The sequence below is a fragment of the Lepidochelys kempii genome, chromosome 21, assembly GCF_965140285.1.
Source record: "Lepidochelys kempii isolate rLepKem1 chromosome 21, rLepKem1.hap1, whole genome shotgun sequence".
Taxonomy (NCBI): Eukaryota; Metazoa; Chordata; order Testudines; family Cheloniidae; genus Lepidochelys; species Lepidochelys kempii.
In genome coordinates this window covers 16,236,183-16,370,931 of record NC_136400.1, presented here as the reverse complement: position 1 = coordinate 16,370,931, position 134,749 = coordinate 16,236,183, and the positions used below count along the sequence as shown (strand labels likewise).

The window sequence follows — 134,749 nt, the reverse complement described above, 5'->3', positions numbered from 1 at the left end:
GAATGGAACTGAGGCTTCGAGAGATAGTGACGTTTTCATGCAGAATAGTCTCTTTCAAACCTCATTCCCAGAGTGTCCCAGCATGCCCCCCTCCCCCTATGAAGGTGCAGTTTGGCACAGATGGAGGGGGAGCGCACACTGGCAATTGTACCCAGGTGGGGAATTAGATATTCTGTCTCTGGGCAGCATCTACAGAGGTGCTTGTTGGAGCCTAGATAAAGGAGTGGGGGTTCCCAGGATAGGTAAGTCTTCTTTGTCAGTTAAGGGATGGGAGAATTGGGGTGCCCTGGCCCACCCCATATGTGTATTGTGGTTTCTTTTAGGTCTCTAACCCTGGGGTGGGGGAGGGGTCAGAAGCGAATCCTGGCCAAAGCCAGAGAACGGGGATTGGGGGAGGAGAAGAAAGGAGCCCATGGAACCCTTCTCTCAACCACCTGCTGTGCTCCCACCCCAGCCACCGTCTCCCTGGGCTCCCTCCCCTTCCCAGCCCCTTACCCGTGCACTCTGGGCCATCCCTGGCACAGCTGTGCGGATCCTCCTACTTGAGGATGGAGCCAGGTCTCCTGCAGGATATGTGGGTTCTACTAGGCTCCGCTCCACTCCCTGGGAGGTCAAAGGAGATGCCCTTCTCCCAGCATGCCTGCAGCCAGATCGGCTTCCCCATGTGCTCCGTTTCCACCCAGACCGGCAGCCACCCAGCTGGGGCCTGAGGCAGAAGTAGTCGCACAGAACAGCATGTGGAAGGTATGGGACACCAGCTCCTCGGGGATGCAGCTCTGCCTGCCAGCCCCAGCACAGAGCACAGGAGCCGGAAGCCCAATCCAGGCAGGAGGTCCTGGCAGTTGAAAGTCAGGTGGTGGAAGAGCTCCTGTAGGTACTGGTCAATCCCTGTGGCCAGCACCACAGCCTTGTCCCCCCCAGAGTCCTGGCTGGCAGTGATGGTGGGAGAGAGCTTGGCAGAGCCAGCAGGTGCTATGCATGGGGGTGAGGGGCAGGGGCTCTTTCTGGCCATGGAGCTGGCAAGGGATGAGGAAGCACAGTGTGAGGAAGAGGAGGGAGAAGAAATCCCAGGCACCTGGTGGCTGAAGCTCCAGTTATATTGATCCCTATAAAAGGTCTTTCATCCACAGAGTTCAAAAGCAGGTCTGGATCATTATCACCCACTAACTCGCAGGGAAACCAAGGAGGCCAGGGACTCCCCCAGGTCACACAACAGCAGAGCTGGGAACAGAACCCCAAAGTCTCAACTCCCTGCTCCTGAGTGTCAACCACTAGACCATGCAGCTGCGCAGTTTCCCTGTAGCTAGGCAGCAGACAAGCATGAAAATAACCCCACACAAGCCAGAAGAAGCAGAGGGGAGACAATGGGAAGCTGCAGAAAGGGACAGAGATGCCTCCTGTGAGCTCCTGAGCCGGGAGGCTGCTGCAGACCCCTAGGGAGCCCAGGACTGGCCAAGGCCATTTACAGACCCAAGCGGGGAGAAGCTGCAAGCGCTGACAGAGGCCTTCTTCCCCAATGACCAGGATGATCCTCTGCAGAGCCAAGTACACCCTGAGAGGGACCTGGGAAGTGACCCAGGGGTGGCCAACCCCTGTCTGGCTGCAACACTGCCAGGGAGTGAGTCACCGGGGACAAGGTGAATGGAAAAGATGTTGCTCAGGTAAATGAATGATTAAGAAGGGAAGGTCGAGGATGGGGTGTAGTGGGGTTAGGAACCGACACGGGGTTGCATAAATCTAAAAACAAGCAGTGGGGGGGCTTACATTGTTTATTTTTTGAAAATCTCTCAACAGCTCGACAATGCCTTTCTAGAGGCCTTTAAGACTTTACACATTGGAAGCCCTGTGGAAGTAAATATATCATGCATCAGCTGTTTTTGCTCATGTCTGAGACACAGATCTCAAGAGGAAAATCCAGAAAAGGACAAAATGGAAGAATGAACCAGCTCAGACTCCCTAATGGTAGGGGTCATGGCATCAATTTTCACAGGCGGCTGTAAAAGGTCGTGTTAAACCAGGCGAGTAATAAAACTTGTTTAAATTTGTCAATATGCATGTGTCCCTCCATACTCATGTTAGTAAAAGACGGTACCAGTAACAGTCATGTCTACGCAGATGGTTCTGTTAAAGAAAATATATTGCACTCCCAGGGAAGTTGGGAGTTTCGGCGGGGTGAACCCTCTTTTTCAAGTGGCCAAAAAGCATAGTAAAACTTTAAACAGAAGACAGGTAATAGTTTGGCCTTCAGACCAGGATTCTTACACTTTACCATCTTTCTCATCCACACCTATGTATCATAGAATCATAGAATATCAGGGTTGGAAGGGACCTCAGGAGGTCATCTAGTCAAACCCCCTGCTCAAAGCAGGACCAATCCCTGTCATGTAGTTACTTAAAACACAAAACCTCATAAAATAACCAAACCAATATGCAAAATATATTTACTGGGCTTCATCCTTCCATCAGCCATTGAGGCTGGTGAATTCCTTTTCAGTTCATAGAATCATAGAGTCATAGAATATCAGGGTTGGAAAGGACCTCAGGAGGTCATCTAGTCCAACCCCCTGCTCAAAGTAGGACCGATCCCCAATTAAATCATCCCAGCCAGGGCTTTGTCAAGCCTGACCTTAAAAATATCTAAGGAAGGAGATTCCACCACCTCCCTAGGTAACGCATTCCAGTGTTTCACCACCCTCCTAGTGAAAAAGTTTTTCCTAATATCCAACCAAAATCTCCCCCACTGCAACTTGAGACCATTACTCCTTGTTCTGTCATCTGCTACCACTGAGAACAGTCTAGAGCCATCCTCTTTGGAACCCCCTTTCAGGTAGTTGAAAGCAGCTATCAAATCCCCCCTCATTCTTCTCTTCTGCAGACTAAACATCCCCAGTTCCCTCAGCCTCTCCTCATAACTCGTGTTCCAGTCCCCTAATCATTTTTGTTGCCCTCCGCTGGACTCTTTCCCATTTTTCCACATCCTTCTTGTAGTGTGGGGCCCAAAACTGGACACAGTACTCCAGATGAGGCCTCACCAATGTCGAATAGAGGGGAACAATCACGTCCCTCGATCTGCCGGCAATGCCCCTACTTATACATCCGAAAATGCCATTGGCCTTCTTGGCAACAAGGGCACACTGTTGATTCATATCCAGCTTTTCGTCCCCTGTAACCCCTAGGTCCTTTTCTGCAGAACTGCTGCCCAGCCACTCGGTCCCTAGTCTGCAGCGGTGCATTGGATTCTTCTGTCCTAAGTGCAGGACTCTGTACTTGTCCTTGTTGAACCTCATCAGATTTCTTTTGGCCCAATCCTCTAATTTGTCTAGGGCCCTCTGTATCCTATCCCTACCCTCCAGCGTATCTACCTCTCCTCCCAGTTTAGTGTCATCTGCAAACTTGCTGAGGGTGCAGTCCATGCCGTCCTCCAGATCATTTATGAAGATATTGAACAAAACCGGCCCGAGGACTGACCCTTGGGGCACTCCACTTGATCCCGGCTGCCAACTAGACATGGAGCCATTGATCACTACCCGTTGAGCCCGACAATCTAGCCAGCTTTCTACCCACCTTATAGTGCATTCATCCAGCCCATACTTGTTTAACTTGCTCGCAAGAATAGTGTGGGAGACTGTGTCAAAAGCTTAGGAACAAGACGTCCACCACTTTTCCCTCATCCACAGAGCCAGTTATCTCGTCATAGAAGGCAATTAGATTAGTCAGGCATGACTTGCCCTTGGTGAATCCATGCTGACTGTTCCTGATCACTTTCCTCTCCTCCAAGTGCTTCAGAATTGATTCCTTGAGGACCTGCTCCATGGTTTTTCCAGGGACTGAGGTGAGGTTGACTGGTCTGTAGTTCCCAGGATCCTCCTCCTTCCCTTTTTTAAAGATGGGCACTACATTAGCCTTTTTCCAGTCGTCCGGGACTTCCCCCGATCGCCATGAGTTTTCAAAGATAATGGCCAATGGCTCTGCAATCACATCTGCCAACTCCTTTAGCACTCTCGGATGAGGGAGTCAAAGTCTGCTTTTCTGAAGTCCAGGGTCCGTATTCTGCTGCTCTCCTTTCTTCCCTGTGTCAGGATCCTGAACTTGACCATCTCATGGTCACTGCCTCCCAGGTTCCCATCCACTTTTGCTTCCCCTACTAATTCTTCCTGGTTTGTGAGCAGCAGGTCAAGAAGAGCTCTGCCCCTAGTTGGTTCTTCCAGCACTTGCACCAGGAAATTGTCCCCTACACTTTCCATAAACTTCCTGGATTGTCTGTGCACCGCTGTATTGCTCTCCCAACAGATATCAGGGTGATTGAAGTCTCCCATGAGAACCAGGGCCTGCAATCTAGTAACTTCTGTGAGTTGCCGAAGAAAGCCTTGTCCACCTCATCCCCCTGGTCCGGTGGTCTATAGCAGACTCCCACCACGACATCACCCTTGTTGCTCACACTTCTAAACTTAATCCAGATAATCCAGGATGATGAGCTCTGATTAATATGAAATGAAATAAAACCTCAGGAGTCCACAGACGCTATTGGACCATTTAAATATAACCCAGGAGTAGGTTGAACGCTATGGGTCACTCTTTCTAGCAACAAAAAGTCATTAAAATAATATATTTACAAAAAGAAACGAGGGTCTAACCCAAAACTGAAATGTTTCAAGAGTTCACAAACCTCCACCATACTTCAGAACAAGCATTTGCTCTGAAGACAATCAAACATTTAAAAGCTATGGGTATTTGTAGGGTGCTTACTATGGTTGTGATACATCCATTTTATTTCAAAAACAGTCCCCAAACTTTAAGCATGAAAGAAACATGTTTAAAAAACAAACAAGCCCCAAGACATTCATTGATAGCTGCAAGGGGCCCCACACTTAGGAATGGGTACAGTAACGTTAAGGATTCTTGTGTATGGTGATTTACTGTTTAATGCTGTAAGAAGGCCCTACAGAAAAATGTATTTTAACAAAAAGAAAAAAAATTAGCCAAAAGCAGCCCAGTTGTGCATACAACTTAATTCCCCCAGCCCAGACCACAAAAAGGAATGTTAGGGAGAGGGACCTACAGTCCTTAAGTATCTATTAATTCGGAGTTGTGGTGATCGAATCAACCTGCTAACTACAGACTTTTGAAGTCTGTTTGAAACAAAGAGCTAGGATGGTATAAAAACCTCCATTTTTTGGAGACTATCCTCTTTCAACAGAAACTATCATGAATTGAATTGCTGCTGGACTGCAAGAAGAGGTATGCTCCCTGTTTTTAACTCTGAAAATATATATTATATAATGTCACTCTTTGGCCATGCTGTCCTTATTAAATAATGGTACCTATCGTTATTGCAGTGTGATCTGTTTAGCATGGAACCTGTAACTTTAAGCTGCATTTCACCATCAGGCCAAGGTGAAAAACATTTTGAATTATAGTTATGCTTAATACTGTTAAATTACCAAAAAACAAAACAAAAAAAACCTTCTGGTATTACACAGGTTGCATATGTATTTGGGGTAATAGTAACTAAAATGTTTGCTTGTTCTTTAACCCAAAGGCCCAAACATACATGGGGGGGAACAGAACAACTATGTGCCAGCAACCCTTTATCCTGTGGTAGAAGGTAACTTTCTGCAATTGGCTTTTAAATGCATGTGAGTGTATTGAAAAGTATTTTGTTGCAAGCCGTTGGTTTTAAACTGCTGGGGTTTTATGGCTGCAAACTGATGGTATGGTGTGTTTCAAACTAACAGGGGTTTCTGTGCAAAATGGTTTTTAAAAGTTGGTTTTTCAAAGCAGTTTGGTTTTTATTATGCAAAAAATGAGAGGTTTTTTGTTTGTTTTTTTAAATGGGGTTGTTTGTCTTCTTAAAAGAGTTGGCTTTAATGTTTAAATTGTTAGCAACTCAGGGGCCTAAGCTAGAGATAAATGTGGGTGTTTAAAAATATTTTGTTGCAAACTGTTGGTTTGGTGTTTTAAACTGCTGGTGTGTGTGTGTGTAACATAGGTGTGTTTTTTTAAAAAAAGTATATGGCTGCAAAGTATTAGAATCACAGAATATCAGGGTTGGAAGGGACCCCAGAAGGTCATCTAGTCCAACCCCCTGCTCAAAGCAGGACCAATTCCCAGTTAAATCATCCCAGCCAGGGCTTTGTCAAGCCTGACCTTAAAAACCTCTAAGGAAGGAGATTCTACCACCTCCCTAGGTAACGCATTCCAGTGTTTCACCACCCTCTTAGTGAAAAAGTTTTTCCTAATATCCAATCTAAACCTCCCCCACTGCAACTTGAGACCATTACTCCTCGTTCTGTCATCTGCTACCATTGAGAACAGTCTAGAGCCATCCTCTTTGGAAACCCCTTTCAGGTACTTGAAAGCAGCTATCAAATCCTATGGGAACCTATGGGAGCAGACCCAAAACTACCACCCCCAAGTCCAGAAGCTTCAGGATGTGGAGTGCTTAATCTGCCTCGCAACAGCATCCACGGCCGCCGCCTTCGCCCCCAAGCTCAGCCGGAGCCTGGTGAGTCCGGACCCGCACCACGGCCCCGGGATTCATTCCCAGGGCCCAGAACCTCTTCGCCAAGACCTACCCCGAGATCTGCAAGGAGTGACTTTGCCAGGCAGCAGCTGAGAGCCGCAGGCAAGGAGCAGGAGCTGCAGAACGCAGGGTGGCTGCCCCAGGGCACCAAGGGCAAACTCCTCATCACCAAGTACAGGACTCCGGTCCCGGCAGGCCTGGCAGCAGCTGCCCCGTATGTATCGCCCTTCGCCTTCCAACCGCAGGGCTCCCCCTACTCCATGGAGGACAACAACCCCCACAAGTGCAAAACTGTGAACAAAAACGAACAAAACTGAACAAAAAGAACAAAAACGAACAAAACTGAACAAAAAGAACAAAAACGAACAAAAAGAACAAAACTGGCCCCAGGACCGACCCTTGGGGTACTCCACTTGATACCGGCTGCCAACTAGATATGGAGCCATTGATCACTACCCGTTGAGCCCGACAATCTAGCCAGCTTTCTACCCACCTTATAGTGCATTCATCCAGCCAGTACTTCCTTAACTTGCTGACAAGAATACTGTGGGAGACCGTGTCAAAAGCTTGGTTTGGTGAGTTTCAAACTAACAGGGAGTTTCTGTGCAAAATGTGTTTTTAAAAGGGATTTTAAAAGTTGATTTTAAAGCAGTTTGGTTTTATTCTTCAAAATGAGATGTGTTTTTAAAAATGTTCGTGGTGGTGTTTTTTTTAAAGTGTTAGAAATAAACTCAAAACCTCTGTTTGTTGTACAGCTTAAAATGGATTATTTTGTTTTAAAGCTATGACTTTTTAAATAGAAAAACACCCTAATGAGTATTTCATTTCCTTAAGTTTACAAGACCGTTTCATAATAATAATGTTGTCTGCTTCACAGTATGGCAGGAGAGATCCTTACACCAGAGGGTAAACAAACTCAAAAGAAAAGGGAAAGAGACAACTGAAAAGGAAAACTGACCAGCATCAACGGCTGGTGGATGGATGAAGCCCAGTAAATATATTTTGCATATTGGTTTGGTTATTTTATGAGGTTTTGTGTTTTAAGTAAATACATAGGTGTGGGTGAGAAAGATGGTAAAGTGTAAGCATCCTGGTCTGAAGGCCAAGCTATTACCTGTCTTCTGTTTAAAGTTTTACTATGCTTTTTGGCCACTTGAAAAAGAGGGTTCACCCCGCTGAAACTCCCAACTTCCCCAGGAGTGTAATATATTTTCTTTAACAGAACCATCTGCGTAGACATGACTGTTACTGGTACCGTCTTTTACGAACACGAGTATGGAGGGGACACATTCATACTGACAAATTTTATTACTCGCCTGGTTTAACACGACCTTTTACAGCCGCCTGTGAAAATTGATGCCATGACCCCTACCATTAGGGAGTCTGAGCTGGTTCATTCTTCCATTTTGTCCTTTTCTGGATTTTCCTCTTGAGATCTGTGTCTCAGACATGAGCAAAAACAGCTGATGCATGACATATTTACTCCCACAGGGCTCCTTATGTGTAAAGTCTCAAAGGCCTCTAGAAAGGCATTGTCGAGCTGTTGAGAAATTTTTCAGAAAATAAACAGTGTAAGCCCCCCCACTGCTTGTTTTTAGATTTACGCAACCCCGAGTCGGTTCCTAACCCCACTACACCCCATCCTCGACCGTCCCTTCTTAATCTTTCATTTATCTGAGCGACGTCTTTTCCATTCACCTTGTCCACCGGTGACTCCCCCGAGCCGTGGTCGCCTTCCTCCATAGGGGCGGACAACGAGAGGCCTTCACGCTCGTCGGTCTTCCTCACAAATAGTCGGGTTTCGGGGTGGGGTTCCGGAGTATCCATCAACGGTTGAGTCAAAGGACCCTCGTCGGAACGGTCGCCGATGTAGCGCTTTCTCCACACTAGTCCATATTGCCTTGCTGTGTTACGTTAGAACCTCGCATCCTGGCAGCTGCTTCGCACAGTAAGAACTCCCAACCGATACACAAGCTACTTCTCAGTCCATCATTTCTGTGCAACTGTGAAGAGATTTGAGACTCCTGTGAGGAGCAGGCCAGGAATAAACTGCACCAGAACACCCCTCGTGAACGTGACATCCACCTCGGTGTTTCTACACTATGACGAATGGTCCAGCAGCAACAGGTACTAAGGCACGAACGCAGGCAGGGCTCAAAGGAGTTATTACCACCAGGTCATGGAAAATCGCTCAGAGATGGTTTTCCAGACACAGTGGTTAAGACAGCCTGTCTGCTCTAGTGCTCATGCTGTTGCTGCTGCCCGTGCAGCTGACCCATTGATAGCAATTGCTGTAACACTAGTAATTAATGTGTCTAGGATTGACAGGGCTTCCAAGTACGGTGAGTGGGAAACTTAGTTTAGTTGGAAAATGCCAATTTGCTGGAGCAAAATGTTTTATTCAAAGTGTTGCAGATTCAACAAAACATAGGCAGGTTTCCATGGAAAACTGCTGGTGTTGCAGGGTGGACAGCCCCACAGCGGAGAGCCTGGCTGGAGGAGGAGTTCTCACAGCTGTTACATTCCCTGATCTGCAGCAGGGAGCTTGCCAGCCCCCAGAGCTCGGTTGGAGCTAGGGCTCTCCAAGCTGGCTAGGCTCCTAGCTCAGCCAGGCTCCCCGCTGTGGAGTGGCAGCCAAGAAACCCTGAGTGCCCTGGCTCAAGCAGGGGCTCAGAGCTTCCAATTCCTTTCCATGGAGCTGGGAGCCTGGCTCCCAGGGTCTGTGGCCCCAAGGCAGTCCCACCAACCGCCAGGGAACCCAGGGCTTCCAGACTCTCTGCCAGTGTTACTCATGTGCCTAATAGGGAGATATCTCTTGAAGAGACCCATTGGGGGCAGGTAGGAGTGAGTTGTGTCTGGTCACTGGTTTTTGTTGTTGTTGTTGTTTTTTGTGGCTCCTTCTCTTTATTGCTCGTGCACACCGCGGGGCAGGCTCCAAACAGCTCTGGGAAGGAACCGGTCCAGCCCAGGCTGCTAGTCAGCCATCTGCTTCTCCATGGTGCTCAGCCCCAGGGCGTTGTGGGTAAGCTGCCCATAGGTGTGGCCAAACTGGAACTTGTAGCCTGGGACGTAGCCTGCGTAGTGGGGCAGCGGCCCCATGTCTGTGGAGTACGACTTCAGCAGCGGAGGAAGGACCGTGCTGCCTTTCCCGACCTCAGGCTGGCTCCCTCTGTTCTGGCCAAACTCCACCAGGGCGTGGTGGGGAGTCAGCGGGTAGCCTGCCCCAATCAGGAAGCGGGCACGGGGCACAAAGCCGGTGAAACCCGAGATGAAGCACTTGTGGGGGTTGTTGTCCTCCATGGAGTAGGGGGAGCCCTGCGGTTGGAAGGCGAAGGGCGATACATACGGGGCAGCTGCTGCCAGGCCTGCCGGGACCGGAGTCCTGTACTTGGTGGTGAGGAGTTTGCCCTTGGTGCCCTGGGGCAGCCACCCTGCGTTCTGCAGCTCCTGCTCCTTGCCTGCGGCTCTCAGCTGCTGCCTGGCAAAGTCACTCCTTGCAGATCTCGGGGTAGGTCTTGGCGAAGAGGTTCTGGGCCCTGGGAATGAATCCCGGGGCCGTGGTGCGGGTCCGGACTCACCAGGCTCCGGCTGAGCTTGGGGGCGAAGGCGGCGGCCGTGGATGCTGTTGCGAGGCAGATTAAGCACTCCACATCCTGAAGCTTCTGGACTTGGGGGTGGTAGTTTTGGGTCTGCTCCCATAGGTTCCCTGTTGCTGGGGTCAGACTCCAGGAGGGCGAGCAGGCAGGGCAGCTGCTTTGCAGAAGGCCAGGTGCCCTGGGTGAGTTGGGAGAAGCTGAGCCCAGGAGCAGGAAGCAGGCTGCTGTCCCTGCCTCGGAAGGATTTTGCAGCAGGTTAGTGATATTCACAAAAAGAAAAGGAGGACTTGTGGCACCTTAGAGACTAACCAATTTATTTGAGCATAAGCTTTCGTGAGCTACAGCTCACTTCATCGGCTGTAGCTCACGAAAGCTTATGCTCAAATAAATTGGTTAGCCTCTAAGGTGCCACAAGTCCTCCTTTTCTTTTTGCGAATACAGACTAACACGGCTGTTACTCTGAAACCTGTTAGTGATATTGTGAACCCTCGAACAGGGAAGCCTGGGAAATGCTAATTATAGCCAGGGGAAATTGGGAGGGAAAATAACTTCTATTTTAATTGTATGTTTTGAATGTTTTGATTTTAGCCAAACTGTTCTAGTTACATTCTCTCAACTCGTCTGAGTTGCCAACTTTTCTTTCAATGCAGTAATGGGGAAGGAGTCATTTCTAGTTTGCTATTCTCAGTTGTGTATTTTCTTGTAACAGAGTTTTCTTTAACTCTAGACAGGTAACTGAGTGGTTGGTTAATCAGTCAGCCGACTGGCTAGCAGTGATTTCGGCAGAGGAAGAGCATGGATCTAACTGAAGATTCCTACAAGCAAGTGGAGGGAAGATGTTCTTTTAGACTCAGCAGACTGTCTAGATTTGGTGATCAAAGACTCTAATGGAGACTTAGGTAATCAAAACCTAAGCTTTTCGGAACTTTGTTTCTTCTCACTATTTCTGTGGGGATTGAACTGTTCAGATTTTCATTTTAATTTGTGTTTATGTAAAACTGTGAAGGTAATGACTAATATTTATTTGAGCATAAGCTTTCGTGAGCTACAGCTCACTTCATCGGATGCATTCAGTGGAAAATACTGAATGCATCCGATGAAGTGAGCTGTAGCTCACGAAAGCTCATGCTCAAATAAATTGGTTAGTCTCTAAGGTGCCACAAGTCCTCCTTTTCTTTTTACGGATACAGACGAACACGGCTGGGACTCTGAAACCTGTGAAGGTAATGTCTGTGGATTATAAAATAGCCATGTCATGCTGTAAACATTAGATTATAAAATCTTATGGTAAAGAAACAAATAATAAAGTTATTTAATTAAATTTATTTCTTTAGTTCCTGTTGGGACTTGAATGTGGGGAGGTTGACCTGGTGCAATCCTTGCTGAAAATCCTTAGAGACTGAACTCTGGGTCTCCAGCTACTTTCTGTGGGAGTTGGGTGTTCTTTTTAAGGCACTGGAGATGGGCAATGAAGTGAACTCTAGCCCACCCAAAGGTTACACCAGCTCAGGAGTTGGGCAGCCCAGAGAGCCAGGTAGGCTGGGAGTCCAGAAGCCCTGGGGTCTCTGGCCCAGGGATAGTCTGTACGGCAGGGCTGCCCTGAAGCCACAGACCCTGGGAGCGCAGGCAGCTGCTCGGTGAAACTGACTGTCTTCTCATTTTCATGGCTAGTATTTATTCAATAGCAGTTCTGTAATCAACAACAACGTCAGTGTCTCATTTCATTTTAGAAACACCCTGTTTCGGTATTTCTGAAATGAATTTTTTTAATTTGCAAAGAAATGTTGGCAAATTTGGTTTCATTCTGTTCCAGAGTGAACCCAGATTCCAAAAAAAACCCAAATGTCTCCCAAACTGGAGATCACGAGATCTACTTTTGAGTCAGCGATGAACCAATGCCCAGGCATTGCTTTAGGAGCGCTCTGCGACGAGTGATGCCATGTTTTAGATGAGGCTTTGAATCACATCCTGTGTTCATTTAAAGATTTCAAGCACTTAGAGCCCAATCCTGCTCTCCTGAAACCAATGGGACTTTTACCACTGTCTTCACTAGGAGCTGGATCAGACACACAAAGAGGTAGATTAGATCATCAGAGGAGAGAGCCATTTCCCTTTACATTACCCCTATGGGCGGGAAGCACCAACTTCTCACCTCCGTGAGCTAAAGGAGTAATTCCACTAGTTCAGGGGTGGGCAAACTTTTTGGCCCAAGGGCCACATCTGGGTATGGAAATTGTAGGGCGGGCCATGAATGCTCATGACATTAGGGGCTGGGGTGCAAGAGGGGGTGAGGGCTCTGGGGTGGGGCCAGAAATGGGGAGTTCAGGGTGCAGGAGTGTGCTCCGGGCTGGGGCAGGGGGTTGGGGTGGGGGGTGAGGGCTCCAGCTGTGGGTGCAAGCTCTGGAGTGGGGCTGGGGATGAGGGGTTGGGGGTGCAGGAGGGTGCTCCGGGCTGGAACCGAGGGGTTCGAGGAGGGGAGGGGGATCAGGGCTGGGGTTGGGGCGTGGGAGGGGGTCAGGGGTGCAGGCTCTGGGTGGTGCTTACCTCAAGCAGCTCCTGGAAGCAGTAGCATGTCCCCACTCTGGCTCCTACGTGGAGGTGCGGCCAGGCGTCTCTGCACGCTGCTTGGTCTGCAGGCACCGCCCCTGCAGCTCCCATTGGCCACAGTTCCTAGCCAATGGGAGCTGTGGGAGTGGCGCTTAGGGTGGCGGCAGCGTACGGAACTCCCTGGCTGCCCCATGTGTAGGAGCCAGACAGGGGACATGCCGCTGTTTCTGAGGGCCATGCAAAGCCACAGCAGGAGCTCGAAAGCCAGATTAAAACATCGGAAGGTGTGGCCCCCGGGCTGTAGTTTGCCCACCCCTGCACTAGTTGGTAACAATAGTTTACCCCTAGAGTGGGATTCAAGAATCTCTGGTAGCATCAGAGAAACTAAAAACTTTTAGAAACAAAGTGAAACTGATTGGTCTAGTCTGCAGGAAGCAAGGTGCAAAAAAGGAAACAGCAAAAATGGTGGAAAGTAAACCAGAATGTCTGAGAACTCTTGGCTCTTTTAATCTAATAGTAAGCTAGGTGAGGAACTGAGAGAAAAGGGTTATGTGATTTATCGTGATCGTGTCTTTTTGTATGTCTTTGGGTCATCTCAGTATAAAACAGTCTGTGTGGGGGCCCCCCAGGCAAGCACTAATCTGGCAGACTCCAGGGGAGCGAGACCATCTAATATGCCCATTATTTTATTTTATTTTTTATTATAACAGGATCTGGAATCTGCTGGGGCTGGAATAATTTTGCAATAAAATACAGCATTTGCGGAATAAGCAGCATAATGAGATATCTGAAATACCTTTAAATTGTCCCATTTACCAGGCTCTCATCTAGTCTAGATCAGGGATCGGCAACTTTTGGCACGCAACCCATCAGGGAAATCCACTGGAGGGCAGGGACGGTTTGTTTACCTGCAGCATCCACAGTTTTGGTCAATCGCAGCTCCCACTGGCCGCGGTTCACTGTTCCAGGTCAATGGGGGCTGCGGGAAGCCGCGAGGGCTGAGGGATGTGCTTGGCTTTGATCTTCCACGAAGCTTATGGGAAAGCCTAAACTGCATCCGCTCAAACCATGGCAGGCGCGGATCCTTGATGCACAAATGGAAAATTAAAAATTCTCCAGAGTGCGGCTGTGGCCACCCAGAACAGACCATGGAACCTATAACAACTCAATGCCCAAATTTGCAAATCCGAAGGCAGCATCATAGCGATACACTCTGCTACTCTTGACATAGAAGAAGAAGAAGACCGCATCCTCCATATCTGAATATCGCCACTCCCTTGTTCTGGCTGTCTGCCTCCTTCTCTGTCTACACTGCTTCATCTGAAGCTTATCCCGGCTGGAGGTAGGCTAGGCTCTGCTTATTGCATATGCTCCCAGCCCTAGCCACTTCTGTTTGCTGGCTTTAAAATCTCTATCTTCCATCAAAGGGTGTCACAGAATGGACTGGGCCCTTTAATAGGAAACTGGTCCAGCTCATCTGTGCCTCATGAACAGCCTCTCAATAGGGCCTGAGAGAGGGCAGCTGCCCTGTAGGAACAGCCAGCATGGCTGAGAGGAAGCTGTGCTATAGTGAAGCTGCAGGAAAGAAGAACGCTCTGTAGAGAGCAGGAGGTTGCAGGCGAGTTTGAGACACAGGGACCAAAAGACTCCAGCCAGGTAGGGCTGGGAGTGGCCCAGGGGCATGGGAGGATCCTGTCCTGGGGGGAGCACAAGCACTGAGTGTTTTGAATTGTATGTAAATAAACTAGACCCTGAAGGTAAATGTTCTAAGGACTTTGGATGGGTGGAGCTCTAAAGAAGGGAAACTGAGGCAGGATACTGGTTAGCTGCCCTGGCCTTGAGGAGGCACTCAGGTGGCGGCTGCCTGTTACGGTGTGTTAGTGATTAGACCAGTGACTGTAAAGATGAGTTTCCTGAACTGGTTTTATTCCCCCGCCTCAGCTCATCCCTAGCTCAGTTTCTAGCTTCTGTCTGGTATTGCCAAGCTGAGCTCTCTCTGCTGCCTCAAGCATCCACTGCAGTGAAGACACTGGCATTGACCTTTAGCTGGTAACTCTGCCAACTCACTAAGCGGAACTGAATCCAGCTCGATTCTCCCTGGCAGCAAGAATCATGATGTTGCCAGAGATGATGGGGAACTGAATGCGCCTGGATCCACCAAAAGTGGCTTCCACTCCCAAAGTCCTTGCTCAGCTGATCCCCTTCAGCAGCATCTCTGAGGCTGTTACAATAAAATCTCTCCCACACACACACTGCATCATAGAGTAGGTTGAAAACTAAGCAGGCTCCCATAACATTGAGCAATAAATCACAGTGGCCAAGTAACCTGGCAGACTTAGTGTTCATAGAGGAAAGAGAACATGTATTGGAGGAAAAGGCAGCTAATAGAAAAGGATCCAAGGTTCTGCTGCCAGCATCTATCCAACACCATGACAACCCTCTCTCATCTTGGCACATGAGGTTCAGAGCAGGAGATCCGGTGCCAGATCTGAGCATATCTATGTAGAGGAGCGATGGGAGTGAACTTTTGGCACATTGAACCTCTAGTGCCCCTGAAGGGGAGATCTGCCCGCTGGCCACCCATTTACAATGCATCCACTTCCCACGTGGCTATGGACGCTTCACAGAGGTCTGGATAACAGGCAGAAGCTTAAGGGCAACTGGTTCCTGCTCTTTGATATGCTGTGATGAAGCCAAGAGCAGTCTGGGTTCTGGCCAGGGCGGGTCACTCTGGTCCCTGCACACAGGCTAGTCTGGGGGCAGTGCAGCTCTGGGCTGTTCAGAGAAGGCAAACAGAGTTTCTCAAATGATTTCCAAGGAAGGTTGAAAAGTGCCCTGCCCCACAGCAAATAATGAAAAACTTAACAGAATTTTTGAATCAAAAATCTAGTTTCTGATGTGACAGGGTCAGGCCAGATGGCTACAAGAGAGTGATAGAAGGCAGATATATTAGCCCCAGGTTAAGTAGGTCCCTTTCCCCTGGGTAAGGTAAAAGAGAAGGTTCCAGAACAATTGGGAACCTTCTGGAGACAATTAAGACAAACCCATGGTTTGGGACAAACCATCCCGATGAGTCGAAAGAATAGTAAATATGGCAGGCGACCAGCTTGGCTTAATGGTGAAATCCTAGCGGATCTTAAACATAAAAAAGAAGCTTACAAGAAGTGGAAGGTTGGACATATGACCAGGGAAGAGTATAAAAATATTGCTCGGGCATGTAGGAATGTTATCAGGAGGGCCAAATCGCACCTGGAGCTGCAGCTAGCCAGAGATGTCAAGAGTAACAAGAAGGGTTTCTTCAGGTATGTTGGCAACAAGAAGAAAGCCAAGGAATGTGTGGGCCCCTTACTGAATGAGGGAGGCAACCTAGTGACAGAGGATGTGGAAAAAGCTAATGTACTCAATGCTTTTTTTGCCTCTGTTTTCACTAACAAGGTCAGCTCCCAGACTGCTGCGCTGGGCATCACAAAATGCGGAAGAGATGGCCAGCCCTCTGTGGAGATAGAGGCGGTTAGGGACTATTTAGAAAAGCTGGACGTGCACAAGTCCATGGGGCCGGACGAGTTGCATCAGAGAGTGCTGAAGGAATTGGCGGCTGTGATTGCAGAGCCACTGGCCATTATCTTTGAAAACTCGTGGCGAACCGGGGAAGTCCCGGATGACTGGAAAAAGGCTAATGTAGTGCCAATCTTTAAAAAAGGGAAGAAGGAGGATCCTGGGAACTACAGGCCAGTCAGCCTCACCTCAGTCCCTGGAAAAATCATGGAGCAGGTCCTCAAAGAATCAATCCTGAAGCACTTGCATGAGAGGAAAGTGATCAGGAACAGCCAGCATGGATTCACCAAGGGAAGGTCATGCCTGACTAATCTAATCGCCTTTTATGATGAGATTACTGGTTCTGTGGATGAAGGGAAAGCAGTGGATGTATTGTTTCTTGACTTTAGCAAAGCTTTTGACACGGTCTCCCATAGTATTCTTGTCAGCAAGTTAAGGAAGTATGGGCTGGATGAATGCACTATAAGGTGGGTAGAAAGCTGGCTAGATTGTCGGGCTCAACGGGTAGTGATCAATGGCTCCATGTCTAGTTGGCAGCCGGTATCAAGTGGAGTGCCCCAAGGGTCGGTCCTGGGGCCGGTTTTATTCAATATCTTCATAAATGATCTGGAGGATGGTGTGGATTGCACTCTCAGCAAATTTGCGGATGATACTAAACTGGGAGGAGTGGTAGATACGCTGGAGGGGAGGGATAGGATACAGAAGGACCTAGACCAATTGGAGGATTGGGCCAAAAGAAATCTGATGAGGTTCAATAAGGATAAGTGCAGGGTCCTGCACTTAGGACGGAAGAACCCAATGCACAGCTACAGACTAGGGACCGAATGGCTAGGCAGCAGTTCTGCGGAAAAGGACCTAGGGGTGACAGTGGACGAGAAGCTGGATATGAGTCAGCAGTGTGCCCTTGTTGCCAAGAAGGCCAATTGCATTTTGGGATGTATAAGTAGGGGCATAGCGAGCAGATCGAGGGACGTGATCGTTCCCCTCTATTCGACATTGGTGAGGCCTCATCTGGAGTACTGTGTCCAGTTTTGGGCCCCACACTTCAAGAAGGATGTGGATAAATTGGAGAGAGTCCAGCGAAGGGCAACAAAAATGATTAGGGGACTGGAACACATGAGTTATGAGGAGAGGCTGAGGGAGCTGGGATTGTTTAGCCTGCAGAAGAGAAGAATGAGGGGGGATTTGATAGCTGCTTTCAACTACCTGAAAGGGGGTTCCAAAGAGGATGGCTCTAGACTGTTCTCAATGGTAGCAGATGACAGAACGAGGAGTAATGGTCTCAAGTTGCAGTGGGGGAGGTTTAGATTGGATATTAGGAAAAACTTTTTCACTAAGAGGGTGGTGAAACACTGGAATGCGTTACCTAGGGAGGTGGTAGAATCTCCTTCCTTAGAGGTTTTTAAGGTCAGGCTTGACAAAGCCCTGGCTGGGATTATTTAACTGGGAATTGGTCCTGCTTTGAGTAGGGGGTTGGACTAGATGACCTTCTGGGGTCCCTTCCAACCCTGATATTCTATGATTCTATGATTCTAAGACAGACAGGCTGATTGGCTGCAGGTGTTCTAATCAAGAAGCTGCTAGAATCAATTAAGGCAGGCTAATCAGGGCGCCTGGGTTTAAAAAGGAGCTCACTTCAGTTTGTGGCGCGTGTGAGGAGCTGGGAGCAAGAGGCACTAGGAGCTGAGAGTGAGAACGCGGACTGTTGGAGGACTGAGGAGTACAAGTATTATCAGACACCAGGAGGAAGGTCCTATGGTGAGGATAAAGAAGTTGTTGGGAGGAGGCCATGGGGAAGTGGGACAGAGGGACCTGGACAAATTGGAGGATTGGGCCAAAAGAAATCTGATGAGGTTCAATAAGGATAAGTACAGGGTCCTGCACTTAGGACAGAAGAACCCAATGCACAGCTACAGACTAGGGACCGAATGGCTAGGCAGCAGTTCTGCGGAAAAGGACCTAGGGGTGACAGTGGACGAGAAGCTGGATATGAGTCAGCAGTGTGCCCTTGTTGCCAAGAAGGCCAATGTCATTTTGGGATGTATAAGTAGGGGCATAGCCAGCAGATTGAGGGACGTGATCGTCCCCCTCTATTTGACATTGGTGAGGCCTCATCTGGAGTACTGTGTCCAGTTTTGGGCCCCACACTACAAGAAGGATGTGGATAAATTGGAAAGAGTCCAGCGAAGGGCAACAAAAATGATTAGGGGTCTGGAACACATGACTTATGAGGAGAGGCTGAGGGAACTGGGGATGTTTAGTCTATGGAAAAGAAGAATGAGGGGGGATTTGATAGCTGCTTTTATCTACCTGGAAGGGGGTTCCAAAGAGGATGGCTCTAGACTGTTCTCAGTGGTAGCAGATGACAGAACGAGGAGTAATGGTCTCAAGTTGCAGTGGGGGAGGTTTAGGTTGGATATTAGGAAAAACTTTTTCACTAGGAGGGTGGTGAAACACTGGAATGCGTTGCCTAGGGAGGTGGTGGAATCTCCTTCCTTAGAAGTTTTTAAGGTCAGGCTTGACAAAGCCCTGGCTGGGATGATTTAGTTGGGGATTGGTCCTGCTTTGAGCAGGGGGTTGGACTAGATGACCTCCTGAGGTCCCTTCCAACCCTGATATTCTATGATTCTATGAAGTAGCCCAGGGAGTTGTAGCTGTTGCAGAGCTGTTCCAGGCGGCGCTCTAGACAGCTGCATTCCACAGGGCCCTGGGCTGGAACCTGGAGTAGAGGGCGGGCCCGGGTTCCCCCCAAATCCTCCCAACTCCTGGTCAGACACAGGAGGAGCTGACCTGAACTGTAGGTTCATGAAAATGGCCAAACTGAGGGCTGCCGTGAAGCTCCAAGGTGAGCAAATCCGCCAATAAGTGCAAGACCCACCAAGATAGAGGAGGAACTTTGTCACACTGACTAACACACCTGTAATCAAGCGTTTGATTTTGGGGAGGGCAAGCCTTGGGATTTTTTCCATAGACAATTGCTACAACATCAATAATATTCATTGAACACTTCTGCCTTTTCTGCATTCTTGATAATTCTACCATTTCCATCTAGTAATGGACCAATACCATTGTCCACATTTTGTTTCTTCCTAATATATTTTAAAAACTCCTTATTGTCCTTAACTCTGTCGGCCATAGAGGTCTTCTTGTGTCCCCTGGCTTCCCTTATCAATTTTCTACAATTCCTAGCTTCTGATTTATATTTGGAAAACCATTCCCAGAGAGTAGTTATCAGTGGTTCACAGTCATACTGGAAGGGCATAACGAGTGGGATCCTGCAGGCATCAGTTCTGGGTCCAGTTCTGTTTAATATCTTCATCAATGATTTAGATAATGGCATAGAGAGCACACTTATAAAGTTTGCAGATGATACCAAGCTGGGAAGGGTTGCAAGTGCTTTGGAGGATAGGATTATAATTCAAAATGATCTGGACAAACTGGAGAAATGGTCTGAAGTAAATAGGATGAAATTCAATAAGGACAAATGCGAAGTACTCCACTTGCACACATACAAAATGGGGAATGACTTCCTAGGAAGGAGTACTGCGGAAAGGGATCTGGGGGTCATTGTGGATCACAAGCTAAATATTAGTCAACAGTGTAACGCTGTTGCAAAAAAAGCAAACCTCATTCTGGGCTGTATTAGCAGGAGTATGGTAAGCAAGACACGAGAAGTAATTATTCCACTCTACTCCGCGCTGATTAGGCCTCAGCTGGAGTATTGTGTCCAGTTCTGGGTGCCACATTTCAGGAAAGATGTGGACAAATTGGAGAAAGGCCAGAGAAGAGCAAAAAAATGATGAAAGGTCTAGAAAACATGACCTATGAGGGAAGATTGAAAAAATTGGGTTTGTTTAGTCTGGAGAAGAGAAGACTGAGAGGGGACATGAGAACAGTTTTCAAGTACATAAAAGGTTGTTACAAGGAGGAGGGAGAAAAATTGTTCTTCTTAACCGCTGAGGAAAGGACAAGACGAAATGAGCTTAAATTGCAGCAAGGGAGGTTTAGGTTGGACATCAGGAAAAACTTCCTAACTGTCAGGGTGGTTAAGCACTGGAATAAATTGCCTAGGGAGGTTGTGGAATCTCCAACATTGGACATTTTTAAGAGCAGGTTGGACAAACACCCGTCAGGGATGGTCTAGATAATACTTAGTCCTGCCATGAGTGCAGGCGACTGGACTAGATGATCTCTTGAGGTCCCTTCTAGTTCTATGATTTTTTACTATCAACTTCCCCTTTCTTCCATTTGTTGTTGGGTTTTTTGTTTTTTTGTTTTTTACAACTCCCTTCGCTTACCCTCTGTACCAGGTTGGTTTTTTAACCAGCACATCAGAAGAACCTTCTTCCTTCACTGTGGGATTGTGGCTTTTGGAGCATCTAGTAAGGTGTCCTTAAATGATTCGCAATTATCATTCACATTTTTCTGATTAAATCCTTCCTCCCAGCTGATTTAGCTCATAATTGTTTTCAGCTTTGTGAAACCGACCCTATTCAAGCGTCAAGTATTTATATATTACTGGTCTGGATTTTATTCTGCTTGTACATTATAAATCCGATGAAGTGAGCTGTAGCTCACGAAAGCTTATGCTCAAATAAATTGGTTAGTCTCTAAGGTGCCACAAGTCCTCCTTTTCCTTTTGCGAATACAGACTAACACGGCTGTTACTCTGAAACCTGTCATTATAAATGTGAACAAGTCTTGATCACTTGTACCTAAGCTACCATTAACTTTTAGTACTGTGATCAGTTCCTCTTTATCTGGCAGGACAAGGTCTAATGTAGAGTTCCCCCGTGTTGGCTGCAACACTTTTTGAGTTAGGAAATTGTCCTCTATAATGTTTAGAAATTCCAAGAATGTTTTCGTACTGACAGCATGAGACCTCCAGCAGATGTCACTCAAATTGAAGTCCCCATGGTTTTTTCCCTACACATTATAGATAGGTCTGTAAAGAGGTGGTCATCCTGTTCCCTGGTGTGATTTGATGATCTGTAGCAGACACTAATGAATACCCCATCTTGTGCTTTCTCTGTTAGAACATTGATCCATAAGCATTCAAGATCATTGTCTTCCCAGTGATCAGTGACTCGGAAACAGATAATACCATTTTTGACATAGAGTGCCACTCCCCCGCCGCTTCTGCCCACCTGATCCTTTCTAAAGAGGTTATAACAATTGGTTTTAACATTACAGTCATGTGAATCATCCCACCAGGTTTCAGTAATATTAACTAGATGGAATAAATGAACAGTTCCAATTCCTCTTGTTTGTTACCCAGGCTTCTAGCATCGGTGTATAGGCAAATTCAAGAATTTATTCTCTTCTGCCCTTTGGTGCCTTAATTCATTTTGTTCTCAACATTTTGATTTTTGTGCTGAGCACTCATATCTTTGCTCTTTTTACCCTTCCCTTTTGTGATTAGTTTAACCCTGTCCTGACTACTCTAGCCACAGGAGAGCGCGGGGGAAAGAATAGAGGGGCAAATAGGAGTGGGAAGGGGCAGGGACGGGGGAGGTGAGGGTGAGTGTTATGGGGAGGGACAGTGGGAGGAGAAGGAGAGAGGGTGTGGGACAGGGTCTGCAGTCTGAGGCCAGCCCTCCCCCCACTCTGCAGTGCTACTAAACCCCTGATGGAGAAGCCAAGGCTTCTGTATAATCTGCAGGCGCCCCTGTGGTGCTTTGCCCCTGCCTGTGCTGGGGTGCGGGGGAGGCTGAGTTGCTGGGATTTGTATTTGCTGGTTGTCAGGAGAACAAGGGAGGTGCTGTCCTCACAACTAAACCAAGAAGGTCTGTCCAAGGTCCACACTATCAACAAGGCATCTTTGTGGAGAAAGGAAGGCCAGGGAAGAGCCCTGGACGTGTCTTGAGGGGTGGAGACCAGGAGCCTGAGGGTAAACAGAGAGGGAGGGGTCCTATCCAGGACTGGAGACACTGGATTGCTGGGAGGTGACTGGGAAAGGCAGAGTGAGGAGCGAGCTGTGCTGAAGAACCAGCAGGCAGTGGGGCTGGGTTTGGTTTGGAGAAGCCCCCTCCCGCAGGGGTGAATAGCTTGCCAGGGAGGGGGCTGTGAGCCCGAATTCAGAATAAACCACAGGTGGAAGGGGTCTAGTGAATGAATCCCCGGCGGCGTCACAAAACCAGCATGTGATCCGCAAGCAGCCAGTGCTGGAGTGGCAAAGTGGGTCAGGCCACAGGGGCACTGGCAAAGCGATGCCGGGAGCTCAGCGCTGTGCGAGGAGGAAGCGCTGGAGGGCAGGATGTTCACAGGAGGGGGGCCGGCAGAGCTGTGCATGAGGGTCATGGCATTGTGGGAGGGGAGGGTCTGCTGTGTAGGGATCTCCGGAGCTGGGTTAGTCAGGGTGCTGACAATGAGGGTGGAGGTGCCTGGACAGAGCTGGGTGAGGGTCCGCTCTGAAGCTGCTGTAGCCTAGGATTACTATGCATCGGCAGGGGCCTGCAAGGTTGATGATTTCCCTATGCGAGAGAGCAAAGAGCAGCAGGCGTGGTCCCTGCGTCAGAAGCCAGACGAGATTATTATGATTCACTCCCTCTGGGTCCAGTTACCAAGAGAGTGAGTCCAGAGCTGGGGAGATCAAAGTCTGCAGTCGGAGCTGTAGATTGTCCAAGCCGCAGCTCCTGGCCCCCTCCTCTTCCCCTGAGTTTCTCCAGGAGAGAATGCCCCTGTGATCGCCCACTGGGAACTGGTAGGAGCCATCGCCCGACAACCTGCCAGGTAACCAACTTGCAGTATTCCCTGGACGCCAGCTTCCGGCTCCAAGCCTTAGCGAGGGAGGAGTAAGCAGCAGGCAGGTCCAGGTGATGATGGCTCCCCAGGGAGAAGACTCTGTGAGGAGCAGCTAAAATTGCTCGGGGAAAGGCCCTGCTCTCTGGGTCCGGCGGGCAGGCAGTGGTGGTGTGCTGCAACGTGCGGCTCTGGAAGGGGATCGATGTGAGCTGGGGTTAACCAGCAGCAACTCAGACACATGGTTACTAAGGGGGATCTCCCTCTCAAGCCAGGCGAGTTGCCCTCCCTCCAGCATTTCAAGCCCTGCAGGGAAAATGCCTGACCTGGGGCTTCTTAAAAGCAAGATGGCTGTCAAGGCCGTGACGCCACAAACTTCCTGGTGCTCTTCACCAGAGCCAGGGCGGTGGGGAGGCGGCTGGCCAGGAAGGGCTTGGATTGATCGCAGCGCTTGTCTGATAAGTGGCATTGGTGGCTGTGAGGAGACAGGGCGGGCGAGAATGGAAGCCTGATTAGCCACAGGGCTCAGTCGAGACCAAGATTTGTGACACAGGAGCACAGGGATCAGAGCAGGGGCCCATCTAGCCTAGTCTCATGGCTCTGGCCCTGCCCAGCGCCAGCTACTTCAGAGGAAGGTGCAAGAAAACCCCCCTCCCCAGTGGACAATTGTGAAATAGCCTGACCCCGTTTGTTAAAGGGTAGCTCATGCCCTGAGGCAGGAGAGTTTATAGTCCCTCCAAACATCCAGGGGATCTATTTTCAGGAGGGGAGGCATTTGGGGTAATTGCGGGAGCTGGCCTCGTATTGTCCCTGCCCCTGCGGGGCCGATCCAGCCCGCAATGCAGCAGGTAAGAGTTTGAGGCGTGGAAGCTGGGGAAGAAGACAGGGAGAGAGTTTAGCTGAAGCCCTTTAGTGAAGGCTAAATCATAAGCTTGCCTCCCTGGGCTCCCCCACTGGAAAATGGTGGTTCCAGCCTCCAACCCTCCCGGAGTCCCCAAACCTCACTCTTTGGAAGCCCCTTATTCCCTGCAGCAGGGCTGCATGACTGGGCAGGATCAGGGTGTGCCCATGTACTGAGGGAGGTGATCAGTGATTCGTGTGCATTGGAGCCGAGGGGACGGGGGGTGGGGGGGAAGGAAAGCCGTGCAATTAGGGCTCTGACACTGGAACCAGCACCCCTACTGTGTAGGTGACCATATTTCCCAACGGCAAAATGGGTCACCCTGTGGGGCTAGCCCGAGTCCTCTTGTGGCCCGAGCCACTTGCCCGAGACCCCCTCCCTGCATGGGGCTGGCGTCACTGCTCGCTGGAGCCCTGCCTGCCCCCCATCCGAGGCTGGGACTGGTGTCACTGCTCACTCTCCCCCTGCCTCTCCCCCTGCGTGGGGCTGGCCTCACCACTCACCGCCAGGCACGTTCCTCCGCACCCACGCTTTTGACAGAAGTGGGCATTTGGCCCATTTGCTCTTGCCAACTGATCGGCTTTGCAAGAGCAATTGAGACAAATGCCCACCCTGGCCAGAAAAGTCAGGACGGCTGGGACAGGGCTTACAAAAGGGGCTGTCCTGGCCACAATGGGACATATGATCATCCTACTACTTTCAGCTCCCTCTGCCTTGCCCTCCGGCAGCTGATCCCACCCTTGGGCATGGGCTCTGATGTTTCTGTTTTGCAGGGCCTGCCCTCTGGGACAACGGTGATGGAGCCCTTTGGCCACAGGACCGAGTCTGAGTACAAGTGAGTGCCCGTCTCTCTTAGGGCTCTGGGGGTGCCCCCTACCCTGCTGCGGTGAGCTCTGGGGGCTGTACTCCCCCACCCCACAGGCATACAGTACAATCAATGCTCCATCTGACAACTGCTTCTCTGACCATCCCCAGGGCTCTTGGGCAGAGCAGCCTACCTGGGAGACAGGGAGCATCTTCCAAACAGGGCCCAGGGACTGCTCTCTCTGCATCTCCCCATCTGGGTGAGGAGGCACCCCCTGAGATTCCTCACGGGCCAGTGGGGGCCAGGCAAAGGCCGACTGTCGTCAAACCCCACTCACCCAGCTCCGGAGCACAACCTGGCATGTGCCAGCAGGTCCCTGCACTGGGGAGCAAGGGCCCAAGCTCAGGGGGGAGGGAGGAGGGTCCTTGGGATCCTGGCAGATCTTATGACCCAGGTGTCTGTATGTTTGTCTGTCCTCTCTACAGTGAGTTCAGCAATGGCAGCCCAGACCTCATCAGAGCCAACAGCACATCCAGGCCCAGCAGCAAAGCCATTTACCGTAAGAACAGCGTCCCCCTCCCTTCAGCCTACCCATCCCCTTCCCCTCCCTCATGTCTCCACACCTCCCATCTAGGAGTGCAAGTAGGGTGGTACGCTCCAGTATGCTAGCAAGACTTTTAGCGGGTACGGGGTACCGGAAAGACTTAGCTAGCTAGCCTTAAAGGAGCAGAACGCAGCTAGGGAGAGCATTCATTCTTTATATGGGTTTAACAGCACAATACATATGCTAACAAACTTAAACAAAAGAAAAGGAGTACTTGTGGCAACTTAGAGACTAACCAATTTATTTGAGCGTAAGCTTTCGTGAGCTACAGCTCACTTCATCGGATGCCTACTGTGGAAAATACAGAAGATTGTTTTTATACACACAAATCATTAAAAAAATGGGTGTTTATCACTACAAAAGGTTTTCTCTCCTCTCACCCCACTCTCCTGCTGGTAATAGCTTATGTAAAGTGATCACTCTCCTTACAATGTGTATGATAATCAAGGTGGGCCATTTCTAGCACAAATCCAGGGTTTAACAAGAACTTCTGGGGGGGCAGGGCTTAGAAAAACAAGGGGAAATAGGTTACCTTGCATAATGACTTAGCCACTCCCAGTCTCTATTCAAGCCTAAGTTAATTGTATCCAATTTTCAAATGAATTCCAATTCAGCAGTCTCTCACTGGAGTCTGGATTTGAAGCCGTGACATTATCGGGGATAGTGTTCTTGACGGCTTGTAGTCCATCTTTGGGTGGAATGTTGGTGTAGAGGGGTTCTACATCCATCGTGGCCAGGATAATGTCACGGCTAACCTGGTGGCTGAAATTTGTGACTTTGTCCTTACCCATAACTATTTTACATTTGGGGACAATGTATACCTTTAAACCAGCGGCACTGCTATGGGTACCCGCATGGCCCCACAGTATGCCAACATTTTTATGGCTGACTAAGAACAACGCTTCCTCAGCTCTCGTCCCCTAACGCCCCTCCTCTACTTGCGAGATATTGATGACATCTTCATCATCTGGACCCATGGAAAAGAAGCTCTTGAGGAATTCCACCATGATTTCAACAATTTCCATCCCACCATCAACCTCAGCCTGGTCCAGTCCACACAAGAGATCCACTTCCTGGACACTACAGTGCTGATAAATGATGGTCACATAAACACCACCCTATACCAGAAACCTACTGACCGCTATTCCTACCTACATGCCTCCAGCTTTCACCCTGACCACACCACACGATCCATTGTCTACAGCCAAGCTCTGCGATACAACCGCATTTGCTCCAACCCCTCAGACAGAGACAAACACCTACAAGATCTCTGTCAAGCATTCTCACGACTACAATACCCACCTGCAGAAGTGAAAAAACAGATTGATAGAGCCAGAAGAGCTCCCAGAAGTCACCTACTACAGGACAGGCCTAACAAAGAAAATAACAGAACGCCACTAGCCGTCACCTTCAGCCCCCAACTAAAACCCCTCCAACGCATTATCAAGGATCTACAACCTATCCTGAAGGATGACCCAACACTCTCACAAATCTTGGGAGACAAACCAGTCCTTGCCTACAGACAGCCCCCCAACCTGAAGCGAATACTCACCAGCAACCACATACCACACAACAGAACCACTCACCCAGGAACCTATCCTTGCAACAAAGCCCGTTGCCAACTGTGTCCACGTATCTATTCAGGGGACACCATCACAGGGCCTAATCACATCAGCCACACTATCAGAGGCTCGTTCACCTGCACATCTACCAATGTGATATATGCCATCATGTGCCAGCAATGCCCCTCTGCCATATACATTGGTCAAACTGGACAGTCTCTACGTAAAAGAATAAATGGACACAAATCAGATGTCAAGAATTATAACATTCATAAACCAGTTGGAGAACACTTCAATCTCTCTGGTCACGCGATTACAGACATAGAATCATAGAATATCAGGGTTGGAAGGGACCTCAGGAGGTCATCTAGTCCAACCCCCTGCTCAAAAGCAGGACCAATCCCCAATTAAATCATCCCAGCCAGGGCTTTGTCAAGCCTGACCTTAAAAACTTCTAAGGAAGGAGATTCCACCACCTCCCTAGGTAACGCATTCCAGTGTTTCGCCACCCTCCTAGTGAAAAAGTTTTTCCTAATATCCAACCTAAACCTCCCCCACTGCAACTTGAGACCATTAATCCTTGTCCTGTCCTCTTCTAACACTGAGAACAGTCCAGAGCCATCCTCTCTGGAACCACCTTTCAGGTAGTTGAAAGCAGCTATCAAATCCCCCCTCATTCTTCTCTTCTGCAGACTAAACAATCCCAGTTTCCTCAGCCTCTCCTCATAAGTCATGTGTTCCAGACCCCTAATCATTTTTGTTGCCCTTTGCTGGACTCTTTCCAATTTATCCACATCCTTCTTGCAGTGTGGGGCCCAAAACTGGACACAGTACTCCAGATGAGGCCTCACCAATGTCGAATAGAGGGGGACGATCACGTCCCTCGATCTGCTGGCTATGCCCCTACTTATACATTCCAAAATGACATTGGCCTTCTTGGCAACAAGGGCACACTGCTGACTCATATCCAGCTTCTCGTCCACTGTCACCCCTAGGTCCTTTTCCGCAGAACTGCTGCCTAGCCATTCGGTCCCTATTCTGTAGCTGTGCATTGGGTTCTTCCGTCCTAAGTGCAGGACCCTGTACTTATCCTTATTGAACCTCATCAGATTTCTTTTGGCCCAATCCTCCAATTTGTCCAGGTCCCTCTGTATCCTATCCCTCCCCTCCAGCGTATCTACCACTCCTCCCAGTTTAGTATCATCTGCAAATTTGCTGAGAGTGCAATCCACACCATCCTCCAGATCATTTATGAAGATATTGAACAAAACCGGCCCCAGGACCAACCCCTGGGGCACTGCACTTGACACCGGCTGCCAACTAGACATGGAGCCATTGATCACTACCCGTTGAGCCCGACAATCTAGCCAACTTTCTACCCACCTTATAGTGCATTCATCCAGCCCATACTTCTTTAACTTGCTGACAAGAATACTGTGGGAGACAGTGTCAAAAGCTTTGCTAAAGTCAAGAAACAATACATCCACTGCTTTCCCTTCATCCACAGAACCAGTAATCTCATCATAGAAGGCGATTAGATTAGTCAGGCATGACCTTCCCTTGGTGAATCCATGCTGGCTGTTCCTGATCACTTTCCTCTCATGCAAGTGCTTCAGGATTGATTCTTTGAGGACCTGCTCCATGATTTTTCCGGGGACTGAAGTGAGGCTGACTGGCCTGTAGTTCCCAGGATCTTCCTTCTTCCCTTTTTTAAAGATTGGCACTACATTAGGCTTTTTCCAGTCATCTGAGACTTCCCCCGTTCGCCACGAGTTTTCAAAGATAATGGCCAATGGCTCTGCACTCACAGCCGCCAGTTCCTTTAGCACTCTCGGATGCAACTCGTCCGGCCCCATGGACTTGTGCACGTCCAGCTTTTCTAAATAGTCCCTAACCACCTCTTTCTCCACAGAGGGCTGGCCATCTCTTCCCCATTTTGTGATGCCCAGCGCAGCAGTCTGGTAGCTGACCTTGTTAGTGAAGACCAAGGCAAAAAAAGCATTGAGTACATTAGCTTTTTCCACATCCTCTGTCACTAGGTTGCCTCCCTCATTCAGTAAGGGGCCCACACTTTCCTTGGCTTTCTTCTTGTTGCCAACATACCTGAAGAAACCCTTCTTGTTACTCTTAACATCTCTCGCTAGCTGCAGCTCCAGGTGCGATTTGGCCCTCCTGATTTCATTCCTACATGCCCGAGCAATATTTTTATACTCTTCCCTGGTCATATGTCCAACCTTCCACTTCTTGTAAGCTTCTTTTTTATGTTTAAGATCCGCTAGGATTTCACCGTTAAGCCAAGCTGGTCACCTGCCATATTTACTATTCTTTCAACACATCAGGATGGTTTGTCCCTGTAACCTCAACAGGGATTCCTTGAAATACAGCCAGCTCTCCTGGACTCCTTTCCCCTTCATGTTAGTCCCCCAGGGGATCCTACCCATCTGTTCCCTGAAGGAGTCGAAGTCTGCTTTCCTGAAGTCCAGGGTCCGTATCCTGCTGCTTACCTTTCTTCCCTGTGTCAGGATCCTGACCTCAGCCAACTCATGGTCACTGCCTCCCAGATTCCCATCCACTTTTGCTTTCCCCACTAATTCTACCCGGTTTGTGAGCAGGAGGTCAAGAAAAGCGCCCCCACAGTTGGCTCCTCTAGCACTTGCGCCAGGAAATTGTCCCCTACGCTTTCCAAAAACTTCCTGGATTGTCTATGCACCGCTGTATTGCTCTCCCAGCAGATATCAGGAAAATTAAAGTCACCCATGAGAACCAGGGCGTGCGATCTAGTAGCTTCCGCGAGCTGCTTGAAGAAAGCCTCATCCACCTCATCCCCCTGGTCCGGTGGTCTATAGCAGACTCCCACCACTACATCACTCTTGTTGCTCACACTTCTAAACTTAATCCAGAGACACTCAGGTTTTTCTGCAGTTTCATACCAGAGCTCTGAGCAGTCATACTGCTCCCTTACATACATTGCTACTCCCCCACCTTTTCCGCCCTGCCTGTCCTTCCTGAACAGTTTATAACCATCCATGACAGTACTCCAGTCATGTGAGTTATCCCACCAAGTCTCTGTTATTCCAATCACGTCATAATTCCTTGACATCACCAGGACCTCCAGTTCTCCCTGCTTGTTTCCAAGGCTTTGTGCATTCGTATATAAGCGCTTGAGATAACCTGCTGATTGCCCCTCATTCTCAGTATGAGGCAGGAGCCCTCCCCTCACAGACATTCCTGCCTGTGCTTCCTCCCGGTATCCTGCTTTCCCACTTACCTCAGGAAAGTTGCGATATTACAACAGAAAAACTTCAAATCCAGACTCCAGCGAGGGACTGCTGAATTGGAATTCATTTGCAAATTGGATACAATTAACTTAGGCTTGAATAGAGACTGGGAGTGGCTAAGTCATTATACAAGGTAACCTATTTCCCCTTGTTTTCCTAACCCCCCCCCCCCCCCCCAGACGTTCTTGTTAAACCCTGGATTTGTGCTGGAAATGGCCCACCTTGATTATCATACACATTGTAAGGAGAGTGATCACTTTACATAAGCTAATACCAGCAGAAGAGTGGAGTGGGGGAGAGAAAACCTTTTGTAGTGATAAACACCCATTTTTTCATGATTTGTGTGTATAAAAACAAACATTTTCTGTATTTTCCACAGTATGCATCCGATGAAGTGAGCTGTAGCTCATGAAAGCTCATGCTCAAATAAATTGGTTAGTCTCTAAGGTGCCACAAGTCCTCCTTTTCTTTTTGCGAATACAGACTAACAGGGCTGTTACTCTGAAACCTGTCATTAAACAAAAGCTTTGTTTAAGTTTGTTAGCATATGTATTGTGCTGTTAAGTTGGTCAGGAGTCATAGAATCATAGAATATCAGGGTTGGAAGGGACCTCAGGAGGTCATCTAGTCCAACCCCCTGCTCAAAGCAGGACCGATCCCCAATTAAATCATCCCAGCCAGGGCTTTGTCAAGCCTGACCTTAAAAACTTCTAAGGAAGGAGATTCCACCACCTCCCTAGGTAACGCATTCCAGTGTTTCACCACCCTCCTAGTGAAAAGGTTTTTCCTAATATCCAACCTAAATCTCCCCCACTGCAACTTGAGACCATTACTCCTTATTCTGTCATCAGCTACCACTGAGAACAGTCTAGATCCATCCTCTTTGGAACCCCCTTCCAGGTAGATAAAAGCAGCTATCAAATCCCCCCTCATTCTTCTTTTCCGTAGACTAAACATCCCCAGTTCCCTCAGCCTCTCCTCATAACTTATGTGTTCCAGTCCCCTCATCATTTTTGTTGCCCTCCACTGGACTCTCTCCAATTTCTCCACATCCTTCTTGTAGTGTGGGCCTCAAAACTGGACACAGTACTCCAGATGAGGCCTCCCCAGTGTCGAATAGAGCGGAATGATCACGTCTCTCAATCTGCTGGCAATGCCCCTACGTATACATCCCAAAATGCCATTGGCCTTCTTGGCAACAAGGGCACACTGCTGACTCATATCCAGCTTCTCGTCCACTGTAACCCCTAGGTCCTTTTCTGCAGAACTGCTGCCGAGCCATTCGGTCCCTAGTCTGTAGCGGTGCATGGGATTCTTCCGTCCTAAGTGCAGGACTCTGCACTTGTCCTTGTTGAACCTCATCAGATTTCTTTTGGCCCAATCCTCCAATATGTCTAGGTCCCTCTGTATCCTATCCCTGCCCTCCAGCGTATCTACCTCTCCTCCCAGTTTAGTGTCATCTGCAAACTTGCTGAGAGTGCAATCCACACCATCCTCCAGATCATTTATGAAGATATTGAACAAAACCGGCCCCAGGACCGACCCTTGGGGCACTCCACTTGATACTGGCTGCCAACTAGACATGGAGCCATTGATCACTACCCGCTGAGCCCGACAATCTAGCCAGCTTTCTATCCACCTTATAGTCCATTCATCCAGCCCATACTTGTTTAACTTGCTGGCAAGAATACTGTGGGAGACGGTGTCAAAAGCTTTGCTAAAGTCAAGGAACAATATGTCCACTGTTTTCCCTTCATCCACAGAACCAGTTATCTCGTCATAGAAGGCAATTAGATTAGTCAGGCATGACTTGCCCTTGATGAATCCATGCTGACTGTTCCTGATCACTTTCCTCTCCTCTAAGTGCTTCAGAATTGATTCCTTGAGGACCTGCTCCATGATTTTTCCAGGGACTGAGGTGAGGCTGACTGGCCTGTAATTCCCAGGATCCTCCTCCTTCTCTTTTTTAAAGATGGGCACTACATTAGCCTTTTTCCAGTCGTCCGGGACTTCCCCCGATCGCCATGAGTTTTCAAAGATAATGGCCAATGGCTCTGCAATCACAACCGCCAACTCCTTTAGCACTCTCAGATGCAGCCCATCCGGCCCCATGGACTTGTGCACGTCCAGCTTTTCTAAATAGTCCCGAACCACTTCTTTCTCCACAGAGGGCTGGTCACCTCCTCCCCATGCTGTGCTGCCCAGTGCAGTAGTCTGGGAGCTGAGGGGAAAGGTGAGGGGACGGAAGGTGTTTAGACAGTGTTTTTGATTCCTGCTCCAGCCTCTGGACTATGAACATATACTGATGGGAGCATTCTAACCAAGGGACTGAGGACTTTAAGGTAATCTGGAGCCTTCATATTTCCTTGATCCTTTGCAGATGGACTTATGAGTTGGATATGGTACAGAGACTGTTCTAGCCTCATTGATTGCTGATTTCTCCCTTGCAATGGACAAAGATCAGATCTCTGCTGACTTTCTCACATGAGTCAGCAGCCTTTGACAGCTGTGATATAAGCAACATAGCCCTTGCTTGAGTGATTTTGTTCTTTCCTCTCCAAATGTCAAAGCCTGTTCCCATTGAACTCAATAGCAAAACTCCTTTTGATTTCAGTGGGAACAGGATTTGGTCCCAAGAGATTAGAGAATGTACTTTTGATCAATTGCTTATCTGTCCAGAGATAGTTCTCATGCACGTCCTGCCAGGCTGATTTTGATTGCCCATCCTGTACGTCATGCTGAGGAAAATAATAAAACAATTTGGGCTGTAGCTCTATCAAGATGTACGTGGCACACAGAGTTCTGTGCCTCTTTTGCATCACACCCAGATGGTGCAGCATCTTTGCTTGCCTAGTGCCTGGCAGAGAGCAATACTTAGGCCTTGTCTACGCTGCCACTTTACAGCGCTGAAAATTTCTCACTCGGGAGTGTGAAAAAACACCCCCCACGAGCGATGTAACGTAGACAGTGCACCAGCGCTGGAAGCTACTCCCCCGCAACTACCCAGCCACGTTAAAGTCACATTAAAGGGAAAGTGGGTGATTGTCCTTCCTATCCTTCTTTCATTAAAAAAGTTTTCAGTTTGGGGTGCTGCTGGAAGTACAGGGGGCACCAGCGGCCCAAAGCATCATTTTACAATCGCATCTGTTTAATGGAGTTGTAAAATTTTAGACAAGTAAGGGGGGTGTCGGAGGGGACGGGGAGAGCGTGGGGGCCCCGGGCTGGGGGTGGGGTGGGGAGGAGTCACATGGAGGGTGTTACGTGGGGAGGTCACGTGACACCCCCGTTGTGTCCCTCCCATGAGTGCAAGAAATGCTTTCTCCTTGCACCACGTCTCCTGTCAGCCAGCCCCTTCTTCTCCCCAGATTTCTGCCTCACCCTTTCATTCCTCTTGCCCCTCTCCGCCTGCAGGCCAGCGCAAACATTACACCCTCTCCACACTGAAGCAGCAAAGCAATTTCCAGCACCGCGTGGAGGTAGGAGAAGCCCAAGCGGCCTGTTTTCCCTCCCTGGAGAAAATGCCCCGTGCACCCCTGCTCATCAGAGCCCGACCAGCTGCCCCCGCGCTGTCACCTCCCCTCAGCGGGGAAGGGCCTTCCCAGCATGCTCCGGTGCGCCAGGATGGGCAATGCAGCTGCATGCTGCTTCCTCTGGGCTTGCACCGTGGCTGGGTTCCCCACCGCCCAGCAAAGCCCTGATTGCCGACGAGACATCCCAGCCTCGTGCTCTGCACGGGCCAGTACCACCCACCGCCACCTCGCTCAGCCACGTCACGCGGTCCCCTCTCCTGTGGTCAGGGGCCGGGGTCGGGGGCACTGGGGAAGGCCTGGACTCTGTACTGTGTGTCCCCAGCACCTGCTCACCGCCCACGTGGACTCCAAGGACATCTGTGGCGTGGACGACTGTGTGGCACAGCTGAAGATGATGGATGCGCAGGGACGGGTCTGGGGACAGGACATGGTCCTGCAAGTGAAGGGCCCCGAGCTGCTGTTGAGCGACATCGAGACCAAGGTGCATGGGGGTCTCCCAGCCCATCTCAGCCTCCCCTCCTCCCAGCAGGGCCCCGCCCCACCCTGCAGCATGCACTCTCTTTAGGGTCCTGGGGGAGATAGCAGAGTGCATCGGGGGGCTTGCTCTTTTCCTGCAAGCCCTATGGGAGGGGATATGCTGCCTCTGGCCCATTGGGTTCCCCTCACACCCCATGTTCATGGGAGAGGAGCTTGGATCCCCAGCAGAGCAGAGACACCCACTGTCCTGCTGATCGGCCCCTGTTTCCTCCCCCTCCCCTCCGCTGCAGGAGGAGTTGGAGAGCTACCCCCTTGAGAGCGTCCAGGCGTGCGCTGCCATACTCAGCCCCTGTGTCTACAACTCCATCCTGGCCGTCACCGTGAGGGAGCAGAGCCAGCATGGGAGCAGCATCCTCCTCTTCCAGTGCGAGCAGCTTGGGGTGAGCAGCATGGGCCGGCTACACAGAACCACCTCGGGGGGGCGGCGGAATGGCCTAAGGACGGCTTCAGCCAGCGGCTTGGCCCCCTCCTCGCAGCACGGGAATGGGAGACTCGTTAGCATGGGGTGCCATGTGACACTGCAGCCCTGTGCTGGATGGAATCAGGACGGCGTTTCATTGTCCCCACACTGCTAGGGAGAGTCTCCTATAGCTCCAGTAGCCGTTGCTTTCAGAACTGGATGCTCTGGGGTCTAATCCCCACTATTGGCAGGAAGTTCTGCGTGGCTGCGGCATGCAGCGTAGGGACTGCAGCTCTCGACTGCAGGGCTGTGGAGGGGAACTCACGGTTCTGCTGTTTCCTCTTCCCTTCCCACCAGGCAGAGCTGATGAAAGCCAACCTGGAGAAGGCCATCAAGGAGTGGAAAGGGGAACGGGAGAGTCAGGACATGCTCAGGTAATGGGGTGCAGAGAGCCTGTCTCCAGCAGGGTAAGTTAGGTGCAACCCTCCAACCACTGTCTCTTGATGGGGCACTTCCAGGTCTGACACAGTCCCACAACCCTGGATTCCCAGGAGCCCCCCTCTCCCCTTCCACACACCCCTGGATTTCCAGTAAGGATCCCCCCATAAAGGTACAAAAAAATTCCCCACCTTCTGAGGTCCCCAAGGGATACAGCCCACACCCCAGCTCTAGACAGGGGCCCTCAGTCCTTCCATAGAGTTGGGGTGCTCCTAGGGTTGAGCCACACAGAGCCCTCGTGGATGGGATGTATCCCCCCCCCACCCCTCTTCCTCGGGGACACCAGGGATTTCTCTTCCAGTGTCCCCAGGGGGTGTAATGCAGTCCCTTCTCTATGGCAGAAGAAGCCTTCTCCCAGCCCCCAGTGACCTGATCCCCCACCCCGTCTGCAGGGATAGCACTCAGTGCTGCATGACTAGAAGACGCCCTCCTTGTTCCCTTTCTCAGGAGCAGTTTGGAGACCATGCTGTCCCAGCAGAGCCGAGGGTCCTTCCACAGCAGCCTCCCACAGATCAGCCAGGATAGGTGGGCTGGACTGTCAGACCCAAACCCCGTTATTCCTCCCACACCACAGGAGTGGCAGAGCCAAGACCAGGTGCCCCGGAATCCTCCAGCCTTCATGGATTATGGTAAACAGGCTCAGGTGTGGCAGGGAGGGGGTGGTGAGTGGGGGAGGGTTGGCGTGGAGGAGGGGCAGGCCAGGGAGGTATAGGTTCGGAGCAGGATTTGGACTCAGGACTCCTGGATTCCCTTCCCAGCTCTGCCACTGACTCTCTGTAACATGGGGCTCCTGATACTGGCTCCCCTTAGCCAAGCTGTATTCACTGATGTCTGCAGAGCGCTGGAGGTGCTGTGGGAGGGTGCAGAGGGCAATGGAGGGGGACAGGGTTGGGGGAGGAGCTGTAAGTCTGAGCCCTGACGGAGGGGGCCATGGAATGGAAACCCCACCACAAACCCCTGCCTGCTGTGACTGACCTCAGCCTCCTGGGTATTGCAGGGCCTGGCCAGCCGCAGCCCCCAAAGCCGAGAGATGAGTGGACGGATCCCAGCTTGCAGGCAATGCAGGACTTGGACAAAGACACTGTAAGTGCCCCAGGACTGCTCCAGCTGCTTCCCTGACACCAGCTTTTCCTGGGACTGCTGCAGCCCCCCTCATCGCCTGGTGGAGCCTGCCCCCAAGGATAGGCTTGGCCCCTGGTGCATCACCAGGCAAACGTGCAGTAGGGCAGAGCTTGTTTGGGTTTGGTATTGACACGCTTCTGACCCTCTCGGGGGCTGCGGTGCTGGGCTGGGACCTGCATGGGAAGGAACTCTCCAAGCACCCTGCCAGACCCGAGAAGAATGGCCTCTGCCTTAGAAAGGCCTAGAGAGCAGCTGGCAGAAGAGGGAGAGGAAGTAGCTGCCAGGGGGTAGCTGGGTGGATTTTTAGCCTCTGCAGTTCTGCTAGCTGGCTTAGGGGACAAGATGTGTCCCAGCCCTGCCCAGAAGGAGCTGTGGGCCGGCCAGCGAGTGGAAGTGGGGATACAGCCAAAGGAGGAGCTGGGGAGATCAGGTTTGCTCGCCTCAGAGGTTCACAGCAGCCCTCAGTTTGGCCACTTTTGCTAGTGGCTCAAACCTGCCATTCACTCAGCTAACCTCATCACTGGCCAGCATAGGGAAACAGAAGGAGAACAATCCCCACAGTCTCTGCTGATCCACCTAGTAGGTTGGGGGACAGGCCAGGGACCTTCCCCTCTGGTGGGACCCACAGTCCAGGAGAACTCCTCCTCTATCCAATAGGGGGAAGGGGGGAACCCAGGCCCACCCTCTACTCCGGGTTCCAGCCCAGGGCCCTGTGGATCACAGATATCTACAGTGTTTCTTGTAACAGCTGTGTGACAGCTACAACTCCCTGGGCTACTTCCCCATGGCCTTCCCCCCAACACCTTCTGTATCCTCACTGCAGGAACTTCCTCCTGACGCCAGATAGCATTTGTACTCCTCAGTCCTCCAGCAGCACGCCCTCTCACTCTCAGCTCCTTGCGTGCCCCTCACTGGCTGGGGTGAGATCCTTTTCAAACCAGATGCCCTGATTAGTCTGCCTGTCTTAATTGATTCTAGCAATCTCCTGATTGTTCTGGAACCGCCCCTGTTACCTTATCCAGGGAAAAAGGACCTGCTTAACCTGGAGCTAATATATCTCCCTCTGTCACTCTCCTGTAGCCATCTGGCCTGACCCTGTCACAAGCTGATCACTCTTGGCTATGGGTGGTGTTCCGTCCAGGGAGCTCACAATGCAATTAGACTGCTTCAGTATTTTGGATATCAATCAAGGACTTATTACTAGAATTGGTCTGATAATTGCTGAGCTGGATGTGTGCAGGCATGGGTTCATTAACATCTGGAGCAGAGATCCCCCAGGATGCAGTGCTTCCCTGCTTTTCTGGTCCCAGAGTTCAGTGCAATTCTTGTCTTGGAATCTCCGTTCTCCATTCTGTATGCTAATGAGGATGCCTCCCTGTCCCATCTTTGATGCAGATGAGGCTGGGGGAGTTGCCTTAATCTTGTCACCCTTGTCAGGAGGGGTCTAGGTGTGTCTCCCACCGCCCTTCACTGCTCTCTGTAAGTCTTTTCTCTGATCGGTTTTGGTTCCAGCAGAGGCTTGGGGGGGGGGTGTCCTTTCATGAGTCAGATAGGCTGGATACTGTGCCCTGGTTCCCCAAGAACACAGAGCAGACTGGTATCACCTTGCTCTGTGCTCTGGCTGCAGTTAGGCCTGGGCGTTCTCCCCAGAGATAGAGGCTGGCCTGGGGCCCTGCCATGGCTCAGATACATCCCGGCTGCTTCTGTGTCGGCAGGAAATCCTGAACCATGTGCTGAGTGACATCGAGCTCTTTGTGGGGAAGCTGAAGGAGACGAGCGGCTCGGTGAGCAGCAAGAAGAAGTCGAAGAAAAAGGACAAGGAGAGAGGAGGTGAGGGAGGGAGGGAGAAAGGTTCTGTGGAAAGAAGGGGGCCTGGGACTCCTAGGAGAAGCAGGGTCAGTCTCTGCGTGGTCCCTCCAGGGGAAAGGTGACCTGGGGAGGTCTCTGAGGGGACATCTCCGCAGCTGTGGAGTGAGCCTCCCAGCCTCGGTAGGCAGATGCACGAGCTCTGCTTCAGCGAATGCGCTTCAGAGTAGCCATGTGCATGTTGTGGCATGAGCATGGCACAGGTTGCTCACCCTATCGTGGAGCCAGGGGCTCGGGCAGGCTTGGACTCCATGTCCCGCCTGTGCTGAGCATCCACAATGCTATTCATGTGGTATGTGTCCGTCTACCCGGGGTGGGACACTCACTCCCAGCTGTAGTGAGTGTAGACACACCCTGTGATGGGAGAGGAGGGTCTGGGGGACAGGTCTCTGTGGGGGCCCCCAGGGGAAGGAAGTGTCTCATGAGGCTAGGATCTGTGCCCCTGGCTAGCATATCCATATCTCCAGCCTGCGGTGGGCAGCGGAGAGCATGCGGCTTTCATGACATTGGGGCGGGCGAGGAATTACCCCATGAACAGAGCTCCGTGCCCTTTAGCACAGTCTCTGCCCCTTCCGAATGGCTAGGTGGGGTCCCGAGGCCTGGGCTGCTCCTGCCCTGGCTCAGTCCCCAGGCCTGTTCTGCCTCTCTGAGAGCCAGTTCCAAAGCTGGGGCTGGGGCCCATCTCTTGAGGCTCTCTGCTGTTCTCAGCTGTTAGGAGGTGGGATGGGGAGGGAGGCGGGACAGTGGATGGATGGATGGATGGATGGACAGGGCCCACTCCTGAGAGCAAAGCTGCCTGCCCTGAGAGGCGTGGGTGGAGAGGCTGATCTGTCTCTGGGCATCTGGCTGTCTGCTTGCTGTGGTGTGGGAGAGATGGGCGAAGCGCCCAGCTACCAGGCTGACAGCTCCCTCCTGTCTCTCCCGTCTCTCCCTCCCATCTCTCCCAGTGCTGCCCCCAGAGCCTGAGTGGGAGGCCTGCTTCCAGAAGATCAAATACGCCTTAAACCTGCTGGTAGGTCAGGGCTACTGGCTGGGTGGGCAGAGCTGGCTGGGGGTTGAAGAGGGGTGCCCATGGCAGCACCACACAGGGCCCATTGACACCGCCCGGCCCAATTAGCAGAGGGCACAAAGCCAGCGGGGGGACCTATCCCCTCCCCGCAAGAGGCTGAGCACTGGGATACAGTGGAGATGAGCATGGTATAAATGCCTGGATGCAGAGACCCTGTGCACCCAACCCCCTGTGGCCCACTCCCCTCAGCGCCGCCAGGGAATCACGTTAGTTATTGAAACAAAACAGGATCTGGGATGGAGGGATCTGGGGGTGGAGGGTGGGGTCAGAGGGCCTATAACGCCGGGATAAATCTATGGCTACTTGGCAGCCTCCTGGAGCCAGGAAATCCCTGGCGCTGCTCGGGCCCTATCGCTTGAGTCGAAGAAGTTTCTGTCAGCCGCCATGGGACTAGCGGGGTCATTGGTCTGACCTGGCACAAGCAGTGAGGGCCAGGGGACTGGTCTGGTCTTGCAAGGCAGTTCCCGTGGGGTTCCTCTGCTGAGGCGCTCAGAAACGTTGGTGATGAGTGTGGCATGAGAACCGATATAGAGAAGAGTATCTGGAGCTGACTGTGTTGTATGTCCCTGGCTGTCCCTCCTGCAGGATCGTAAGCCAGGGCGGTGGGGGTATGGTCGGGGGGTGCATATGTAGGCTTGGCAGAATTCAGGTTTTATTGTCTCTAATTTTGAAGATTAATAATGATTTTTTTCTATTTTTAGTTATTTTAATTGTTACGGTTGCTGTAAATTAAGTGGGGGGCCTGGCTGGAGCTAGGGCTAGGGTAGTGCTGGCAGTGGGGCTGCAGGGGGCTCCCCACACAGCCAAGGGGCCCAAGACGCCAGAGCACAAGGTGCTGGAGAGGCTGCAGTCATCTTGGCCTGGAGGGGCAGAGATCCCCAGCCAGGCCTACAAGGAGGAAGAAGAGTCCCCAGCCGTAGGGCAGGCCATCTGGTTGCTGAATGGCTCCTACCTGGGACAGACCATTGGGTGGACTCCCCCATGGCTGGGGTACTCATCCTCTAGTCCTCACAGTCCTGGCCAGGCCTCTCTGCTCTGCCCTGCCAAGATCGCAGCCTCCCCCACACTTTGCACCTGCAGGGGTCAGGTGTCTCAAAGAACACTGCATATGGCATAGGTACGGGTTTGTCCTATCCATGCAGCAGGGAGATCCTGGGTGCTGGGGGCTCTGCGGCCAACTCCCCTGCTCTACCAGGGCCAGCCACACTTGTTACAGAGCACATGCTGCAGCCAAGTTTGCAACCCCTCTGCATTGCTCCTCCTTGCGTTAGCCGCCCAGGGTGCAGCTACCTCCCTGGCGGTGGGGCCAAGGCAGAGAGGTGAAAAGCTTCACCTGTGTTTTGTCTCTGCCCAGGGGAAGCTGAGACCTAAGCTGCAGCAGCAGCCCAGTGCCCCGGAACTGGTTCGACTCGTCTTCTCCACCCTCTCCTTTGTGAGTATCCCAGACCGTTCGGATCCATCTCATTGACCCCCTTTGTATCCATGCAGCCAATGGGCTGGCAGGCTGGGCAATACCAGGATGCGAATTGTAGTCTCCGAATGACACCATTGTTCCAAACTGATCCTGCTCTCCTTGGGAAGTGCCTACGGGAATGCAGGCCAGATCCGCAACTGGTGTCAGCTGGTAGAGCTTCATCAGCTTTGGGGGAGCTGCCTCCATCTCCACGACTTCAACGGCACTAAACCAGCTCATCCCAGGTGAAGAACTGCCCCCGAAACTCCTACTCTGGGAGTTGGATTGAGGGCTCCAGAAAACCTGATCGTTGGCTGAGCCCAAAGCCCAGGTCTCTGAGCCTCACCAAATAAGGAAAGCTCATACGCACAGTGCTTTCCTCAGCTGCAAACCTCCACAAAGGGAAGGATCTGTTTTCTCTTTGCTGTATCCCACATGCGCATTGCAGCAGCAAAGAGAAACCTTGGGAGACAGAGTGCCAAACACTCAGCCTAGGGGACGATCAGATCCTTCAGCAAGCAGCAGCATTCTTCAGGGGTAGGTGTAACGACTGCCATTGTGGCTTCTGCCAGAAATTCCAGATCTAAGCCCCTTTGTCCTATGTGGGCACAGAGTGGGATCGGCTCACAGTGGACAATGGGTTGCAGGCAGATTTTTCCCCACCACAGGAATCTGAGAGACCCCAGATTTTCTCTGGCAGTAAAATTCTCAGGACATAGCCTTGTGGCTACCAGGAGAGGGCATGGGCTAGTGATTCAAGCACAGGCCTGGGAGTCAGGACTCCTGGCTTTTGTTCCCACCTTTGCCACTGGCTCGCTTTGTGACCTTGAGCAAGTCACTTCCCCTCTCTGTGGTTCCATGTCCTGACCTGTAAAACTGGCATCCGCCCGCCACCCCCAAGGGCTGTGTGGATGGGCTCTGTTCATAGAGCACTTTGGAGCTCCGCTGCACAGTGATCGTGTGAATCATTCTCCTGCACCCAGCGCTGTGCGCTTCAGAGTTGCAGATCCCCCTGCAAACATCTGACCACCAGTGACTCATCACCCCCAGCTGCACCCAAAGCTGGTGTGAGCAGGGCACCCTGACAACGCAGCTGCCCTCGGACATGACCGCCAGAGCGGGGAGGTACTGGGCTGACCTGACTTATCACTGTCATTCCTCCCCATCTGCCCAATATCCAGATTTTGTCCAACTGTCCCTGGCCCAGCCTGGCCTCCTCCATTGTTTCCCCTCTGCTGACCGAGGCAGCCATCGACCTGGTGGACGAGTCTTTGGAGAAAAAGGATTATGACACCTGGAAGAGTCTGGGCAAGGCTTGGCACACCAAGAGGTGAGGAGAATCCCTCGGCCATCCAGGCCATTCCCTCTGCCAAGCCGGCAGGGCGTGGAGCAGCCGCTTGGAACGTGCACCGTCCGTTGCTGTTAATGGGGAGGATCTTAAGCCGGCGAATGTGGAAAGAACTTGAACTGGGATCCAGTGGAGCCATCTCCCCCTTTAGCGTTAATCCAGATTGTGGTTGCTGGTCTGAAGTCTACTCTTTAGCCCCAGGCAGCAGCTTCCCCGCATTACCCAGCCCTGTCTGGATCTGAGAGGAGATCTCGAGCCCCATTGGGCTGAGATGGGGAGAGAAGCTGTGCTGAGGGCTTCTGTGTCAGCTCCTCCCAGACGGACATCAGACACCCAGGAATGCTGTCTGTCTCGCTTCCAGCCCGAGCCGGATCCGAACCAGCAGCCTCCACTGGGGTTGTAAGAGACTGTTCTCCCCTTACCAAGTCACTGAGCTTTCCATCGTCCCCTCCACCCCCACATGTACCTTCCCGCAGGGCTATGACTGGTACCTCCCTTCCCAGCCTGAGCCCCTTGACCTGTTCTTTGCTCGCTGCAGCCATTGCTTGTTGTCAGAGCTATGGATCCCCCTTCGAGTCGCTTCTACCCACCCTGTGCAGCTGCCGGTGGTTAGAGAGACGTGTTTATGGTCCTGTCTGGAGACCAGCATTGCAAAGTCTTCTCTTTCTTCCCCACCCCAGGGCAGAGTACCCAGACAGACAGTTCATCCCTCCCTACATCCCCATCTTCTCAGATGGGTGGGTGCCCCCCCTGCCGACCCAGAGGGCGACTGCCACTCATGTGGAGAGGGTGAGTCTTGACTGCCAGTCTGTTCGTGGCGGCACAAATTAAAATTTGAGCTGGGTGGCTGAGGGGCGCACTTTAAATACTGTCTTCCCAAAGCTGCTGCTCCCTGATTATGATTGATTCCCCTCACATCACTAAGACCACTTTAAGCACTATCACTGGGAATGGGGAATAGCACAAGGGACATCTAATGGGCTCATCTCACAGAAGCAAAGCTAATGAGGCAGTTTGGCCCCAGACCCCTTGTAAGAGAGGGAGGGTTGTCTAGTGGTTAGAGCACTAGCCTGGGCCCTGGGAGACCCAGGTTCAAGCTTCTGCTCTGCCACTGACTGCCCATATGATCTTGGGCAAGTTACTTAGGCACAGAGGCTCAAAGGTATTCAGGTACTTAACTTCCATAGGTGTTAGGTGCCTAAATACCTTTGAGGACCTGTGTCTTCATTTTCCATCTGCAAAATGGGATAGTAGCACTGCTCGGTCTCACCATGGGAGTCTTAGGACAGCCTCATTAATGGTTATCAGGCACTCAGATGTTATAGGGATGGGTGCCATAGACAGACATCGGAACTCCGAGTCCAGGGGAGGGGAAGATGATTTGCACTGCTGTAAGCCCATCCTTCCCTTGAAACACTGAACAGTTGGTTGTAGCCAGGCCGTGACTTGGCCCTTTGTGCAATCTGGGAAAGGATTACGTCCCCTACCAGGGGATTTAGTGCATGCAGACTTTGCTGTGTGTGGACTGCTTCCTCCTGCCTCCCCCAGGGTCTAGCAGTGATAAAAGCCCTACCATTGCTAACAGGTGAGGGAGATTCTTCTGTAACTTGGAAAGACAGGCTTATGTTTGCAGAGCAGAAGCTGCTGGGGTCACACGTGCTGCGTCGCCTCTCCAGGGTGTCTCTCTGGCTCTGGGGGTTATCACCCGTCTGTTCAGTGGGAGCCATGAAGGGCTCTTGTGCCACCCTCAGCTTCCCTGGAATGCCCCCCTCGGATGTAACTAAAGCATGTTTGTCTTCTCTCCATGCAGCAGCCCCTGGGAAGCCAGAACCATGCCACGTCCAGGTACGTGCTCCTGTCTCCAGGCTGGCCTGGCTTCCTACTGGGGTTCTGAGAAATGTCCCAATGTGCTGTATGCAGGGAGGCCCCTTGGACTTCAGTGTGCATGAATGAACATGGGCAGCACAGGGTCCGTGGCTATGAGGGGCAAATAACTCCTGCTCAGAACTTGCTGGGATCCCCTCTTGAGACCGCACGTGCTCAACACAGTCCCTGTTCCCCAAATCCTACACACGCTACACACATACTCCCACTGCTGTTGCTACACACACAAGGTTCTTTCTGACCTACCAGCAGAAGAATCTGCCACAGCTGACTGGTTTCAGCCTGCCAGCAGAGCCGGGCTTCCATTCTGGGATGTCTCTGAGCCCGTGGGTGGGGGCAAGGGCAGCTCATTACAAAGGGGCCCTGTTGTCAGCCCTGCTGGCACAGGCTGCAGTGATGCCAGGGAGAGAAACCCAAGGTGGGGGCTTTGGCCACCATTGGGTTCAGCAGTTCACACTGTGTCAGAAGTGGGGGAAGCATCCCTGGAACAAAAGGGGGTCTGTGTGAGACAGGAAGGTCAAACCCGCTGGAGACAGCAAATGAGTAGCTCATTTGGCTCCCTTGTCAAGTATCTTAATTGCTCACTGCATTATTGCCTCTGAAAGTGGGTCACCCTGTCCTGTCCCCCACATATGGTCTGAGAGCTCTCTCCATGCCAGCCTGCCACTCCTGACTGCTGTCTATGCCATCTCTGTGGGCACAGCCCCTCCCAAGCCCCTGCTGTTCACCTTTGGGCCACCTGGCCCCAGCCGGTTGCTCTTTCCCCTTGAGTGTGTCAGGGTAGCCGAGTGGCTCTGTTCTCCCAACAGTAACAGACTATGGGCCTGACCCTGCAAGGCGCTGAGCACTTCCTGGGGGCGGGTGGGGGCAGCACCCGCAACTCCCATGGCGAGAGTGACAAGAGCTGAGGGTGCTCAGCGCCCTTCAGGATCAGGCCCTCTCGCTGTGTCTAGACAAAAATCCTATGGGACTAGACCTGCTCTTGGTGACTGGAGTAGTACTGAAATCAACAGTTACCTGCCCTGCAGAGCTTTGTGAGAGAGGTCAGGATGGGGTTCTCTTTTTGTAAGCAGCAGCTGGATCTCTTAGCTGGGTCCCTAGGGATCTAGGACTGAGATGGTCACAGATCTCCATTCTCCTGGGCTCTAACTCCATACATGGTCTCCTCCTTCCAGAGCTCCTTCTAGTCCCCCGCAGCTCATGCAAGCCATGTACGAATTCCAGGCCAGGAACAACAAGGAGCTGACTGTCATGAAAGGGGAATTGCTGGAGGTAAGGCAGGAACTGTCCTATGAAGCCAGGGAATTGTTCACAGTCTCTGCTAGGCGATCTCAGCACCAAAACTTAGATACCTTTGGGAGGAAACTGGGTCTCCATTCTCTCTATAAAGCACAGTGCATTCCTCTGGGACTATTTACAGATATAGAGGGAGGGCGGCTACTAGGGACTGGTGGATCAAGGTGAATGGAGATTGGACAACAGGCAGAGAGGGCTAAAAGCACCAAGGCACAGAAGGACCTTTGATTGCTGACTATGGCTAAATGCCACCAGCCCAGAGGCTGCACAGTGATCAAAGCACAGCAGTGGCATATGGCTGGGAACAAGGACTAAATATCATGCACAGGATCGGCCTGTGGGGGGTTGCTTCTACCGACGGTACTGTGCCCAGTAGAAGAGTTGGGTTTTCAGACATCTACTAAAATGAAGCCCGCTAATAATGCCCATACTGTAATGATGCATGCTCAGGTCTCACGAGAGTGGAAGTTAGATGTCACAGATTTTGGGAAGGTAGGCAGGGGATAGGAAGGAAATGTCGCCCCCTCGCTGGGCACGTCTGGCTAGATGCAATCTTGGGGGAGGCTCTTTGTTTTCATCTGGAAACAGAACACTGGACTTGATGGCTGTGACGAAGTGGGACTGTTCTTAATGTTTCCTCTGAATAGTGTGGGGGTGCCTCAGTTTCCCCTATGCAGTTCTTAAGTATCTAGGTGGGGGGATAAGGGTGTATGATCATTGCAGAGCCCTAGAGGGCAGGTGTGTGCAGGGGTCGGGACATAGAGAATGGCCGACACCCTGTTTCCTGGCAACTGATGGCCTGGGCCCCTCCCCCCTGCAAGGTGAGAGCTAAAGGGTTGGAGAACAAAGGAATCAGGTGACCTCCTGGCCCGGGAAAGGGACAAAGCCCAGAGGAGGAGGGGCTGGAGGGTGAGTCAGTTTGGGGCGGGCCGGGGACCAGAAGTGATGTGCAGATGTGGTTGTCTGGCTCACTGCCCCCCAAAATGGACCCAGCTGAGGGGTCCTGTTCTCTGCACCTGCAAGCTCTGTGTTAGACCATGTTCCTGTCGTCTAATAAACCTCTGTTTTACTGTCTGGCTGAGAGTCATGTCTGACTGTGAAGTTGGGATGCAGGACCCTCTGGCTTCCCTAGGAGCCCGCCTGAGTGGACGCGCTGTGGGAAGCGCACGGAGGGGCAGAGGATGCTGAATGCTCCGAGGTCAGACCCAGGAAGGTGGAAGCTGTGTGAGCCGTGTGTCCTGCAGACAGGCTGCTCCCAGAAAGGCGACTGCCCCAGAGTCCTGACTGGCTTCATGGGGAGCAGTTCCAGAGCCCAGGGACTCCATGACAATGGCCCAGTAGTGTGACACATTACAGCAGGGACTAGACACTGTGCACAATTCTCTGGGCTGGGCTACGAAGGAGGTCAGACGATGGTGAGAGGGGGCCTTTCTGGCCTTCGGATTGATGGATCTATATAGCACACAGTGTCATGTGTGGGACGATAGCACTGCATTACACAGCAGGCACCTGGAGTCGTCTCCCCAGGAACCCAGTCCAATCAGTCCAGAATCTTGTGTGATATTTATTTAATTTGATCCTCAGCTGGTGTCAGCCAGGAATCAGGGGGTGACCCTCTCTGGCCTGTGCTCTGCAGGAGATCAGATTGGGTGATCAGAATGGTCCTGTCTGGCCTTAGTCTCTAGGACTCTAATTGCCAAGAGATGCCCTAGACAGTCCCCGTGCCATGAGGGTGATCCCCTGCTCTGGTAGCCAGAGTGATGGCTTTCACACATTTCACCTCCTCAGCTTCTGGGGGCGGATTTGAATTATGCTGTGTCCTTTGGCTCAGATTCTAGACCAGCGGAAGAAGTGGTGGCTTGCTAGAAACAGAGCAGGTGAGAGGGGCTATATCCCGAACAACATCGTGGGGCCAGTGGATCAGAAGCCTGCAGAGAACAGCATGAACCAAGTAGGTCACCCTGTTCCACTCCAAGATGCAGCAACGCACTGACCTGGCTGGGCCTTTGCCCCCCCTGAGCTGGGGATGGGGTTATGGGAACTAGCTTGCTCTCAGTTCAGCGCATGCCGGCTGTAGAATAAAGGTTTACTGATCTCATCCCCTGCACTGAGCTAACGGCTCCTGATCTCCCAGACACCAGCTCTGAGATGAAAGCTTGTCCCCTGCAGGCAGTGGCTTGCGGGGTGGCTGGGAGGGGGAAGAGGGAAGTGTTCCCTTGTCTGTTTTGGGGGATCGGTGGTTTGATTAGCGCTCTCATTTGCCGTGAGACGCCTCAGTCCCCTCCTCTCTTTTGGATCTAGGCGCCAAGCAGCTCCCCTGGTCTCCAGCAGAAGTCCACGCCGGCGGAGGTGACGGCCTGGCTGAGGAACATGGGCTTCTCCAAGATGTAGGTCACCTCAGTCGTTAACCCTGGAAACTGGCCTCTCTCTGAGAAAGGCCCTTCCCTGCCATCACCCCCTGGTCTCCCTGAGTCACATCGGCCCAATCCTGAAGCCCTGGGGGCTGATCCTGTGCCCATGGACTACAATGGCACAGAATTGGTAAAGCCACCGTTGGGCAGTTTGGAGTTAGGCCCAGAGCTGTGTGGGTCAAGGACACTGATACCTAGCCAGGGCGGGGGGGGGGGGGAGGAGGAACAAACCCCCCCCCCCCCTTCCAACCCAGGGGAAGGAAGCACGATCAAAGAAAATATTCTCTTCTTATGCCCTAGAAGGGGCAGGTGGCCACTCCCAGGCATGAAACTGACTAGTGCCTCTTGCCCCAATGAGTGCTTCCCTGTGGTCCTGGTACCAGCTCGCCACATCTTGGATCGTACATTTCAGCAAACGCCCCCTCCCCCCACACCGTCAATCTGCATCTCCCCTGGTGCAGATCTGCCTGTGTCCAGCTCCAGCTGCTGCTAAAACAGAGACCGCGCCCACCAGGCCAGTCTCCCCTGCTGATGGTCTGACTGGGGAGCAGATGCCATTTCTTCAGTCCATGGTTTTTCTTTGCAATCCCGCCCTTCACCAGGGAGCTGATCTCCAGGGGTTACTTCCCCTGAGCACCCATTGACCCCTCCCTCACCATCTGTCTGTCTGTCTGTCTCCCCGCAGCACCGTGAAGTGCCTTGGCGTGCTCAGTGGCAACCAGCTGCTGGGGATGAGCCAGGAGGACATGAAAACTGTCTGCCCGGAAGAGGGGAGACGTGTCTTCTTCAAGCTCTCTGCTGTTAAATCGTCCCTGGGGGTGAGTCTGCTACAGGCTTGCTAGATACATAGCCAGCATCCCAGGGCCCTGCCTGGGCCATCACTGAACACTCTGTAGGGGTCTCCCCAAACATACAGAGGGCTAGTGTGCGGGGGAGAGATGAGCATAGGGGGGCCTAGCTCAGGTATTCATATCTGACTTATGGGAAGGCCACAGTCTTCCAAGGTTGGGTGCTTTGGGGTTCCTTTTGAGACCCTTCAGCCCAGATCATAGAATCATAGAAGGTTAGGGTTGGAAGGGACCTCAGGAGGTCATCTAGTCCAACCCCCTGCTTGAAGCAGGACCAATCCCCAATTTTTGCCCCAGATCCCTAAATGGCCCCCTCAAGGATTGAACTCACAACCCTGGGTTTAGCAGGCCAATGCTCAAACCACTGAGCTATCCCTCCCCCCCAAAGGTACTTATTGCCCAGATCCACAAAGGTACTTATTGCCCAGTTTTAGGCACCACTGCACTTTACAAAACCCTGCTTGGCAGCCACCGAACCCCATAGGCACCTAAACTCAGAGCCTAAATTTTTGCTGTAAAAGTTCCCTAGGCCTTTAAGTTTCTGCCTCTGGGCATATGCACTGGTGTCTCCCTCTAAGCTCTGGCCTAGCTCCTGCCTGCACCCCGGTGCCATCTGCAGACCCGGGGAAGGCAGGCAGAGGAGTACCTAGCATAGGGGGCGGTGAGGATACTCTAAGGAGTGCGAGGTGCTTAGAGTCTCTGCTGCTAGGGGCTAGGGAAGTACCAGAGCTAGCTGCCTGAAAGCTACTGAAGATCAGCAGCATGGAACTGAGCAAAAATGTTCAAACACTATTTGTCAGAAAAGGGCTTTTCAAACCCCTGAACAAGTTTCCATTTAGAAAATTAATTTTGATAAACTAGAAAAAAAACGAGCAGCTTTTCCAGTTGTTTGAAATGGGGGAGGGGGAAATCCAGTGGTAAAATGCAGTTGGTGGGGGGGACGGAAAACCAAAAAAAGAGACAAAACTGGGGAGCGGGGTGAAGGAAGTTTCCCAAAATGTGCAGGGGAGGAGAGGGGCACATCCGTGAAAGGTTCCCCCTGAAAACTGGAGAGTAGCACCGACTGACCTTTTCTTCCCACTCTGCTAGCTCTGCGGGGACCAGTCCCGCTGCGCGGAGCGCTAGCCTGGCCCCTGGGCTCCGCAGGGCACAGCCTGAGGCCCAAGGTTTGTCCATCCAGCCGCCTCTGGAACCTCAGCACCCTGCACTTCTCTTCCTTGTTGCAGATTGGCCCTCATGATTAGCTGGCTCCCTTCCACACCATCTCCGATCTGGCAGAAGCAGCACAGGGACCAGAGACTGAACAGTGGGACAGCAGGTCTCTCCCAGCATTAGCCCTCCTGCTCTTCTGGGAGTCTTCTGAGTCTCTTCCCCTGCCTCTTGTGCCCAGTGCAGAGAGTGGGTGCAGTGATCCCCGAAAGCCATGTGTCACCTACTTGTCATGGACTGTTTTTGTTCAGTGTTTGTACAGCACCTCACACAGAGGGGTCCTGGTCCATGACTGGGGCTCCTAGATACTCCTGCACTACAAATCATGCTATTTATTCTTAGAGCTACATACGCTCCAACTAAGCATGGACTTCAGCAGTCTGGTCAAAGGCAGATAAGTTTAGCTCCCCAACAGGCTTTGTCCGATTCTCCCAGTTGTACAGCATCTGCACTAGAGTTTAAATCATATCACCCCAGAAGATACACCCCCTAGCATGCTTGGCTTTCTTTCCCTACTATTCTTCCTTTGCAAGTCTCACGTAGAAAGTTTTTCTTGTAGGTGCAATAAGATCAAGCCTGCAGAGCCAAGATGCTCCCCAAAAGCATGTACTGTTCTCCCAGGTTCTTCTAGCCAGGAGCAATGTAAGCAGTTATTAGGTAAAGGTTGTTTAATGGTCTGTAAAGAAAGTTCTTGACTACAAATAAAGTGATTGAATCAACAGCTCTTTCCTAGCCCCTTTTAGGAGCTGACTTTGGAAGAGTCTTGGGACTAGGGGACAGCCTCTTACCCTCCCTCTTCCACGGACACTGGGGATGGTAAAATGGTTTTGATGCAGTGGAGATTACGATGAGGAAGGGGAGATGGGCATGTGTGTGTCAAGTTGTTTGGCACCCATCAAGCTGAACATTTCAGTTTGGGGAAAATTCACAACCTAGTGAAGTGACTGACACTGAGCTAGCCACTAAAGAACTGGGTTATGAACTGCACAGAACCAGAAGTCCTCAAGCCTTGAGTAGCTTACGCTCTACATTGTATGTGAAGCACTTTGTATTGGATGAGTGACCTCCCTCCCCGTTGGCTCTGTGTGTATGGTGGCTGGTGGACAGCAGCCTCTTTAAAGAGGGCATTTGTCTGTGCAACCTTAATCCATGCAGCTACTTAGGGTATGTCTACACTATGAAATTAGGTTGAATTTATAGAAGTCGTTTTTTTAGAAATCGTTTTTATATAGTCAATTGTGTGTCCCCACACAAAATGCTCTAAGTGCATTAACTTGGTTGAGTGCTTCCACAGGACCAAGGTTAGCGTTGACTTCTGGAGCATTGCATTGTGGGTAGCTATCCCACAGTTCCCGCAGTCTCCGCTGCCCATTGGTGCTAATGGGGCAGGTTCATGTGGTGGAACGCTGATTCTGTGCCTGGGAAACAAGCACAGACTGGTGGGACCGCATAATGTTGTAGGTCTGGGACGATTCCCAGTGGCTGCAAAACTTTCACATGTGTAAGGGCACTTTCATGGAACTTTGTGACTTGCTTTCCCCTGCCCTGAAGCACCAGAATACCAAGATGAGAGCAGCCCTCACAGTTGAGAAGTGAGTGGCAAAGCCCTCTGGAAGCTTGCAATGCCAAACAGCTACCCGGTCAGTCAGGAATCAGTTTGGAGTGGGCAAATCAACTGTGGGGCTGCTGTGATGCAAGTAGCCCATGCAATCAAAGATCTGCTGCTATCAAGGGTAGTGACCCTGGGAAATGTGCAGGTCACAGTGGATGGCTTTGCTGCAATGGGATTCCCTAACCGTGGTGGGGCCATAGATAGAACCCATATCCCTGTCTTGGCACCAGAGCACCAAGCTGGCGAGTACATAAACCGCAAGGGGTACTTTCCCGTAGTGCTGCAGGCACTGGTGGAGCACCAGGGACGTTTCACCAACATCAACGTGGGATGGCCGGGAAAGGTGCATGACGCTCAGGGCTTGAGGAACTCTGGTCTGTTTCAAAAGCTGCAGCAAGGGACTTTCTTCCCAGACCAGAAAATAACCATTGGGGATGTTGAAATGCCTATAGTTCCACTTAGGGACCCAGCCTACCCCTTAATGCCATGGCTCATGAAGCCGTACACAGGCAGCCTGGACAGTAGTCAGGAGCTGTTCAACTACAGGCCTAGCAAGTGCAGAATGGTGGTAGAATGTGCATTTGGATGTTTAAAAGCGCGCTGGTGCAGTTTCCTGACTCAGTTAGACCTCAGCAAAACCAATATTTCCATTGTTATTACTGCTTGCTGTGCTCTCCACAATATCCACACCTAGGGAGGTGGTGGAATCTCCTTCCTTAGAAGTTTTTAAGGTCAGGCTTGACAAAGCCCTGGCTGGGAAGATTTAATTGGGGGTGGGTCCTGCTTTTGAGCAGGGGGTTGGACTAGATGACCTCCTGAGGTTTCTTCCAACTCTGATATTCTATGATCTGTGAGAGTAAGGGGGAGATGTTTATGGCAGGGTGGGAGGTTGAGGCAAATCGCCTGGCCACTAGTTACGTGCAGCCAGACACGAGGGTGGTTAGAGGGCACAGTGCACATCAGAGAAGCTTTGAAAACCAGTTTCATGACTGGCCAGGCTACGGTGTGAAAGTTCAGTTTGTTTCTCCTTGATTAACCCCCCCGCCCCTTGGTTCACTCTACTTCCCTGTAAGCTAGCCACCCTCCCCTCCCCCCTTCGATCACCGCTTGCAGAGGCAATAAAGTCATTGTTGCGTCACATTCATGCATCCTTTATTAATTCATCACACAAATAGGGGGATAACTGCCAAGGTAGCCAGGGAGGGGTGGTGAAGGAGGGAAGCACCGGGTGGGGTGGTGGAGGAGAGAAGGACAAGGCCACACAGCACTTTAAAAACTTATTGAATGCCAGCCTTCTCTTGCTTAGGCAATCCTCTGGGGTGGAGTGGCTGGGTGGTCGGCGGCCCCCCCCCACTGCATTCTTGGGCATCTGGGTGAGGAGGCTATGGAACTTGGGGAGGAGGGTGGTTGGTTACACAGGGGCTGTACAAGCGGTCTGTGCTCTAGCTGCCTTTCCTGCAGCTCAACCATACACTGGAGCATATTAGTTTGATCCTCCAGCAGCCTCAGCATTGAATCCTGCCTCCTCTCATCACACTGCAGCTGCCTATCATCTTCAGCCCACCACCTCTCCTCTCGTTCATTTTGTGCTTTCCTGCACTCTGACGTCTGCCTCCATGCATTCCTCTGTGCTCAGTATGGGAGGACAGCATGAGGTCAGAGAATATTTCATCACGAGTGCGGTTTTTTTTGCCTTCTAATCTTTGCTAGCCTCTGGGAAGGAGAAGATCCTGTGATCCTTGAAACACATGCAGCTGGTGGAGAAAAAAAAGGGACAGTGGTATTTAAAAAGACATTTTATAGAACAATGGGTACACTTTCACAGTAAACCTGGCTGTTAACATTACATACATAGCACATGTGCTTTCGTTCCAAGGTCACATTTTGCCTCCCCACACCACATGGCTAACCCCTCCCACCACTGCGTGGCTAACAGCGGTGAACATTTCTGTTCAGCCACAGGCAAACAGCCCAGAAGGAACAGGCACCTCTGAATGTCCCCTTAAGCAAAGCACCCTATTTCAACCAGGTGACCATGAATGATATCACTCTCCTGAGGATAGAGAGATAAAGAATGGATGTTGTTTGAACGCCAGCAAACATACACTGCAATGCTTTGTTCTGCAATGATTCCTGACTACGTGGAACTGGCCTGGCATGGTAAAAAGTGTCCTACCATCGTGGACGGAATAAGGCTGCCCTCCCCAGAAACCTTTTGCAAAGGCTTTGGGAGTACTCCATGAAGCTCTCCTGGATGATGTCCGCTCCATCCCCAGACATGTTAACAGACTTTTCCAGTAGCTGTACTGGCCGTGAATGCCAGGGCAAATTAATCATTAAACATGCTTGCTTTTAAACCATGTATACTATTTAAAAAGGTACACTCACCAGAGGTCCCTTTTCTGCCTGGCAGGTCTGGGAGGCAGTCTTGGGTGGGTTCGAGGGGTACTGGCTCCAGGTCCAGGATGAGAAACAGTTCCTGGCTGTCTGGAAAACTGGTTTCTCTGCTTGCTTGCTGTGAGCTATCATCTTCCTCGTCCCCAAAACCTGCTTCCGTGTTGCCTCCCCCTCCATTGACAGAGTAAAAGCACATGGCTGGGGTAGTGGTGGCTGAACCCCCTAAAATGGCATGCAGTTCATCATAGAAGCGGCATGTTTGGGGCTTTGACCTGGAGTGGCCGTTTGCCTCTCTGGTAGGCTTCCCTCAGCTCCTTAAGTTTCATGCAGCACTGCTTTGGGTCCCTGTTATGGCCTCTGTCCTTCATGCCCTGGGAGATTTTGACAAATGTTTTGGCATTTCAAAAACTGGAACATAGTTCTGATAGCATGGATTCCTCTCCCCATACAGCGATCAGATCCTGTACCTCCCATTGGGTCCATGCTGGACCTCTTTTGCAATTCTGGGACTCCATCATGGTCACCTCTGCTGATGAACTCTGCACTCACCTGCAGCTTGCCATGCTGGCCAAACAGGAAATGAGATTCAAAAGTTCACGGGCCTTTTCCTGTCTACCTGGACAGCACATCTGAGTTGAGAGTGCTGTCCAGAGTGGTCACAATGGAGCACTCTGGGTTAGCTCCCGGAGGCCAATACCATCGAATTGCATCCACATTACCCAAAAGTCGACCCAGCAAGGCCAATTTCAGTGCTAATCCCCTTGTCGGGGGTGGAGTAAAGAAATCGATTTTAAGAGCCCTTTAAGTTGAAAAAAATGGCTGTGTCATGTGGACGGGTGCAGGGTTAAATCGATCTAATGCTGCTAAATTCAACCTCAACTCCTAGTGTAGACCAGGGCTTAGAGCCTTGATGCAAAACAAGGCCATGCCCAATGCCTTATCTCTGGCTGCTTGTTAAGCCAGCTGCATGATTCTAGAGAATTAGGGTGAAGCTATGTAATCAGGCCACTTGATGTTTCCTAGACAGGGTGGATAAAAATCAATGATTAAAAAAACCTTTTGATTTAAATCAGCTTTTTTTTGATAAAATGCTTTTTTTTGAGGGGGAGGGGGCGGAAACTATCTCAAGATAGTATTAACTAAGATACATTAGAGCTCATATCTCATCATGGAAGAGGGATTATAAATTCTAATTCTAGAGTATGAGACAATATATTCATGTCATGTTTAAGAAGAGTTTTGTAAATGAGTTCCAATAGATCATGGATTAGAGACCCAATTTTATGGGGTTCCAGGAGCTTCTGTATAGAAAGATTAACCTAAATCATTTATCAACCCAATGGGACTCAGTGCTCAGTCTAGAAGATACCATCAGAGATGCTTAGTTTTGCAGTTCTCAAACTGGATTTGTGTCTCCAGAGGTAACATGCTTTTTAACAGCAAAAATGTTTTTAAATAGAGAGGTGAGAAATAACAGACCTCAACTCTATTTGTCCCTCTGCAAATTTGTGTACAAAGAGTCAGTCCTTTACCTATCTCTAAAAGGTGCAAAGTTTCAAAAAGTTCAATGAATAGAAGATTGTTGGGGGCAGAATAGATCTGGACAAGGAGAAGAAGTCTGGATATAAATGTGAGAAGCGAGGGACTTATGCTTGTTTTGTTAAATTATATATCTGCTGTTGAAGAAAAAATCCAGAATACTTAATGTTGTTTTAGTTAAATAAAACAATTTAAATGTCTGGTGATGTTCTCCTCCTAATACAGCATGGCAAGAAAATCCTCCAAATATTAATAATTAACCTGTTGAATTGGAGATATTTATGAAGTCATTGGGAGGTGAACTATCTGCTTCAATTACTTTTGGTAAAGGAAATAACCAAACAATCGTTCGTCTTCTGACCCAGTATAGCTGTAAAAAACTAACCTGAAAAGTTTTCAAAATAAATTACTGTTTAAAAATGTAAACATTTTTACCTTCTAAAAATGAAACCACAAGTCAGATTGTAGAAGAATATGTGTGAAGGTTATAACCACCAACAAGAATGCACTTATGTAGAAAACCATGATTAAATCAAGCCTTCCTGACTAGTGGTTTAAATCAAATCCACCCTGTTCCTAGACCAGTTCATCTACACCCAGGCTAGACATAGCTTCCCTTCTTCCAGAACATTAAAGCAGATCTAGATCACTGGGGCCTTGACAACCTGTTTACTATGTAGTATTAAGTCTTTCACCAACAGCTGGACTTTCCCAAACCCCCAGTTTACTAAAGCTACCTAATGCTATTTAAACTAAGTATCTGCAGAGGAATTGATGGGGCACAGGAAACCTCCCCTGCAAGTTCAGATGATGCTGGTCCTTGAGTTGCCAGAGCCATGGCAACCCAGCCTGCGGCATCACTCCCCCACATAACCTCTAAGGCCAGGGACATCAGGGCAGAGTACCGCAGGAAAGTGGTTGGTTGCCAGGAGACAAGGCTTTTAAGCACCAACAAGGATGGAATGGGAAACAGGCCAGAGCCTCTTCCCTTGGAGAGGATCTACAGTAACAGCAGCCCCCTAAATCCACTAAGCAACACGGATCGGCACCAAATGAGTCTCAGGCGGTTAGCTTGGTTCAGACACCTCTCGGCCTAAAGTTCACCCTTGCCACCCAGGCAGGTGTATCACCAACACAATTCTCCCATGAGCAGGGGTTGGAGGAAATGGGGTCGTGTTCCACCTCTGCCACTCCACTGACAACTGCAGAAGCATAAAAGCCAAGGCAGAATTTGGTCTTAATGCCCTGTAGGAGACGTGATGGGGTGCTGGGTACGTGGCTATTCCCAGCTGTGTTAACTGAACAGACACGGGGAAGAGGCTGGTTTCCTCCCAGGGAGGCTACAGCAGTTCAGCAAGAGGGAGCCATTGTGCAATTACTAAACATTTTATTGGCTGGGCGTTTCAGAGTAGGGTTACTACACACGTTTAGAGATGGTTCTACTGAGAGCAATTCACTAAAGCTGCCACTTAACAGAGTCAACCGTTCACCCCCTCACAACATCCGATCTGAGGGAGTCCATACACAAACAGCAAGTGGGGGCTCTGGATTATTCCTCTCCAGCCCCTCCCCTCCACACAAATCTACTTCTTCTGGTTGCTCCATTTGGCCATCCTGTTGTTGATGGGAGTCTTCATGAAGCGGCTAGAGCTCATATAGACTGCAATCTTCTCCAGGGCCTGGGGGGAGGAGAGAGCAGAGGAAGAGCCCTGAGCAGAGGGAAGACACAGTCTGCTTCCCAGACCACCTCACAACACAGCCTCAACCCCCTGAAACATGAACATGAAGCCTAAGCCTCTTCTGGGCCACACCAAAGGAGGTTCCCTTTGCCCCCGGGTCAGGAGTCTGATCAGTGTTATGTCTAGCAAGCCCCTGAGGAACCAGTTATACCTGATGGCATGGTTGGACATTTTCTGCCGTACTCCCTTTGTGCTGCTCAAGGAGTGACCACACGCCTAACTAGATAGGGTTTCCTCCAGCACTGAAGAGTGGTGAACCTCTGAGTGCAAAGTTGGCTCCTGTACTTCCCCCCTACAGTCCCCAGGGCAGGAGTGGCCAGAGCACGTCCTCTGTTTTAAGATAACCTTTTAGGGACTATTGCCTCCTGCCACAGGTTAGAGAAGCCCCAGTGCTGCTCTCTGCTCTGGCCAGGCCAAAGGTAGGAATCCATAACCAGCTCCTGGATACTGCCTTGTACCTTGGCAGGCTGGAGGCTGGCCCATTGCTCCTGATCCACATACGAGGACTCTCTTGCTTCACCAAAGCTATGGCTGAAGTCAGGCAGGAATAATACAGCAAACTACTAATGGCAGGTATGGACTTTCTGTCCCAGCGCCTATTTCCCCCTGGAGCCAGTGCCTGCCACTTCAGCCATTTCTAGAGCAGCTCATGACCAACAACCTATGGAGCAAGGGCTAAGCAGAACAGGAGCAAGTGCGCTTTGGGAATCCCACGAGACATTGCTTAGGAGAGCTCACAGGGTAGGAGTGTCCTGTCCCAGCTTGCCAGTGCCACCTGAAGAGTGTCTGCCAAGATCACCAAGCAAGCAGGGCACCAAGAAGTGGCTACCTCTCCATTAGAGAAGGAGGTAGCCAGTCCTCAGAGGCCAGCAGATACATGGCCAAGGAGAGAGACTCCCTTTCTCTCAGAGGAAGGCCTCAGAGTCAGGGCTGAAGCACATCTATAGAGCACTGGGGAGGGGGAGAAACCTGTGTGGCTACAGAGCAGAGGGGACTTCACTCTCTCCAGAGTTGTCAGACTGCCCCTCTCTGGCACCAATAGAGCAGACATCTCCATTACCACCAGAAGCACTAACAAGTACTTGATAGCAATAACTCCGGCAGCTGCTGTATCTGTTAGAGAATGAACTCTTTGCCTGTTGCTAGAAGCTTGGGAGGCCAAGTTCTCTGCAAAGGAGTTAATGTTTGCAGCTGGAATGGAGAAACTGGTCACACCAAGCGGAATGGGTCACAGCCCCATGCCCCCGCGGCAAGCTGGGCGTTCCCTGGGTAACCAGAGTCGTGCGTTACAGGAGTCAGGGCAAACCTCACCTCAAAGCGGTCTAGAAAATCCTTCAGGTTTTGGAACTGATCCAGGCACTTGGGCTCAAGCATGCGGTTCTGGTCCAGGACGTCGTACATGAGAAAGTCAACAAAAGTGATCTGGAGACAGAGAGACAGAGGTGATACAGGGCAGTAGAGTTTGTTCCCATGCCCCTCCCCCAATCACACCCCCACCATGTACCTTCTCCCCAGCAAACCACTTCCTCTTCCCCAGGAACTGGGAGAACAGCTTCAGCTTCCCAGGCAGCTGCTCCAAGTAGCCAGGCTTCAGTTTCTCCTGCAGAGAGGAAGAGGGAAAGATTTCAGAGACAGCTGTGGATTAGACCAAGGCAACCCTGTGCCCACCCAAGCTACAGTAAATTCTTCTGGTGGGAAGGGCACCTAGAGTTTGCCATTGTCATAATAGGAATCTAAGGCCCGGTCTACACTGGGGGGGGATCGACCTAAGATACGCAACTTCAGCTACGAGAATAGCGTAGCTGAAGTCGACGCATCTTAGGTCGACTTCCCTCGTGTCCTCCCAGCGCAGGGTCGACGGCCGCCTCTCCCCCGTCGACTCTGCTTCCGCCTCTCGCTGCGGTGGAGTACAGGAGTCCACGGCAGAGCAATCAGGGATTGATTTATCGTGTCTACACTAGACGCGATAAATAGATCCCCGATAGATCGATCACTACCTGCCGATCCGACGGCTAGTGTAGACGTACCCTAAGGGTGAGCAGCATCAAGCTTCAGGGCAGGTCACCTGGGAGGGCCAGGAAGGAATCCCCCAGGTACAGCATTATGCAAGTGACAGAGACCATTATTCACTTTCCCTGAAGGATTAAGTATTGGACCAGAAAAAGAATACCAGCTAAAGGGACCCGATCTAGTAAGGAAAACCCTGTGGTGCCAATAGCATTGTGCTGGAGTGGGATTTGCGTGGCATCAACAGGGTCTTGTTGCAGCCCCCCAGGACACCATGGATGAACTCACAAAGTCGGGATTGTAGCAGATCATTACGAGGCTCATACGGAAATCCATAGCCTGGTTCTCCAGCATGTCCACTCGCAGCATCTCCTCCTCTGTCTCGCCACCTGTGAGACGAAACAAATGTCAGTGCGCTCACTGGCAGCTACCCAGCCAAATCCCAGCCCCTTGATCATTAGTGAGGTCCAGACCTCCCCCACTGATACTCACACAACTTGTGCTTGCGGGCAATGTACCGGAGGATGGCATTGCTCTGCGTAAGCTTGTTCTTGCCATCAATGAGGTAGGGCAGCTGGAAGGGCAGTCAGAGGCAGGGTTAGTAAGCAACCTCTTCCCACTTCTCCGGCTTCCACACTCCCCATCTGGACACACTCCCTGACTCTTCATTGCCTCCCTGCTACAGCTGCACAAGAACCCCACTGATACCCCGGCATTGGTCCCCACCCAGAATCCATCTTGATCAGTGAAATCCCCAAACCCACCACACCCCCAGGGTGCCTGCCCACCCACCCAGAGCAATTCTACATACATTTGGGAAATCCAGTCCCAGCTTCTCCTTCTCATTAATCCACTGGCTTTTGTCATAGTCTGGAGCTGGAAGGAGAACAGAAGGTCGATCACAGGCCACTGCCAAAATATCCACCTAATTCCTTCCCCTGGCATCTTAGGGCAGCATGCCACACACTTGTGGTGCAGATTCTTTGTGGTGCTGAGCAACATCAGCTCACTGAAGGTGGAGAACATACCAGGGGCTCAGCACTCCTGAAAGTCAGGTCCTAAGTCAAAGATGGCCTGAGCCTGAATCCTTCCAGGCCAGCTCTCTTCTAGCCACTTGCGGTTTAACCTGGTGTAGGTTAAACTGGTGCAAAAAGCTGCGTGGCTCCCCTTTACTTTGGTTTAAGTCAGGTATATTTCATTTTAGCATAACTATAAGCCTGGTCTGAACTGAAGTCAGAAGGTCTACATAGCCCTTTGCACCAGTTTAGCTAAGCCAGTTTAAAAAAATTGCACCCTAAGACAGATACAGTTTTCTTTAGAACAGGTGCACAGTTTCAGGACCTGTTGTAATTTGAACCGGCTGCCAATTAACTTGAGTCCACCCTGTTTATTATTTACAACTCTGTCAATAACTTAACTCAAAGTCCACTGTCAGCCAAACTCAACTTGCAGTGCATCCAAAAACTCTGGCCTGGATAACAAGCGTGGAACTACACCTGCTGGGAATACAGGTTAAAAGAGCCTACACCAGATAAGAGGAAATAAGCCTTCTCGGTTTCTAGAGGGCAATGTTGAGTACAAAACCTCACAGCCAATTGGGGCTTTATTTGGCAGATAAGAGCACTCATCCATGCACACTTACTGCCCCTAGCGTGAGATGGGGCAGCCCCATGAGCTCTCCACAACCCTATGCAACATGTTAGAGCACAATGCAGGGCATTCTCCATCTAGTTGGTTGTCCTCTGCGGTTTCAGCTTGGTAGAATGTGGAGACGAGTTAGAATTTGGCCAGGGCAAGAGGAGAACACGAAAGGTGTTTTCACACCAAGAGAAAGTGTTCTTACCACAAGTTAAAATCCTAGTGACGACAGACATGGCAGTTGTAGTTTTAACTCAACCTGTCGACCAATGGTAAAGACTAGAGGGGAGTCTGGTGTTTAAGTCTATTTGTTACTTTACATTAGGACGACAACTGCCTTAACTAGGAAGTGAAGGCAACTAGAGTTAGCCAACCCAGACAAACACTTTTTGCAGGGTGACATGCCCAAATCACTACTGGCACTCAGTGGAGCACTTGGGATTTGCTGAGAGCTAGGAGTAGGTGTTTGAGCAGAATGGTAAAACAGGACGCAGTCCTGAAATTAATGAATTAAGAGTCATCTCTAATGACCTAGCCACTAGGAAACACCAGGCTAGACATCAGAGGATTAGCAGCTCTACGCTGGCTCAGGCCTCATTGGTACATTGGTTAATCCAGCCCTGACTACATGGTTTGTCAGATACCAATCCAACAGCCAAGGACTGTGGGATCCACTCCCTACTTCCTTAGCGTAAACATTACCCCATCAAACACCAGGTCAGCATGTTGCAGCACACGACCCTCTGGAATGCATGGCACGCCACTGAAGGAGATTCATGCTAAGAATTTCTTGTGGGACCAGGAAGCCCCTTTACTCTCTGGAAACTCAGACTGCACAGAGCTGGGACTAGTCCAAGTCAGCCTGGCAAAAAGCCCTCAAAGCTACCAGCAGGCTCACTACAGCCTTTTGCCTAGGCAAGGGAAAGGGGTGCCTCTGTAGAGCCAGGAACAGAACTCCTACACAAACCAGCAATTCCTGGCCCCTTCGCCTGCTTTCCACTCAGTGAGCCAGGGGAGGGCTAGCTTTGCTCCCTGCCTGCAGCACTCACCTTCCCCACAGCTGTACATCTTGTCCTCATATGCTGTGCCCGTGTATTCCAGCAGCAGTCGGATGGAGTGAGCAAGCTGCAGGGAGAAGACCATGGCAACGTGAGAGCCTGCATGTATCCGTGTTAGAGCAGGGAGGTTCTGACCTCAGGGGTCCAGGAGTCAAGTTAGCCATCAGCTTTACCCAGAAGAGCCACAGGGGTGTGAATGCATGATTTCATATACTACAGTACTAGAGAGTCATACTGAGACAGTGTGACAGGAAACATCTCGTGACTATATTAGTCTCACAGCAAAATGACGGTGCAAGTATTAATTTATCGACTACAATCGGCTACCATAGCAGGAGCACCCTGATTGGTTAATAATTAAATCGGTGTTTTAATAATGTGCTGCAAAGAGCCACAGAAGACACGACAAAGAGTCACTGGCAGCCTGCAAGCCTGAGTCTGAGTCTTACTGGTCTAAAGTAATTAGACTAATAGAAGATTAGGGTTGGAAGAGGCCTGAAGAGGTCATCTAGGCCACCATCCCCACAGGCTCAGATCTGGCTCCCTGAGCTAGGGTCTCTGCAGCTTATAACATCCCACCACTTTCATCAAAGGAATCTCTTGGGGTTGAATTTCCAAGCTTTTTGGGGGGTGGGGTACAGGAGGCGAGGACCCATCACAGAGGGCAGCACTCATGTCACCCCTTGGTTTGTCTTTCAGGAGCCAGGTCACTGTGGTTGCAGCAACGAACGGGGAGCAGTGACTTCTCCTCTTTAACCTGTCAGTACCCTCCCTGGTGACAGTCACTACAGCTCTTGTCCTCAAGTGCCTTAGACACCTCTTAGCCCATACAAAAGGCAGGTCAGTCTCACACACCCTTTACAGAAAGGAAAACTGAGGCACAGATTAAGATCTAGTGTCTAAAGAATGGTCTCTAATTTTGGGTGCCCAACGGGCATCACCTGAAGACCAGACCCCAGCCGTCACAAATCGGGAACTCAAACAATGGGAAAAACCCTGCATGAAGCCAACATTCCTGCCTGAGGACATGTCGTCAGTGAGAGGAGCCAGATTAGAACTCAGCACCCTGAGCAGCACCCTGCCCGCAGAGACAGGCTGCTCCACATTCCTGTCAGCTGCCCAGAAACATTACACCAGTTCCACCAACACTGAAGAGGCTGCATAACTCGCGGAGCTGTAGTAAGATGAAGCCCTGAAACAGAAACCCTTGGTATCAGAGGCCCAGTGGGAGGCCTAAAGCCTGAGCTAAAGGAATGGTCAAGACTCTGCTGACATAAAGCAAAGTTAAGCTGGGAGCCAGAGGCAGGCCCTGCTCACAGATGCTGGCAAGGAAAGGGCTGATGCTGCAAGAAGATACAGACCTAGAACGTCCTGGAGGCTAGATACCAGAACACTCTGATACTTGCACGTTCCACACACATAACAAGGAACAGGCCGACCCATCCTACAGACAGGGGCAAAAGGGTACTATGATGGATGGGGTTATTTTGTTCAAACCAACATGTACAAGGTGAGAGGCGGCACCTTGCTACGTAGAGGGGATGCACCTCAATACGTCAGGAATTATGTATAACTTGTTTGTACCTATGTATAAGATGCATCCCTGGGGCAGTGTCTTTGTCTGGCCTAGGGGGCAGTGGAGAGTCCCACCACTGACTGAGCCGGTCCACTGTCAGGGGGCACATATTCATAGTATGTCCTGTAGAGTCTACGGGGAACTATTACTGTGCTTTGTTTGACAATAAACCTGGCTAGGTGCCTTCGTACCTTATTGGAGTCTGTGGTCATTGGGGGTTCTCTCGGGGTCTGCTGGGTCAGCTATCTGCAGAGCCAGGGCAGCACACAGAGGGAACACACGCATGCAGCCAACTGTTATCAACACTGAACAGAGCAGAACACCACACCGGTGGTGTCTGACAACACAAGGCAGGCTCAAACAAGCCCAGGCAGAGCAGTTTGGTGCCCAGTGCCAACCAAGCCTCAAAACCTACCACCCCCAGCTGCACGCAGGGCTTGTACGTGTAACAGTTTTGCAATCCAGCCCTTCCCACATGGACACCGTGCAAGGCACGAGGGCTACAGCGCACGGCGCCACGTGCATGGGAGCAGGAGATGGCATGCTCAGGGGTAAGGCCGTTTCTGCCTTCCAGTGGCGTGGAACAGCTTGAGACCATCCCTGTTGTGAGCAGCCAGTTGTCCCCTTGGGGTGGGAAGGGAAATAGATAATGGCGCGAGATCTACCCAACCTCCAATCTTGAGTCAGGTGCTTTGGCCCTCTACTTGCCCCTTCCTCACTCTTCACTGTGGCGAGCGAACAGAGGCCACTTCCCCAACACCTGTCTCACTGCTCTGAAGCCGCCTATAGATCCCGAGAGACCCCTGGGCCAAAAGTGCGGGGCAACCTTATTTGGTTTTTCTGGGTGCTCATCTACAGAGACTCTTGCAAAAGCAGAGGGCTCTGTTGAAAGCCATGCAGGAAAGCAGTGGGGCCCACAGGCTGCGTTCGCTGCAAGGAGGGGCAGGTGGGCTTCAGGGCATAATTCACAAGCAGGGGCAGCATCAGCTCCATCAAGAGGGCCCAGCCAAATTCACAGCCCATTTTGGTCAATTTCACAGTGCTAGGATTTTTAAAAACTGCAAGTTTCATGATTCCAGCTGTTTAAATCTGAAATGTCACAATGTTGTAGGGGTCCTGATCCAACAAGGGGGGGGGGCAGTGGCTGTCACAAGGTTATGGTGGGGTACTACTTCTTCAGAGCTAGACAGCAGCCCAGAAGCAAGCATGGCACAGTAGGGCATGGCCACCCCTCGGTCTGCACTGCTGCTGGCAGGGGGCTGCCTTCAGAACTGGGTGCCCAGCAAACAGCCCCTGCTCTCCGGCCACCCAGCTCTGCAGGCGGCTCAGAAGTAAGGGTGGCCATACCGTAACCCCTAAAGTTCCCTTGTGACCCCCCCTGCAACTCCCCTTTGGGTCGGGGCCCCCAGGTTGAGACGCGCTGGTCTCCCAGCGAGATCTGTGGCGTGCAGGGGAACAGCAAGCGCACACAGTGACACGCTTTTCCTGGCGGTGAATTTGGCGGGGCCCCACGCAGAGACAGGACCCGGAGAGTCAGGCCCGGGGGGCCCATGGTTGCCCAGGGGAGGGAGAAGTGAAATCAGCAGCTTTTGCTAGACAGCCCCCCCGGAGCCGGAGCCTGGGCTGCGGCACGGACTGACTCACCCCGCGGATGTCCCAGTACCCGAGAACCGCCGGCATCCTGCACTGCGCTGCGCTGCCCTCCCTGGCGCTTCACGCTGCTGCGCCGGCGGCTGCACCTGGCAGAGAACCGCTCACACGGGCGCCGCGGCACGTTTAGAGCCTGCCCAGCAAGGGGCGCGGCTGCGGAGCAAAACCGAATTGGGCGGAAGGAGGGGGAGGGGTTTAAAGGGGACGCGCCGCCCGAATCGTTCTCGCCCGGCTTTTGTTTTACACGGGGCAGTACCTTTTTAAATGAACCAACCCCCGGCAGGGGGGAGCCTGGGCAGAAAGGGAGGAGGAGGGAGCGGCTGGAAAACGGCTCGAGCCGCTGGCAGAGGAGATGGGGCTCGAAGCAAGGGGACTGCACGGAGAGTTAATCCGAAGCCGAGCTCGCGCTCAGCCTCCCGGAAAACAGCGGGCCCGAGTCTCCTCTTGTTCACCCAGTTTAGCACCAAGGCAGCTCCCCTGACCTAAATGGAGTTACTCCTGGCTTCCCCCTGGGTGAGTGAGAGGGGAATGGGGCCCAGCGGGGTTACTCCTGACTTCCCCCTGGGTGAGTGAGAGGGGAATGGGGCCCAGCGGGGTTACTCCTGGCTTCCCCCTGGGTGAGTGAGAGGGGAATGGGGCCCAGCGGGGTTACTCCTGGCTTCCCCCGGGTGAGTGAGAGGGGAATGGGGCCCAGCGGGGTTACTCCTGGCTTCCCCCTGGGTGAGTGAGAGGGGAATGGGGCCCAGCGGGGTTACTCCTGACTTCCCCCTGGGTGAGTGAGAGGGGAATGGGGCCCAGCGGGGTTACTCCTGGCTTCCCCCTGGGTGAGTGAGAGGGGAATGGGGCCCAGCGGGGTTACTCCTGACTTCCCCCTGGGTGAGTGAGAGGGGAATGGGGCCCAGCGGGGTTACTCCTGGCTTCCCCCTGGGTGAGTGAGAGGGGAATGGGGCCCAGCGGGGTTACTCCTGGCTTCCCCCTGGGTGAGTGAGAGGGGAATGGGGCCCAGCGGGGTTACTCCTGGCTTCCCCCTGGGTGAGTGAGAGGGGAATGGGGCCCAGCGGGGTTACTCCTGACTTACCCCTGGGTCTGATCAGAATCAGGCCCCTGCTTCCCAGCTAGGGGAGATGTCTCTACTGTGTGCTGCAAGCGTGAGAAGCAAGAGGAAGAAAATAAGCGCCCCTGAAATTGAGAGGGGCACGGCCCGTGGCACCAGTGGACCTCAGCCATGGTTGCACTGAGCATCAACTGCCAGGGCAAAGAGGGGATTGGGCCGAGCTGGCATCCTTCCAATGCAGTACTCCAGGAACAGAACTCTGGGCAGGCAATCGATACCTCCCCATCCCCACGCAGGGGTTTCCAAAAGGCCCAGGCCCCACTTACCTCCCCCAAGGTTTTTTTCTCCTCCCACCAGCATCACTTCTTCCCTGCTGCTCCCCCTCTCCTTCCCCATTGGCACCTCACCCCCTGCCCCCCTGGGGTCACCATTTCTCCATGCTAGTGTCAGGGTAGCTGGCCCTTGTCTTTAGGCACAGGGGAGAGCCATGTTGTGTGATCATTGCAGGGAACAAAGGGCGTACACTCCTAGTTTGCTAGAGATTGGAGGAAGAAACACAGGGAGCCCCTGGCTCACACGGTGCTCAGCAAGGGAGCTATAGTCACAAACGTTGCCATGAACACTGGCGCTCACTGTGTAAGGTACTGGCTCTGTGTACCCAGGAGCAAGTGTGTGATGGTGTCCTCGAGTAGCTGAGCCCAAAGGAAGATAAAGGACCTATTACATCTGCCAGCCAGGGGAGATCTCCTTTAGCTTAAGCAGCAGAGGCCTGTGGCTTTGGAGGTTGAAAGGTCAGGCACTTATGTCAGCCTCAAACCCTCCACCTGATTGGAATGACTGGGTCCCTCTCTGCTACTCCCCACAAATTCCCTGTGCGTTCTTTGCAGCTGCACAAATCCAGACTTCTTCCTAACCCTGCTCACAACTGTGGCTCCCAGTACATACAAGCATTGCATTACTTGTTCTCACAGCTGTGTGCAAGCCGGCAGCAGTTCAGTGCTTTGGACCCCAGCTTCCAGACAGCTCAGCTCTGTTGCAGGCACCTAAAGGAGGGCCCAGACTGAGTTCTCTTGGGGATCTGGCCCTCTGTGTCAGACAGGGGCTGCAGTACACTTAGAAACCTGATTGGGTGCGTCCCGCTTTCTCTCCCCTCTACCTGGCTGAGCTGTCCTGTCAGAGGGGAGGATCATGATTTAATTAGTACCTTGATTATGCATTGGATATGACAACAGGGCTTTCTCACAATGGCCCCCAGGAACTAGCCAACTTTTTATACGTCTCTAGTCACAAAAGGGACTGAAGATTTCCCCTTTGGAACATCATGTTCTTTCTGTGTGTGTGATCACAAGCCGGCGTGTGTAGGGTGGCTCCAGGAGAGAGCAGGTGTAAGGGGATGGGAGAATTATCCTTCTATTTATATTTTCAAATGCTCATGGGCTCAAAGGAGTGATGGGTGTTCAACACCTCTGAAATTCAAAGCCCTTTGTCAGAGAGCCACTTGGCCATCTGGAGAGCACCAGTGGAAGCAGGAATTGGCCTGCATGCTGGGATAAATGCTGAAACTCAGAAGAGGTTCAAAAGTAGAACTAAGGCTTGATGAGTACCTGCTAATCAGAACTCCCGAGAGAGCTACTTGTTTTTAAAAAATAGAAACCAGGAGAGTCAATAAGCGGAGACGACTCTACAGTCACCAAAATGTTTTCATTAGCCAGTAACTGGGAAGTCGCACAGCTAGCTTAGCGGGAAGGATTATGACAGGGCTTGGGGATTTCAGCTATTGCTGATTTGCTGTTCAATGGGACTTTGCAAGCTAGAGGGATTCCAGGGGTCTCCAGCTCCTTCTCAGATGCTGCAGTGGGTCCATGCCAAGAGACTTGTTTGACATTTGCTGAGCTCCAGTTGAGCCTACTCCTTTCTGTTGCTCCACTGGGCAGTTCTCCAGAAAACGGGAGCCTTCATGTACCGGCCAGAACTCATGTAGGCAGCGATCTTCTCCAGGGCCTACAGGGAAAGCAAAAGAAGATCCATCAACGTAGAGAGACATCATCAGTGCCTCACGTGCCCCCTACCTGTCGTCACAGCCAGAAATACAGCAAAGGCCGCAGCCAAACAGCTCCTTGGGAATCGCTCCCCATGGCAAACCAGAAAGGCATGCAGCCACGGCTTGTCAGACATGTCCCTATGGCCCAGTTCAAAGAATCATACAATATCAGGGTTGGAAGGGACCTCAGGAGGTCATCTAGTCCAACCCCCTGCTCAAAGCAGGGCCAATCCCCAACTAAATCATCCCAGCCAGGGCTTTGTCAAGCCTGACCTTAAAAATATCTAAGGAAGGAGATTCCACCACCTCCCTAGGTAATGCATTCCAGTGTTTCGCCACCCTCCTAGTGGAAAAGTTTTTCCTAATTTTCCTCCCCCACTGCAACAGTTCTTCTGGGGCCTGAGCCAAAGGGTGCTGAAATCAATGGGAGTCTTGACACAGACTTCACAAGGCTTTGGATCAGGTCCCGAGCATGTGGTTTTTCAAAGCTGTTGACCATTCACATCTCCGATTGATTTCACTCGGAACTTCTAAAAGCCAGGCCCTTATGTTGCTGAGCTGCTCTAGGTTTAGGAGCCCATAAAGCACTTTCTAAGAGCAGGAAGTCCTGTAACTTCTCAAAGCTCCATCTCTCAAAAACAGTTTGTCTGGTTCCAACCTCACTCTGCTCTTCAAAATCTCCTCTGCCCAAGATCCAAGCTTGAGAAATTCAGGACTGTAAATGATGTGCACTTGCAATATATTATTCAGCTATTAGCTGTTCACCAGTTCCCTGTCTGGAGTGCTTCACAAGGGAGACAATGCTGGAATTTGAGCTGTGTGGAAACTTGTTTATGTGTCTTTAGTGCGTGATTGTCTTCTATCGTGAACACCTCCTTTTTAAGGTGAACTCTGATTCCATATATTGTGAAAAGGACCAAGAGGTGGGTTATTGTTTTGACAAGACAAAGGGTGCAGAAGGCTTAGAATGGAAACCGTTTATTAATCTTAATTGGGAAAAGTAACTTGACCAAAGGGCACGTGCTGCAGACACTGCAGACCTGGAACTAGCTTGGCCAGCCCTGGAGATCCAGAGAGCAGCATGTCACAGGGGAGTCAGGGCCAAGCTCACCTCAAATCGGTCAAGAAAATCCTTCAGGTTCTTCAGCTGATCCAGGCACTTGGGCGCAAACATGCGGTGCTGATCCAGGACGTCGTACGCAAGGAAGTCGACGTAGGTGAGCTGGGAAATTAGAATGAAAATAAGCAGAGCGTCAGATCAGAACCATCCAGATCTGCACTTCCCATCTCTGGCCTCTCTCTAACACGGAGCAGCTCCGTCCTCAGTCCCTCTGTAGCCACATACCTTCTCCCCAGCAAACCACTTCCTGTCCCCCAGGAACTGGGAGAACAGCTTCAGCTTCCCGGGCAGCTCCTCCAAGTACTCCAGCTTCAGTTTCTCCTGCCAAAGGGAAAATAGAAGCAAGGGAGCTGTGGGTCAAATCCTCACAATCCTCACCACCCTGGAGCAACTCAGAGTTTCGGCTTCCTAGTGCGGCCGAAGGCAGCGACAAGGGTAATTCAGTCCCAGCCTTTGGGGCAAACTGATCATCTGAAGGGATCTCCCATCCCAGACGCTCTCTTCCCTCCCATGTCAGTATCGGGTAACTAGTCAGGTGCACGATAGAAATTATTCACCTTCCTTTAAAGGAAGAGGCTGTGGCTAAAGATGGGCCGCGGGTAATAGACTTCCCAGACTGGTCTGCTCTGACACAATCCCTGTGACCAGCAATCCCACCTCTCTTGGTCTGTGAGGCACCGTGGGTTGGGGGAACAGGCAGTGTTGAATCTAGGGAGGTCTCAAATTCTAATCCTACCTCTGCTACTGGTTTACTGTGGGTCCTCAGGCAAGTCACGTCACCTCTCTCTCTCCCCCGCCTCTGTAAAATGGGGATAACAACACTTCTTCCCAGGTAATTAATGGAGGCTTGTAAAGCTCTGGATTATATCTACACCTGTTATCCCCATGTGACCCTCCAGAGCCATTTGTTGCACTCCAGCTCTGACCCACACCCCCAGGGGAGCAGGGATGCACTCACAAAGTCAGGGTTGTAGCACACCCTTGCAAAGGCCAGGCGGAAATCCATCACCTGGTTCTCCAGCATGTCCACTCTCTGTATCTCCTCCTCGCTCTCGCCAGCTGGGAGTCAGAAAACACACAGGGGCAGAGAGGCTCAGCAACCCTGGTTTAAATCCCAACTAGCCTCTAAGGGCTTGTCTTCACCAGAGGGAATTGTCCAGCACAGCTATTCTGGAATGACCTAGGTCTTCTAGAATAATGGCCCATCACTTTTACTCTGGACTAGGGACCTATTCCAGAAGAGCTGGTCCTGTCAACTTCCCCGTGCAGACAAGCCTTCGACTTGCAGCGATACTCACCCATCTTGTGTTTGCGCGCTATGTAACGGAGGATAGCATTGCTCTGCGTGAGCTTTGTCTGGCCATCAAAGAGATAGGGGAGCTGGGAGGGCAAAGACAGGGTGTCAGGGGATAAGTTCTCCCCACCCATTTATCCTGCTCTCGGAGGGCACTGCAGCCACCAAGTTACTTGTGCCGCCTAGTCGGCGGGAGGTCAAAGAGCAGAGCCAAGTGTCTCATGAGCAGGCCCTGCACATTGCTGGAGTCCACCTGTGCTCAGAGACAGCCTCTCCCTGCCCCTTTTTACCCTGCTTGGGAGAGCAGGTGGACACCAGGGCCCCAGATTCCCTGTTCAGTGCCTCACGGCCATGCACAACCACTGATCCCACTGAGGCTGGGCACGGCTGCCGCCGCGAAGACCGCAAGGCCTGAGACTCCTGCGCCAGCCAAGGGGGCACTGGAGAGCCGGGAGCTCTTCTCCAGCCAACAGCCTGGCTCCACCTGAGAGCCAGCTGCTAGTCTCCAACCACGTCCCCCTCTGACCCTGTCCTCCCTGGTGACACACGGGTGAGGGCAGAGGAGGCTGCTACATACGTTCGGGAAATCCAGCCCCAGCTTCTCTTTCTCGTTAGTCCACTGGCTTATATCATAATCAGGACCTGGAGGTAAAGAACAGGATGGTAAGTCCTATGGCACGGAGACCTGCCCCTCACCCCCCCACACACACACTGCATCTCCCTCACCACCAACCCCCCGCCCCACTGCATCTCCTAATCACATCACCTCCCCACCACTGCATCTCCCATCCCACTCCCCACACCCACTCACTGCATCCCAACCCCTTCACTGCATCTCCACCCAGCACTGCCATCCACAAACAAAAAAAGGTGGGAACTTAGTCCAAGCCAAGAGAGTCACAGACTCTCTCTGAAGCCACCGAAGAGTTAACCCAAGCCCATGGGAGAGCGGAGATAGGAAGTGGCTCTTACAAAGCTGCCTTCTAGAAACAGGCTGGTGAAGGTTGAGCAACACCCCCAGCTCCCATTGACTCCAGCTGGCATTGGGCCCCTCAAAGTCCATCCCTTACCGGCACAAAGGCCAGCTCGGAGAGAGGGCACTGTCCCAATACAGGGCAGATCCCTGCTCTCGCTGAAAGCAAGGGGAGTTCTCCTATCAACTGCCGCAGGAGCAGGACCAGGCCCTGTAAGCAACAGCAAATAGAAGCCGATACAGGCCAGGCCGAACCAGACTTTGGAGGAGGAGCGACCTAAGGCAGGAGGGAGAAGAGGGTCTGACCCTCCTCCCCATTAATGCACCTCCCTTCCAGCCATCCTGCCCCACTCCGCACCATTCCCCCACCCCCACTGCACGCGCACACGCCACCTTCTTGAGTCTAACAGCCCAAGAGCCAAATACTTCACCCAGTCCCCCCAGTGCTGACTGTAAAAGTGGCACTGGGGTAATCCCGGAGGGGCTGTACAGACGGGCCTCCAGAACTGACCTCGCTAGCTGACAAATCCTCACCTCCCATTCCCAGCTAGAGAGTAAAAGGCAGTTTCTAACACAGCTGCTGAAACCTGAGCACCTCCAGGGAGCTCATTGCTAACAACAAGTCTAAGGATACAGCCTGCTCAGAACTGGTTTCTACCCCTAGCCCGGCAGAGTTCTCCTGCCTGGTGCGATCTGCAAACTGCAACTTGATCGATTTTTGCCGTGGAAAAAATCTGGCCTGTGTCAATGATTTCCTTGCAATTTCTAGCAGCGATCTGGGCTTGATCCAGCATCAGCCTCTCTATTGCCTTCAACAAGTTTAGACCCCAAGTCAAGGGCCTGCTCAAAGGTGACTCGGGATCCAAGATGGCATCATTCAGTGCTGTTAAAGGACCTGGACACTTATTGCTATTTAACACAGTTCAGCATGGATCTTAAAGCATTCCCTAGCCCTAACGATAACAGCGCAGCCCTCTCTCACAATGTGATCTCCAGTGCACTGATACAGACCCAACTACTTCTGTATCCTTCCCCAACACCAGTTCTGATCACCACACAGGTTCCCTGCCAAGACTGCAAAAGACAATGCACGTTGCAAGTGCCCGTCTCATACACCACAGGCCAAGGCAGCCCGGGGTGTGATCTCCACCCATGACACCTTACCTTCCCCACTGGCGCAGTATTTCTTGTCCTCATAGGGAGTGTTCGTGTATTCCAACAGCAGTCGGATGGCGTGAGCAAGCTGCAGAGAGGAGCAAGAGAGCATTTACATCCCAGGACCCCTCCAGTTCCATTGGGTGAGCCCAGAGCTTGCCCCTCTCCAAGAAAGCAAGATAAATTGACCTTCCTCCCAATTCTACTCACAGCTGCTGGAGCCTAGAACTATACACAGATCAATCATGACGGCTTCTATCTTAGCCAATGCACCAAACAGGATTGAACCAGGGAACCTCCGTTGCTCAGACTTGAAGACCAGAAGGGACCATCACGATTATCTAGTCTGACCTCCTGCACATCGCAGGCCACAGAACCTCACCCACCCACTCCTGTAACAGACCCCTAACCTCTGGCTGAGTAACTGAAGTCCTCTAATCATGATTTAAAGACTTCAAGTTACTGAGAATCCACCATTGATACTAGTTTAAACTTGCAAGTGACCCATGCCCCATGCTGCAGAGGAAGGTAAAAAGAACCACAGGGTCTCTGCTAATCTGACCTGGGGGGAAATTCCTTCTTGCCCCCCAAATATGGTGATCTGTTGAACCCTGAGTATGCGGTAAGACCCACCAGCCAGTCACCTGGGAAAGAATCCTCTGGAGTAACTCACAGCCCTCCGCATCTAGCGTCCCATCTCCAGCCATTGTGGATTTTTGCTACTAGCAGTTTCAGATGGGCCACTGTAGTCAGCCTCATCACATCATCCCCTCCATAAACTCATCAGGCTCAGTCTTGAAGTCAGTTCGGTGTTTTGCCCCCACTGCTCCCCTTGGGAGGCTGCTCCAGAACTTCACTCCTCTGATGGTCAGAAACCTCCATCTAGTTTCAAGGCTCAGCTTGTTGATGGGCAATTTATAGCCATTTCTTCTTGTGTCCACATTGGCGCTTAACTTAAATAACTCCTCTCCCTCCCCAAATGTATTAATAGAGAACGATCCTATCTCCCCTCAGCCTTCGTTTGGTCAGACTCAACAAGCCACGGTCCTTGAGTCGCCTCTTGTACAGTGAGTTTTCCATTTCTCTGATTATCCTAGTAGCCCTTCTCTGCCCCTATTTCAGTTTGAATTTATCCTTCTTAACCACGGGAGACCAGACCTGCACAGTGTTCCAGGGGAGGTCTCCCCAGTGTCGTGTCGAATGGCACTGAGACTTCCCTGTCTCTACGGGGAATACCTCACCTGATGCATCCTAGGACTGCACTAGCCTTTTTCACAGCCACATCACATCGGGGGGCTCATAGTCATCCTGGGATCAAGCAATATACTCAGGACTTTTAGTTCCTCTGTTGATTCCAGCAGATAAACATCCCCAGCTTATAGCAAATATTCTTCTTGTTAGTCCCTAAATTCATGACCTTGCACTATTAAATTTCATCCCGTTTCTATTCCTTCAGTTTTCAAGGTCCTCCAGATCTTCTTGTGCGATATTCCGGTCCGCCTCCATATTGGCAATACCTCCCAGCTTTGTGTCGCTCACACATTTTATTAGCACACTCCCGCTTTTTGTGCCAAGGTCATGAATGAAAATGTTAAATAAGATCAGTCCCAAGACCGATCCCTGAGTGGGACACCCCTAGTCACCTCCTGGCAGTTCACCTTTCAGTATGGCCAGTTCTAGACTCCCCTTTAACCAGTTTTTTATCCACCTTTCAATTAATCCCCATCTTCTCCAATTTAATGAATAATGTTCCCATGTGGAACTGTAAAAGCACAAGTGGCTGTAGCTTGAGCTAAAGCTCTATCAGACTCAAATCCACCATGGAGCGCATATGTATGTGTGAGGGGAGACTGACAACACACCTGCCCCACGCCGTTAACATGCTCCGGGGAGTTTCAGTTGCCTGAATTTGTTTCTATTCATTGGCTCTGGGGTTTCAGGAGCCTGCGTTAGGTGCTGCCAAGCTTGGAACCCTGCGTTGCACTGTGGACCCCAAGAGGGACTTTTTTGATGAGACCATGTGGCAACTAATGCAAAATTGCAATGGGGCTCCTTTCCTCAAGCCCCTGGGGGGACTACACCCACCAGTGACGTTCCTCCCCTCCCCCAAGACACCTGCTACTCAGAAACAAAACTTTTTGGGAAACAAAAAACAAAACAAAAAATTCTCAAACCAATTTATCTGAGCATAAGCTTTCGTGAGCTACATCCGATGAAGTGAGCTGTAGCTCACGAAAGCTGATGCTCAAATAAATTTGTTTGTCTCTAAGGTGCCACAAGTCCTCCTGTTCTTTCTGCAGATACAGACTAACACGGCTGCTCCTCTGAAAACTTTGAAAGACTGTTAGAAATGAAGCGCGCAGTCAGGGCCTGGCAGTGGTACGGGTCCATCAGGGTTTCCCTGCAGAGAGGGGCAGGAATGTGAAGGGCTTTCTGCAGGGACGCACATAGGCACTGGCTGGGGCAGTGTCCCCAGCCTTGCTGTGGGAATAGCATATTCCTATTCCCAGGAGACTGTGGTGGATGCCAGACACCCCGCTGCAGAGAAAGGGCAACGCATTCCAGCGGGCGGTTCTGCAGGGGCCACGCCTGGTGGCAGCCTTGCGGTGTCCTGCTGGCTCACACAACGGCCCCAGCGACCACCTTGGGGACCCCTGGGCTAGCGTGACCAGACAGCAAATGTGAAAAACCGGGAGGAGGGTGGGGGTTAATAGGAGCCTATACAAGACAAAGACCCAGAAATTGGGACATCTGGTCACCCTAGCACTGGCTGCCCTGCAGGGACGACTCTCCCCCAGCCCCACCCTTGGGGAGGGGATGAGGGTGGGGGAGGGACCGGTTCACAGGATGGAGCCCTGCTCTGCTAGGGCTCACAGCAAAAAGTCAACTGACCTGCTTGCCAGAGCGCATTCCCCTCTCCCAGGGAAATCTTGGCTACCATGACACGTGACCCCAAGGAAACCTGATAGAGCCAACCCATACATTCCGCTACAGAGACCTCCCCCATAGCTAGGGGGCTGCCTGCCCCTCTCTTTTACCCCTCCCGCATAACTAGGGCCGCCTGCCCCACTCCTGCACCCTCACCACTCCCCTATAGCTAGGGCTGCCTGCCCCAGTCCTTTACCCTTCCTCCATAGCTGGGGGGCTACTTGCCCCGCTCCGGCACCCCAGCTTCTCCCCCATAGCTGGGGGGCCGCCTGCCCCACTCCTGCAGCCACACCCCTCCCCACGGCTGGGGGGCCGCCCGCACTCACCCCGCGGATGTCCCAGTAGCCCAGCGTGACCCCCAAGCTGCCCCTGCTCCGCTCCCGCTGCGGCTGCCTCGACGCGATGCGCTCGGGTGGGGACGCAGGGGCGGGGATCCGAGTCCAGCCCCGGAACCCGGTTACTTGCCCGTCCGGCCAAACTCGCTTTCCCAAGCCCCAGCCGGTCGCGCAGGGGGGACGACGATGGATCCTGAATCCTGTGGACCCCCTGTTAACCCTGCCCTGGCGGCCTGCACTCCGGGCAGCCCCCCAGGCCCCTCCCCTGGCCCCCCAGGGGGACCGACCCCCCCACTATCTCTGGGGGGCTGGGCTTAATTTAGCTGGTCGCTGAGCTGGCAGCACATATTCATAGTATGTCCTGTAGAGTCTACGGGGAACTATTACTGTGCTTTGTTTGACAATAAACCTGGCTAGGTGCCTTTGTACCTTATCGGAGTCTGTGGTCATTGGGGGTTCTCTCGGGGTCTGCTGGGTCAGCTATCTGCAGAGCCAGGGCAGCACACAGAGGGAACACACGCAAGCAGCCAACTGTTACCAACACTGAACAGAGCAGAACACCACACCGGTGGTGTCTGACAACACAAGGCAGGCTCAAACAAGCCCAGGCAGAGCAGTTTGGTGCCCAGTGCCAACCAAGCCTCAAAACCTACCACCCCCAGCTGCACGCAGGGCTTGTACGTGTAACAGTTTTGCAATCCAGCCCTTCCCACATGGACACCGTGCAAGGCACGAGGGCTACAGCGCACAGCACCACGTGCATGGGAGCAGGAGATGGCATGCTCAGGGGTAAGGCCGTTTCTGCCTTCCAGTGGCGTGGAACAGCTTGAGACCATCCCTGTTGTGAGCAGCCAGTTGTCCCCTTGGGGTGGGAAGGGAAATAGATAATGGCGCGAGATCTCCCCCACCTCCAATCTTGAGTCAGGTGCTTTGGCCCTCTACTTGCCCCTTCCTCACTCTTCACTGTGGCGAGCGAACAGAGGCCACTTCCCCAACACCTGTCCCACTGCTCTGAAGCCGCCTATAGATCCCTAGAGACCCCTGGGCCAAAAGTGCGGGGCAACCTTATTTGGTTTTTCTGGGTGCTCATCTACAGAGACTCTTGCAAAAGTAGAGGGCTCTGTTGAAAGCCATGCAGGAAAGCAGTGGGGCCCACAGGCTGCGTTCGCTGCAAGGAGGGGCAGGTGGGCTTCAGGGCATAATTCACAAGCAGGGGCAGCATCAGCTCCATCAATAGGGCCCAGCCAAATTCACAGCCCATTTTGGTCAATTTCACAGTCCTAGGATTTTTAAAAACTGCAAGTTTCATGATTCCAGCTGTTTAAATCTGAAATGTCACAAGGACCTAGGGGTGACAGTGGACGAGAAGCTGGATATGAGTCAGCAGTGTGCCCTTGTTGCCAAGAAGGCCAATGGCATTTTGGGATGTATAAGTAGGGGCATAGCGAGCAGATCGAGGGACGTGATCGTTCCCCTCTATTCGACATTGGTGAGGCCTCATCTGGAGTACTGTGTCCAGTTTTGGGCCCCACACTTCAAGAAGGATGTGGATAAATTGGAGAGAGTCCAGCGAAGGGCAACAAAAATGATTAGGGGACTGGAACACATGAGTTATGAGGAGAGGCTGAGGGAGCTGGGATTGTTTAGCCTGCAGAAGAGAAGAATGAGGGGGGATTTGATAGCTGCTTTCAACTACCTGAAAGGGGGTTCCAAAGAGGATGGCTCTAGACTGTTCTCAATGGTAGCAGATGACAGAACGAGGAGTAATGGTCTCAAGTTGCAGTGGGGGAGGTTTAGATTGGATATTAGGAAAAACTTTTTCACTAAGAGGGTGGTGAAACACTGGAATGCGTTACCTAGGGAGGTGGTAGAATCTCCTTCCTTAGAGGTTTTTAAGGTCAGGCTTGACAAAGCCCTGGCTGGGATGATTTAACTGGGAATTGGTCCTGCTTTGAGCAGGGGGTTGGACTAGATGACCTTCTGGGGTCCCTTCCAACCCTGATATTCTATGATTCTATGATTCAATGTTGTAGGGGTCCTGATCCAACAAGGGGGGTGGGCAGTGGCAGTCACAAGGTTATGGTGGGGTACTACTTCTTCAGAGCTAGACAGCAGCCCAGAAGTAAGCATGGCACAGTAGGGCATGGCCACCCCTCGGTCTGCACCGCTGCTGGCAGGGGGCTGCCTTCAGAGCTGGGTGCCCAGCAAACAGCCCCCGCTCTCCGGCCACCCAGCTCTGCAGGTGGCTCAGAAGCAAGGGTGGCCATACCGTAACCCCTAAAGTTCCCTTGTGACCCCCCCTGCAACTCCCCTTTGGGTCGGGGCTCCCAGGTTGAGACGCGCTGGTCTCCCAGCGAGATCTGTGGCGTGCAGGGGAACAGCAAGCGCACACAGTGACACGCTTTTCCTGGCGGTGAATTTGGCGGGGCCCCACGCAGAGACAGGACCCGGAGAGTCAGGCCCGGGGGGCCCATGGTTGCCCAGGGGAGGGAGAAGTGAAATCAGCAGCTTTTGCTAGACAGCCCCCCCGGAGCCGGAGCCTGGGCTGCGGCACGGACTGACTCACCCCGCGGATGTCCCAGTACCCGAGAACCGCCGGCATCCTGCACTGCGCTGCGCTGCGCTGCCCTCCCTGGCGCTTCACGCTGCTGCGCCGGCGGCTGCACCTGGCAGAGAACCGCTCACACGGGCGCCGCGGCACGTTTAGAGCCTGCCCAGCAAGGGGCGCGGCTGCGGAGCAAAACCGAATTGGGCGGAAGGAGGGGGAGGGGTTTAAAGGGGACGCGCCGCCCGAATCGTTCTCGCCCGGCTTTTGTTTTACACGGGGCAGTACCTTTTTAAATGAACCAACCCCCGGCAGGGGGGAGCCTGGGCAGAAAGGGAGGAGGAGGGAGCGGCTGGAAAACGGCTCGAGCCGCTGGCAGAGGAGATGGGGCTCGAAGCAAGGGGACTGCACGGAGAGTTAATCCGAAGCCGAGCTCGCGCTCAGCCTCCCGGAAAACAGCGGGCCCGAGTCTCCTCTTGTTCACCCAGTTTAGCACCAAGGCAGCTCCCCTGACCTAAATGGAGTTACTCCTGGCTTCCCCCTGGGTGAGTGAGAGGGGAATGGGGCCCAGCGGGGTTACTCCTGACTTCCCCCTGGGTGAGTGAGAGGGGAATGGGGCCCAGCGGGGTTACTCCTGGCTTCCCCCTGGGTGAGTGAGAGGGGAATGGGGCCCAGCGGGGTTACTCCTGGCTTCCCCCGGGTGAGTGAGAGGGGAATGGGGCCCAGCGGGGTTACTCCTGGCTTCCCCCTGGGTGAGTGAGAGGGGAATGGGGCCCAGCGGGGTTACTCCTGACTTCCCCCTGGGTGAGTGAGAGGGGAATGGGGCCCAGCGGGGTTACTCCTGGCTTCCCCCTGGGTGAGTGAGAGGGGAATGGGGCCCAGCGGGGTTACTCCTGGCTTCCCCCTGGGTGAGTGAGAGGGGAATGGGGCCCAGCGGGGTTACTCCTGGCTTCCCCCTGGGTGAGTGAGAGGGGAATGGGGCCCAGCGGGGTTACTCCTGGCTTCCCCCTGGGTGAGTGAGAGGGGAATGGGGCCCAGCGGGGTTACTCCTGGCTTCCCCCTGGGTGAGTGAGAGGGGAATGGGGCCCAGCGGGGTTACTCCTGGCTTCCCCCTGGGTGAGTGAGAGGGGAATGGGGCCCAGCGGGGTTACTCCTGGCTTCCCCCTGGGTCTGATCAGAATCAGGCCCCTGCTTCCCAGCTAGGGGAGATGTCTCTACTGTGTGCTGCAAGCGTGAGAAGCAAGAGGAAGAAAATAAGCGCCCCTGAAATTGAGAGGGGCACGGCCCGTGGCACCAGTGGACCTCAGCCATGGTTGCACTGAGCATCAACTGCCAGGGCAAAGAGGGGATTGGGCCGAGCTGGCATCCTTCCAATGCAGTACTCCAGGAACAGAACTCTGGGCAGGCAATCGATACCTCCCCATCCCCACGCAGGGGTTTCCAAAAGGCCCAGGCCCCACTTACCTCCCCCAAGGTTTTTTTCTCCTCCCACCAGCATCACTTCTTCCCTGCTGCTCCCCCTCTCCTTCCCCATTGGCACCTCACCCCCTGCCCCCCTGGGGTCACCATTTCTCCATGCTAGTGTCAGGGTAGCTGGCCCTTGTCTTTAGGCACAGGGGAGAGCCATGTTGTGTGATCATTGCAGGGAACAAAGGGCGTACACTCCTAGTTTGCTAGAGATTGGAGGAAGAAACACAGGGAGCCCCTGGCTCACACGGTGCTCAGCAAGGGAGCTATAGTCACAAACGTTGCCATGAACACTGGCGCTCACTGTGTAAGGTACTGGCTCTGTGTACCCAGGAGCAAGTGTGTGATGGTGTCCTCGAGTAGCTGAGCCCAAAGGAAGATAAAGGACCTATTACATCTGCCAGCCAGGGGAGATCTCCTTTAGCTTAAGCAGCAGAGGCCTGTGGCTTTGGAGGTTGAAAGGTCAGGCACTTATGTCAGCCTCAAACCCTCCACCTGATTGGAATGACTGGGTCCCTCTCTGCTACTCCCCACAAATTCCCTGTGCGTTCTTTGCAGTTGCACAAATCCAGACTTCTTCCTAACCCTGCTCACAACTGTGGCTCCCAGTACATACAAGCATTGCATTACTTGTTCTCACAGCTGTGTGCAAGCCGGCAGCAGTTCAGTGCTTTGGACCCCAGCTTCCAGACAGCTCAGCTCTGTTGCAGGCACCTAAAGGAGGGCCCAGACTGAGTTCTCTTGGGGATCTGGCCCTCTGTGTCAGACAGGGGCTGCAGTACACTTAGAAACCTGATTGGGTGCGTCCCGCTTTCTCTCCCCTCTACCTGGCTGAGCTGTCCTGTCAGAGGGGAGGATCATGATTTAATTAGTACCTTGATTATGCATTGGATATGACAACAGGGCTTTCTCACAATGGCCCCCAGGAACTAGCCAACTTTTTATACGTCTCTAGTCACAAAAGGGACTGAAGATTTCCCCTTTGGAACATCATGTTCTTTCTGTGTGTGTGATCACAAGCCGGCGTGTGTAGGGTGGCTCCAGGAGAGAGCAGGTGTAAGGGGATGGGAGAATTATCCTTCTATTTATATTTTCAAATGCTCATGGGCTCAAAGGAGTGATGGGTGTTCAACACCTCTGAAATTCAAAGCCCTTTGTCAGAGAGCCACTTGGCCATCTGGAGAGCACCAGTGGAAGCAGGAATTGGCCTGCATGCTGGGATAAATGCTGAAACTCAGAAGAGGTTCAAAAGTAGAACTAAGGCTTGATGAGTACCTGCTAATCAGAACTCCCGAGAGAGCTACTTGTTTTTAAAAAATAGAAACCAGGAGAGTCAATAAGCGGAGACGACTCTACAGTCACCAAAATGTTTTCATTAGCCAGTAACTGGGAAGTCGCACAGCTAGCTTAGCGGGAAGGATTATGACAGGGCTTGGGGATTTCAGCTATTGCTGATTTGCTGTTCAATGGGACTTTGCAAGCTAGAGGGATTCCAGGGGTCTCCAGCTCCTTCTCAGATGCTGCAGTGGGTCCATGCCAAGAGACTTGTTTGACATTTGCTGAGCTCCAGTTGAGCCTACTCCTTTCTGTTGCTCCACTGGGCAGTTCTCCAGAAAACGGGAGCCTTCATGTACCGGCCAGAACTCATGTAGGCAGCGATCTTCTCCAGGGCCTACAGGGAAAGCAAAAGAAGATCCATCAACGTAGAGAGACATCATCAGTGCCTCACGTGCCCCCTACCTGTCGTCACAGCCAGAAATACAGCAAAGGCCGCAGCCAAACAGCTCCTTGGGAATCGCTCCCCATGGCAAACCAGAAAGGCATGCAGCCACGGCTTGTCAGACATGTCCCTATGGCCCAGTTCAAAGAATCATACAATATCAGGGTTGGAAGGGACCTCAGGAGGTCATCTAGTCCAACCCCCTGCTCAAAGCAGGGCCAATCCCCAACTAAATCATCCCAGCCAGGGCTTTGTCAAGCCTGACCTTAAAAATATCTAAGGAAGGAGATTCCACCACCTCCCTAGGTAATGCATTCCAGTGTTTCGCCACCCTCCTAGTGGAAAAGTTTTTCCTAATTTTCCTCCCCCACTGCAACAGTTCTTCTGGGGCCTGAGCCAAAGGGTGCTGAAATCAATGGGAGTCTTGACACAGACTTCACAAGGCTTTGGATCAGGTCCCGAGCATGTGGTTTTTCAAAGCTGTTGACCATTCACATCTCCGATTGATTTCACTCGGAACTTCTAAAAGCCAGGCCCTTATGTTGCTGAGCTGCTCTAGGTTTAGGAGCCCATAAAGCACTTTCTAAGAGCAGGAAGTCCTGTAACTTCTCAAAGCTCCATCTCTCAAAAACAGTTTGTCTGGTTCCAACCTCACTCTGCTCTTCAAAATCTCCTCTGCCCAAGATCCAAGCTTGAGAAATTCAGGACTGTAAATGATGTGCACTTGCAATATATTATTCAGCTATTAGCTGTTCACCAGTTCCCTGTCTGGAGTGCTTCACAAGGGAGACAATGCTGGAATTTGAGCTGTGTGGAAACTTGTTTATGTGTCTTTAGTGCGTGATTGTCTTCTATCGTGAACACCTCCTTTTTAAGGTGAACTCTGATTCCATATATTGTGAAAAGGACCAAGAGGTGGGTTATTGTTTTGACAAGACAAAGGGTGCAGAAGGCTTAGAATGGAAACCGTTTATTAATCTTAATTGGGAAAAGTAACTTGACCAAAGGGCACGTGCTGCAGACACTGCAGACCTGGAACTAGCTTGGCCAGCCCTGGAGATCCAGAGAGCAGCATGTCACAGGGGAGTCAGGGCCAAGCTCACCTCAAATCGGTCAAGAAAATCCTTCAGGTTCTTCAGCTGATCCAGGCACTTGGGCGCAAACATGCGGTGCTGATCCAGGACGTCGTACGCAAGGAAGTCGACGTAGGTGAGCTGGGAAATTAGAATGAAAATAAGCAGAGCGTCAGATCAGAACCATCCAGATCTGCACTTCCCATCTCTGGCCTCTCTCTAACACGGAGCAGCTCCGTCCTCAGTCCCTCTGTAGCCACATACCTTCTCCCCAGCAAACCACTTCCTGTCCCCCAGGAACTGGGAGAACAGCTTCAGCTTCCCGGGCAGCTCCTCCAAGTACTCCAGCTTCAGTTTCTCCTGCCAAAGGGAAAATAGAAGCAAGGGAGCTGTGGGTCAAATCCTCACAATCCTCACCACCCTGGAGCAACTCAGAGTTTCGGCTTCCTAGTGCGGCCGAAGGCAGCGACAAGGGTAATTCAGTCCCAGCCTTTGGGGCAAACTGATCATCTGAAGGGATCTCCCATCCCAGACGCTCTCTTCCCTCCCATGTCAGTATCGGGTAACTAGTCAGGTGCACGATAGAAATTATTCACCTTCCTTTAAAGGAAGAGGCTGTGGCTAAAGATGGGCCGCGGGTAATAGACTTCCCAGACTGGTCTGCTCTGACACAATCCCTGTGACCAGCAATCCCACCTCTCTTGGTCTGTGAGGCACCGTGGGTTGGGGGAACAGGCAGTGTTGAATCTAGGGAGGTCTCAAATTCTAATCCTACCTCTGCTACTGGTTTACTGTGGGTCCTCAGGCAAGTCACGTCACCTCTCTCTCTCCCCCGCCTCTGTAAAATGGGGATAACAACACTTCTTCCCAGGTAATTAATGGAGGCTTGTAAAGCTCTGGATTATATCTACACCTGTTATCCCCATGTGACCCTCCAGAGCCATTTGTTGCACTCCAGCTCTGACCCACACCCCCAGGGGAGCAGGGATGCACTCACAAAGTCAGGGTTGTAGCACACCCTTGCAAAGGCCAGGCGGAAATCCATCACCTGGTTCTCCAGCATGTCCACTCTCTGTATCTCCTCCTCGCTCTCGCCAGCTGGGAGTCAGAAAACACACAGGGGCAGAGAGGCTCAGCAACCCTGGTTTAAATCCCAACTAGCCTCTAAGGGCTTGTCTTCACCAGAGGGAATTGTCCAGCACAGCTATTCTGGAATGACCTAGGTCTTCTAGAATAATGGCCCATCACTTTTACTCTGGACTAGGGACCTATTCCAGAAGAGCTGGTCCTGTCAACTTCCCCGTGCAGACAAGCCTTCGACTTGCAGCGATACTCACCCATCTTGTGTTTGCGCGCTATGTAACGGAGGATAGCATTGCTCTGCGTGAGCTTTGTCTGGCCATCAAAGAGATAGGGGAGCTGGGAGGGCAAAGACAGGGTGTCAGGGGATAAGTTCTCCCCACCCATTTATCCTGCTCTCGGAGGGCACTGCAGCCACCAAGTTACTTGTGCCGCCTAGTCGGCGGGAGGTCAAAGAGCAGAGCCAAGTGTCTCATGAGCAGGCCCTGCACATTGCTGGAGTCCACCTGTGCTCAGAGACAGCCTCTCCCTGCCCCTTTTTACCCTGCTTGGGAGAGCAGGTGGACACCAGGGCCCCAGATTCCCTGTTCAGTGCCTCACGGCCATGCACAACCACTGATCCCACTGAGGCTGGGCACGGCTGCCGCCGCGAAGACCGCAAGGCCTGAGACTCCTGCGCCAGCCAAGGGGGCACTGGAGAGCCGGGAGCTCTTCTCCAGCCAACAGCCTGGCTCCACCTGAGAGCCAGCTGCTAGTCTCCAACCACGTCCCCCTCTGACCCTGTCCTCCCTGGTGACACACGGGTGAGGGCAGAGGAGGCTGCTACATACGTTCGGGAAATCCAGCCCCAGCTTCTCTTTCTCGTTAGTCCACTGGCTTATATCATAATCAGGACCTGGAGGTAAAGAACAGGATGGTAAGTCCTATGGCACGGAGACCTGCCCCTCACCCCCCCACACACACACTGCATCTCCCTCACCACCAACCCCCCGCCCCACTGCATCTCCTAATCACATCACCTCCCCACCACTGCATCTCCCATCCCACTCCCCACACCCACTCACTGCATCCCAACCCCTTCACTGCATCTCCACCCAGCACTGCCATCCACAAACAAAAAAAGGTGGGAACTTAGTCCAAGCCAAGAGAGTCACAGACTCTCTCTGAAGCCACCGAAGAGTTAACCCAAGCCCATGGGAGAGCGGAGATAGGAAGTGGCTCTTACAAAGCTGCCTTCTAGAAACAGGCTGGTGAAGGTTGAGCAACACCCCCAGCTCCCATTGACTCCAGCTGGCATTGGGCCCCTCAAAGTCCATCCCTTACCGGCACAAAGGCCAGCTCGGAGAGAGGGCACTGTCCCAATACAGGGCAGATCCCTGCTCTCGCTGAAAGCAAGGGGAGTTCTCCTATCAACTGCCGCAGGAGCAGGACCAGGCCCTGTAAGCAACAGCAAATAGAAGCCGATACAGGCCAGGCCGAACCAGACTTTGGAGGAGGAGCGACCTAAGGCAGGAGGGAGAAGAGGGTCTGACCCTCCTCCCCATTAATGCACCTCCCTTCCAGCCATCCTGCCCCACTCCGCATCATTCCCCCACCCCCACTGCACGCGCACACGCCACCTTCTTGAGTCTAACAGCCCAAGAGCCAAATACTTCACCCAGTCCCCCCAGTGCTGACTGTAAAAGTGGCACTGGGGTAATCCCGGAGGGGCTGTACAGACGGGCCTCCAGAACTGACCTCGCTAGCTGACAAATCCTCACCTCCCATTCCCAGCTAGAGAGTAAAAGGCAGTTTCTAACACAGCTGCTGAAACCTGAGCACCTCCAGGGAGCTCATTGCTAACAACAAGTCTAAGGATACAGCCTGCTCAGAACTGGTTTCTACCCCTAGCCCGGCAGAGTTCTCCTGCCTGGTGCGATCTGCAAACTGCAACTTGATCGATTTTTGCCGTGGAAAAAATCTGGCCTGTGTCAATGATTTCCTTGCAATTTCTAGCAGCGATCTGGGCTTGATCCAGCATCAGCCTCTCTATTGCCTTCAACAAGTTTAGACCCCAAGTCAAGGGCCTGCTCAAAGGTGACTCGGGATCCAAGATGGCATCATTCAGTGCTGTTAAAGGACCTGGACACTTATTGCTATTTAACACAGTTCAGCATGGATCTTAAAGCATTCCCTAGCCCTAACGATAACAGCGCAGCCCTCTCTCACAATGTGATCTCCAGTGCACTGATACAGACCCAACTACTTCTGTATCCTTCCCCAACACCAGTTCTGATCACCACACAGGTTCCCTGCCAAGACTGCAAAAGACAATGCACGTTGCAAGTGCCCGTCTCATACACCACAGGCCAAGGCAGCCCGGGGTGTGATCTCCACCCATGACACCTTACCTTCCCCACTGGCGCAGTATTTCTTGTCCTCATAGGGAGTGTTCGTGTATTCCAACAGCAGTCGGATGGCGTGAGCAAGCTGCAGAGAGGAGCAAGAGAGCATTTACATCCCAGGACCCCTCCAGTTCCATTGGGTGAGCCCAGAGCTTGCCCCTCTCCAAGAAAGCAAGATAAATTGACCTTCCTCCCAATTCTACTCACAGCTGCTGGAGCCTAGAACTATACACAGATCAATCATGACGGCTTCTATCTTAGCCAATGCACCAAACAGGATTGAACCAGGGAACCTCCGTTGCTCAGACTTGAAGACCAGAAGGGACCATCACGATTATCTAGTCTGACCTCCTGCACATCGCAGGCCACAGAACCTCACCCACCCACTCCTGTAACAGACCCCTAACCTCTGGCTGAGTAACTGAAGTCCTCTAATCATGATTTAAAGACTTCAAGTTACTGAGAATCCACCATTGATACTAGTTTAAACTTGCAAGTGACCCATGCCCCATGCTGCAGAGGAAGGTAAAAAGAACCACAGGGTCTCTGCTAATCTGACCTGGGGGGAAATTCCTTCTTGCCCCCCAAATATGGTGATCTGTTGAACCCTGAGTATGCGGTAAGACCCACCAGCCAGTCACCTGGGAAAGAATCCTCTGGAGTAACTCACAGCCCTCCGCATCTAGCGTCCCATCTCCAGCCATTGTGGATTTTTGCTACTAGCAGTTTCAGATGGGCCACTGTAGTCAGCCTCATCACATCATCCCCTCCATAAACTCATCAGGCTCAGTCTTGAAGTCAGTTCGGTGTTTTGCCCCCACTGCTCCCCTTGGGAGGCTGCTCCAGAACTTCACTCCTCTGATGGTCAGAAACCTCCATCTAGTTTCAAGGCTCAGCTTGTTGATGGGCAATTTATAGCCATTTCTTCTTGTGTCCACATTGGCGCTTAACTTAAATAACTCCTCTCCCTCCCCAAATGTATTAATAGAGAACGATCCTATCTCCCCTCAGCCTTCGTTTGGTCAGACTCAACAAGCCACGGTCCTTGAGTCGCCTCTTGTACAGTGAGTTTTCCATTTCTCTGATTATCCTAGTAGCCCTTCTCTGCCCCTATTTCAGTTTGAATTTATCCTTCTTAACCACGGGAGACCAGACCTGCACAGTGTTCCAGGGGAGGTCTCCCCAGTGTCGTGTCGAATGGCACTGAGACTTCCCTGTCTCTACGGGGAATACCTCACCTGATGCATCCTAGGACTGCACTAGCCTTTTTCACAGCCACATCACATCGGGGGGCTCATAGTCATCCTGGGATCAAGCAATATACTCAGGACTTTTAGTTCCTCTGTTGATTCCAGCAGATAAACATCCCCAGCTTATAGCAAATATTCTTGTTGTTAGTCCCTAAATTCATGACCTTGCACTATTAAATTTCATCCCGTTTCTATTCCTTCAGTTTTCAAGGTCCTCCAGATCTTCTTGTGCGATATTCCGGTCCGCCTCCATATTGGCAATACCTCCCAGCTTTGTGTCGCTCACACATTTTATTAGCACACTCCCGCTTTTTGTGCCAAGGTCATGAATGAAAATGTTAAATAAGATCAGTCCCAAGACCGATCCCTGAGTGGGACACCCCTAGTCACCTCCTGGCAGTTCACCTTTCAGTATGGCCAGTTCTAGACTCCCCTTTAACCAGTTTTTTATCCACCTTTCAATTAATCCCCATCTTCTCCAATTTAATGAATAATGTTCCCATGTGGAACTGTAAAAGCACAAGTGGCTGTAGCTTGAGCTAAAGCTCTATCAGACTCAAATCCACCATGGAGCGCATATGTATGTGTGAGGGGAGACTGACAACACACCTGCCCCACGCCGTTAACATGCTCCGGGGAGTTTCAGTTGCCTGAATTTGTTTCTATTCATTGGCTCTGGGGTTTCAGGAGCCTGCGTTAGGTGCTGCCAAGCTTGGAACCCTGCGTTGCACTGTGGACCCCAAGAGGGACTTTTTTGATGAGACCATGTGGCAACTAATGCAAAATTGCAATGGGGCTCCTTTCCTCAAGCCCCTGGGGGGACTATACCCACCAGTGACGTTCCTCCCCTCCCCCAAGACACCTGCTACTCAGAAACAAAACTTTTTGGGAAACAAAAAACAAAACAAAAAATTCTCAAACCAATTTATCTGAGCATAAGCTTTCGTGAGCTACATCCGATGAAGTGAGCTGTAGCTCACGAAAGCTGATGCTCAAATAAATTTGTTTGTCTCTAAGGTGCCACAAGTCCTCCTGTTCTTTCTGCAGATACAGACTAACACGGCTGCTCCTCTGAAAACTTTGAAAGACTGTTAGAAATGAAGCGCGCAGTCAGGGCCTGGCAGTGGTACGGGTCCATCAGGGTTTCCCTGCAGAGAGGGGCAGGAATGTGAAGGGCTTTCTGCAGGGACGCACATAGGCACTGGCTGGGGCAGTGTCCCCAGCCTTGCTGTGGGAATAGCATATTCCTATTCCTAGGAGACTGTGGTGGATGCCAGACACCCCGCTGCAGAGAAACAGCAACGCATTCCAGCGGGCGGTTCTGCAGGGGCCACGCCTGGTGGCAGCCTTGCGGTGTCCTGCTGTCTCACACAACGGCCCCAGCGACCACCTTGGGGACCCCTGGGCTAGCGTGACCAGACAGCAAATGTGAAAAACCGGGAGGAGGGTGGGGGTTAATAGGAGCCTATACAAGACAAAGACCCAGAAATTGGGACATCTGGTCACCCTAGCACTGGCTGCCCTGCAGGGACGACTCTCCCCCAGCCCCACCCTTGGGGAGGGGATGAGGGTGGGGGAGGGACCGGTTCACAGGATGGAGCCCTGCTCTGCTAGGGCTCACAGCAAAAAGTCAACTGACCTGCTTGCCAGAGCGCATTCCCCTCTCCCAGGGAAATCTTGGCTACCATGACACGTGACCCCAAGGAAACCTGATAGAGCCAACCCATACATTCCGCTACAGAGACCTCCCCCATAGCTAGGGGGCTGCCTGCCCCTCTCTTTTACCCCTCCCGCATAACTAGGGCCGCCTGCCCCACTCCTGCACCCTCACCACTCCCCTATAGCTAGGGCTGCCTGCCCCAGTCCTTTACCCTTCCTCCATAGCTGGGGGGCTACTTGCCCCGCTCCGGCACCCCAGCTTCTCCCCCATAGCTGGGGGGCCGCCTGCCCCACTCCTGCAGCCACACCCCTCCCCACGGCTGGGGGGCCGCCCGCACTCACCCCGCGGATGTCCCAGTAGCCCAGCGTGACCCCCAAGCTGCCCCTGCTCCGCTCCCGCTGCGGCTGCCTCGACGCGATGCGCTCGGGTGGGGACGCAGGGGCGGGGATCCGAGTCCAGCCCCGGAACCCGGTTACTTGCCCGTCCGGCCAAACTCGCTTTCCCAAGCCCCAGCCGGTCGCGCAGGGGGGACGACGATGGATCCTGAATCCTGTGGACCCCCTGTTAACCCTGCCCTGGCGGCCTGCACTCCGGGCAGCCCCCCAGGCCCCTCCCCTGGCCCCCCAGGGGGACCGACCCCCCCACTATCTCTGGGGGGCTGGGCTTAATTTAGCTGGTCGCTGAGCTGGCAGCACATATTCATAGTATGTCCTGTAGAGTCTACGGGGAACTATTACTGTGCTTTGTTTGACAATAAACCTGGCTAGGTGCCTTTGTACCTTATCGGAGTCTGTGGTCATTGGGGGTTCTCTCGGGGTCTGCTGGGTCAGCTATCTGCAGAGCCAGGGCAGCACACAGAGGGAACACACGCAAGCAGCCAACTGTTACCAACACTGAACAGAGCAGAACACCACACCGGTGGTGTCTGACAACACAAGGCAGGCTCAAACAAGCCCAGGCAGAGCAGTTTGGTGCCCAGTGCCAACCAAGCCTCAAAACCTACCACCCCCAGCTGCACGCAGGGCTTGTACGTGTAACAGTTTTGCAATCCAGCCCTTCCCACATGGACACCGTGCAAGGCACGAGGGCTACAGCGCACAGCACCACGTGCATGGGAGCAGGAGATGGCATGCTCAGGGGTAAGGCCGTTTCTGCCTTCCAGTGGCGTGGAACAGCTTGAGACCATCCCTGTTGTGAGCAGCCAGTTGTCCCCTTGGGGTGGGAAGGGAAATAGATAATAGAGCGAGATCTCCCCCACCTCCAATCTTGAGTCAGGTGCTTTGGCCCTCTACTTGCCCCTTCCTCACTCTTCACTGTGGCGAGCGAACAGAGGCCACTTCCCCAACACCTGTCCCACTGCTCTGAAGCCGCCTATAGATCCCTAGAGACCCCTGGGCCAAAAGTGCGGGGCAACCTTATTTGGTTTTTCTGGGTGCTCATCTACAGAGACTCTTGCAAAAGCAGAGGGCTCTGTTGAAAGCCATGCAGGAAAGCAGTGGGGCCCACAGGCTGCGTTCGCTGCAAGGAGGGGCAGGTGGGCTTCAGGGCATAATTCACAAGCAGGGGCAGCATCAGCTCCATCAAGAGGGCCCAGCCAAATTCACAGCCCATTTTGGTCAATTTCACAGTCCTAGGATTTTTAAAAACTGCAAGTTTCATGATTCCAGCTGTTTAAATCTGAAATGTCACAAGGACCTAGGGGTGACAGTGGACGAGAAGCTGGATATGAGTCAGCAGTGTGCCCTTGTTGCCAAGAAGGCCAATGGCATTTTGGGATGTATAAGTAGGGGCATAGCGAGCAGATCGAGGGACGTGATCGTTCCCCTCTATTCGACATTGGTGAGGCCTCATCTGGAGTACTGTGTCCAGTTTTGGGCCCCACACTTCAAGAAGGATGTGGATAAATTGGAGAGAGTCCAGCGAAGGGCAACAAAAATGATTAGGGGACTGGAACACATGAGTTATGAGGAGAGGCTGAGGGAGCTGGGATTGTTTAGCCTGCAGAAGAGAAGAATGAGGGGGGATTTGATAGCTGCTTTCAACTACCTGAAAGGGGGTTCCAAAGAGGATGGCTCTAGACTGTTCTCAATGGTAGCAGATGACAGAACGAGGAGTAATGGTCTCAAGTTGCAGTGGGGGAGGTTTAGATTGGATATTAGGAAAAACTTTTTCACTAAGAGGGTGGTGAAACACTGGAATGCGTTACCTAGGGAGGTGGTAGAATCTCCTTCCTTAGAGGTTTTTAAGGTCAGGCTTGACAAAGCCCTGGCTGGGATGATTTAACTGGGAATTGGTCCTGCTTTGAGCAGGGGGTTGGACTAGATGACCTTCTGGGGTCCCTTCCAACCCTGATATTCTATGATTCTATGATTCAATGTTGTAGGGGTCCTGATCCAACAAGGGGGGTGGGCAGTGGCAGTCACAAGGTTATGGTGGGGTACTACTTCTTCAGAGCTAGACAGCAGCCCAGAAGTAAGCATGGCACAGTAGGGCATGGCCACCCCTCGGTCTGCACCGCTGCTGGCAGGGGGCTGCCTTCAGAGCTGGGTGCCCAGCAAACAGCCCCCGCTCTCCGGCCACCCAGCTCTGCAGGCGGCTCAGAAGCAAGGGTGGCCATACCGTAACCCCTAAAGTTCCCTTGTGACCCCCCTGCAACTCCCCTTTGGGTCGGGGCCCCCAGGTTGAGACGCGCTGGTCTCCCAGCGAGATCTGTGGCGTGCAGGGGAACAGCAAGCGCACACAGTGACACGCTTTTCCTGGCGGTGAATTTGGCGGGGCCCCACGCAGAGACAGGACCCGGAGAGTCAGGCCCGGGGGGCCCATGGTTGCCCAGGGGAGGGAGAAGTGAAATCAGCAGCTTTTGCTAGACAGCCCCCCCGGAGCCGGAGCCTGGGCTGCGGCACGGACTGACTCACCCCGCGGATGTCCCAGTACCCGAGAACCGCCGGCATCCTGCGCTGCGATGCGCTGCCCTCCCTGGCGCTTCACGCTGCTGCGCCGGCGGCTGCACCTGGCAGAGAACCGCTCACACGGGCGCCGCGGCACGTTTAGAGCCTGCCCAACAAGGGGCGCGGCTGCGGAGCAAAACCGAATTGGGCGGAAGGAGGGGGAGGGGTTTAAAGGGGACGCGCCGCCCGAATCGTTCTCGCCCGGCTTTTGTTTTACACGGGGCAGTACCTTTTTAAATGAACCAACCCCCGGCAGGGGGGAGCCTGGGCAGAAAGGGAGGAGGAGGGAGCAGCTGGAAAACGGCTCGAGCCGCTGGCAGAGGAGATGGGGCTCGAAGCAAGGGGACTGCACGGAGAGTTAATCCGAAGCCGAGCTCGCGCTCAGCCTCCCGGAAAACAGCGGGCCCGAGTCTCCTCTTGTTCACCCAGTTTAGCACCAAGGCAGCTCCCCTGACCTAAATGGAGTTACTCCTGGCTTCCCCCCGGGTGAGTGAGAGGGGAATGGGGCCCAGCGGGGTTACTCCTGGCTTCCCCCCGGGTGAGTGAGAGGGGAATGGGGCCCAGCGGGGTTACTCCTGACTTCCCCCTGGGTGAGTGAGAGGGGAATGGGGCCCAGCGGGGTTACTCCTGGCTTCCCCCTGGGTGAGTGAGAGGGGAATGGGGCCCAGCGGGGTTACTCCTGGCTTCCCCCTGGGTGAGTGAGAGGGGAATGGGGCCCAGCGGGGTTACTCCTGGCTTCCCCCTGGGTGAGTGAGAGGGGAATGGGGCCCAGCGGGGTTACTCCTGACTTCCCCCTGGGTGAGTGAGAGGGGAATGGGGCCCAGCGGGGTTACTCCTGGCTTCCCCCTGGGTGAGTGAGAGGGGAATGGGGCCCAGCGGGGTTACTCCTGGCTTCCCCCGGGTGAGTGAGAGGGGAATGGGGCCCAGCGGGGTTACTCCTGGCTTCCCCCTGGGTCTGATCAGAATCAGGCCCCTGCTTCCCAGCTAGGGGAGATGTCTCTACTGTGTGCTGCAAGCGTGAGAAGCAAGAGGAAGAAAATAAGCACCCCTGAAATTGAGAGGGGCACGGCCCGTGGCACCAGCGGGCCTCAGCCATGGCTGCACTGAGCATCAACTGCCAGGGCAAAGAGGGGATTGGGCCGAGCTGGCATCCTTCCAATGCAGTACTCCAGGAACAGAACTCTGGGCAGGCAATCGATACCTCCCCATCCCCACGCAGGGGTTTCCAAAAGGCCCAAGCCCCACTTACCTCCCCCAAGGTTTTTTTCTCCTCCCCCCAGCATCACTTCTTCCCTGCTGCTCCCCCTCTCCTTCCCCATTGGCACCTCACCCTCTGCCCCCCTGGGGTCACCATTTCTCCATGCTAGTGTCAGGGTAGCTGGCCCTTGTGTTTAGGCACAGGGGAGAGCCATGTTGTGTGATCATTGCAGGGAACAAAGGGCGTACACTCCTAGTTTGCTAGAGATTGGAGGAAGAAACACAGGGACCCCCTGGCTCACACGGTGCTCAGCAAGGGAGTTATAGTCACAAACGTTGCCATGAACACTGGCGCTCACTGTGTAAGGTACTGGCTCTGTGTACCCAGGAGCAAGTGTGTGATGGTGTCCTCGAGTAGCTGAGCCCAAAGGAAGATAAAGGACCTATTACATCTGCCAGCCAGGGGAGATCTCCTTTAGCTTAAGCAGCAGAGGCCTGTGGCTTTGGAGGTTGAAAGGTCTGGGATTTACATTAGTCTCAAACCCTCCACCTGATTGGAATGACTGGGTCCCTCTCTGCTACTCCCCACAAATTCCCTGTGCGTTCTTTGCAGTTGCACAAATCCAGACTTCTTCCTAACCCTGCTCACAACTGTGGCTCCCAGTACATACAAGCATTGCATTACTTGTTCTCACAGCTGTGTGCAAGCCGGCAGCAGTTCAGTGCTTTGGACCCCAGCTTCCAGACAGCTCAGCTCTGTTGCAGGCACCTAAAGGAGGGCCCAGACTGAGTTCTCTTGGGGATCTGGCCCTCTGTGTCAGACAGGGGCTGCAGCACACTTAGAAACCTGATTGGGTGCGTCCCGCTTTCTCTCCCCTCTACCTGGCTGAGCTGTCCTGTCAGAGGGGAGGATCATGATTTAATTAGTACCTTGATTATGCATTGGATATGACAACAGGGCTTTCTCACAATGGCCCCCAGGAACTAGCCAACTTTTTATACGTCTCTAGTCACAAAAGGGACTGAAGATTTCCCCTTTGGAACATCATGTTCTTTCTGTGTGTGTGATCACAAGCCGGCGTGTGTAGGGTGGCTCCAGGAGAGAGCAGGTGTAAGGGGATGGGAGAATTATCCTTCTATTTATATTTTCAAATGCTCATGGGCTCAAAGGAGTGATGGGTGTTCAACACCTCTGAAATTCAAAGCCCTTTGTCAGAGAGCCACTTGGCCATCTGGAGAGCACCAGTGGAAGCAGGAATTGGCCTGCATGCTGGGATAAATGCTGAAACTCAGAAGAGGTTCAAAAGTAGAACTAAGGCTTGATGAGTACCTGCTAATCAGAACTCCCGAGAGAGCTACTTGTTTTTAAAAAATAGAAACCAGGAGAGTCAATAAGCGGAGACGACTCTACAGTCACCAAAATGTTTTCATTAGCCAGTAACTGGGAAATCGCACAGCTAGCTTAGCGGGAAGGATTACGACAGGGCTTGGGGATTTCAGCTATTGCTGATTTGCTGTTCAATGGGACTTTGCAAGCTAGAGAGGTCCCAGGGGTCTCCAGCTCCTTCTCAGATGCTGCAGTGGGTCCATGCCAAGAGACTTGTTTGACGTTTGCTGAGCTCCAGTTGAGCCTACTCCTTTCTGTTGCTCCACTGGGCAGTTCTCCAGAAAACAGGAGCCTTCATGTACCGGCCAGAACTCATGTAGGCAGCGATCTTCTCCAGGGCCTACAGGGAAAGCAAAAGAAGATCCATCAACCTAAAGAGACATCATCAGCTCCTCACGTGCCCCCTACCTGTCGTCACAGCCAGAAATTCAGCAAAGGCCGCAGCCAAACAGCTCCTTGGGAATCGCTCCCCATGGCAAACCAGAAAGGCATGCAGCCACGGCTTGTCAGACGTGTCCCTATGGCCCAGTTCAAAGAATCATACAATATCAGGGTTGGAAGGGACCTCAGGAGGTCATCTAGTCCAACCCCCTGCTCAAAGCAGGGCCAATCCCCAACTAAATCATCCCAGCCAGGGCTTTGTCAAGCCTGACCTTAAAAATATCTAAGGAAGGAGATTCCACCACCTCCCTAGGTAATGCATTCCAGTGTTTCGCCACCCTCCTAGTGGAAAAGTTTTTCCTAATTTTCCTCCCCCACTGCAACAGTTCTTCTGGGGCCTGAGCCAAAGGGTGCTGAAATCAATGGGAGTCTTGACACAGACTTCACAAGGCTTTGGATCAGGTCCCGAGCATGTGGTTTTTCAAAGCTGTTGACCATTCACATCTCCGATTGATTTCACTCGGAACTTCTAAAAGCCAGGCCCTTATGTTGCTGAGCTGCTCTAGGTTTAGGAGCCCATAAAGCACTTTCTAAGAGCAGGAAGTCCTGTAACTTCTCAAAGCTCCATCTCTCAAAAACAGTTTGTCTGGTTCCAACCTCACTCTGCTCTTCAAAATCTCCTCTGCCCAAGATCCAAGCTTGAGAAATTCAGGACTGTAAATGATGTGCACTTGCAATATATTATTCAGCTATTAGCTGTTCACCAGTTCCCTGTCTGGAGTGCTTCACAAGGGAGACAATGCTGGAATTTGAGCTGTGTGGAAACTTGTTTATGTGTCTTTAGTGCGTGATTGTCTTCTATCGTGAACACCTCCTTTTTAAGGTGAACTCTGATTCCATATATTGTGAAAAGGACCAAGAGGTGGGTTATTGTTTTGACAAGACAAAGGGTGCAGAAGGCTTAGAATGGAAACCGTTTATTAATCTTAATTGGGAAAAGTAACTTGACCAAAGGGCACGTGCTGCAGACACTGCAGACCTGGAACTAGCTTGGCCAGCCCTGGAGATCCAGAGAGCAGCATGTCACAGGGGAGTCAGGGCCAAGCTCACCTCAAATCGGTCAAGAAAATCCTTCAGGTTCTTCAGCTGATCCAGGCACTTGGGCGCAAACATGCGGTGCTGATCCAGGACGTCGTACGCAAGGAAGTCGACGTAGGTGAGCTGGGAAATTAGAATGAAAATAAGCAGAGCGTCAGATCAGAACCATCCAGATCTGCACTTCCCATCTCTGGCCTCTCTCTAACACGGAGCAGCTCCGTCCTCAGTCCCTCTGTAGCCACATACCTTCTCCCCAGCAAACCACTTCCTGTCCCCCAGGAACTGGGAGAACAGCTTCAGCTTCCCGGGCAGCTCCTCCAAGTACTCCAGCTTCAGTTTCTCCTGCCAAAGGGAAAATAGAAGCAAGGGAGCTGTGGGTCAAATCCTCACAATCCCCACCACCCTGGAGCAACTCAGAGTTTCGGCTTCCTAGTGCGGCCGAAGGCAGCGACAAGGGTAATTCAGTCCCAGCCATTGGGGCATAAACTGATCATCTGAAGGGATCTCCCATCCCAGACGCTCTCTTCCCTCCCATGTCAGTATCGGGTAACTAGTCAGGTGCACGATAGAAATTATTCACCTTCCTTTAAAGGAAGAGGCTGTGGCTAAAGATGGGCCGCGGGTAATAGACTTCCCAGACTGGTCTGCTCTGACACAATCCCTGTGACCAGCAATCCCACCTCTCTTGGTCTGTGAAGCACCGTGGGTTGGGGGAACAGGCAGTGTTGAATCTAGGGAGGTCTCAAATTCTAATCCTACCTCTGCTACTGGTTTACTGTGGGACCTCAGGCAAGTCACGTCACCTCTCTCTCTCCCCCGCCTCTGTAAAATGGGGATAACAACACTTCTTCCCAGGTAATTAATGGAGGCTTGTAAAGCTCTGGATTATATCTACACCTGTTATCCCCATGTGACCCTCCAGAGCCATTTGTTGCACTCCAGCTCTGACCCACACCCCCAGGGGAGCAGGGATGCACTCACAAAGTCAGGGTTGTAGCACACCCTTGCAAAGGCCAGGCGGAAATCCATCACCTGGTTCTCCAGCATGTCCACTCTCTGTATCTCCTCCTCGCTCTCGCCAGCTGGGAGTCAGAAAACACACAGGGGCAGAGAGGCTCAGCAACCCTGGTTTAAATCCCAACTAGCCTCTAAGGGCTTGTCTTCACCAGAGGGAATTGTCCAGCACAGCTATTCTGGAATGACCTAGGTCTTCTAGAATAATGGCCCATCACTTTTACTCTGGACTAGGGACCTATTCCAGAAGAGCTGGTCCTGTCAACTTCCCCGTGCAGACAAGCCTTCGACTCGCAGCGATACTCACCCATCTTGTGTTTGCGCGCTATGTAACGGAGGATAGCATTGCTCTGCGTGAGCTTTGTCTGGCCATCAAAGAGATAGGGGAGCTGGGAGGGCAAAGACAGGGTGTCAGGGGATAAGTTCTCCCCACCCATTTATCCTGCTCTCGGAGGGCACTGCAGCCACCAAGTTACTTGTGCCGCCTAGTCGGCCGGAGGTCAAAGAGCAGAGCCAAGTGTCTCATGAGCAGGCCCTGCACATTGCTGGAGTCCACCTGTGCTCAGAGACAGCCTCTCCCTGCCCCTTTTTACCCTGCTTGGGAGAGCAGGTGGACACCAGGGCCCCAGATTCCCTGTTCAGTGCCTCACGGCCATGCACAACCACTGATCCCACTGAGGCTGGGCACGGCTGCCGCCGCGAAGACCGCAAGGCCTGAGACTCCTGCGCCAGCCAAGGGGGCACTGGAGAGCCGGGAGCTCTTCTCCAGCCAAGAGCCTGGCTCCACCTGAGAGCCAGTTGCTAGTCTCCAACCACGTCCCCCTCTGACCCTGTCCTCCCTGGTGACACACGGGTGAGGGCAGAGGAGGCTGCTACATACGTTCGGGAAATCCAGCCCCAGCTTCTCTTTCTCGTTAGTCCACTGGCTTATATCATAATCAGGACCTGGAGGTAAAGAACAGGATGGTAAGTCCTATGGCACGGAGACCTGCCCCTCACCCCCCCACACACACACTGCATCTCCCTCACCACCAACCCCCCGCCCCACTGCATCTCCTAATCAACATCACCTCCCCACCACTGCATCTCCCATCCCACTCCCCACACCCACTCACTGCATCTTCACCCAGCACTGCCACCCCACAAACACCCTCACCACTGCATCTCTCCCCTGCCAGCCACCCACTCACTGTATTCCTTTCCCTCCCATCCTCTTCACCCCGACCCTCCATCTTCCCTTCCCCTCGTCTCCTTCCCTCCCCATCCCCCACCGCGGCTGTAGGCCGAGAGTCCTCACTTTTAGTCAGATGGGCAATTGGAGATTGAGTCTTTCTTCCAGTGCAGAGCTCCCCTGCTCTCTCCCTCTCCCCACACCCCAGGAGCGGAGGGGAGAAGGCCCTGGCCCATGACTCGCCTCTAACCAACACTTCTCCAAGTCCAGGGCTAGAAAAAGACTTAGGTCCCCAAGCTGGCCCCTTTTCACCACTTGAGCAGCAGAAAAGGGCCAGAACCCAGACAGAGCTTCCCACCAGGGAAACCCCTGGACAGCTCTATGCTTGGGACAGCAGGTTTGTATAATTTTTGGTGGTGCCCAGAATGGGTCCAAGTCCCACCCCCACCCTACCCCTACCTAAGGCTCTGGGAGGGAGTTTGGGTGCGGGAGGGGTGCTGGCTCCGGGAGGGGGTTTGGGTGCAGGCTCTGGGCTGGGGCAAGGGTGCAGGAGAGGGTGAGGGGTCTGGCCAATGGGAGGTGCCGAGTCTGCGCTCGGGGCCGGGGCAGCGCACGGAGACACCATCCCTCCCCTCCCAGGATCATAGGGCCATGCCAGCCGCTTCCAGGAGTGCAAGGAGCGAGGCCGGGCAGGAAGCCCCACTGCACGGCTGATGGTGGTGGCAGCAGCCGCCAGGGTCCCCCAGACCCTTTTAAATCGTCCGGGGGCAGCAGGCAGGGCCAGGGGAGAGACCCGGCCCCAAACATTGGTGGAGCACAGCCACCATGGGCCCTGAATATTCCTGGAGCCCGGGCACCACGGGCCCACACAACTCATCACCCCTGCCCTATACCACACTTCTGCTCAGCTCCTGGCACGGGGCATGCCTGTTCTGACATAACAGAGCAGCCACTCAAGGCTGTGGCAGATCAGAGCACCCTCTGGGCTGCTCTAACACTGTGGGCCAGGCCACTTTGAAAGTCACCTGTGTTCCCCCTCCCATTCCTGAGCTGTGCCATTCCAGACATGCAGCTTGGCATCTGGGCCTAGAAAAAACAGGGAAAAGCCCCAGGACATCTAAGCATGAAGGAGCAGTGCTGCAGCGATAGATACTTAACGGCCACAATTTTCACCACTGGCCTCTGATTTTCAGAAGTACTGAGCACCCCTTGCTCCCATCGAAATCCCAGGGAGTTGCAGCTGCTCTGAGAAAAGTCACGCTCCTCATTTACGTGCCTAACATCAAGCCCCACATCTGATCCTTTCGGCCAACACTCCCGCCCACGCTGGCCTCTCGTTCCCTGACAGTGCCATTTACCAACCTTCCAGAAACAGAATGAAATGGCTCAGTGCCAAGGCTAGACACCATGATCACAATATGGTGCTTCTTACTTGAGTGTCTGAGGCTAGCTGAGAATGGAGGTGGTGGGGGAGTGGTTCCATACAAACACAGAACCAAAGCCCTTCTCTAATAAGATGGTCCAGTAGTTAACAGCATGAGCCTGGGGAGACTGAAGTTCAAATCTCTGCTCTGCTCCAGACTCCCTGGGTTCCCTTGGGGAAATCACAAAGCCGCTCTGAGCCTGAGTTCTCCATCTGTAACACACAGATCCAAGACTTGCCGCAGTTCCCTACCACACTGGGGGATTGTGAGGCTAAATACGGTCAAAACTGTGAGGTACTCAGATACTGTGATTCTGGGGGCCATATAGGCCCCCAGGATAGGTGGTATTAACAGGGATTTTCTATGGATCCTACAGAAACCTCAGCTGTATTTGGATCCCATAGAAACCTTGCTCTAGGCCGCCTTAAAACTGCACTTTCCTCCTAGGACTTGGCAGCTAGTATGAATAGTCCAGCTCACCGTGCTCTGCTCTGCGTCTGGATTTAACCGCTTCCCTGCTGGCTCAGGTCCCCTTTAAAATCAGGCAGGGTGCCCGCAAGCCCGAATGATATGAAACCCTCACCACTTAGTCTGACATGGGGCGATAAGTAAAGCATAACTGGCCACATGCAATCCAGCTTTGCTTATCAGTGCTCAAAGGTCTATTTACCTGCAGGTGCCAGCTATGAAATAAAACACGCAGCAAATCCATCCCTACCAGTGCAGCCTGAACTGGGATATAAGCTGGCTGTCCTCCAACCCCTGGGACATAGGGTCTGTCTGGAGCGCAATCTAGGGCTGTAACTGCAACACATGTAGACACAGCCGAACTAGCTCTGATCTAGATAGTGCGGGTACCGATAGCGGAAAAGCTGTGTCAGCATGGGCCAGCTGCCCAAGTACCTACCCAGGGTCCCAGGGGAGCTTCTATAGCTGGCACTGCTATTGGCATGCAAACTAGCCAGAGGCACATGCTGCAGTTACACCTCCAACTGCAGACTGCAGCGTAGACAGACCCTGAGAGGATTTACTGGGAGGGCAGGGGGAGCATAAGACCAGCCGAATCAGAGGGGAGAGGCAAGGCACGAGTTCCTGAGAATACTCATAGGGCCCCATGGGCCACTTACCCTGATACAAACCTACGGTCTTACCCTCAGCTTCTGTAAATCCATGCAGATTCGTTTACACCAGCTGAGAATCTCCCTCTCCCCAGCCATGAAAGGCAGGTATTGTAATTCTTACGGTCGTGAATCAAGACAAATGATGCTTGTGCTTGTGACAAGCCCCTCCTGGTACAGGTTCCAGCCAGGGTCCCGCGTCCCAGCCAGAGGATGGGCTCTGTGATTGTTCTTATACTGAGGACTATCTGCAAGAACTGGATTTCCCTGTCCAGTGCACAGCTAGTTCTCTTCCAAAAAGAGAGCACAGTCTAGTGGTTAGAGCACAGACTTGGAGTGAGGACACCTGGGTTCCATGCCCAGCTCTGTCACTCACTCACTGTGGCTTGGTCTTCACTGCAAGAAAGGGTGTTTTTACACAGCGATAGCTGTCTTGATGCAATATTCTGGTGGAGCCAAGGCACTGCGGTTCTTACCTGGATGGAGCTCAGTGGTTCTCAACCTGTGGCTCAATCAGCACAGAGCTGCGGCCCATGTGCCATCCTCAGGGCCATACAGGTAGCTTTGGGATGTGGCCCACCATGGTAAACAGGGTGAGAACGGCTGATTGAGGCCTAGGTGGACTACAGGGCAGACCTTAACTAGCTGCATCAAGGTAAAAACTCCAGGCTCTTGTCTCCGCCCTGAGTTTACAGCGAGTGAAATAACTATGTAAAAACCACACCTTTTTGTAGTGAGGACAAAGCCGCGATGACCTTAACGCAAAGTCACTCGCCCTTTCTGAGTCTCAGTTGAAAGGGGAATTTTACTTTCATGGTGCCCCGGGAAGTTGTGAGGGGGAATTTTATCGTGGTTCTAAAGGGTCAGAAATGTGGAATGTCATTGTAATAAAGCATCCGTGCCCAAAAGTAACCTGACTTCATCACTCCTCACCTCGCCACTCCCTGCCCCTGCACTAAGCCAGCTCGGGGAGAACATGTGGCTTTGACACAACTGGGGTTTCTTATCGCTCACTGTGACAAAGAGCAGCCCTGTGACCTTCAGAATTATATAACCAAATCTGGGGATGCGTGACTCAGCAAAAAAAAAAAAAAGGTGGGAACTTAGTCCAAGCCAGGAGAGTCACAGACTCTCTCTGAAGCCACCTAAGAGTTAACCCAAGCCCATGGGAGAGCGGAGATAGGAAGTGGCTCTTACAAAGCTGCCTTCTAGAAACAGGCTGGTGAAGGTTGAGCAACACCCCCAGCTCCCATTGACTCCAGCTGGCGTTGGGCCCCTCAAAGTCCGTCCCTTACAGCGGCACAAAGGCCAGCTCGGAGAGAGGGCACTGTCCCAATACAGGGCAGATCCCTGCTCTCGCTGAAAGCAAGGGGAGTTCTCCTATCAACTGCCGCAGGAGCAGGACGGGGCCCTATAAGCAACAGCAAATAGAAGCCGATACAGGCCAGGCCGAACCAGACTTTGGAGGAGGAGCGACCTAAGGCAGGAGGGAGAAGAGGGTCTGACCCTCCTCCCCATTAATGCACCTCCCTTCCAGCCATCCTGCCCCACTCCGCATCATTCCCCCACCCCCACTGCACGCGCACACGCCACCTTCTTGAGTCTAACAGCCCAAGAGCCAAATACTTCACCCAGTCCCCCCAGTGCTGACTGTAAAAGTGGCACTGGGGTAATCCCGGAGGGGCTGTACAGACGGGCCTCCAGAACTGACCTCGCTAGCTGACAAATCCTCACCTCCCATTCCCAGCTAGAGAGTAAAAGGCAGTTTCTAACACAGCTGCTGAAACCTGAGCACCTCCAGGGAGCTCATTGCTAACAAGTCTAAGGATACAGCCTGCTCAGAACTGGTTTCTACCCCTAGCCCAGCAGAGTTCTCCTGCTTAACTTCAGAGGTGGCAGCAAAAGCTGCTGTTCTCCTGCCTGGTGCGATCTGCAAACTGCAACTTGATCGATTTTTGCCGTGGAAAAAATCTGGCCTGTGTCAATGATTTCCTTGCAATTTCCAGCAGCGATCTGGGCTTGATCCAGCATCAGCCTCTCTATTGCCTTCAACAAGTTTAGACCCCAAGTCAAGGGCCTGCTCAAAGGTGACTCGGGATCCAAGATGGCATCATTCAGTGCTGTTAAAGGACCTGGACACTTATTGCTATTTAACACTGTTCAGCATGGATCTTAAAGCATTCCCTAGCCCTAACGATAACAGCGCACCCCTCTCTCACAGTGTGATCTCCAGTGCACTGATACAGACCCAACTACTTCTGTATCCTTCCCCAACACCAGTTCTGATCTCCACACAGGTTCCCTGCCAAGACTGCAAAAGACAATGCACGTTGCAAGTGCCCGTCTCACACACCACAGGCCAAGGCAGCCCGGGGTGTGATCTCCACCCATGACACCTTACCTTCCCCGCTGGCGCAGTATTTCTTGTCCTCATAGGGAGTGTTCGTGTATTCCAACAGCAGTCGGATGGCGTGAGCAAGCTGCAGAGAGGAGCAAGAGAGCATTTACATCCCAGGACCCCTCCAGTTCCATTGGGTGAGCCCAGAGCTTGCCCCTCTCCAAGAAAGCAAGATAAATTGACCTTCCTCCCAATTCTGCTCACAGCTGCTGGAGCCTAGAACTATAACAGATCGAGCATGACGGCTTCTATCTTAGCCAATGCACCGAACAGGATTGAACCAGGGAACCTCCTTTGCTCAGACTTGAAGACCAGAAGGGACCATCACGATTATCTAGTCTGACCTCCTGCACATCGCAGGCCACAGAACCTCACCCACCCACTCCTGTAACAGACCCCTAACCTCTGGCTGAGTAACTGAAGTCCTCAAATCATGATTTAAAGACTTCAAGTTACTGAGAATCCACCATTGATACTAGTTTAAACTTGCAAGTGACCCATGCCCCATGCTGCAGAGGAAGGTAAAAAGAACCACAGGGTCTCTGCTAATCTGACCTGGGGGGAAATTCCTTCTTGCCCCCCAAATATGGTGATCTGTTGAACCCTGAGTATGTGGCAAGACCCACCAGCCAGTCACCTGGGAAAGAATCCGCTGGAGTAACTCACAGCCCTCTGCATCTAGTGTCCCATCTCCAGCCATTGTGGATTTTTGCTACTAGCAGTTTCAGATGGGCCACTGTAGTCAGCCTCATCACATCATCCCCTCCATAAACTCATCAGGCTCAGTCTTGAAGTCAGTTCGGTGTTTTGCCCCCACTGCTCCCCTTGGGAGGCTGCTCCAGAACTTCACTCTTCTGATGGTCAGAAACCTCCATCTAGTTTCAAGGCTCAGCTTGTTGATGGGCAATTTATAGCCATTTCTTCTTGTGTCCACATTGGCGCTTAACTTAAATAACTCCTCTCCCTCCCCAAATGTATTAATAGAGAACGATCCTATCTCCCCTCAGCCTTCGTTTGGTCAGACTCAACAAGCCACGATCCTTGAGTCGCCTCTTGTACAGTGAGTTTTCCATTTCTCTGATTATCCTAGTAGCCCTTCTCTGCCCCTATTTCAGTTTGAATTTATCCTTCTTAACCACGGGAGACCAGACCTGCACAGTGTTCCAGGGGAGGTCTCCCCAGTGCCGTGTCGAATGGCACTGAGACTTCCCTGTCTCTACGGGGAATACCTCACCTGATGCATCCTAGGACTGCACTAGCCTTTTTCACAGCCACGTCACATCGGGGGGCTCATAGTCATCCTGGGATCAAGCAATATACTCAGGACTTTTAGTTCCTCTGTTGCTTCCAGCAGATAAACATCCCCAGCTTATAGCAAATATTCTTCTTGTTAGTCCCTAAATTCATGACCTTGCACTATTAAATTTCATCCCGTTTCTATTCCTTCAGTTTTCAAGGTCCTCCAGATCTTCTTGTGCGATATTCCGGTCCGCCTCCATATTGGCGATACCTCCCAGCTTTGTGTCGCTCACACATTTTATTAGCACACTCCCGCTTTTTGTGCCAAGGTCATGAATGAAAATGTTAAATAAGATCAGTCCCAAGACCGATCCCTGAGTGGGACACCCCTAGTCACCTCCTGGCAGTTCACCTTTCAGTATGGCCAGTTCTAGACTCCCCTTTAACCAGTTTTTTATCCACCTTTCAATTAATCCCCATCTTCTCCAATTTAATGAATAATGTTCCCATGTGGACCTGTAAAAGCACAAGCGGCTGTAGCTTGAGCTAAAGCTCTATCAGACTCAAATCCACCATGGAGCGCATATGTATGTGTGAGGGGAGACTGACAACACACCTGCCCCACGGCGTTAACATGCTCCGGGGAGTTTCAGTTGCCTGAATTTGTTTCTATTCATTGGCTCTGGGGTTTCAGGAGCCTGCGTTAGGTGCTGCCAAGCTTGGAACCCTGCGTTGCACTGTGGACCCCAAGAGGGACTTTTTTGATGAGACCATGTGGCAACTAATGCAAAATTGCAATGGGGCTCCTTTCCTCAAGCCCCTGGGGGGACTACACCCACCAGTGACGTTCCTCCCCTCCCCCAAGACACCTGCTACTCAGAAACAAAACTTTTTGGGAAACAAAAAACAAAACAAAAAATTCTCAAACCAATTTATCTGAGCATAAGCTTTCGTGAGCTACATCCGATGAAGTGAGCTGTAGCTCACGAAAGCTGATGCTCAAATAAATTTGTTTGTCTCTAAGGTGCCACAAGTCCTCCTGTTCTTTCTGCAGATACAGACTAACACGGCTGCTACTCTGAAAACTTTGAAAGACTGTTAGAAATGAAGCGCGCAGTCAGGGCCTGGCAGTGGTACGGGTCCATCAGGGTTTCCCTGCAGAGAGGGGCAGGAATGTGAAGGGCTTTCTGCAGGGACGCACATAGGCACTGGCTGGGGCAGTGTCCCCAGCCTTGCTGTGGGAATAGCATATTCCTATTCCCAGGAGACTGTGGTGGATGCCAGACACCCCGCTGCAGAGAAAGGGCAACGCATTCCAGCGGGCGGTTCTGCGGGGGCCGCGCCCGGTGGCAGCCTTGCGGTGTCCTGCTGGCTCACACAACGGCCCCAGCGACCGCCTTGGGGACCCCTGGGCTGGCGTGACCAGACAGCAAATGTGAAAAATAGGGATGGGGGTGGGGGGTAATAGGAACCTATACAAGACAAAGACCCAGAAATTGGGACATCTGGTCACCCTAGCACTGGCTGCCCTGCAGGGACGACTCTCCCCCAGCCCCACCCTTGGGGAGGGGATGAGGGTGGGGGAGGGACCGGTTCACAGGATGGAGCCCTGCTCTGCTAGGGCTCACAGCAAAAAGTCAACTGACCTGCTTGCCAGAGCCCATTCCCCTCTCCCAGGGAAATCTTGGCTACCATGACATGTGACCCCAAGGAAACCTGATAGAGCCAACCCATACATTCCCCTACAGAGACCTCCCCCATAGCTAGGGGGCTGCCTGCCCCACTCCTGCAGCCCCACCCCTCCCGCATAACTAGGGCCGCCTGCCCCACTCCTGCACCCTCACCACTCCCCCATAGCTAGGGCTGCCTGCCCCAGTCCTTTACCCTTCCTCCATAGCTGGGGGGCTACTTGCCCCGCTCCGGCACCCCAGCTTCTCCCCCATAGCTGGAGGGCCGCCCGCCCCACTCCTGCACCCGCGCCCCTCCCCAGGGCTTGGGGGCCGCCCGCGCTCACCCCGCGGATGTCCCAGTAGCCCAGCGTGACCCCCAAGCTGCCCCTGCTCTGCTCCCGCTGTGGCTGCCTCGACGCGATGCGCTCGGGTGGGGACGCGGGGGCAGGGATCCGAGTCCAGCCCCGGAACCCGGTTACTTGCCCGTCCGGCCAAACTCGCTTTCCCAAGCCCCAGCCGGTCGCGGGGGGGGAGGGGGGGCGGATCCTGAATCCTGCGGACCCCGTTAACCTTCCTCTGGCAGCCTGCACTCCGGGCAGTCCCCCAGACCCCTCCTCTGGCCCCCCAAGCTCCCTGCCCCCCAGGGGGACCAACTCCCCCATCTCTGGGGGGCTGGGGTTAATTTAGCTGGTCGCTGAGCTGGCGGCTCCCTGCAGTGTTATGCCCTGGTGCTGGCCAACCTGCGGAGCTCCCTGCAGCAGGATGGCGCTCTCTCCATCGCGTCCTGATTGTCAGTGGGGCAGTGTGTGTGTTGTGGGGGAGGGGTTGACTTGGCAGGACTCTGAGCTGGGTTACTGACCCTTCCTTCCCTGGTCACCTGGGCCCCTTCATTCGCACCCTGCCCATCCAGCTTCGGGCAGTCGCTTTGCTCAGCTCCGCTGGGTGCAGAAAATAGAGCCCAGGAGACAGCGGAGGTGGCTCTGGCATCCATAACCACTGTCCCCTCCTGTCGCAGATAGGGGGACAGTGGTGAGACTGGGACCAGAGAAGAGGGGGCACCGGAGGTACTAGGTCCTTACCTCCTGCTGAAAAGGGCCTGAGTGTAGCCGTTGAAGGGATCTGGTGGTCTGGAGCCCCTGAGAGGGACTTTTTGTTACTTTACTTGTTCATTTCTGTTGGGTCCATATTGAAGGTGTGGGTGTACCATGGATTTATACAGAGGCATTATGATATTTACTGTTTTATTATCTATCCCTTTCCTAATGGTTCCCGACATTGTGTTAGCTTTTTGGACTGCTGCTGCACACTGAGTGGATGTTTGCAGAGAACTATCCACAGTGACTCCAAGATCTCTTTCTCGCATGGTAACAGCTAATTTAGACCCCGTCATTTTATATGTATCGTTGGGATTATGGTTTCCAATGTGCCTTACTTTGCATTTATCAACCCAGTCCTTTCGCCAGGGATGCATGGAAGAACATGCAGCCTCTGGGCCAGGGCCAGAAGACGCTTTTTTCTGCTTTAAATGAAATGGAGACAGAACATGTAGAAAATCCAAGGGTATTTGACGTGGAGCCTGGACTCTCTGTGGACATGGATGAATGAAGGGGACCCCTGCTTACCCCTTCCTGAGGTTAGAACTTCATCTGTTTGGCTTTGACTCAGTTTCTGCCGTGAGAAATGTAAGGCCTTGCTATGTCCACTGAGCCCCGACACTGGTGTCTGTCCTAGCCAGCCATCAGTGGAAGATGTCACAATAATCAGATTTGCACCAGTGCCAACTACATCTGAAATAATACAGGTTTCCCTAATACTCACCTTCTAGGGTTTTAAAATCTCATTCCCCCTCCCCACTTTCTGCCTAAAACTCCTACCCCCCTGTCACGGAGTGTGGGGGAGTCCAGGCCCTGCACCCCTCTTCCTGGGATTCACTGAGACTCTCAGCCAGCCAGTAAAACAGAAGGTTTATTGGACAACAGGAACACAGTCCAAAACAGAGCTTGTGGGTACAACCAGGACCACTCAGTCACGTCCTTCTGGGGGAGCAGGGAGCTTAGACCCCAGCCCTGGGGTTCCCTGCGTTCCTCCACCCAGCCCCAAACTGAAAACTAAACCCACCCAGCAGGTTCCCTGCTGCAGCCTCCCTCCACATTCCTGGGCAGAGGTGTTACCTCCCCCTCCTGGCTCAGGTGACAGGCTCTCAGGTCTCCCATCTCTAGTCTCATATTCTCTGTGTATATATAAAGTCTGCTGTAGTTTCCACGATATGCATCTGATGAAGTGAGCTGTAGCTCACGAAAGCTTATGCTCTAATAAATTGGTTAGTCTCTAAGGTGCCACAAGTCCTCCTGTTCTTTTTGCGAATACAGACTAACACGGCTGTTACTCTGAAACATCTCTAGTCTGCAGAAGAGAAGAATGAGGGGGGATTTGATAGCTGCTTTCAACTACCTGAAAGGGGGTTCCAAAGAGGATGGATCTAGACTGTTCTCAATGGTAGCAGATGACAGAACGAGGAGTAATGGTCTCAAGTTGCAGTGGGGGAGGTTTAGATTGGATATTAGGAAAAACTTTTTCACTATGAGGGCGGTGAAACACTGGAATGCGTTACTTAGGGAGGTGGTAGAATCTCCTTCCTTAGAGGTTTTTAAGGTCAGGCTTGACAAAGCCCTGGCTGGGATGATTTAACTGGGAATTGGTCCTGCTTCGAGCAGGGGGTTGGACTAGATGACCTTCTGGGGTCCCTTCCAACCCTGATATTCTATGATTCTATGATCTCCAGGGCACATTCCCAGGTCAACACTCCCCCCTCCGTGCTGCGTCACATCGTCACCCCCCCCCACCCACACTTTTTAAAATGATTATTGAAAGGCATGAAATGTAAAACTGAGTGAAGGAAATAGTCTTTTTACACTGTGCATAATGAGACCCTGCAACTCATTGCCACAATATGCAATTGAGGCCAAGACTGCAGAAGGACCCAAACCAGGATTATCCGTTTTTGTGGCTAGTGAGACCATCCACAGTTACATTACACAGGGTGACTACCTCCTGCTTCTGGACACAGACCATCCTCTGACTGAGGGGGTTTAGGAAGGAGAAGCTGCCTCTAGAGCAATTCTGGAACTGCTCAGCTCAGGATTCTCTCCCCTTTGCTCGGAAATGTCTGGTGTTGGCTAGCGTCACAGACAGGACACTAGCTCAGATGGCTCACGGGTCTGATCCTGCCCGCTGGACAATCCCTACACTAGAAGCCCTTCTGGGGAAGTGGTAGAAAACCCCACATCCTAGTGCACCCTTCTGCCCTGACCCAGGATTTCCAAGGCAAGGAGTGGAAGGGTCCTGAGAACAACAACAACTATAAAACCAAGAGCCAGGGGAACACTGGAGAACTCGGACTTTCATCCAAAGGGTGCTTCTATTGTATATGGAAAGGAAATCAAATAGTACAACCTCCAAAGCCAAGGATCTTTGACCTGGAGTCCGGGTTCCGTAGATGGCAGTGAGCTTCCTATTCCAAACTCTAGAGCTCTAACTAACTCTGCTCAGACTCTAAAACTCTGCAGACTTGAAGGTATTTAGTTCTCGCCAAGCTCTCTGGGACTCAATTCCTTGGCTCAGCTTCCTCCAGAGACAAATCCAAGCCCCCTGCTCTGTCAGAGTCAAACCTGACACAGACATTGTTGCCACACGAAGCCCCTGTCGTGGGTCGTACTGTAATAGACGGCTTGCTACAGCTGACCTGAAAACTAGCTAATGATTCTCCCAAGGGAGAAGAATTGACCGAGTTTGGAGTAAATCAAGTTTCCCTAATACTGAATTTTACTGGATGGTTCAAATCCCATAGGTGCTGGAAGTAGGGGTGCTGGGGGTGCTGCAGCGCCCCTGATTTTAAGTGGTTTCCATTCTATCCAGGGTTTACAGTTTGGTTCAACGACTCTCAGCGTCCACACTATAAAAAACGTGCCAGTACCACTGTCAGATCCTGTCCTACCCTAGGGCAGCCTTCTAAGACCTTCAGGGGTCACAGGAAGCCCTTTTATTCCCAGCGGTTTCTCTGGTTCCCATTTGCAGTGCTGCTGACAGGGTTAGTAGGACTGTCAGAGGATCCTATTGATTCACATTCCTCCATCTTTTGCAAGGGTAGAGCAGGGGTTCCCAAACTGTCTCCATGTGTGATCCCAGAACCATCCAATAGTGAGGATTCCATGGCCCACAATCCTCTGCACCCTTACTCCAAAGTTTCTCACACATCCAGAGAACATTAATGCACTTCACCCTCCACCTCTTCCTCTCTTTCCTCTTCTGCATGAAGGAAAGTTCAAAGGTGTAGTCGCAGACCCCAAAATGCCTGTAGAAAGGGACCCAAGAGAGCTTACTGCAATAAGTGTCAGAATAGGCTGAGTCAGTGTTGATGGGGTGGAACCAGACCAGGATGCTGGGTCAAAGCTGGGCTGAAGGAAGATGTGAATGGCCATGAGAAGGGGAAATTACCAGTTGCATGCAGCAGTGGGTAGCCATTGTCCTCCTGTTGACCAGTGCTCTGCAGCAGCTGCTGCTCATGGTTGGCTAAACAAATCTTGCTTCTCAACTTGGCTGAGTGATCCCGAGCAGTAACCAACCTCCAGCAGCAATCCCAGCTCCCTGAGGTGTGGACAGCTAGATGGTACTCCCGTTGATTGCTTCCAAGCCTCTTGTATCGGCCTGGAGTTAAAGAGGAGTGGAAACAGAACCCAGCTCTCCAGACTCCGCCCTCTCCACTGGCCTGCATGGCATCTTGTTATCCTGAGCTACTTCGTCATTGTAGCCAAGCCACAGCAAAAGGTGCGATTGGCTGGCATGTGTTTGGCAGCCATAAGATGCTGAGCTCAACATTTTCCCTTATCGTGGGGTCAAGTCCTCACCATCTCTGTCCAGCAACAGCTGCTCCCAGGGCCTCTTCCTCGTACCGCTGGCAGAGCCGTGTACCAATGTGCAGAGGTTAACCCGCAAGTGGGGGACAGCCTCAGTCATCTGCAGGCATCCCAGCTTTGTGGGAATCTACTTGGTGTCTTATCCCACCCTCATCCTGGTGGTGTCAGAGCCCTGTGCAGCTGTGCATTAAGCGGTGTGGATCCCGTGTGTTTTGTTCTCTCATCGTCTCCCCAGGGGGAGGATCGAGTGTGCAGTGTCGTGGTTTGTTTTGGTAGGGCTGGTTGGCAGTTGAGTTCTTGAACAATTGCACTGCTCTGTACTGATGTTCGAGGGGGCCGGCTGGAGATGTGTGCCTGGCACTGGGAGCAGGAGCTGGGGAGGCCTGTGATGGTCCTTGGCTCCTGGACAGGGGGTTCCACAGTCTCTGAGGGGCCCTAAGGAAGCTCTGCCTCCTCCACCAATGAGCTTTTGATGGTCCCTTGTGGTGGACGGCTGGATGAGCAGAGCTATCGACCTTTGTGCTCATTCTGGAGCTTTACTAGAGAGCTTGGGCCCAGGCTGTTGAGCGCCTTGAAGGGAAGGACTGAGCCCTTGACATTGACTTGTTCTATGGCGAGCAGGGTTGAGCGCGCTGGCCAGATGAGGGGTGTGATGGTCCAGTGACTAGACCCCTGGAGTGGGAATTGGGAGACCCTGTCAGTGCCACTGACCTACTGCATGACCTGGGGTAGGCTGGCGTTAACTCACCCGTTACACCCCTGCGGGACAATTAACACAGGGTTCTGGTTAGCTGGAGCGTATACGGTTACTCAGTGTTCTCCTGGGTATTAGCTTGCAGAGCGTCTCTCTCCCCTGGTTAAACCAAGTCCCCATCCTCCCCGCCTATCTGCCCCATGTTCCAAGCCTAACCCATCCCCCATGGTGCTTTTTATTCCACACAGCTGCTGAGGCTGCCTGAAGACAGGGAGGGGGGAAAACTTCTGAACATTCACAGCTGCAAGGCCTCCACGGGACTGGGTTCCTCTGGCCAAAAGCAGATTTCTCCTGAGACCAGAACCGAAGTGTTCTCGGGCGGCGTCCTGGCTGCGAATACAGCTGTGGTTACAGGTCAAGCCAAGAAGCACAATTACCACAGGCCCCTGTTTATTTTCACAGCTGCTCCAGCCGGGTTTTAACCTTCGGGATCTCCAGCTGCTTGTCTCTAGGCTCAGGGACGCTCTTGGGCTCCGGATCCTGCTGCACCCCAGGTCTGAGCTAGGTCGTGCCACTGTTTGAAGCCTTCATTTCAGAGGCACCATTCACCTTGGATTGTCCTCCGCATTGCGGCCTCTGTGGTGAGGGCAGGAAGTGTCCGGCTGTTGGGATGCTCACAACGCATGTTAGGGGAACGGGGTGTTCACTGAAAGCATCGCTCCCCATCCATAAGGGATTCCAGGAGATTTGAGGGCCTCCTGTATGTTGTGCCACCCAGCAGTCTGCAGTGAAATAAACACCTAGCCTGGACTGGCAGGGGGCCATGAACCCTACAGCTTCAGCACTAAAGCACGTTTCTACACGTGAACCATAGGGGTAACTCAATTAGCTGATTGCAGCAGGTTCTCTCTGGCCACTAGCTGGATCCACAACATTAGATGGAACCATGCCGCTAAACCCGGGGGAGTTCTGATCCAGGATATTTGTTCATGACTCTCCATAAATTTTAAATAGATTTATTTTGCTGCAGCAACAGACTAGCCTCAGGGAACAGATACAGGGCAGCGGTGGTGAATTTCACGCTGAGGACGCAGATGCAAGTACAGGAAAGAAATTTAGCTTGTAAAAGACAGGTGTGCCTGAGCCTGCGAGTAGGATGATATGAAAGCCTGTTAGATCGATGGGGCCATATTTATCCCTGGTGTAACACCAAGCCATGGCTTCCTGTTGCCCATGGTCCCCAGAAAAGCGCTGATGAGACCTTTGCTGTTTTTTTGTGGGATCCAGGCATGCAGGCCCAAAATAAACCAGGAGGGCTCTTTATATTTTGGGTAAAAAGAAAAGGAGTACTTGTGGCACCTTAGAGACTAACCAATTTATTTGAGCTTATGCTCAAATAAATTGGTTAGTCTCTAAGGTGCCCCAAGTCCTCCTTTTCTTTTTGCGAATACAGACTAACACGGCTGTTACTCTGAAACCTTTATATTTTGGGTGACAGTGTATATTTCGATAGCCCTCTGCAGGATCCAGTCCTAAGTACCCCTGCGAGGTATTCTCCCACCCTCCAGTACCACTGAAGTCAAAGCAGTTTCTCAGCACCTTTTGGGATTAGGCCCTTAGCCAACAGCCTAGAAGCTGAGGTCAGAAGGCGCTCTTCTGATGATTGAGTGTCCCCTGCAAGACATCAGCTGAGCCTGGGCAGACGTTTCACATAAGGCTGGGAGAGCACAGGGAAATGTTGGGTTATATTTATATTCCCTTCCTCCAGCCGCCAATACCACCCATTGCCCCCCCCCTTCTCCTCTCCCCCTCCCACCCAGCCACAATTAATTTTGCTCTGAAAACCTGCTGTCCATAGCCTAGCACAGAATATTTTAATTCTTACATAGCAAAAGTATCCAGTTAAAAAAAGCCACTCAAGTGACACACTCCCATGATAACAAAACTCAAGCACTTAGCAAACTCTCTTGATGGGAAAAGAAACTGGAATAACAGATGAATAAATACCCTAATGAATTACTTTGCTTTCTCATGCTCAGCAGAAATAGTTACCATAGTCAAAGATCTCAGACAGTTTTTTTATGCATTACAGAAACTAAAGTGCATCTTTAGTACATGTTCAGGGCTCTGTGATCCAGCGAGCAGGAGGGGCTTCAGTTCCAGACCTGCTAAACATAGCGAAACCTTTGTTCTAAAGTCTCATTGACACTAATGGCCCCGTGCCTTGCTCTGCCAGTGTAAACGGACCTGAAAGTGGATCTAAGTGTAACTTACTCCCACTGTGCAGGGGCAGGGCTAAAGTGGAGTAAAATGGCCTCAGTGTAAATGAGAATCAGGCCATTTTTCCTCCGTCCACCCCTCCGGGGCTTCTTGGGTTGTTAGTACCCAACACTCCTCAATTTCACAACGCTCAGTTAGACAGAAGGCTCAGGTGCCAGACTGTGATCTCAGCAACGTGGGTGTAGATCTGGAGAGACCCCACTGACGCCAGTGGAATCACTGTAGATTTACACCAGAGTAAATGAGAGCAGCAGCTGAATCCAAAGGCCTGGATTCTCCTCTCATCCACACCAGTGCAAATCCTGAGACTGGTGCCAATGAGAGGAGAACCAGGCCTCTTGTGTCCAGAGCAGTGTCCCTACAGAAAAGGCTCTGGGACCAGATCTTCCACGGATGTCAATGAAGGTAGCTCTACTGAGCTTAGTGGAATGATGCCAATTTACACCAGGTGAGGGTCTGGCTCCCTGTAGTACACGGTAGAATGTTTGGTACCCTGCCATGGAGTAGAACTGTGAGACAATGTAAATAATATTTAATAAATAATCCCGCCTCCTATTGAAAATGAGCTCTATGGGAGGACAAGCTGCATCCTAGCTCCCACATGTACAGAACTGGCTTATTTCATGCAGCACAAACACAAACTTTCTTCCCTTGTGGTTTCTCTGGGTTTGCAGCCCCTCAGCTAAGGCCAGGGGGCTCTGTGTCTTGACGGCACAGTGGCCGAACAGGTTTGGCAGAAGCCAAGTGCTGAGGTATCTGTCTCCCTGTGTAAGCCAGGAATGGGCTGAAACCAGCTTTGTTTCAAATAGTTTAAATAGTTTTGTTTTAAATAGTTTTCTCTGAATTCTCCAGGCTGCAGATTGTTACACAATAGCTCAAACAAAGAGACGAGGGTCGAGGATTCCCTAGTGAATACAATGCCCTCGCTCAAGGCTATTTCATGCCACGTGACATGCTTCAGGAGAGGGGCATGCAAAGCGCCAAATGCAGGCAAGGGTGTTCGAAAACTGGGTCCCACATTTGCCACATCTTGCAGCCAGCAGAAGCGACAGGTCCCAGCATGCAGCGCTCTGTGTCAAGCTAGAGCAGTGCGCGCCAGGAGCTGTAGTAAGGATGGCAGTGGCTGCACCGGGCTTCCTCTGGGGCCATTTGAGGGCAGTTGTCAATGGGGCCCTCAGCTGGGCAAAGCTCAGGGTGCCTCTGGCTTAGGCTGCAAAGGGGGCAGGGGGCACAGTCATGGGCAGACACTTTGGCCTTGTTTGCTCTATGAAAGCCAATACACTGGGAAGGATGGGATGGGGGGCTCAAACCAAACACTGAGGGGGTCCTATTGGGTGAGATAGACAAGGCCTATCCCCGCTTCGCTGCCTGTCCCCAGCAGACCGTCACTGCAAGCCTGGCTTGCTCTAGCTCAGCATCTTGTGCCTGTCAAAAACCGTCTTCCTCTGCTCCTGCACCTGGCGCTTCCACCGCTGCTGGGCTCCTTCCACCCTCTCCAGCACCGTGTTGGCTTTGGCGCCGGCGGGAGCGGGAGCTGCTGCCAATGAGCGGGCCTCCTGCAATGCAAAGAGAAGGAACCAGGAGGTCAGAGGGGTGAGTGGGGTGGAGGAGTGATATCTCTAATACAGAAAGAGGCTGCTCAGCATTGGGAGACACTCTGACACGAAGAGCTATTTCGGGACTGAGTTTTCCTTGCAGAGAGAGGGCCTGGTTTTCAGAGGTGCCCAGCTCCCACTGACTCAAACTGGAGGGGTGGATCCTCAGTGTAACTGGGCTTGAAGCTGGGACCATCCGTGCTAAAAGCACAGGCCTCCAGCACTGGAGCTAAAGGAGCAGCTCCTCTAGGAGGTAGCTGCAGTAGGCTCTTATCCTCTCTTGTAGGCCAGCAACTAGGAGGGCCAGCGCTCCACACTGCTAATGTGAATTGCATCAGCACCGCTAAAAATTTGGCCCATGCTTACCACTTGTGTGTGGGGGGACCCACTCATACATCTGCGGGGTGAAATTTCAAACCAAAAGGCAATCATTATTGGGTTTGCGTCCCACTGAGAGGGAGAACGTAACAAAGGGCTGGAGCAAGAGCTCCTTATGCCAAAGCACAGGGTCAGATCTTCAGCCGGTGTAAATTGGTGTAGCCAATTGGTGTAGCTCTCAGTGTTTATCGTGCACCGATTCCCAGCTGAGCTATTGGGGCTGATCTAACCATGTGCCCTTGTCATTTAGTATTTATGCTGCAGCAGTGCCCAAAGGCCCTATTGTGCTAGGTGCTGTACGACTGTGGGGGAAGACAAAGAGCTTACACTCTAATGTCCTGGTATTTATATCATGCTCATCACGGGGTTAGCAAAGTGCCTTAAAGAATTATGCAAATCTGTATTAGTGGACTACATGCAAAACCTGATTCCCTCTCTCTCATCCTGGGTGTAAACCAGGAGTAACTCCATTGGCCCTGATCCCTCCCTCCCTCACCCTGGGGTAAATCAAGAGTAACTCCCCTGGCCCTGATCTCCCCTCACTCCCCCAGGAGTAACTCCCCTGGCCCTGATCCCCCCTCACTCCCCCAGGAGTAACTCCAGTATAATCCGTGAAGATCTCTGATGAGGTTTTGCAAACACCAAATCAACAGCCCCCTCAGCCCAGCCCATTTCCGTTACTGAACCTGCCCAGAAACGGCCTGGCAGAGCGAGCGAGCGAGCAATGCTGTTACTGAGCTACCGTCCACCCGAGCCCCTCCCATCTCTGCTGGACATAACAGAGAGAGAGCAGTGTTAGGAGAAACCCCAATAAAAATACCTATGGGGAACAGCTGTCCCTCAAACCAGGCACCAGGAGAAGGAACAGCCTGAGGACTAGCTGGGAGAGCAGTGGAGGGAGATGGAACTGATTTCCCTCCCCTCAAACTCCTCGCTTTCCATTCCCTTGCAACCAGTCCACTACCCTTGCTGCCCTTCCCCTCCCAGGAATCTCCCCCTGCCCTCTGTGTCTTGGGACTGCTGCATTTCAGTCCTTCCCAGCCACATCTCTCCATCAAAAGGGAGCGTTACTTCCTGTAACTGCAGGGAGATGCCGGGGCTGGCTCTGTGCTGAAGTTCAGCATGGCTCCCCAGTTCCTCGAGGGATTTCCAAAGGGCTCTGGGCCCCTCTCCTCTGCTGCCACATACCTCGAAGGGATTACCATGCCTCATTCGCCTCGCTGAGAGCCTCCTGCTAAATGCACCTTCCTTTGCAGCGCCCTGAGCTGGCAAGCTTCTAAGGCCGCAGAGCGGCCATGCTTAGCAGGGAGCAGAGCAGGGGTGTGCGGGGAACCAGCCAGTGATTAACTCCTGGGCTTCAGCCCACTGTCAGATCCAGCCGATGGTCCACTGTGCTCACAGCAGCACAGGTGCTGCCGGACCAGCACGGAAGGGGTTGAAGTGCCTGGCTGTTCATCCCGGCTTTGCACCCAGTGAAGTCAGTGATCCAACTCTCGTTTGCGCTAACGGGACCAGGCGTTGCTCCATGCTCAGTGTGTTGCTCATGACTCTGGAGGATGTCGTATCAGCAGGAAGGAGGGGTGGACCCGCAACCAGGGCTATCCCACCAGCAGATCCAGATGCCCTCTGAGCATGTGTCCAGCTGCACCCTTGCTAGCCAGACCCCTCATGCTCTGCAGCAGCTGCTCTCCAAGCTGGCCTCTTCCCCAGCCAACAGGAGCTGGGCTAAACTCCTCCCAGGTGTAAGCAGCTGGAAAGCAGTGCAAGTGACCATGGCCCTCTGAGCCACAGCACTGAGCCTGCTGCCATTGTGGGTTCAGTGCAAGTGCAGCATGTTACAGAGGAGACACACACACTGCGCTCGCTCGCTCTCAGATCTGGTGCTTGTCTTTCCGCCGTTAGAAGGAAGCACGTGTCTGGTTTTTGTGGGTGAAAGGCAGCTTCAGAGTTTAGGTGCAAAAAACCCAGTGCTGGGAGAAGGCAGGGACAAAGCAGAGCTGGAAAGGGGCTAGGGGATGGGCATGAAGTCCTCTGGGTTGGGAACTTGGGACAGGGAGTCGTTTCTGGCTGTCTGCAGACTCAGGCAGATATCACTGCACTGGTTACACTTGGGGCCCATATGAAAGGTTCATGCAGCCATGAATCCTAGACACTTACTGGTTTTAAAATGAAGGATTCTGGACAGCTGCATAGGTCATGCCGGCCACGTAACTGCAGCGTACAAGTTGGATCTGGCCTACAGGCCATATATTTGACAACTCTGGCCTCAGACACCCAGTTCCAGTGACAGTGCTTTCCTGCAGATCGAGGTTTGTGTCCTACGGCTGCCACTAGCCTGATTCTGGGGTGGGGAGCCGGTGACTAACAGGTTTTCCACTGGTGATATTGGCCTGATTCTCCTCTCACACCAGTATCACACCTATGTGATTACAGTGAGGTCAGCAGAGTTACTCCTTATTTACACCGGGTGAGTGAGAAGGGAATCAGGCCCCATGGAGTGTGGAACAGGACACAGAAGGCTCCATGCAAGGCAGGAAGGGGTTAATAAACTCCTGGCAGCCCAATTAGCTCAAACAGAGTCACCTGGAGCAGAAGGGAGGCATCCAGGGAGGGGCTGAATAAAAAGAAGAGCCGTGAGCAGCTGGAGAGGTATGAGGCTAGCAAAGGGTCAGCACTGGGATTGGCTGATGCCTTGCAGATCTCCTGGGACGAGTATGTGTGGTTTCACACTTGTTTTGGACTTTGAGAGCTCTGGGAGAAGTAAGCCACATAGGAGCCCGGGCGGGGGGGCTCACCCTCTGGAAGCCAGAAGGCTTTGGAGATAGAGCAGCGGATGGGAGGGATGACAAGCTGGGAAATGGCGGTGGAATGGCTGTTGCACTGGGGGGTGCTCTGGAAAGGCAGTGGGGCTATAACAGTTACACCAGTGTGTAAAGGAGAAGAATGGGGCCCCGTAGTCGCAGCACTGAATAGATGAATAGATTTCTGGGCTCTGCATAGACCAAATCTTCCCCCATGGGTGCTTCAGTCAGTCACCATGTGAGTGCCCCGTGATCAGTCCCAGGGCGGGTGGAGTGTTTCTGAGCATGTCCAGGCCGAGCTCAGGGCTCCCTTCATCACACCCCATCTCTGCAAACACACTGGCTTCCTCTCTTCAAAGCGTGTCTGAGCATCTGGATTACAGCTAATCCTTGGGGTGGTGATGTGCCCAGCGGCTAGGCTGGGGCCCTGCCTAGCCTGCAAGCTGGTTGAAAGGAAGGCAGGTGTCTTTTATCTTGCTCCTGAGAGGCGCCCTCCTAGCGCACAAGGGCAGGTACAGCGAGGAAGGTCCCCTCAAAGCAAACAGCTTCAGGGACACCTGGGCAAGAGCCCATGAGCTCTACCGAGTGCTTGGGGCACATCCTGTCCTGTAGAACCATCCCTGGCTGGGACAGGGAAGGGGGCTCTCTCCCAAGTTCCCCTGCCCCACTGAAGACCAGGCTGTGCTCTAAGGGCACAACTGCCATCACGGGGAGCTGGGCTTGTGTCCTGCCTTCAGCCATCAGTGATAGAGCCTGGGTTCGAAGCTCTTCCTCCTCCCGCCTGACTCCTTAAGGCCCCATATTCTGATAATTCTTTGCCTGACCTAGGGTTGTTGGATCATATTAAAGAAGTTCTGTATTAAAATCACAAATGAGTTTGCTTCCCCAGAGTTTAAATTCCAGGGTATTACTAATTAAGAGGTCTCTCGGTTTTTGGTACTGTTTCTCTCCCTCTATGTGTGAAACTTGCAAGCTGCTAATTGAAAAGGAGGACTTGTGGCACCTTAGAGACTAACCAATTTATCTGAGCATGAGCTTTCGTGAGCTACAGCTCACTTCATCGGATGTATCGGATGCATCGGAAGTGAGCTGTAGCTCACGAAAGCTCATGCTCAAATAAATTGGTTAGTCTCTAAGGTGCCACAAGTCCTCCTTTTCTTTTTGCGAATACAGACTAACACGGCTGTTACTCTGAAAGCTGCTAATTGTGTTAGTACATTCTAAGACAGAGTCTGTTCTCAAAGCAATTCACAGAGAGAGAGACTCAAAGCAATACTCTGTAACAACAGAAACAGCACCCAGAGACTCCCCGCCCTTTTGTTGTATTAACAATTGTGATTAAAATAGAGATAGAGGATGTATGTGGATGGATGCTTGGTGTGGATAATAACTGAATGATCAGGGAGGTGCCAGCCTAAGAATCCAGTGTCCATCGGCTGAAGAAGGCGTCAAGTGGAAATAATCAGAGGATCCCCCCCGCCGGTGGGCAGACTGGAATCCACCCAACAGCCTCAAGAATGGGAGAACCAAAGAACAAGATAACATCTTGGAGCCGTCAGGAATGTGCTATCTGCTGATTGATTCAGCAACAGCATGATGAAGCAATTCCCATAGACTGGCATAGGAAGAAATTCCTATAAAAATAGACTCTAAAAAGTGAGAACTTTGGGGTCTGATTCTGCAAACCAACTTCCAGGAGCATCAGATGAGCATCTGACAAGGCCCTGCTCCCTCCTCATGTCCAGGCCACCTGGCCAGTGGCTTGGCATGAGCAACTCTAAGTCTGGTAACTATGATAACAATCTTGCAGAACCTGTGTGTGTGTGTGTGTGTGAATAAATATGAGATTGAATGGAATGTTATAGCTATAACTAACTGCTTACTATGATTCTTTCTGTATTCACAATAAATGTGGTATTTTGCCTTTTTCCCTTTAATAAGATCCTGCTGGTTTTTATTTTATTGGTATAACAGGGTCGGCTTCTCCAGGGCCTGTTAACACTGAGGCGAGGGTCCTGGACATGCTGCATGCAATCCATCCCTCGGGCCGTTCCCCCTGCAGGGCTGGGAGAGTGACTGGTGAATGCCGAAGGCCCAGTGCCGCCGGTGACATGCAGTATCTCACACCAGAGTTCAGCATGGCTGGGCAGATCCAGCTTCCGCTGGCCTGGGGGCAGAGACTCGCCTCTGGCTGAGGGCAACTGGGAGCTTTCAGCCCCCGGGGCACAGCGAGTTCTGCCACCTCTCAAGGTCTCGGCACCATCCCTTCAATGGCTGTTCTCTCTCGCCTGTCCGCGTCCCCTCCCTATTCTCCTTGTGCCCCTGCTGGTAGTAACCAGGCCATTGGCTGAGGAGGGTGGCTGCCTAGGGAACCCAGAAGGAGTTGTCTGGAAGAGTCCGAAATGGCTCCCCCTGCCAAGGGGGCTGCCTCACCCCACTTCTCTGCCTTGTCTCTCTCCTGGGAGCCAAGGCCTGACCTCAGAACCTGGGCATGCACCATGGCAGTGAAATGGCGAGCCGCTAGGCTCCTGGGCCAGCACTTGTTTGGGTAGTCTGCTCAGGACTCTGCTGGCCTGGAGACTGCAGACAGGTGGCTCCTAGAGGCCATGATGACCTCAGCCCAGAAGCTCCACTGATTGGGAAGGGATCATCTAGCGATCAACACAACTCCAGCTTGTCCAGCACCATGGTCCCAGCTCACGGAGCAGCTCCAAACAGCCGACACCTAAATGAAATGCTGGGTCCCAGAGCTACATGTTCCACCTTCCATAATCAGCCCCCTGCATCTCTCAGTTATAGCATGAGCCAGGGCTACAATTAGCTCATCGCTGTGTGTGCATCAGCTCCACTACCCTGCCACCTGGAATACCATTACCGCACTCTAACCAGCTTTATCTGCGTTTCCTCTGGGAGGCCACCACGTCCCAGCCCCCTGCTCAAGCGCTGGGAGCTGGGGGGACAGACAAGGCAGGATAGATAGGGCCTAATCCTGGTGCCCTTGCTCTGAAATCCCCATGGAAGTCCATGGAAGCGTTGCCTGAGTCCGGAACTGGGGCTCAGGAGAGGATCAGTGGCTTTTGGACAGAGGTGTGGCAGCAAGACCATGTGTGACCTGATAGCTGTTTGCCAATCTCAGGCATGCTGATCCTTCTCTAAAATCCACCTGAGCTAATGGAGGTCCCCCTGAGCTGCGAGCAGTAGCAGGTCTTTTATCCTCACGTCACTCCCTGGCTCATACACAAAGCTAGGACGTTACCGCGGGAAACACCCAAAGCCGATTTGAAAACCAAGCCCGTGTGTAGGGCTAGCAAGACCAGGCAGCAGTCAGAGTTGCTGAGGGATGGGCGTTCCCTGGCTTAGAAAGTCACCTCCAAAAGGAAGAACAATTGTATTAATGGGGCACACGCATCCCCTCACCCCGGAGCCCAGGGCACTGTATGGATGCAGGGATCTGGCAGGGGAAAGATTAAACAATACAGGGCTTGGCCGTGGGGAAAGAGTAAAAAACCACCAACCCTCTCCCCGGCATGAGACAAGTTGAGGTGTGAGTGAAAGCGGGCAGGTGTGACTGGATGTTAAGGGGGAGTCAATGGCCAATTGAGGCCTATCAGCACAAAGGCCCAATCAACTGTTGACCCCTAAGATGCAACAAAGTGGGATCTGTCAAAGGTGGGTGTAGTCTGAGTGCAGCTCCTAGTCCAGAGGGGCCCATGGAGTAGGGGCTCTGGGGTGCAGCCCTTGGCACCCCTGCAGAATCAAAAGGCACCATCTCTAGCTTTAAGTCAGCTCCTCTATGCAGCTCTCCTGCCTCCCAGCGCTGTCTGGGCCTTCACCAAAAGGCCATCCTCCTGCACCCCTCTAGATGGGTGTTGCCAGGCGGGGGCTGCCAGGGCTGCACACAGATGGGAACAGTTTGCATTTTGTTTGGATCTGATCCACAATTCAGTAAATGAAAATGAGTCCTATCAGGACCACAAAATTCCCCTGCTAACTGCCCCGGGCAGGCCAACTCTGGGCCCCGGGAAACCTGCAGCTGCAGGCTTCACATTTCAGAGCTTCATGTGGACCAAGATCAGGGATTTAAAAAATAAAACAGAATGAAATATTCCACATTTCTAGTTGGCATGTAAAAAGGGCCAGCCCCAGCAGGACCCAGGTGGGATGGGAGATGAGAAACATCAGCCATAATGATCCCTGGGGCCTGCCTGCCCGCCCTAGTTCCCAGGAGCTAACCCTGCTCTCTCTCCTCCTCTAGGTTTTCCTACCATGCCCATCACCCTCCATATCACCCGCCGCAGCCCCCTTACCTCGTTCTCCTCTTGGTTGTGCAGGGGCTGGGTGTAGGCATCTGGCTTCCGGATCAAGGGGTCGACCAGCATGAGGAAGGCCATGTACAGAAGCAGCACCCCCACCACCGAGAGGTAGATGATGATGATGATCTGTGGGCACATCAAAAGGGACTCTGAGCCATCAGGGGCGATTGCAGGGTTGGGGGCCACCCAGCCTCCTCCCCAAGCCAAGCCAAGCCAAGCCAAGCCAAGCCAAGCCGCCGACTGATGAGCTCAGGAGGAAACATCCCCCCCACCATAGGCAGCTCAGTCCATAACTATCCACAGGATGGAGGGCAGGGGCACTGTCGGAGCCAAGATACCAGGCTAGAGGGGCCCCTGCTGTACTGCAGTCTGGCAATGTCTCAGGGAGGTGGACTGGGACTCCTGTCCCAGGCTCCGCCCTGGGCTCCCTCCCAGACAGCTCCGCTGGGCTGGGCTGCCTCCCTGTACAGATCTGTCCCTGTCTGCCCAGCTGGGGCATGACAGTGGGGGAAGCAGGGGAGGACCCAGCAGGGTGGCTGGCAGGCCTGAAAGCAGGCATCTGGGGATGGCCCGGAGCAGGCAGGTGCTAAGAGTGGAGGGGAGTGAGGCTGGGCTGATTTCTTTAGGGAGGAAAGGGGAGCCAGGAGGACAGGGGGCTGTGCATGGAGGGCTCGGCAGGGAGGAGGAGGAGACTGGCGCAGTGTTTGGGAAAGGGGGCCATGGGAGGAGCCTGGCCAACCTCCCAAGCTGCCCCACGGCGGAGCTCCCTGCTCCATCTCCCAATGTCGACGCCCTTCGCAAAAGGGAGGGGGTCAGTGTCGTCATCCCCAGACCAGAGCCAACGAGGGGAAGGGGTGTGGAAAAGGGGGGCAGGGGTGTGGAAAGTCTTTGCTATGCCCCTCCCCAAGCTGGCCGCCACGAAAGAATCCAAGTGAGGAACCCTTTCCTCCCCCATAGCATGGAGAACTGGCACCAGGCCCCCAGCGCAATCTCCTCCGCCCCAGGTCCCGCCCCCGCGGTTCTGCCCCAGGCCTGGGTGGGGCCGGGGTGGGAGCGGCCCAGCTTTACCTTGATGGTGGTGGTGCTGCGCTCCTCGTACTTGCACTCACACAGCAGGCAGTAGGCTTCCACGTCGTTCCCCGGCACCGGCATCGGCTCCACCACGTGCAGGCAGTTGCTGCATCACAAAGGAGCCGATGTCAGTGGCGGGGTGGGGCAGGTGGCTGTATCCTGGGGCCCGGAGCGCGGTCAGCGGTCATGGAGAACCCTAGTGGTGACGCTAGGCAGCGCCGACAGCTTGGTGGAGAACCACCAGGCCGGTCTGCATCCAGCAGCCCCCTCTGCGCTCGGCCCAGCTGGGAGAGCTCAGCAGTTGCTCAGATCAGTTTACACGGCAGCGTGGGAGGCGGCCGCTGGCTGGCTAAAGCTCTGGGTGCTCCAGATACTCGCCCCCGGAGCTGGGGCTGGAGGAGGGTGGTCAGCTGGCTGTGCCTCTAAAGCCACCCCAGGCTAATTAGCCCTCTGAGGAAAGAGGCCAAGGACTGAATGGGCCCTGGAAGCTGATCTCCCCCAGAGGGGGGCTGGGCTGAGGCGCAGGGGTGGCTTGGGGGGGAAACTTGCCCTGTTCCTGTCCCTGTCCCTGCTCCGGGGTTAAACAGATCCCTCAGGCTCCAGTCAGGCCAGCCATGTGACTGGCTCCACTTGCTCAGAGATCTGAGCCTGCTCCAGCTTCTAGGCACCCCCAGGAGCACACAGGTGCAAACCCTGGGTTAGGTCACAAGTGCAATGAGTTTTCTGGCCCCAGCCTAGTCAATGAATGATTCATAGATTCATAGATATTTAGGTCAGAAGGGACCATTATGATCATCTAGTCTGACCTCCTGCACAACGCAGGCCACAGAATTTCACCCACCCACTCCTGCGAAAAACCTCTCACCTATGTCTGTGCTATTGAAGTCCTCAAATTGTGGTTTAAAGACTTCAAGGAGCAGAGAATCCTCCAGCAAGTGACCCATGCCCCATGCTCTCCCCCCACATACACACAACACACTCCCTGTCACACTCCACCGCCCCCCCTTTGAAAAGCACGTTGCAGCCCCTTGCACACTGGGATAGCTACCACAATGCACTGCTCTTTGTGGCATTGCAAGAGCTGCTAATGTGGCCACGCCAGTGCGCTTGCAGCTGACTGTAAACACACGGCAGCGTTTTCCCTGCTGCAGTCTCCGAAGGCTTGTTTAACTCCCAGCCCTCTACATCGGCAAGTGTAGCCAAGCCCTTATTCATAACATACAGTACCAGCTGGCATCTTCATCAAAAAGTGTCCATGTCTACTTCCAAGACAATAAGCACATGCAGCATCTTGCAAACCTTCTTTCCCAAAAGCACCTGCTTGAGAATGATGTATGGTCACATGACACAGCACCATGACACGACAGTCTTTTGGGGGAGAACAAGGCCTGGCACTGTAGCTTATGTGGGGACTGAGGGGAGAGCAATGTGTGTGGGGAGTGGGGTGGAGTCCAGGGCTGGGCTAGCAGGGGGGTTGTGGGGCAGGACTGAAGGACACCGGCAGAGCTGTATGGCACCATGCAGACAGATGCGCTGTGCCCTGCTCTCGTCAGTGCAAGGGCCTTTAATTCCCCATCCCTGACAAAAGCATTAAATTCCAGTGCACTGTAGAAAGAGAGAAGCGGCTTTGGCAGGGCTCCCTTTGCTCCCTCGCAAACAAATGTTGAAGCCTAGCTGTGGCCCCAGATTATCACGTTAGCAGCACAGAGTGGGGGCAGACAGCCTGGCGCGTCACTTTCCGCTGATTCCCACGAACCAATAAGCACGCACACCGGGAAAAAGCCTTGACGGTGTCCAGTCGCTGCCGTCTGGCATTTGGGGAGGAGCACGTACTTCTTGTACATGGTGGGTTGCAGGGCTGCTACTAGCAGGTGTCAGATATGGACTGGCTGCAGAGCTTCCTCCTCACAGAGAGCCCCACCAGCTGTGTTCAGTGCCCGGGCCTCTCCTTCCCCGCCGCACCAGCCTCGCTGAGGTTCGGTTACATAAGGCACGTCACACACTGCGGCCACCTGGTACCTGGACAGTATCACACCAATCAGCATCCCATTGCCGGGAGGAGAGGCCGGGGGCAGACCCTCAGCGGGTGTAAATCAGTAGAGCTCTGGTGATCGCCACAGAGCTATGATGATTTACACCCGTTGAGGCTCTGGCCCAGAGCCATTTGTTCTGGTCTCTCGTGCTTCTTCCTGTTTTGTTCCGTGCACCCGGTGTGGCTGCCGCCCTCTCAGGATCAAGGTGCGTGTATTGATATAGTTATGTCCCTACAAGAAAAGGAAGAAGCTACCCACCTGTACAGCTGGGTCTACACTAGGGGTTGCTCCGATTTAACTAGCTCTGGAGGAAAACACCCTCTTCCCCCTTGTGGAAATAGTCAAATCAGTGAAAAGAAACTGTAGATGTGGCCTATGCCAAGAGACAACTGGTGCAGACAGACAGGCTCCTGGTGAGAAACCAGCTTCACTGAACTGATGAGTAGAAACGATGAGGCTGAGTAGCTCTAACTTACTCTGTTAATGGCCCATCATTGTAATTTTCAGCTCCCCTGTCCTGTCGCTCTCCTGAGATAAACTAACCGATCTCTGTGCCAGGCTTGGCACCATTTAATGTTTATTTTTTTATAATCTTGACAGATAATATCGATGTTGATTTTTTTCAATTTTAGGGATGTAAATGTTAACAGGTGTGGGAAATCCTGAAGGGAGGCAGACAATAATTATTTAATGACCGTAGATGTTGAGATTCAAAAAGTTAAAGCTACCTAACTGGTGCCCGCTCTAACTCCAGCGTCACAACACAGTGTAAGGTGGGACTCTAATGAGTGCTCTAGGAGAATTTTTCTTACTTTGCCTGTCTCTACATTTCAATTACTATGGATGGAAATATTTTGTCCTTGGTGTGTGTGTGTGTGTCTGGCGAAACTGATGTTTCCTTACATTTACTGAGAAGAACTGACATTTACAGATAAGCAAAGTAAGAAAAATGGCCCTTGAGAACGGATTAAAGTCCTGCCTTCTGAATGTGTATAAAACGTGTTGTAAAGCTGGAAATCAAAGGAGACGGAATGACAAGGAAATGGAAATGATTCAGCAAAATGCCTCCCTATAAATGATTCAGCAAAATGCCCCATATTTTAACAGAATAAAATCTCACCCCACGCCCCCAAGGCGTGAAATATACACTGCTATGTAAACCAGCCTGAATGCAAGCACAAAGAGGTCATTAGGAAGGAACAGACTGCTCACTGATGCTTAAGGGCCTTTGTTCAATCCAGGTTACAGCTTCAAAGTGATCAAGGCCCTGTGCAGACACCCACAGAGGACACCCCCGCAGCGCGGACACTTTCTTCATAGCCCTGGGATTTGGCAAATGGCCTTAGCGCTCAGGAACGAGCCAATTACAGATTTGCTGAGAGTGCAGGTATGGGTTGGTTAGGTTCTCGGCTGGTTTTTCCTCTTCCACCCCCAGCTCCGCCAGTGTCCCAGCCCACAACCCCCCTGATATGCCAATCATGGGCCATTGCAAGACTGCAAAACCCACAGATGTGCATGATCCAAACAAATGGACTGCAGGGAAAATGACTAATTCTGAACATAAGCAAGGGAGCAGATCTGATTCTCTGCTCAGGGTTACTGAAGTCAGTGGAGTTACCCCTGTATTACAGAGCAGAGAGCCAGGCTTGTGGCAAAGCGTGAATTGCTCCTGAAAGCCATGAATTTATCTCTCTCTACTTGTGGGATCCTCACAACTGTAGCATCTGTCACGCAGGGTGAATGTAACCCCACTGTCATCTGGGAGGTAGGGAAATATTATCCCCATTGTACAGGTGGGGAACCAAGGCCCAGAGAGATAAGTGACTTGCTCAAGGTCACCAGGAGAGTCCGTGGCAGAACAGAGACTTGAACCCTGATTTCCTGACCCGCCCGTGTAGGGTGTTTGGGGATCACCAGTGATTAAAGTGTTTGCAAGAGCTGTACTTTGTTCAGCATCCAGTTCCCAGCCCTTAGAGGCACAGCCTCAACCACCACACAATCTAGCGCCTTAATCACAATGCCATGAAGAAGCTGAAGTTGGTTCTTTGCTTCCTTACTTCACCTCCCGTTTGCAACAGAAAGCTGATGACTTCAAGTGGGAGGTGATTCTTCTGCTGTTGTAGAGGGCACCCTGTGCACAGGACAATGCCCTGCAGCTGTGTAAGACAGAGATGCTGGGGAAATGGCCAGCCTGCCAACTTCAGTAACCAAAGAGCAACCCAGAGAAGGAAAGGCCCTGTGGCTTTAGGGTATGGCATAGATACACTTATTGTAGTGGTGCATTGTGGGTATTTTAAACCAATCAAGTGGATGCATCTCACATGTTTAGGTTCTTTCTTCTCTCATTCATTATTATGCAAGGTGGTCTAGTGGTCAATCCAGGGGATTAACACTCAGGACTCCTGGGTTCTGTTCCTAGCTCTGCCACTGACTCGCTATGTGACATTGGCAAGTCACTTCCCAGCTTAATGCCTCAGCTTCCCTATCTGCAATATCTGGCTAATGATACTTTGTAAAGTGCTTTGAGAACTACGTTAAGAGCTCAGCTGTTCCAGGGGAGGGGGTTAAAAAGGTACTAAAGCCTTTCCTGTTGTCATCCTCAGCAGGGAGTAGACAGAGCTGCAGAGCACAAGGACAACAGGTTACTAGACTCTCCAGAGGGTGCAGGGCCAGCCTCCTATCTCTCCCTAGATGAGCAGAGTGCCCATCACTATGCGGTGCAGAGACGTAAATAGCTAGCAAGGGCTCAGCAAAGCAGCTCCACCCAGCACGAGCTGTTACGCATGATCTCTGACCTATTTCCATTGCAGAAGGACAGAACCTTGGGGTGTCAGATCCAGGTCCGGGCTTCCTGGGTCAAGCCCCTCGGTATTTTGACAGGGGAACCCCACAAGCCTCCCAGAAGAGGGTAACTCACCAGTCTTTCTGTGACACATTCTTGTTGTAAATGTGCCCACTGATGTTCCGGTAGGGGGGGCAGATGCACTTACAGCGGATGTCCTCTGAGCTCTGCATGGGGAGAGGAGTTGGCATTAGTGACTGGCACACGAGCCGCTGTTCAATGAGTCCCCCCACCATGGCGTGAGAAGGGCGAGATGTTCCCAATGGGCGTTAACTTTCCTTCATGTCTCTTCTTCCTGCTCTGCATGTTTCACAGCAATGACGTCTTTCAGCCAGATGCCAGGAGCTCTCCAAACAGATTGTTCTAGGGACTGAATCGCCCACTACCCTGGCCGTTCAGAGCTTCAGTGACAGTGGGGCTAGAACGCAAATCCTCCAGCTCCAAAAACGCAGGCTGAAGGAGAATCTCCACTAGCTGTTTGTGGTACAGGGCACATGACACAAAAGGTGACTAGCTCCAATTCCATCCTGAAGAAGGCAGTGCCATACACCCCTCCCCCCACCCCCCGCACAAGCCAATTTGTTGCAATACCCACCACCTTTCCAAACTTCCATAAAAAAGCACCCTCCCTATCGTCCCTGTTTCGGTCACATGTGGCAGCTTAAGCTGGTGACTGCATCCGTGGCTGCTCCCCACTCTCCACCCCTCACCTTGCTGGCCTGCCCCAGAGGTGCTAGGACACACCACGCCACCGCTGCCAGCCACAAGATCTTCATATTTTCCCAGCTGTGCCGTGTCAACATCCCAAAAGCCTGAAACAAGGAAATAAAAGAGTGTGTTGGGGGAAGGATTCCCATCTTAAAGGGTTTCAGAGGAGCAGCTGTGTTAGTCTGTATCCGCAAAAAGAACAGGAGGACTTGTGGCACCTTAGAGACGAACGAATTTATTTGAGCCTCAGCTTTCGTGAGCTACAGCCCACTTCATCGGAGGCATTCTTAAAGGGGACAGCCATGCTGTAGTATTTAGTTCCCTCATCTTCCCCAATCTCTCCACCCTGCTCCCAGACTGCAGGATGTCCCCAGATTAGTTTTTAAATTACAGTAACACCCAGATCAGGGCCTCGTTGTGCTAGGTGCTGTACATACACATCGAGACAGGCGCTGTCATGAAGAGCTTTTACAATGTCAAACAGACAAGAGAGGCTAAGGATGGGAGGGAAACCTGAGGCAGGGCAGTGTGTCCAACTTTTGTGACTCTGTGGCAAGCCTTGCAGTATTTGGTGCTTCTTACAGTCCCAGCTCCTGTAGTCCTGGGATGATGAGGGGCTCTCAGTTTGCTTTTATTATAAAGGGAAGTTCTGAGCCCTTGAGCTCGTGGAGAAAAACTCAAAAATGTGACCCCCCTAAAGTCTCTAACTCCAGAAACAAAACAAAAAATCATTTAAAAAACATCATGATTTTAAGCCAACCTCATTTGGGAGAGTGGGGACAGGGGGACCTGTCTTGTGATTTCTGAACACTTGTGTCACGGGCTGGCTAGTTCCTTTAAATGATGCAGGTCCAGCACTCCTGTACCTGGACAGGTGCTCCCAGTTTGGCCAGTTAAGAAGGAGGGGCAGCACCTGGGCTATAAAGGATCAAGGAGCAGCAGACAGGGAGAAGGTCGGGGGGAGGAGGTTGAAGAGCAGTAAGAGGACCTGACCTGACCTGACCTGACGGTAGACTAGTAGCAGATTTGTTACCTAGTGATGTCTCTGTGCTAGAGGAGGCTGAAGGCCAGAGGGACAGTGGCAGGGTCTCCTGCTGGAGGTGAGATCTTAATAGAACAGGGGCAGTGAGGGATGGTCTCCTAGGGAGACTAAACTCCCAACAGAGAGGCTGGGGTGGGTTCCTGCTGGGAGGAATGGGGCACATTCTAGGTGGAAGGACTGTAGCTGAGTCCACGTGTGGTGAAAGACGTTGGAGCATGGTATGTGCTATGCTGAGGGAAGATGGTGTGGGGTTTCCGAGGGCTATATGCACTGGAGATGATAAATGGACTGTGTTTGGGGACTTTGGTTATGGATAATGCGCGCTGTAGTTCAGTAATAAACTGGTCCCAAAGAGGGATATTTATTGTGGTGGAGCCCTCTGGGGCTCAAGAAGGGGGGTGGGATGGTAACCCTGGTGTTAGGGTGCCCAGTTGCTAGGCAGTGCCCTGGGATGAGGGGGAAATCATTCACCATGGGACTGGTGGTTCTGAACGTGACTGTACCAGACGAGGTTGCCCTGCTGGCCACTGGCAGGGTGAGGAATAGAACCCAGGGTCTCTGGTCTCCCACTAGACTGCACTGCCTCCCCTGAGCCACTCTGTCTCTAGGAGATGTTCAGGAACCCAGAACTAGCTCTGAGTCCAAGCCCTGCATCTGAACTGCCACAGGCTTGGGGACCATTTGGACCTAGTTGTCAGTAAACTCTAGCAGAGTCCTAACTCTGCTGTAGTTAAGGCTAAGAACTCCTTTCTGTCTAAAGACTTGCTCTTCTCGGCACTCTAACATCACTGTGGAATTGCAAAGTGTCTCCCAACTCCCCGTGGCAAGGAGGGTTCTTGCTTCCAAAAAATCTCACTCCACAGTTTCCTGACAGGAGTTGCCTGTGGGGTTTGTTTTAGGGCTGCGAAAACAATGCAACCCTGCAGAGTTTGCATTATCAATCCGGTGATGACCAGTCACCAGTGGCTTCACATGTAAAGACTCTTTCCCACAGACATGAGAACTGGACTAGGAAGACCAGGAAATCAGAGTAAAATAAGCTAGTTCAATGGGGCTCCTACCAGGATGGCCTCCAGCTGCTACTGCAACAGACATGTTCAATATGGGCCCAGTCCTGCCACTGGGCTCCTTGACTGCAGATCCAATTGCAGGAGGGAGACCTACTCTCATACTGCATTGATCATACGATCAATGGAGAGCCAGAGCTGAACATATTCTGCTTACATCAAGGTCCTGTGATCGTTCATACCCCAGAGCTGACACTTGGATCGGTCGCCATGATTCTGTATTGGTTTAATTTGCTGTCTTGTTTCTCGTGACTCTCTATTCCAGTTGCTCTCCTCACTAGTGATGTCTATAGCATAGCTTAGCAGAATAGTTTATAACACAACCTCCCCCACGCTAGCCAAGCAGACCGCATGAGTGATGTGGGCCTGATCTATCCCTATTACAGCCACGGGGAGTCTTTCCGTTGGTGTTGTTGGATTTTGGATCAGGGCCCCCGGCAGCACAGAACTGCATTTAACGTGGTCCGACATGTATGGGAGACACAGCCCTGTGAATTAGTGCCACAGCCCTGATCCATCACCCACCAACTTCCCTTCCTCCTTTAGCTTCCAGGCTTTTTGCAATAATCGCTGCACAATGCAGCTAGTGTTTGAGTCTCTGCTTAAGTAACACTGAAAGTCTTGTGTCCCTATGAAAGTTAGTCAACTCCCCGGGGCATGAGAGGCACCAGCACGGCACCCCCCCCAGCTCCATGCTGAGATGGGCTAGGTACTAAGTTACCCGCACTGCTTGGTACATGGCTGAGCTTTCTTGGGAGGTCTTACATCCACATAATGACCAGCCCTGACCTTCCTTAGTCTCTGGTTTCTCCTTTAAAATCCATTGGTGTTTCCTAGAACCTCAGACTCCCTGGCCATTGAGTAAGGGAAATAGATCCCACCAACCAGCGTGGATGGACCACACAGTGCTCGCTTATTGCTGGGGAGGATTTTTCTAGAAGGGACGATGTGGACCCAAAATGGCCAAGTTAGAAACATTAACACACGCAGGAGGAGGCTGTGAAGCGTAGCAGGAAGAGCCAGTGGCTGTGACCTTGGGGCCCCAGCGCAGACTCACTTGCCTCTTTGGACTCAGCCTGCCAGATGGGAACCTGGGGGCTGCACCCCTGTGCGTGCCAGGCTGTGCTCTGGCTTACAGCAGAATGTCGGGCAGCTGGGAGCAGCCTTTGGCCCTGCCTGTCTGTGCTAGGGATAAGCAGATGCCAGGGATGGAGGAACCACCCGCCTTGGAGCAGGGTTCTGTATCTCTAGCCTATTAAGTTTAGTCTTCTGTCCCTTTGATTAGCAGGTGCACAGCATCCTGATAAAATGCTGCAAGACCTCCCAAGGGAAGGGGCGAGCATCCATGTGGTCGCACCTACTCAGACAGGAAACCAGTCCCCCCCTCGCCCTTTCTCCACTCTATAAAGTGAGGTGTTGCCCCAGCCTTATCAGCCAGCAGAAGCAGGGAAGCCATTGCTTCCAAAGCCAGAAGGGACCCTTGTGATCATCCAGTCTGACTTCTTGCATAGCATGGGTCAGAGTAGGGAGCCCACAGCTTGCAGCTGAATGAAGCGCCCCCCCCCCCAAGCAATGAGGTCTAAAACAGACTGGCAGCTGAGCACCTCCCTGCAGAGAGCCACAGGGTGCTGCAATGCAACACCAGAGCCTAGAAACTGAACCCTTTGTTCCTTGTTCAAATGTAGGTCACTCTCCCTCACTTGGTGCTGTGGGGGCTATTATGCCCCTTCTCCCCCATTTAATAAAAGGTAGGGTGACCAGATGTCCCGTTTTTAAAGGGACAGTCCCATTTTTGGGGACTTTTTCTTATATAGGTGCCTATTTCCCCCCCGTCCTGTTTTTTCACAGTTGCTATCTGGTCACCCTAACAAAAGGGGCCTCTCTCACATTACAGAAATTGCAGCCTTCATCCTAAAAAGCACTGATCGGCTTTGGGAAAAATCTCCAAGCCGGGTGGCGTTGCATCTCTGAAGATTGTCTAGGCTGCGTGTGCTGTCAGGAAGGAAGGCACGCTCACAGGCCCTGAGAATCCAGTCCACGTGACAGCTAACAAGAAACTCACCTGAGCAATGACCACGGTGTACATAGCGATCCACAGACCTCCGTTGCAGAACCTGCTCTACAGCCATTAGACAGGTATCAAACCGCTATCAATCCTTGTGCCTTTGACGCATGAGTCCCCTGCTAAGCAAGGACCTACCCTGCGGTACTTCTGGCAGGGAAGTGCAATGCCTAACAAAGGCAGCAACTCCAGCTAATAAGTTTGCAATTAACGTGCAGATTAAAATTCTACTTGAATCCATTACATCCTCCTGCACAATCCCACCAGACAGTCTGCAGGTGGCTCAGCACAGCCCACGGTGCAGGCCCGCTGTTATCCTAACCAGCAGTCAGCATTAAGGATTGCAAACCAAAATGCCAAGCGCTGTACACAGGTCTAGTTTGCATTTTTTTAAAAAAAAAAAATTAGGATCATAAGACTCACCTTGCAGCCGAATTGATACCCACCCCAGCAGCTGCTCCTAGCAATGATGGAAGCCTCGCTCCCCACCACTGATTGGCTCCCTGCACTGATACTCTCTGGTCTGTGTCATAACAGACATCATCTGCTACCAGCCAGAAGTCCCGGCCTAGGGCTGAGCTAAGGGACCATGGATCATTTCTCAACCCTCGTGTGGCAAGAAAAGGAATAGCTGCAAAATGTGAAGCACCAGTGCAAAAGCGCCGTGTGAATGTAGATGTCCAAATGCCACAAGGGGAGCGGGAGGACCAATCATCAGGGAATCGTTGCATGAAGGGTGAAAGGATGGTCTTGTTAAAGCACCAGCATGGGAGTCAGGATGAGGCTCGCCACCTGTCCAGGTTTTCCCCTCATCCCTTTTTTGAGGTAGCTGTCCTGGGAACTTGGTCGGGATGCTCAATACACAGTCCCCTGGCCAGTTCTATGGATTCAGGGTCATTTCTGCTGCCCCAGCATTTTGTACCTCAGAGGTGGCAAGTCCAGTCGTGACTCATAGATGCTAAGGCTCAAGGGACTGTGTGATCATCTTGCATGTAACGGAGGCCAGAGAACTACCCTGGATTAATTC

General features: G+C 52.3%; 4 protein-coding genes and 1 pseudogene across 14 annotated transcripts; 1 reads left to right on the top strand and 4 right to left on the bottom strand.

Moving 5' to 3' along the window:
- Positions 1-9,496: 9,496 nt before the first annotated feature.
- Positions 9,497-13,923, bottom strand: LOC140901498 (ciliary microtubule inner protein 2B pseudogene; annotated as a pseudogene).
- Positions 13,924-22,711: 8,788 nt separating this feature from the next.
- On the top strand, positions 22,712-50,302 carry EPS8L3 (EPS8 signaling adaptor L3). Of its 3 annotated transcripts, XM_073320389.2 has the most exons (20): positions 22,712-22,953; positions 24,637-24,698; positions 25,154-25,227; positions 33,524-33,588; positions 33,965-34,123; positions 34,410-34,559; positions 34,937-35,013; positions 35,525-35,706; positions 36,075-36,160; positions 37,915-38,029; positions 39,013-39,077; positions 40,489-40,566; positions 41,769-41,917; positions 42,616-42,724; positions 43,746-43,780; positions 44,995-45,091; positions 46,947-47,066; positions 47,417-47,502; positions 48,212-48,344; positions 49,601-50,302. In XM_073320389.2, exons 2-20 carry the CDS (start codon positions 24,661-24,663, stop codon positions 49,616-49,618), a joined length of 1,836 nt encoding a protein of 611 aa, XP_073176490.2. In that variant the 5' UTR covers positions 22,712-22,953; positions 24,637-24,660; the 3' UTR covers positions 49,619-50,302. The 3 variants fall into 3 exon arrangements, 2 of the variants coding, with proteins under 2 accessions (XP_073176490.2, XP_073176489.2); XM_073320388.2 differs by lacking the exons at positions 22,712-22,953; positions 24,637-24,698; positions 25,154-25,227 and adding an exon at positions 32,281-32,454; XR_012155862.2 differs by lacking the exons at positions 47,417-47,502; positions 48,212-48,344; positions 49,601-50,302 and having other exon boundaries at positions 22,759-22,953; positions 44,995-46,313; positions 46,947-47,035.
- Positions 50,303-56,498: 6,196 nt separating this feature from the next.
- Positions 56,499-91,958, bottom strand: LOC140901472 (glutathione S-transferase Mu 1). 8 transcript variants are annotated; one of them, XM_073320390.2, is made up of 9 exons: positions 91,794-91,958; positions 85,975-86,053; positions 84,415-84,479; positions 83,842-83,923; positions 83,502-83,602; positions 83,280-83,342; positions 82,769-82,864; positions 82,535-82,645; positions 81,065-81,383 (listed from the first exon to the last, which is right to left on the bottom strand). In XM_073320390.2, the coding sequence occupies exons 1-9, from the start codon at positions 91,827-91,829 to the stop codon at positions 81,288-81,290; spliced, it is 729 nt and encodes a 242-aa protein (XP_073176491.1). In that variant the 5' UTR covers positions 91,830-91,958; the 3' UTR covers positions 81,065-81,287. The 8 variants fall into 8 exon arrangements, with proteins under 8 accessions (XP_073176494.1, XP_078705930.1, XP_073176493.1 ...); XM_073320393.2 differs by lacking the exons at positions 81,065-81,383; positions 82,535-82,645; positions 82,769-82,864; ... (3 more) ...; positions 84,415-84,479; positions 85,975-86,053 and adding exons at positions 56,499-56,810; positions 58,182-58,292; positions 58,375-58,470; ... (2 more) ...; positions 59,689-59,753; positions 61,565-61,640 and having other exon boundaries at positions 91,794-91,927; XM_078849804.1 differs by lacking the exons at positions 81,065-81,383; positions 82,535-82,645; positions 82,769-82,864; ... (4 more) ...; positions 85,975-86,053; positions 91,794-91,958 and adding exons at positions 56,499-56,810; positions 58,182-58,292; positions 58,375-58,470; ... (3 more) ...; positions 61,565-61,640; positions 78,266-78,510.
- Positions 91,959-94,497: 2,539 nt separating this feature from the next.
- On the bottom strand, positions 94,498-106,585 carry LOC140901497 (glutathione S-transferase 2). Its single transcript, XM_073320423.2, has 8 exons — positions 106,268-106,585; positions 103,018-103,096; positions 97,784-97,848; positions 97,211-97,292; positions 96,871-96,971; positions 96,136-96,231; positions 95,902-96,012; positions 94,498-94,750 (listed from the first exon to the last, which is right to left on the bottom strand). The coding sequence occupies exons 1-8, from the start codon at positions 106,583-106,585 to the stop codon at positions 94,655-94,657; spliced, it is 948 nt and encodes a 315-aa protein (XP_073176524.2). The 3' UTR covers positions 94,498-94,654.
- Positions 106,586-113,379: 6,794 nt separating this feature from the next.
- On the bottom strand, positions 113,380-134,251 carry TMEM9 (transmembrane protein 9). Of its 2 annotated transcripts, none has more exons than XM_073319868.2 (6): positions 134,146-134,251; positions 129,554-129,655; positions 128,919-129,010; positions 123,966-124,074; positions 122,892-123,023; positions 113,380-115,366 (listed from the first exon to the last, which is right to left on the bottom strand). In XM_073319868.2, the coding sequence occupies exons 2-6, from the start codon at positions 129,644-129,646 to the stop codon at positions 115,217-115,219; spliced, it is 576 nt and encodes a 191-aa protein (XP_073175969.1). In that variant the 5' UTR covers positions 129,647-129,655; positions 134,146-134,251; the 3' UTR covers positions 113,380-115,216. The 2 variants fall into 2 exon arrangements, with proteins under 2 accessions (XP_073175969.1, XP_073175967.2); XM_073319866.2 differs by lacking the exon at positions 134,146-134,251 and adding an exon at positions 133,723-134,037.
- Between the last annotated feature and the right edge of the window lie 498 nt (positions 134,252-134,749).

What these genes read in the sequence shown, in the direction of transcription:
- LOC140901497 (XM_073320423.2), bottom strand. Translation starts at nt 106,585, where the DNA reads ATGGGGGAGTTGGTCCCCCTGGGGGGCAGGGAGCTTGGGGGGCCAGAG. An exon ending in GCTACTGGGACATCCGCGGG is followed by an intron (nt 103,097 to 106,267) that starts GTGAGCGCGGGC and finishes TCCTCTCTGCAG; the next exon opens with CTTGCTCACGCCATCCGACT. An exon ending in AGTGGTTTGCTGGGGAGAAG is followed by an intron (nt 96,013 to 96,135) that starts GTATGTGGCTAC and finishes CTAATTTCCCAG; the next exon opens with CTCACCTACGTCGACTTCCT.
- EPS8L3 (XM_073320389.2), top strand. Translation starts at nt 24,661, where the DNA reads ATGGAGCCCTTTGGCCACAGGACCGAGTCTGAGTACAA. An exon ending in TCCAGCCTTCATGGATTATG is followed by an intron (nt 35,707 to 36,074) that starts GTAAACAGGCTC and finishes TGGGTATTGCAG; the next exon opens with GGCCTGGCCAGCCGCAGCCC. An exon ending in AGGACTTGGACAAAGACACT is followed by an intron (nt 36,161 to 37,914) that starts GTAAGTGCCCCA and finishes CTGTGTCGGCAG; the next exon opens with GAAATCCTGAACCATGTGCT.
- LOC140901472 (XM_073320390.2), bottom strand. Translation starts at nt 91,829, where the DNA reads ATGCCGGCGGTTCTCGGGTACTGGGACATCCGCGGG. An exon ending in ATACTGCGCCAGTGGGGAAG is followed by an intron (nt 84,480 to 85,974) that starts GTAAGGTGTCAT and finishes CTTTACCTCCAG; the next exon opens with GTCCTGATTATGATATAAGC. An exon ending in TGGGGCTGGATTTCCCGAAC is followed by an intron (nt 83,924 to 84,414) that starts GTATGTAGCAGC and finishes TTGCCCTCCCAG; the next exon opens with CTCCCCTATCTCTTTGATGG.
- TMEM9 (XM_073319866.2), bottom strand. Translation starts at nt 133,746, where the DNA reads ATGTACACCGTGGTCATTGCTCAG. An exon ending in AATGTGTCACAGAAAGACTG is followed by an intron (nt 124,075 to 128,918) that starts GTGAGTTACCCT and finishes TTTGTGATGCAG; the next exon opens with CAACTGCCTGCACGTGGTGG. An exon ending in ACAACCAAGAGGAGAACGAG is followed by an intron (nt 115,367 to 122,891) that starts GTAAGGGGGCTG and finishes TTTGCATTGCAG; the next exon opens with GAGGCCCGCTCATTGGCAGC.